The sequence below is a fragment of the Colias eurytheme genome, chromosome 3 (genome assembly GCF_061535395.1).
Source record: "Colias eurytheme isolate Ceu_HAF_F1 chromosome 3, ilColEury1 Martin Lab GWU primary, whole genome shotgun sequence".
Lineage (NCBI taxonomy): Eukaryota > Metazoa > Arthropoda > Insecta > Lepidoptera > Pieridae > Colias > Colias eurytheme.
In genome coordinates this window covers 11,563,699-11,707,877 of record NC_142982.1, presented here as the reverse complement: position 1 = coordinate 11,707,877, position 144,179 = coordinate 11,563,699, and the positions used below count along the sequence as shown (strand labels likewise).

General features: G+C 33.5%; 1 protein-coding gene across 1 annotated transcript; it reads left to right on the top strand.

Annotated features, from left to right (window-relative positions):
• Positions 1–61,848: 61,848 nt before the first annotated feature.
• LOC149909996 (neuroligin-4, X-linked-like) lies at positions 61,849–134,591 on the top strand. Its single transcript, XM_090120103.1, has 11 exons — positions 61,849–62,014; positions 106,526–106,990; positions 110,463–110,680; positions 120,694–120,846; positions 123,207–123,407; positions 123,767–124,265; positions 124,643–124,733; positions 126,388–126,561; positions 128,003–128,154; positions 132,457–132,575; positions 132,932–134,591. Exons 2-11 carry the CDS (start codon positions 106,647–106,649, stop codon positions 133,915–133,917), a joined length of 2,937 nt encoding a protein of 978 aa, XP_089976229.1. The 5' UTR covers positions 61,849–62,014; positions 106,526–106,646; the 3' UTR covers positions 133,918–134,591.
• The last annotated feature ends 9,588 nt before the right edge of the window (positions 134,592–144,179 follow it).

The following is a 144,179-nucleotide window of genomic DNA, read 5'->3' as shown; positions in this document are numbered from 1 at the left end:
ATAATATTTCTTCTTCCTCTGACTCCGATAACGAAACATTTCGCTTCGATCGTTGCTTCTTGACCACATTCTTGACTGACTCGCATGAGGTTTCGCCGATGCCGGTTCCGCTACTCAAACTACACTTGATCACAGCGGAATTCATCTAGCGGTTCCGCGGTCATGGTTTCGCAGCGGAGGTGTGCTACGGGCGTAACACTTTTCTATATAATATTACTAGCGGTCCGCCCCGGCTTCGCCCATGGTACATATTCACGTTTTCTCTACATAAAAACCATCCTCGTACTTCAAGGAATATAATAAAAAAAGAATTATCGAAATCGGTTCAGCCGTTCTCGAGTTATGCGCTTACCAACACATTTTGCGATTAATTTTTATATATAAGATATTAGTAAGAATATAACGATTCAATGTATTTAATCATCTTGGGAATATCATACATATTATAATGATTAGGTGAAATTGGTACTTTTGTACAAATCTATGAGGAAAATAATGGCATTTATTTTGCTAAAAGGAATAAGAAACTTTTCAAATGAATGCTAAATAAACAGTTGAATAAATACTTACCCAATTAGAAGTAATATAATTATACTAAAAGGTATAAATTAATTAGTGGTTTTCAAAGAAATTTCTAGGCTAATATTTGTTTTGTACTTTATTAGTAAAATTACTAATTAGTCTAAGGGCCGATTTTACAATGCTTTGATAAAACTTATTCGTCGAATAATGTATAAAACTACCATTTTAAAAACGTATTCTAATTGCCCGTATTTGACAGTTTACGTGACATTTTAATATTATTGTGTAATACTTTATTGGACGGATAAGTTTTATCAAAGCATTGCAAAATCGGCCCTAAATGTGAATTAAAGTTTTATTCCTAGGCTGGAATTATTTACACTTTAAATATTAAAGCAATGTAAAAATAAATTAAATCAAAGCGTCTAAAAATATTGTATCTCTCTTGGATATAATCATAATATTATAATTTTGAAAAAAAAAAATCTTTTCTTTTAATTAATATCATTTTAGTTATTACGTATATTAGAGAAGTCACAGAACATTACGGACTAATAACGAATTCAAAAAGGAAAGTCTAACGACTGAATTCCAACTAAAACGACCAATTTTCTGGGAAACTGTCCCTATTCTGGGAAAAATTATTGTAGCAACTTCACAGGCATTACTTTACGAAGATATTGAAGTACTTAAACTGTGACAGTTGACCCAAGCTATGAGCATAAACAATATTTTTAGTAGGTAGTGATTAATTTACAATAGTACCTAGTTATTGAAACATTAGAAGTCATGACACAAAAAATATTAGTACCTAGGTTCATATCATGACAAAATATACTTTTTATGTCGCATGTTATACCTACCTAGTTTTAAATAAAGAACTATGACTTGTTCATGAAAAAAAATATGACAAAATAAGCTGAAGAAATTTGTAGTAAATATTACATATAAAAACAGTACTATGCAATGGGAATTTGCATCAAAGGATTCTTTTAACCCACGCCGAAATACATATTATGTACGTGAAGCTCCGCTCTGGATGTAACTTTATTTTATAATATACCAAGTTTGATAAATATACAATCCATTACAAAAATAATTTATCAATTCTAACAAGTAGTTCAAGAGATAAGCACATTCAAACAAAAGTTTCAGCTTCATAGTATAGATTTCATTTCCAAACACGCGTCTAGAATTTACAATCTAGAAATAGATCGTGTGTAATATAAAGCCAAGCTATCAATGCAAATTGAACACTAAGCTTATTAGACTCTGAGCTCGTTTTAACAAGATAAAAGTTAACAAAAACTCCCTCCACCCCCCTGGAAATCGCCAGATCTCGAGGGATTTGATGAAGATTAATGATCGCTAATGTAGAATGGACAAATCCGTTTTCCATATGTCGGATTTAAGGTGCTTTTCCATCAGAGATGTGCTATGCTACGATGTTGTGGATGCGTTTGATACCCACTAATCATATTCATTGATGTACAAAGCGAGAGAGTTAAATTTCAAGGTTACGTCATGGCAATACCGTAACGACATGGCCGATATTGATATCGTTGAATCTTGCTAACGAAGTTTCACTTCTGACTCGTATGCTTGGTACACTCGCCTCTTTCTTATAGGGCAGGATGCATGCTATAGATGTGTGCTTTGGATGCAAGCTATGGATGTATGATATGTGTAGAGCGGAGCCTACAACCAGAACATCTCATATGTGCTATGCTACGGAAATATAATAGCTATGCTGTGAAACTATGTGACCTTTTCCACTGATACTAAGCATAGCTTAGTAGCGGTGCGAGTAAGATGTGCTATGAAAATGCGCCGCTGTAAAGTAGCTGTGTGATAGTACTGCACAATGCACATAGCTATACCACTCGTGACAGCACACATTCATAGCACGCATCCATAGCACGCATTCATAGTGTGCTATGAATGAGCACGCATGCTTCCATATAAAAAAATTGGTTGTCTGTAAAGTCGGTTTACTGACGATAGTTGAACGTGACAACGTCCGATTGTGCTTCTTTGTCGCTCGTTCCGCGCTCTCGCTTGCACTTCAAGCCTTACGGAACGCCTCAGAGCGAGGTAACGCCGCATGAGTCATGTTTTTTCGTGCGTGCAGCCGGCTCTATCGAATTAGACGTTGTCACGTCAAAAACGTATCTTAGCTGAATCTGTTTCTACCAGTGCTAAGCTATGTGTATCAATGACTAACTGTGCCTACCCGCGTGGCTTGTACCCGCGTGGTTCCGCTCCTGTTGATCTTAGTTTTATGATATAGCATATAGCCTTCCTCGATAAATGATCTATCTAACACCGAAAGAATTTTTCAAATCGGACCGTTCCAGAGATTAGCGCGGTCAAACAAACAAACTCTTCAGCTTTATAATGTTAGTATAGATTAGCGGATGTTAAACGCATCCACAGCGTAGCACATCTCTGGTGTAAAAGCACTCTTAGCGATGCTTTTTTTCGAATCCCCAGCTTATCTATCAGCGGAGATTTATCAAAGTAAAATTTAATTGAAAGATGCATTGGTTCGGGGATTTGTTTTTGTTGACGGTACTGTTTTTAGACTGTTTTTGGTATTGATTGTAACATTTCTTGACATAGAAGCATTTTATGTTTCACATTGTATCGTTATAGGAGAGTTTATAAAATGAAAAAATTAATATTATAGTGTTGAGTAAACATAAATTACCTAGAATCTAGATAATATCCAATAGTTTATAATACACAAACAGTTATAAGTAAAAACATTATTCAAGATTTGTACGTGAGGCAACCTTACAATACTTTTACATTACATAATAAATGAAATATAACTCAAATAAATACATCCAATATAAATAACTCAAATAAATACATCCAATATTTATTAAGATAACACGTAAAACAACTGAACCATTAAATAAAATGAATAATTAAAGGCCGAAAATTCTTAATGCCACTCATTCATTCTTGTCTCAATAACGTAAATTCCAATACATCCAGAAGATAGCTGATAAAATGTGTATATAAAATGTGAATTGTGTCAGTCCGTACGTTTACCGGAGTTCAGATAAATCGGTTGCATATTTTATTATCAGAGATTTCTCCATTTTTGCACTAAACCTGAGCGGGAACCGTGAAAAGATTACATTTTGGAAATGCTCCAAACTCACTGTATTTTATTACAGGTTTAGGGGTCGCGGTGAGATGGAAAAGTGACTTCGCTTTTATACGCCTGTCTACGTGTTTAATTGCATGGGTAGGTTTTAGCGTACGAGCGTGTAGTTTAAATAAATGAAGAAAAGGGGTTTTTAGTTTCGAGATTTTATGTTATATAGTTGTAAATAATGTTAGTAAGTATAATTATATCGAAGGAGGGTGTGTGGTTAGTAGTTACATAGGCGTACACATAATTCTTCTATATTAATAAGTTTTATCAATCGTAAATGATCGGTTAACATTTAGTTACCCTATTGTAAAGGGAGATTTTATTAGTAAAAATATATAATACTATGATATTGCACGCCTCATAAGCGAAGCGTTGAGGTGGGTACTACTGTCACTTCGCGCAAAACATCTGATTTTTCAAACTTAAAATGTCTATATGTATCATACATTGCACTTGTAAGATAATACATACACACACATATTAAGAAAAAACACTATTTTTAACGTTCATGATATTTTTGATGTCATTTTTGTTATTTAAACTAGTTAAAAAACAGTTTAAAAAAGTTCTGTCTTGGACGTCCGTGTGTCTGTATGTGCGGTTCCTTTTTCTTGTTAACACGATAGCGACCGAAATACTTTACTAATCGAGTCTTTTTTTTTCTCTTACGCTTGAGTATGCTCAGGAATAGAACCCTTTCATTTTTCAGGGTCTGATTCGATGTGGTTTAATTGTTATTAAATAAACAAAAATAATAATTAATAAATATTTATTAAAAAAAAATTATGAGGCGTGCACTTTTGGATTTTCCAAATTATTTTCTCTTACGCTTGAGTATGCTCAGGAATAGAACCCTTTCATTTTTCAGGGTCTGATTCGATGTGGTTTAATTGTTATTGAATAAACAAAAATAATAATTAATAAATATTTATTAAAAAAAAAATTATGAGGCGTGCACTTTTGGATTTTCCAAATTATCTTTTTTTGACACTATGTTTATCTAGTGTCCATAAAATAAGGTTCGTAGTTTAGAACTAGATGTGTGCCTGGAGTCCTTTTAAATTTTCTATTTTATCCCGTTATATACAGAATAAATGTACGGAACCAGGTCTGATAAAAGAACTCGCTCTTGGCAGGAAATTTTAAATACACTCGTTGTCTCTATTGTTCTGAGTCCATTGTTTAAATATTAAAGCCGCGTTAAGTTGCGGAGTTTTGGAATCACTTATATGTATGGGAGTTGGTTATTATGGCCTCTTTTAATATTTTTAATTACGTGGGAAATGTATATTTTAATTTTTGTAATTATGAATGTATCTTGATTATAAGTTATTGGTAAAATAATGAAAGGAACGACTCATTCGTTTGGGTATTAAAAATCCATAATTATTTTGTGAACAATTTTTTACTTTAAAAATAATGTACAAGTTTCTTATATCTCACATAGTTTTTGAAGATTTAAAAGCGCTTTTAAACAAAATCCAGTTGATTAAATAAAAGTTTGAATTTGACTTAATTTTAATGCTATGTTACCGTTATAGTACAATAAATTTCATATTTGCTACACGATCTTTAAGCTCTTGGAATATCATATTTCGCTATCTTCTTTATCTCGGCTCTCTCTACAATAAAAACCCCATAGTACTGAATAACATCTTGACGTGACAACGTCTTATAATTCGATAGAGCCGGCTGCATGCACGAAAAAACATGACTTATGCGGCGTTACCTCGCTCTGAGGCGTTCCATGTAAGGCTTGAGTGCAAGCGAGAGCGCGGAACGAGCGACAAAGAAGCTCCATCAGTATTTTCTTAAGACGTTGTCACGTTCAACTATCGTCAACCGACTTTACAGACAACCAATTTTTTTAAATTAGTTTTAATCATTACCTGATCATAAATCCAAGTACTGTAGGTATTAAAATATTCGTTTTAAATTATTCATACATTCAAGTACTGTAGGTACTTACCTCTATATTTGAAACGTTCTCTTTTATTAAATAGAGGTATCAGTAGTGAAACAAGATAAAATAGCAAGTTTAAAACAGTAGTTTTAAACGCGCGCTCTGTTTGCGCGACCCACTTAGTCCCTGTGTGTTTGGTTATGACAGTAGCGATTTTATTAATTAATACGAAATATTTTAAACCTGAAGAGTTTGTTTGTTTGAACGCGCTATTATCAGGAACTACTGGTCCGATTTGAAAAATTATTTCAGTGTTAGATGCCCCATTTATCGAAGAAGGCTATAGGCTATATATCATTACACTAAGACCAACAGGAGCGGAGCAAATCGGGTGAAACCGCGGAGCACAGCTAGTAAATTATATTCAAATTTAATGGAATAGTAAATTGGGATTTTGATAGAGTATTTATAAGATACCTTTCTGGAAATCGCCGCCTCCTTGGTACAGTGGTTGACGAATGAGCATAGAACAGAGGTGTCCTGGGTTCGATTCCCGGTGGAGACGAAGAAAAAAATGTCTCGGTCTGACAGACACAGAAGGCTGATCACCTACTTGTCCCTGAAGAAAATCGATCAGTGAAACAGATGTATGCATAATGCATCTGCCCCTTACCCTACTAGGGACACGGGTCAACACTTTGTATGGAAATCAGTTAATAGAGATGCTTTAGTGAGATTTCTGTAGTTTTTTTATTAATACTTAATAATATTAATGCTCCTTATTTTAATAATTAAAGTTCTATCGACTATATCTTTTGTTTTGAATAATTCGTATATCTGCTCTAGCTCTAGCTCTATGTTCGTTTGATATAAATTCACCCTTGACGTAGAGATATTTTATTTATTTAAGAGAAAGTATATCTTATATTTATCACATGTACCTAATTTATTATTAAATTTAAAAACGTTAAATGTAAAAAACGCTCGTTTCCTATCCACAATTGCTAACAGTGGCGAATTTTACTAGTGGTTTGTTTATCCAAACTTTTTCGCGCCAGGTGCACGGCCATTTTGAAATTTAATGGCGTCACTCGCATTTTATCATTCATATTTCACCTCTAATGATTTAACTGTTTAAGATTCAGTGCAGGAGCTTAGTATTTAAATAAGTTACCTTTTTGTGTATGAGGTGATATTAGTGTTAATACGAAATATGCTTGAAGTAAATTTAGTGGTGGATTATAAGTGTAGGGTGATATTTATGAAAACAAAGCATGTGGTTTTTTAAATGGTTATTGTAACTTTACATTGCATGCTGTATTATCTCATTGAATGAAAATTGCTTTAAATTAAAAGTCCTGTAAAACTACGGAAATAAAGGTTTACAAATTAAAGTTTCAAGAAATTTAAAATTAAAGATAGCCATTCTAACGTAAAAATAGAATTAGCTTTTCAATAATCATCGATAAACTATAATGATAATTGGAGAATATACTTATGCATTATACATAAAACTAAATAATAAAATTAATCATAAGTTACTTTACGCTAAACATGAAAGTGAAGTCCCATGTCCCCAAGTGGGGTAAGGGGCAGTTGCATTATACATCTGTTTCACTGATCGATTTTCTTCAGGGACAAGTAGGTGAACAGTGTAGTGTCCTACCAGACCAAGACATTTTTTTTTCTTCGTCTCCACCGGGAATCGAACACAGGACCCCTCGGTGCTACGCTCACGCGTTAACCACTGTACCAAGGAGGCGGTCAAAGATAATATGGAGTTTCCTAATGGTAGAGGAATGTTTAATAATGAACCAGTAGTTTTTGAGTAAAAACATTACAATATAAATGTTAATAGACATACAGAAACACAAAACAAAGAGTCAATTTATTAGTAGATAGACATTGACCACGCATCGGTCACTCAGTCAAAAAAAAATAACTATACAATCGATACCAATGAATTTGGCCCAGAACGATCTCCAATTAGTCCATCAAAAACAAGGCTCTGGATGAAGATTGATCATCTGGGAACGGATGGAAAAATATTTTTTGCAGGTAAGCGTTTGAACATTATGAATCAATTTGACGGTTATGCTGAGAGTGAAATATGACCAGTTTTTCAAATGAAATGACACTTGTAATAAAACTCTCTGGTTGGTTTAGATTTGAAGTTTTGGGGGTATTAAATGAACACTTTTTGAGGTGTAATCTGCACTACAAATTCGACTTTAGGCCGCGTTTCCATCTGCAAGAAAACTTCCGCAAGAAATGTCCGACAATCTGTCTGACAGCAACTTGCAAGTCTTCTTGCAGGTGGAAACGCGGAATTAGACTTGCAAGTTGCTGTCAGACAGACTGTCCGACATTTCTTGCGGAAGTTTGCTTGCAAGACAGCTTGCTTGAAGGACAGGCGGCCTAAGAGCGGTGAGAGATTTTAAAGAGATCAAACTCAAATGTATTTGAAAATATAATTGAATGTAAATATATTAAATATCTATGGAATAAACGAGTAAACCATTGTTAATTTGTTTCCACATCTTTTCGACAAAAACACTGAAATAATTGTTTAAATCGGACTGAATCGGATCTGTAGCACAGAATATTATATTATAATAGTACTACTCTGTAGTTCCTGAGATTAGGGTATTCAAGCAAACACACTCTTCAGCTTTGTTATATAATAACTTATATGTACATTATGATTTAGCGTATCGCTTTTGCTCAAAATAAATGATGATGCATAAATTTCAGCCATTACGCTAACGTCTGCCTTGAAGCTAAATTAGACTTTAGAAATTTATAGACCATACAAACAACCTTATTAAAATTTATTCTTATGAATAAATAATACAAGTACTCGCTTAGAAAAATATAAAACTACAAATGGAGTAGATTAATATTTTTTGAGGTCTGTCAAGATGTCTTATAACTCAGTCTGTGTTTTCGCTCTTTGGAAAATGTAACGTGGAGGTAATCTTCTTATATATAAAAATGAATCGCAAAATGTGTTGGTAAGCGCATAACTCGAGAACGGCTGAACCGATTTCGATAATTTTTTTTTTATTATATTCCTTGAAGTACGAGGATGGTTCTTATGTAGAGAAAACGTAAACATGTACCACGGGCGAAGCCGGGGCGGACCGCTAGTCTATAATATAAAAATGAATCCCAAAATGTGTTGGTAAGCGCATAACTTGAGAACGGCTGAACCGATTTCGATAATTCTTTTTTTATTTTATTCCTTGAAGTACGAGGATGGTTCTTATGTAGAGAAAACGTAAATATGTACCACGGGCGAAGCCGGGGCGGACCGCTAGTTAATAATAAACTTGTATTATAAATGTGTAAGTTTGTGAGGATGTGTGTTTAGTACTAGCTTTCCGCCCGCGGCTTCGCCCGCTTTGTTTAAAACCTAATAAATCACTACATAGTATAAAACAAAGTCGCTTTCTCTGTCCCTATGTCCCTATGTATGCTTAAATCTTTAAAACTACGCAACGGATTTTGATGCGGTTTTTTTTAATAGATAGAGTGATTCAAGAGGAAGGTTTTAGTATATAATTTACAAGGTTTAAGACAAAGCGGGTGAAGCCGCGGGCGGTAAGCTAGAACTCGTATCTTAATCTTAATACTATTATATCTTAATACTATTATAAAGGCGAAAGTTTGTAAGGATGTATGGATGTATGGATGTTTGTTACTCTTTCACGTAAAAACTACTGAACCGATTACAATGAAATTTATCACACATATAGAGGGTAACTTGGATTAACACATAGGATAGGTTTTATCCCGGAAATCCCACGGGAACGGGAACTATGCGGGTTTTCCTTTGAAAACGCGGGCGAAGCCGCGGGCAGAAATCTAGTTAATTATAAATGTGTAAATTTGTACTAGCTTTCCGCCCGCGACTTCGCCCGCTTTGTTTAAAACCTAATAAATAATATACTATAACCTTCCTCGAGAATAAGACGGTGATAAGACGTCTATCTATTAAAAAATACCACATCAAAATCCGTTGAGTAGTTTTAAAGATTTAAGCATACATAGGGACAGAAAAAGCGACTTTGTTTTATACTATGTATAGTGATGCTGGGTTTACGTTATTTATGCATGATATCAAATAAATTTAGATCCAAATCTATATGTAATGCCGGCAAATCTGGATTCTGAAAATCTCTGTATTACATTTAGAGCAGTCAATTCTGCGTAAAAACATTTCGTTTGAATTTTCTCAGACTAATGTAAATCGAAACTCTAATAATAATTTATCTGCATATTTCGTAGATAAGGCTTAATTTATTGGTTATTTGTTTTTGAAGAGATTTTTTTTTGATATTGGGCACGTTAAGAGTAAAATTTCAAGGTCGCGTCATGGCAATACCGTCAGGTCATGGAGTAAGTCGACGATTTTGGTATCTTTGAATCATGCCAAAGCATTTTCACTTCTGACACATGTGCTCAGCACACGCTCTTTTTTCATTCAATCGAATTTAATTGATTTGGGATTGTCTTGAATAAGTATTTTCTTAAAAAGGACTTGTATCAGAGTTTTTAAGTGCATTTTCTGTGCCATGTTTCAAGTTTATATTTGCCCCTCAAAAAATCTATAAGTTATAATATATTCCTCTCACATTTCCATGAAACTCGATCCCCAACGTAATGTAGATTCAAAAATCCTCTTTGACAATCTCACCTCGAATTAAGATCATTAATTTGAACTTTCACAATCTCGGCGCGAAAATTTTTATTGACGGGCACAAGAAACGTCGAGTCACGACTTTGTATTTAAAATGATCCAGATTTCTCTCCGGGGCTCAAAATGATTGATGGCAGTCTCGATACGCAATTTTTCACTGAATAAAACAAATCAGGTTACTGTCTTATAGCAGTTTTACTTCCAGTGTGGGAAAGGGATGGCGCTAGACGGTGTATATAGCGCTGTCCTTCTTCCACAGTGGAAATAATACTGCTTTAGATGTGTAGGGGGGCAGGGCGCTGTGTCATCGGGTATCAAATTTGTATCAAATTTTTCATGAGTGCTTCGCGTTGAGTAATTAGCGGAATTTTTGTATGGTATTAATTGTATATGAATCAGCGTATATTGGGGTCATGTTTGCATGGGGTATCTATAGAGTAATAAGTACCTAGTATAATATTTGGACAATGTTATTGTAATTTGTAAGCATGATGCACTACTATTACTAAAATTGGTTTTGGCTCATTTTCGAAACGACTGGTCTGATTTCAATAGAATTTTAACTGACAGATAGCTTATATTTTATTACAAGCCATTGATAAAAACCATTAAGTTACAAATAAAATAAGATACTAGCCGTTACAAACATAGGCACTACGTTAATTTCCGTTTTTATCTTTCTAATATACAAAATTCTCGTGTCTATTTAATTCTCGTATTTCAAACGAAACGGCTAGACCGCTTATCATGAAATTTTGAGTGCATATCGTGATCTTACAATATTGATAGATACCCCTAAGTGATAAGAGAAAGGCAGAACAATGTTTGCCGGAAAGCTACATAATTGTATAGATTATAAAACAAATTGATACATCTTAAATACACGCATCCAAAGCCTTAATCCTTAGTCTTAAACACCGCATGGTCCATTATTGAATTTGGCCGACATCCAAGCTTCCGATTTGTGTCGGCCAAGTGTGTCGGCCAGATTTACGCGTCTCCCCATAATAGCTGGGTGAAAACTAGTTATCATTCCAAAGGTTCCATTTTTGTTCTAAAATCTAGTTGGAATTGAGATTGCGAAAATCTCTTAAATTAAAATTTTTAAAGAATAGAAAATAAGTAATCGAAATATCTTCCGCCACCTTTGAATTAATGTTGCTATAAAAACTGAAATATCAAGTTCAGGTTTTAAAATAATAATATTTCTTTGTAAATGTCTTGTTTAAAGAAAAAGGTGCAAAGTTCAATTTTAGTTATCTACTATATAAAAATAAGTCGGGTTTTCCTTCCTGACGCTATAACTCCAGAATGCATGAACCGATTTCCACGGTTTTGCATTCGTTGGAAAGGTCTCGGGCTCCGTGAGGTTTATAGCAAAGAAAAGGTGGTGGCGAAACGGAGTTCGCCCGGTTTGCTAGTTTACTCTAGAAAATCAAGGAGCTCAGTATCAATTTACTTAACATTAACATCCTAATTAATTTTTAGATTTACAATTTTTCTATTAGAATTTACTTTATTAATGTATTTGTTTTATCATAGAGTTAGGTAATATAATATAGTAGTTGTGTAAACGAACCTTTTTTATTTTTTATATAAGGAACCTATCATAAATGAATGCCCTAAATATTGAACTAATTAAGAATTTCTTTCAATTTCTAAGGTAAACCTTTTACAAATAAAAGAAACAAAAATCCATTGTTAAAACAAGAAGACTTTATTTAGTTAGGAAGTTAAGGACTTTGAAACAACAATGTGACAAAAGTTTTATGGATCACACGACTCAATATATAAATTTGGTCTATTTCTTTCACTGGCGTTGGAACTGGTAATAGAAAAGGTTCATTTATTTTATTATGTTAACGTATTATAGATTTTTTTTTTGTTTATTGTCGATAGGGAAGCGCTTGACCACAATCTCGCCTGATAAGCTTCCCTAGAAGGTACTTGTTCACTCTACGCTTGAAGATTTAATTTAAGCTCTTTAATTTAAAAAGTATAATATTATTAACACTTTTACAGATGTTTGTGAAAAATATATGAATTCTATTTCATTTGTAAAATTGCATTTAAATATTTGCTACTTTGCAATATTTTTGTTTATTATTCCAATGAATAAAACCTGATTTATAATTATTTTGCCGTTTATTAGAAGCATTTATTTTATCTTCCAATAAGCTCTTAAAACATAACAAAATGTATAAACAACAACAGCAATACAAACGACTCAATTACAACATCAACAACACAGTCACAAGAGGAACCTAACCACAAAATTCATAGCACTAAATAATACCTTTACAACCATTAAACGCCTTTAACAACTGTCCCGTATTTACAACCTTGCTAACCAAAGACATAGATTTACTAGATATGCTAGATGAATCTTAATATACTATTATAAAGGCGAAAGTTTGTAAGGATGTATGGATGTATGGATGTTTGTTACTCTTTCACGTAAAAACTACTGAACCGATTACAATGAAATTTAGCACACAAATAGAGGGTAACTTGGATTAACACATAGGATAGGTTTTATCCCGGAAATCCCACGGGAACGGGAACTATGCGGGTTTTCCTTTGAAAACGCGGGCGAAGCCGCGGGCGGAAATCTATTACTAAATAATACTACCATTTAAGCGAGCACCATGTTATAATTTAGTTATTACATAATGTTTTTTTTACTATCGACATCTTTATTAATCCTTTAAAATAAACCACTACGAAAAAATTATAATACAGAACTGAATTGATTTTCTGTGACAGCAATAATAACACAAAAAGGTCATTAAACGTCAACGTTATTTGAATACTGCGATGTAGAAAAAGGGGTTTTTTGCTGTCTCTTCTCTGTAGTAATTGTTTCAAAACCAGTGGCAAATGAATACCTACCAAAAATTAATGTATGTATGATAATTTAAAAGCCCTTTTAAAAGATATCTAGTTGAATAAATAAATGTTTGAATTTACGATTAAAAATTAATTTTGCCACTGGCCAAGCGTGTCTACTGTCAAGTCTCTTTATATCTGCGTTTTGAACACTGCAATTTTGGCATTTTATGTTTCAACTGTTCGGTTGTTTCGCGACTGAGATAGCTGAAAATTGTTTTAGAACATGTTATTCGAATGGTTTATATTTTATTTCTCTACTAGCTTTCCACCCGCGGCATCGCCCGCGCAGTCAAAGAAAAACCGGCATAGTTCCCGTTCCCGTGGGATTTTCGGGATTGCGTCATTTTCCCGGGATAAAAAGTAGCCTATGTCCTTTCTCGAGTATCAAAATATCTCTATACCAAATTTCATGAAAATTGGTCCAGTAGTTAAGGCGTGATTGAGTAATAGACAGACAGACAGAGTTACTTTCGCATTTATAATATTAGTATGGATTTCTCTATCATCCAAGTTTTGGGAACAATGTTCGAGTTTTTACAACATCCTTTCGATACAAAGTTTTATAGTAACTGTAAGCGTATTGTACTTTTCCTATATCATCATACCTTTTTATGTTTTCAGCATATTTACTTGTTTCCTTGAAAGTGCTAATATTACACGTTTCCGATTTGAATTAATATTATTTCACTGTTTGATAGTCTTTCGTTTTGATTCTACTAGATTTCCGCCTGCGGCTTCGCCCGCGTTTTCAAAGGAAAACCCGCATAGTTCCCGTTCCCGTGGGATTTCCGGGATAAAACCTATCCTATGTGTTAATCCAAGTTACCCTCTATATGTGTACTAAATTTCATTGTAATCGGTTCAGTAGTTTTTACGTGAAAGAGTAACAAACATCCATACATCCATACAAACTTTCGCCTTTATAATAGTATTAAGAATATCATCACGCTAAGACCAATGAGAGCGAAACGATACGGGTAAAACCGCAGGGCACAGCTAGTATCTGTATATGTGTAATTGTAAATAACTGAAAGATTAATATTATGGTTTAATTTATGTGTTTATACAGTAATTATTTACTTACTCGTGTCAACAAATTATTTTATACTCCTCTTCAGGGATTACTGTCAACTAGCGGGTTGTTTAACAGTTATTACAATATAAGTGAGTAAGTGAAGTCCCATGTCCCCATGTGGGGTAAGGGGCAGATGCATTATACATCTGTTTCACTGATCGATTTTCTTTGAGGACAAGTAGGTGATCAGCCTTCTGTGTCCTACCAGAAGACATTTTTTTTCTTCGTCTCCACCGGGAATCGAACCCTGGACCCCTCGGTGCTACGCTCACGCATCAACCACTGTACCAAGGAGGCGGTCAGTTATTTATTACAATATAATTAACTGGGGTGTTTCAAAAGTGAAACTTCTTTGGCAAGATTCATAGATACTAATACTATAATCGTCTCCTTACTCCATGACGTGCCGGTATTGCCATGACGTGATCTTGAAATGTTTCTCACAACGCTTAAAGAAGTTTCACTTTAATTAATTTAAATAAATGTAAATAAATAATCAAACATTTTCCCTTCACACCATTAGAACCTTCATATTTATTACACAATTTGCACGAGCCACGGTTTTGAAGCCAACGGTCCATGAAATGTGAGTTAAGTTGTTACATTAAGAATTATAAGACCTGTAATGGTATGTAACATGGAGGCATTTTGGTAATATTCTCTTCAGAACATGTGGTTATCTATACTAATATTATAAAGAGGAAAGGTTTGTATGTATGTATGTATGGTTTTCACACATAAACTACTGGACCGATTTCAAAGATTCTTTCACCATTAGAAAGCTGCATCTTCACTGAGACGGCTAGGCTATAAAACACGTCGGTACCACGGGCGAAGCCGGGGCGGACCGCTAGTAGTTACAAATTTTTTATAAAATAAATGTATTTTTATCATGATACAGTTACGTAAATCGTACTCATCAACTTTTTTGTGTCTATCAATTAAATTAAACGCATTTTGAAATTTAAAGAAACCTTTTACAAGATGCTGGTTCGAATCCTACGCCATGATCGTATTTTTTCTATTGTTTGGAAATTACTCAGTTGCAAGACGTATTTGAATACTACAACTAGGTACAACTATCATTTATATTAGGTATTTTTAACATCAATTTTCTACCTATACAAATCTCGTCTGACTATAATATTATTATATGTACAGCCATTATAACTCAAAACACATTTATTTAGCGTTTGAGCTTAAGTTAACGGTATAAATATAGTTAAAACTAAACATTATTCCCGTACGTTGTTTACACAATATTCCAAAGAGACACGTGGAGCCCCTTCACACTTCACTGATCTTAATTTAGTTCACACTACTGGGTCACTAAAGTATTATATAAAATATATATGAGAATGTTTGTTTGTTATGTTACATAATAGTTTAATTTTACATGCTTTTAAAAATATATGTGTAATTCTTTATTTATTAATTATTATCCTACCTTACCTTAACTATTACTTACCTTATAATGAAGTTGCAGTTTTAACAACTTCTGGGTATATCCTGTTTACAATTAAAAGGATAAATCTTATATATAAAATTCTCGTGTCACAATGTTAGTCTGCATACTCCTCCGAAACGGGTGGACCGATTCTCATGAAATTTTCTGTGCATATCGGGTAAGTCTGAGAATCGGCCAACATCTATTTTTCATATGTACCACGGGCGAAGCCGGGGCGGACCGCTAGTATTATATAAAAATATTCTATAATAAATTTGAAAATATATATAATATTCAAATGAAAATATTATCAAAAAGTAGAAAATAGTAGTGACTCTATCAATAAATCATCAAACTAACAATTAAAATTATAATTTTTGTTTATCTGCCTGTTTATTCCGCTCGAAAACAGCAGGACTGATTTTGAAATTATCTCCCTGTTATAAAGATAAAAAAATAGGGTTGCCAACAAAAAGTTCAACATCAAAACGCGTTTCTGCGAATATCAATATTAAAATTGCATATCAAAATATTTTCGTTCTGACCCACTTCATAATTTCCAAAAGTACCGTCAATATTATTTGAGATCGATCTATATTATGTATTGTGCGATCGCCCAAGGCTTTAATTTCCTGTCTCAAGCCGAAATTTGTCGAATGACTGACGTATGGTTGGATGGTTATGAAAATGAATTTGATGGTATTGACTTTCAGTTTTGCTTGGCGGTTATGGGAAAACGTATGTTTATGTGTTATGTAAGAATTTGCAGTAAGGTTTTTGTTTTTGTTTACTGTATAATATTGTAAGTTTAGTAGAGCTATTTTCCTTAGAATATTGAATGAATAACGTATGTATGTGTTTAGATAATATCAAGATAATATTGATGAAAATGACTTGTTTCGTATGAGTTTGAACTTTTAGTGTATGCCTTATTCGACTTATTAAGACTTGTAAATGCTTTAAAAAGCGTCGTCAGATGCCTTTTAAACATGTCCTTTTATCAACAAATTTATCTATTTAGTGTCAATAATTCTTATTGGGTTCAATTTGTCTCCTTAAATGATTAGGCACGTTGAAATGTTGATGTGAAAGAGTTTCATCCATACTAATATTATAAATGCGAAAGTAACTCTGTCTGTCTGTCTGTTACTCAATCACGCCTAAACTACTGAACCAATTTGCATGAAATTTGGTATGGAGATATTTTGATACCCGAGAAAGGACATAGGCTACCTTTTATTGCGAAATATGTACCACGGGCGAAGCCGGGGCGGACCTCTAGTTTACAATAATTCTATATAATCTGAAAGGGAATTTTGTCATTTTTATGCTGATTTGGCAAGTAAGTAAGTTATTCATTTACTCTTCTGTGTTCTAGCTTTATATTCGCGAACATTGTAACTTAATATTCTTTATACTTACAATAGAGGAAGCTATGAAACGATACTGTTATGATATAAGGTGCTAAGATAGACTTTATTGCATCGCAACGTCTTTAGAGCGTTTTTATTATCTTCTTAAATCTTATTTGCAAGCTCTAGTAATCAAGCATTATTATATGCAAGGATACCGCATAGTAAATAACTATGTTTGTTTTTAAGACATGATATTTGAAGTTCTGCTGACTGGGTATTTAAACGACTAAGAAGTCGTGGGATGCAGATTCGATTTCTACAAATGAATCATTAAGGTTTTAATTGAAGGCATATAAATGTACCTGTAATATAAGCAATTTGTTTAATACATCTACTAACAATTTATTAGACCACTAGCTTTCCTCCCGCGGCTTCGCCTGCTTTGTCTAAAACAATAAATGATATACTTCCTCTTGAATCACTCTATCTATTAAAAAAACCGCATCAAAATCCGTTGCGTAGTTTTAAAGATTTAAGCATACATAGGGACAGAGAAAGCGACTTTGTTTTATACTATGTAGTGATTAATGATGTTCATATTATGATGTTACTCCCAACATATAATAAAATCCACCACACATTGAGTTAGAACAAAAATCACTAAAAGTCAATGCAACAATTAATACAACTTCATAAAGCAAATTAATGTCCATATAATAAATCTATTTCTCTTATTTAATAAATCCCAGAAACACAAAACAAGAAATGCACTATTTCATAAACCACTGCCCATAGGCTAAAAGTATCGAGGCATCAATCCACAGTACAGTAATTACAAAAGTTTGTATGCAAACTCTGGTCCAAGCAATTTGTTCCGCTACTGCCAACTCTGCTGAGCCGTTTTTATTGACAGATTAAAAATATATGAACAGTTTAAGCTGGCCATAGACTGGGAACTGTTTTATGCGCGAAGTGTTTAAGATGAATGAATAAATGAATGAAAACTTTATTGTACCAATAAAAGTACTAAATACAAAAATGCGCAATTAAGGCGACGTTATGACTACAGAACCATCTCTTCCAGGCAACCAAAAATAACACAATAGGTAACAGAAAGCTTAGAGATAGGTGATGTATACTTTGATCTATGGAAAGAAAGAATAGTTACATTAGATATAAAAATAAGTGATAGGAAAAACACTTTTGGTATGATTTATTTTGTCTTCTATTTTCGCTTATTAAGGATAACATCTGCATATCTTGATAATCTCGATAAGTTTTTCGCATTAATGATCGAAACCAATTAAATAAATTAATTCATCTAATGTAATACGCATACTAAAGTAATATACTACTTACCTATATACTGAAACCTTCCTCGAGAATCACTCTTAAAACCGCATAAAAATCCGTTGAGTAGTTTTATTTAAGCACTAGCTGTGCCCTGCGGTTTTACCCGCATTACTCTCTTGTTGGTCTTAGCGTGATGATATAATATAACCTATAGCCTTCCTCTATAATTGGGCTATCTAACACCGAAATAATTTTTCAAATCGGACCAGTAGATCCTGAGATTAGCGCGTTCAAACAAATAAACAAACTCTTCAGTTTTATAATATTAGTATAGATACATAGACAGACAGACAGCGGCTTCTTATTTGGTCAATACTACTACGTTATAATCTAATAGCCAAGATGGTACATTTGTGGTCAAAGTGCAGCATGCTCTGTTAGAGCTTATTCGCTTTGATCTTAGTACCTTATACATTGAATGTAAACATGTATACCTACAGGGTGTCCCACTATTGATATACTAAGCGCGAAGGTCCTTGTAGTTTTGCATACACTGATCACGTAAAAAATACTTAAACAACAAAATTACGCCAAAAATTGTTTGCTTAATTTTTTTTTGTCTATGAAAACATAATCTTAAACGATAGCTCACGTGTGGGTGGCAAAGTTGAGCGGGTTGCTTGTTAGGGGTGTACACTGTACACATAGAGTTTTAAGAATTCATCTATTTGTCAAAAAATTCGTCTGGAATTTTATAAGTATTTTTTACGTACTCAGCGTATGCAAAACTAAAACCTCCTTGGGGCTTAGTATACCGTTGCTGGGACACCCTGTATTTCTTAGGTACATTCATACGTTGAAGCTTTGACAAAATATAAAGTATTATTTCATTGGATTTAATAGGAATGAAGTCTTCTTCTTATTTTACTGGACTTCGAGAAAAGTCCAGTAACGTATTTGTTTATTGAGTCACTTAAGGTAAGGTACGAAAACATATTTTGCTCACAAGAATAAAAAACATAAACAAAGTATGATAATATTTTTTTTACATATAGATAAAACAAAATACTTCCCAAAAGAAGTAATACCACATCAAAGCAAAAAGAGCTAACAAACACAAACTATGTCAAAAGCGTATCAATTGCCAATAAGCAATAATAACAAACTACCTCCAAAATTACCGAAAGCTTCCGGAACTTTCGCAATTAATTGTTCGAAGGTATAATGTGAGGAAGTTAAGATATAATTAGGAACATATTACTCAACCAGGGGGGTTGTCTTATAGCAGTATTATTCCCAGTGTGTAAAAGAGACAGCGCTATATACGTCGTATATCGCCGTCACTGTCCCACGCTGGAAATAATACTGCTTTATGATATGGGGGCTGATAATTTCCTTACAAGATTTTCGGGTGATGTTAATTCATTTGCTGTGGTTTTGCTCGTTATTATGTTCAAGTTTTAATTGGTAAACGCGATGTTATAAGACACAAAATTTGATGTAGGTAACTCTCTTCTTTGTATATTATAAATTAAAATATCAATAGCTGTGCCCCTTGGTTTCACCTGCGATAGAACCGCTTGTAAAAACTTTCAGCTTCTATTTTAACTCTTTACGGGTTCATTCTTGAGAATAATCATTATATTTTTTAAGTGTTGAGTCTTTAACTACACACCACATCAGTATTGTAATTTAGCCATGAAATCGTACCATATAGACAGGCGTACGCATTTATAATACTAACTTTTATTAATAGTCTTGTATTAAATGATTTATCAAGTCACGAAAAGATTTATAATAACAAAATATCGAAAAAAAGTTCAATTTTTATTTCTTACTAGCTTTCCAACCGCAGCTTCGCCCGCACAGTCAAAGAAAAACCCGCATAGTTCCCGTTCCCGTGGGATTTCCGGGATAAAACCTATCCTATTTCCCGGGATAAAAAGTAGCCTATATCCTTTCTCGGATATCAAAATATCTCTATACCAAATATCATGCAAATTGGTTCAGTAATTAAGGCGTGATTGAGTAACAGACAGACAGACAGAGTTACTTTCGCATTTATAATATTAGTATGGATGAATGGATTATCTAATCTAATTAAAATCTTAGTTAACATATTACAGTCCCTATTCAAACATATTGAAGTTTCACGAGTAAATAAAAAAGGACATTGTAAAAAATACTTTTGTCTATATAAAGAAACATCTTACAAAGAAACTTAACAAGCTACACTTCGACGGCTTCTTTATTAAATTGTTTTGTTCTGATTTCTAAAGACACATTGTTGAGAAAAATCATTAGCAAGTTATCACTATATAGTACAAAGTCGTATGTATGCTTAAATCTTTAAAACTACGCAATAGATTTTCATGGGTTTTTTAAATAGATATAATGATTTTCGAGAAAATAATATAATTTATTAGGTTTTAGACAAAGGGGCGAAGCCGCGGGCGGAAGACTAATTATGCATTTTTTACTTTGCGTGGTAGGTAGCGATTATGGCGATATATAAACTTTATTTTCATAATTCAACTGAAATATCAAATATCAAATTCGAAATAGACATTTTTTTCACATCACCACTAAATTAAATATTCCTGACTACTATCTATACAATATTAAATGTGTTCGTAACTTCCATTAATTTATTTCCAATAATTTTCTTGTTAATAACTTTTGCTTATCATTTTCAAAGCCCGTATGTCAGATTTCATATCGAACCGAACTTGCCGCATAAATTATACACTCGAATAACAATTAGGAAGTTGCTTATTTTGAAACTGTCAACCCTAAAAGGTGTCATTTTTATTTACCCAAAACCACTCTTATATCTTTGTGATAGAGTCGAAAATTGCTCGTAACGTTTTTCTATAAATTAATAGGGTTGACAAAATAGTAAAACAGTTGATAATTGATTAGTTTGCGAATTGTGCAAACGTGTGATAAATTTTGACGTCGGAGGTAATTAATTTTGTTTGTATTTAGAGTTTGTGGTTTAATAAATTTTATTGGCCGTCTGTTTGCAGTTTGATTGAATTTTATTGTTTGTTCTATTCAGCTAATTGGGAACGTAAAATTTTCAAATATAAATTCTTTGGGTTTATGGGATCGTGAAATCGTAAAGGGGGTTGGTTTTGCGTTTAAAAAACAATTGTTTATGAAATATATTTTGAGGTTTTGCTGACGATTAACAATGGGATTTTTGTCAACATTTAATTACATTTTTGTTTCTGTTTTTATGGCTTATGTCGTTTCAGCCGTGGGACGTCCACTGTTGGACAAAGGCCTCCCTCAAGGATTTCCAGTACGACCGGTCACCAGCGGCCTGCATCCAGCGGCTCCCTGCCACTCGGACCAGGTCGTCTGTCCATCTTGTGGGAGGTCGTCCCACGCTTCGTCGCCCAGATTTATGGCTTATGGCTCTTTATGAATGACCTGTTGTATAAATGTAGAGACAATCATTATGTTAATTAAAAAAAAGTATTGCTACTATTTTTGGCATCATAGATTTGTGACTTGTGTCATGTGTGTTGATATTTTTTTCTGTAAAACAGACATTTAAAATTAGCAGGATATAATAAAAAGATGGCAATTCTTGTAAAAAAAATATTAAACAAAGAATTTTGCTTTTCTTAGTAGTTTCATAGTTTCGCAAAATGTATTTACCTTATATTGAAACATTTTATAAGTATCTTGTCCAAAATAAATAACCACAGAAACAGTTTGTATGGAAACACATTGTGGCAGCCTCTTTGGAATAAATCTTGGACCGGATTGGAGTTAAAATACTAGAAGTGACTATATTTTGACGTGACAACGTCTTATAATTCGATAGAGCCGGCTGCACGCACGAAAAAACATGGCTCATGCGGCGTTACCTTGCTCTGAGGCGTTCCATGTAAGGCTTGAAATGCAAGCGAGAGCGCGGAACGAGTGACAAAGAAGCACAATCGGACGTTGTTACGTTCAACTATCGTCAGTAAACCGACTTTACAGACAACGAATTTTTTATTATTATTTACTTTAATTTCAATATTAAAATCAACTGAATATATTATGTATGTAAATAATTAGAAGTAAAGAAAAAATATCATTTACATATTTATTTTCACGACATACGTGTGCACAGTTTTTTCATTACATTTACAGGCTTAAGGTGTAGAAAGCTGGTGTCTATGGTAGGAGTAAACGTGTAATAAAATGTTAAGATGTAAGATAATTAAATTGATATTTTGTAGACTGGTCAGTAAAATATATTTCGAAGTCGCTTTATGAAAACTATAAATAAATATCGAATTTATATTTTATATTGAAAGGCAATCTTGTTATTTCTGCCTGTGTTAAGAGACAGAAGAGATAACCTTTGTGTTAAAACTATATTAAATAAACAACAGTTAACCCTTGCGTAATAAACTTTAATAATAGTTTTGGCACATCCAGTAACAATATATCTACGTCTGACAGGCGAATGACTACGTCTAGTATCTATGTATGTATAAAGGAAAATGCAAGATGGCTGAATCATTTTTTATGAGTTATGGCCAGCGGGAGGCTGAGGAAATGTGTCGCCTCTGTCCAATGGGCTCACTGGAATTATGTCAAGAATATGTGTAAGTACTTACTAAAAATATTATAATGTTTCATATCAAAAATTTTAAGGAAATTATGTTGAGTTCACTATATGATTAAGTGACACTTTATAGGCAATTTTGTTGTAAAACTTCTTTAGGCGTGTTAAGAATATAATTTTAAGGCAGTCATGGCAATACAGTCACGTTATGGAGTAGATGATTTCGGTATCTTTGAATCTTGCCATAGAAGTTTCACTTCTTACACGAGTGCTCGGCACACACGCTTTTTGATAGAAAGTTTAGAATGTCAGAATATAAAGCTTAATATAAGCTTTAATAAACATTTAAAATATGTTACATTATATTTAATTTGTATGCAATAAATTAAACACAAATAAACCGAATTTTAATCAGCTATTTTCTAGCAAGAAATAAACCATTCCTATGGGGCAGATTCAAAACTTAGTTAGAAGTTCAAGTGAACAAAACTTTGTTATTTATCTTAGGAACCAAGGGAGGAACAGCAGGTGAAATCTCGTTAAATAAATCGTTTAAAATTTCTAAATAAAACTAATGTAAAGTTCTGAATTAAAAAATTAGTTACATAATACCGTTAAGAGAAAATAAAATAATGTCTTATTTGTCTGGCTCTAGGAATAGTTCTAAAAATATTTACAAGTAAAATTATAAGTAACTAGAGGTCCGCCCCGGCTTCGCCGTTGGTACATATTTCGCAATAAAAGGTAGCCTATGTCCTTTCTCGGCTATCAAAATATCTCCATACCAAATTTCATGCAAATTGGTTCAGTAGTTTAGGCGTGATTGAGTAACAGACAGACAGACAGAGTTACTTTCGCATTTATAATATTAGTATGGATTTAGTTTCCTTTCTTCAGGGTATCATTGTACAATTAATTCACATTTTGCTATGTATGTTGTCTGTCATAGAGCAATTTGTTAATTAAAATGTCAATCTTAATCTAAAAACAGAGACATCACTAAATAGGTACTTAAAAACAAAAAAGATTAATAAGGAACGTAATTTATTAAAAATCCTCATAATGTAGGTACTTGTTACTATCAAATCAAACTCAAACTCAAACTCAAACATTTATTTATTCAATTAGACTTCTTCGAGAAGCACTTTTGAAACGTCAATACATATTTTTAACATTTACCACTGATTCGGAAAGCAGTATCTATGGAGAAGAACCGGCAAGAAACTCCATAGTAGTCCTCCAATCTAAAGGCTATAAATGCACAAAGGCAACTAACACATCTATTATAACTAACTAAAATATATAGCAACACATTACCCGCTTAGATCACTAATACCACAACTAAAATGCCTTCCAGCTTCACAACTTCGCACGTACGAGCTCCAAATCAAGCTGAAAGCTAAATAAGATAATAATCTACATCATAAACAGTTGTCCACAATGTGAGTCGGACACAAAGCAGAGTTTTCTAATAAATCATGCGACGTTGTGGTGGACCCGGCTTACGGGCCGGCTGTTACATAGAACGTTCTAGAATGTTCTGGAATATTCTCGAAGGATCTGGAAATTTCTATGACATTCCATTGTCGACGGATTTTATTTGTTGTACTGATATTATTTAGTTTATTTTGACGTGACAACGTCTTATAATTCGATGGAGCCGGCTGCACGCACGAAAAAACATGACTCATGCGGCGTTACCTCGCTCTGAGGCGTTCCATGTAAGGCTTGAGGTGCAAGCGAGAGCGCGGAACGAGCGACAAAGAAGCACTATCGGACGTTGTCACGTTCAACTATCGTCAGTAAACCGACTTTACAGACAAACAATTTTTTTCTTTTTTTTAAGTTGACTATTCCTAGTAGAACCTTGTCAAATTTAATTGTATAAAAAGTTTAGAGTTTGTGTTAAGTGCTTTGCCACGCTACACTCATTTGAATTATCAACTAACTGAATGCTACATAATATTTACTTGCACTTTTTATAATTCCTCTCAATCTAATCCTCTAAGGGCCGATTTTTCAATGCTTGGATAAAACATATCCGTCCAATAAAGTATTACACGATAATATTAAAATGTCACGTAAACTGTCAAATACGGGCAATTAGAATACGTTTTTAAAATGGTTGTTTTATACATTATTCGACGAATAAGTTTTATCCAAGCATTGAAAAATCGGCCCTAAGTTATAATAAATAAATAAATATACTTTGGTCGGAATTATTCCCTTCGGTGTGAGTGGATGCCATTCGACATAACAGCAACTCGTAGATCCCTTTGTCCTAACTCGCACATTCGTGGTCCTCACTCAGACTGTTTTGTTCTATTTTAAGTAATTATTTGGATATTATGTACTAATAGTTAGTGGGTGACTCTTATTTAAGAAAAAAATATTTTCTTGTACTTGTGTTCTTGGTTAAAATACGATATGCAATTTTGTATTTTTACCCGACTGCCAAAGAAGGAGGGTAATGTTTTTCGAGTGTATGTAAGTATGTATGTATGTCTTTTCCTTTGTGACCACCTGTAGCCTAAACGGCTTGATGGGTTTTGATGTATGAGGTATCGTTAGATTTGTCTTGATTACGGGAGTGTCATAGGATACATTTTATCCTAAAAGTCCCACGGAATAAAGACATAATAATATTTTTTTAGTGTGCAGTCGGGTATTTTGTTTTTTTAATAATAATTGTCTTGTATAATTCTTTATGCCTACAAGTTTGAGGTAGGTATATAATGTAAATCTTATATATAAAAATGAATCGCAAAATGTGTTGGTAAGCGCATAACTCGAGAACGGCTGAACCGATTTCGATAATTCTTTTTTTATTATATTCCTTGAAGTACGAGGATGGTTTTTATGTAGAGAAAACGTAAATATGTACCACGGGCGAAGCCGGGGCGGACCGCTAGTAATAAATATAATTTAAATGCATGTTAAAGTAAAATGATTTAATATGTGTAAAAACATGTTTACGATGGGTACTTTACAATTATCATGTATTTATATAATAACTAGAGGTCCGCCCGGGCTTCGCCCGTGGTACATATTTCGCAATAAAAGGTAGCCTATGTCCTTTCTCGGGGATCAAAATATCTCCATACCAAATTTCATGCAAATTGGTTCAGTATTTTAGGCGTGATTGAGTAACAGACAGACAGACAGAGTTACTTTCGCATTTATAATATTAGTATGGATTATGCTCCTGTTCTGTCCTGTCACATTGTTATTATAATAACATTTGAACCTTTAGTTATCCTTTTCTATTTTAATAATCCATACTAATATTATAAATGCGAAAGTAACTCTGTCTGTCTGTCTGTTACTCAATGAACCAATTTGCATAAAATTTGGTATAGAGATATTTTGATACCCGAGAAAGGACATAGGCTACCTTTTTATTGCGAAATATGTTTTTTATTTCTTACTTTTCCGTTTTTGAAGTCGGTTGTTTTTAACGCAGTTATTTTTATTTAATACTTTTTAGTGTATTTTTCAACACGAATCAAACGAGCCCAAACTCGATAAATGGCCACCTTCCGATTCCATCATCAAATCAGCTTCATGTCATGATAATGTTTCATCGCTATCAAATTTACATACGTATACAAAATTTCAGCTCAATCGGTTACCGGGAAGTGAATCAAAGTTACTTGCTACATATCAACTTAGTCATCGAGTACAGACAAAAATGCTCATAAAATAAAAACTACTGGGCCCATCCGAAAAAAAAAAATTATGGGACCAATTCGACACTATCCCGCATCGAACAAAAAAAGAATCACGTAAATCGGTTCAGAAACCTCGGAGTACATACATAAAAAAAAATATACCGGCCGAATTAATAACCGCATAAAATCGCATGGAGAGCTTAATTTTCATTAAAGGCTCTAATCGCACGGAAAGCCAAATTTTCACAAAAAACTCTCATCGCACGGAGAGCTTAATTTTCACAAAAAGCTCTAATCGCACGGAGAGCTTAATTTTCGCAAAAAGCTCAAATCGCACGGAAAGCTTAATTTTCACAAAAAGCTCTAATCGCACGGAGAGCTTAATTTTCATAAAAAGCTCTAATCGCACGGAAAGCTTTATATTCACAAAAAGCTCTATTCGCACGGAAAGCTTAATTTTCACAAAAAAGCTCTAATCGCATGGAGAGCTTAATTTTCACATAAAACTCTAATCACACGGAAAACTTAATTTTCACAAGAAGCTCTTATCACACAGAGAGCTTAATTTTCACAAGAAGCTCTAATCACACGGAGAGCTTAATTTTCATAAAAAGCTCTAATCGCACGGAAAGCTTAATATTCACTAAAAACTAATCGCATGGAGAGCTTAATTTTCATTAAAGGCTCTAATCGCATGGAGCTTTATTTTCACAAAAAACTCTCATCGCACGGAGAGCTTAATTTTTTTCACTAAGCTCTAATCGCACGGAAAGCTTAATTTTCACAAAAAGCTCTAATCGCACGGAGAGCTTAATTTTCACAAAAAGCTCTAATCGCATGGAGAGCTTAATTTTCACAAAAAGCTCTAATCGCATGGAGAGCTTAATTTTCACAAAAAACTCATCGCACGGAGAGCTTAATTTTCACAAAAAGCTCTCATCGCACGGAGAGCTTAATTTTCACAAAAAGCTCTCATCGCACGGAGAGCTTAATTTTCAAAAAAGCTCTAAACGCATGAAGAGCTTAATTTTCATAAAAAGCTCTAATCGCACGGAGAGCTTAATTTTCACAAGAAGCTCTAATCACACGGAGAGCTTAATTTTCTACTTAATAAAAATAACTGCGTTCAAAACAACTGACTTCAAAAACGGAAAAGTAAGAAATAAAAAAGGTTTGACATTATTATTTACTACATATTATTTATATGTGCTATTTATTAAAAAGGTTTGATGTCGGTGCACGGGCTTAGTGCTTAATGTTCGGCACCAACTTCAAACCTATTTAATAAATAGCACATCCATACTAATATTATAAATGCGAAAGTAACTCTGTCTGTCTGTCTGTTACTCAATCACGCCTTAACTACTGAACCAATTTGCATGAAATTTGGTATAGAGATATTTTGATACCCGAGAAAGGACATAGGCCACTTTTTATTGCGAAATATGTACCACGGGCGAATACTATAAATTGCTCGCTACTATAAATTGCTCGTAGGCATTCTGTATGATAAATATAATATTATTTTGTTTATTATAATTGGAAGCCATTCTTTTGAAACGTTACTATTCGTTTGAAACGTTGAAGCAAAGAAATATCGGAAACTCGTTGATTACAATTTTTTTAAAGATTCATAAAATGTATTATAATTACTATAGTTACCTATTAACTGTGAAATAAATATAAAGAAAGGGATTTTATTTGAATAACTAGGTATACTAATACATATTGTTTATTTTTTTAGTACTGAATAACCTCTAAAACGACATATCCAATTTTAAAAATTGTATCACCAAGAGAAAGCTTCTACATATTTTCTAAATGATAAAATTTATAGGTACAGAGTACCTACCTATATTAATTGATTTTGTTATAATCTTAAGTCATCACCTGCAAAGTCAGGACATGCAAAGTATTAAACAATTTCCAATACTACATTTAACTCCAGTTTGTTACAAATCGCCAATAAAATACCCGATTAAATATTCTAAATAGCGCACCTAAATTGTTTATTTATTGTTATAAATAAGAGTAAATTAATCGTCGCACTAAATAACGCTAACAATGAAATGCTGTTCAATGGAAAATATTGGTTGAAATATGGACACGGACTAATTAGAGGTATTGGGGGTTAAAATCGAATTCATTTGTTGCTGTTAATGGGATAAGCCTTTCTAAATAGATTGGTTTTGTAATTTGGGTCTGTTTTTGTATCGGAATATGTTGTGGACTGTGGGCTTTAAATACCTACCAATTTTGAAGTGAAAACTTCTTTAGCGGCGTTGGGTATAAAATCTTAAACTTGCATCAGGACACGTGGCCTGATCGAAAAAGCGTAAGACGGATTTTTTTAGCCCTTATATTCTATGCGTAAGACGGATACCATTCCAAAATATCAAACATGCTGAACGTTAATAATCAAGTTTTCACTTCTGCCGGCACTCCCGGAGTGCAACCCGTCTTTTTTTTCGTAGCTGATTATACATATCCACACAGAGTGAGAAGAAGCTTTGCTAAGCATTTTCCACGTTCTTTCGATCATTCTGGACGGGTAAAGGTGCTTTTCCACCAGAGATGTGCTATGTACCCAGTTGCTGTGGATGTGATATCTGTGATATTAGCTGTTCTGCGCGGTTTCACCCGCATTGCTTCGCTCCTGTTGGTCTTAGCGTGATGATATTATATAGCTTATAGCCTTCCTCGATAAATGGGCTATCTAACACCGAAATAATTTTTCAAATCGGACTAGTAGTTCCTGAGATTAGCGCGTTCAAACAAACAAACAAACTCTTCAGCTTTATAATCTTCTTATCTTCTTATCTTCTTATATATAAAAATGAATCGCAAAATGTGTTGGTAAGCGCATAACTCGAGAACGGCTGAACCGATTTCGATAATTCTTTTTTTATTATATTCCTTGAAGTACGAGGATGGTTCTTATGTAGAGAAATCGTAAAGATGTACCACGGGCGAAGCCGGGGCGGACCGCTAGTATTAGTATAGATTTTGCTGCGATGTTTCAAAAATAAATCATATCAAAGCGGCCAGCTCTACCTTTTACATAATTCCAGGAATCGGTCTATAAACCTTTAAAATTAATGACAATTATTATATTATTCATCCAAAACCGGTGGATTGAATTTGAATTTACAATAAAATGAAACATCACGTTGTCCAATTAATCCTAATTGGAAATTGTTTTGATTGAATGTAGCAGGTTATTTTACGTTTCGTTATAATGAAATTTGAACGGAAGTAAACTACAATTTGATAGCAATATTGTTACATGATGTTATTGAAACAGATAAATAATTCATCCCGCATTACATCTTCTTATATATAAAATTCTCGTGTCACAATGTTAGTCTGCATACTCCTCCGAAACGGGTGGACCGATTCTCATGAAATTTTCTGTGCATATCGGGTAAGTCTGAGAATCGGCCAACATCTATTTTTCATATGTACACGGGCGAAGCCGGGGCGGGCCGCTAGTAACATATAACTATTTTAAACTAACTGTATTATCCCCTATTTCAGGCCTTAAGAGTTAGATTTTGAATAAAAGCCTACAATTATTCCGAATACAAAAAATAATTTTGTACTTCTGATTATTTTTATTTTTTTTATTGGAGTGAAGAAGAAGTGAAGTTTCTTTAGGCGCGTTGAGAGTAAAATTTCAAGGTTGCGGCAAAAACCGTCACGACATGGAGTAAGGCGACGATTTGGGTTTCTTTGAATGTTGCCAAAGAAGTTTCACTTCTGACTCTATTTTATTTTGTTAATTATTGTATTAATTATATTTATTATCATCATTAATACAGTGCACAATAAAAATAATTTGGAAAATCCAAAAGTGCACGCCTCATAATTTTTTTTTTAATAAATATTTATTAATTATTATTTTTGTTTATTTAACAACAATTAAACCACATCGAATCAGACCCTGCAAAATGAAAGGGTTCTATTCCTGAGCATACTCAAGCGTAAGAGAAAAAAAAAGACTCGATTAGTAAAGTATTTCGGTCGCTATCGTGTTAACAAGAAAAAGGATCCGCACATACAGACACACGGACGTCCAAGACAGAACTTTTTTAAACTGTTTTTTAACTAGTTTAAATAACATAAATGACATCAAAAATATCATGAACGTTAAAAATAGTGTTTTTTCTTAATATGTGTGTGTATGTATTATCTTACAAGTGCAATGTATGATACATAAAGACATTTTAAGTTTGAAAAATCAGATGTTTTGCGCGAAGTGACAGTAGTACCCACCTCAACGCTTCGCTTATGAGGCGTGCAATATATAATCATTATTTCCGTATTTTACATGCATGCAATAAATAAATGGGTTATTTTGCCATAATATCAGGTTTCATCAATTCGAATTTAGGACACCGTCACCCACAAAAATAGGTATTTAAAAAGTGCTAAACAAAAACCGTTTTAATATAATATAGGGTTCGTACGAGGTCTGAATTAAAATTTCCGCGCTTCGACAAGGGTTTCGCCGTTTTTAATTAAATCGATTTATTGCATACCGCTGCCATGTTTGACTGAGATTGATTCCAGTTTAGACTGGTCATCTGATGTAATGAGTGTATGATGTAATTTTATTTAGTAGGTAAGCATGGTTCCGTGGACGAATTTCGGAAAAATGTTATCAGCTATATCGGCGAATCAACCGACGAAATCTAATTAAAAAAGATCCTCTAATCTCTATATTCATGAAATTAACAAGGTATAAGTTAAATTTATGTTGAGTACTGCAATTTTGAAAATACGCTTAATTAGAACCTAATTATCACTACATAGTATAAAACAAAGTCACTTTCTCTGTCCCTATGTCCCTTTGTATGCTTAAATCTTTAAAACTACGCAACGGATTTTCATGCGTTTTTTTATTAGATAGAGTGATTCTCGAGGGAGGTTTAAGTAGAATTAATTAAGTTTTAAACAAAGCGAACGAAGCCACGGGTGGAAAGCCTAACAAACTCCCCAAAATATATTTTTATCATGCCTGAATTTCTTTAATTTCATCGATGCTCAATTTAAGACTACATAGCGCACCGCATTTCAATTTTTCACCACGCCTAACCATAACAGCATCTGCTACAAGAATCCATTCATCTCCCAGCAGAGATCACGTGGAGTTAAAAAGCAATTTATAATATAGCTCTAGTTTAATTTAAAGCGAAGCAATATCGGATATAATCTCAGACGTGCTAGGCTTCGAGCTAAATAAAAACTTGAAACTTTCCGATCACATTATTAGGTAGAGAATATTGGTTATAGTGTTATGTTGGTAGGATTTGAGCGTAATATATTATGCTATTAGTAGGATGACGTCAGACGTGATAATGTTATGATAATAGGAAAATATTATTACTGTAATAATATAAGAAATACAGTGAAAGGGCGGTCACCACCTGCCAACATATTTCTACTTTCTTTTAGTAGAAAGGCAGGTGCCATAGTTTCCCATAGTCCCCAATACCAGTCCATTTAGCATCCCAATCCATAGCCCAATTATTAAATTTCCATACCCTACAATAGTCCTACATCGGACGCGGACTGCCTAGGGCTGTATCTCTGTAGTGCAGTCATGCGCAGGCTGCGGCTGGTGTCCCACAACACATTAAAATTCTCTAAAGGGCCTCTGCGTGTTGGATCTGTGTCCCCACGTAAGCCTTCCAAAGAACCGGGTACCGTCCTTCTGGTGGTACCCGAGTATTATGGAAATAAGAAATAATGATAAAGACCCTGAAAAATAAGTGATATGGATCAGTGACTTCGTAAAAAAAATGGAAAGTCCTGTAAGGAGGTTACACAATTTTAAATCTCTTACTGTTCAGGTTTTCATGTTTATGATTAGATAAATAAATCCATAGTATGCCTAATACTTATTTAGGTTTTACCTGTAACAGTATACAGTACCTACAAAAATCGTCTTTATTTTAAGTAATTTCAAAAATGTTCTGCATTCGTTACCTCAATTAAGAAATATAAAAAAATGAATTTTGAATCGCTAAAATCGGAGCTCTAGCCTCTGTCTTTACGTCATGGCTCCTTGCAAAAAGTAAGAAATAAGCTTGCCCCCTGGATTTGTGCCAGTTATGTGTGACCTAATATCTCCATATGCGTTGAGCTTGGGATACGGTTTCGATAAACAAACGGCAGTTGCAGTAGATAGAATAATATAAAATAGTTGGGTTTTAAAAAAAGGGTAGATAATTGTTTGTATACCAAACTATTGTTAGTAAATATGTATGTGTTGTTATTATGTATGTTCTCTGGCCGTTTGCCAATAATTAGCAATGAAATTTGACGTTTTAAACGTTTTATTTATACGTGTTAATGATTTTTTAGTTATGACTTTTAAAATAAATAATTAGAAATAAAAAATAACATTACTACATGAAAACACTTTCTTTTTCACTTTCAACTTTTAATAGTTTGTGGAACAAATTTCCACAAACTATTAAAAGTTGAAAGTATGGCAACTTCTTATTAAATATGTCATCCTTATTTTCAAATAAAAAACATGTAGTAATTCCAGTTGATTCATAATTACATTTTAATAATATAATATCTTCCTTCTCTATACCTTCTAAAAATTAATCCATTATTATAAGCAGATCTTCGTTTTAATAGGAGTACCGTAGAAATAGAACACGATTCTAAAATGTCGCGAGTAATATAAAATTTAATTAAAACATTAATTTTGGTTGCATTTATGAGAATTTCTCTCATATTAATTATGTGGAATGAAATATATTCCATTTAACACGTACTAGACACCAGTGAGAGGGTTTCAAACAGTCTCTTTACTAAAAATAACATTAATTAAATAACTAAATTTAATACACATGTAACTAGGCAACGCAGTAATGAAAATGTTCAGCAATTAAAATTTTAAATTAAATTGTATTTGTGCGCTAAAAAGTTATAAAGGCTAGTAGGTATTTCGTGAAATTTAGGAACTATCTTTATTGCATGGAAAATTCTAGACGCGTTAAAAAAAGCGTGTGTACCGAGCACACGTGTCAGAAGTGAAACTTCCTTTGGAAAGATTCAAAGATACCAAAATTATCGCCTTATTCCATGACGTGACGGAATTGCCATGACGCGAAAATTTTACTTTCAACACGCCTAAAGAAGTTTTACTTCAAAAATTCTAATTAAAATTGTTGTTTGTCAGTCAAAGCAGTTTCATCGTTCCTACATTTTACGAAATATTATTATTGTTCCTAATTTTTTTAAAGTATTGCTGTTGCCCTAAAACCCTCTTTTCTCTACCAAATTCACAGGTGACAGCTACAATATAATATTTTATCAGGTATATTTCAATTTTTCTACTTAAATTATTCAACGCGCCAAAATTATATCCTAAAAAGTGGATATAATACAATATTTCATACGAACCTAGCGGATTCCCGGAATGAATTTCAATTATTAGTTTCTCTGAAATGGACTAAAATTTAAGAGGTTTTCTTCTTATTGCTATGGATTTTTTCATGTTCTATGAAAGGAAGGTTATTGGTTCGATTCTAGGAATACTATTTAATAAGGTACATACGTTCTAATTATCTTTTAGAGTGAGTAAAATAGACAAAAACTAAAATAATAGTAAATGATTGTATTGTTAGACGTAACTTTTGATTTAATATTTTTGTGGATGAATAGTTGTCAATGTTGTTGTCATTATTTCATGTCTGAACAATTGAACATGCTTAGCTGTCGAATACTATAAAAAGCCGCTTTCTTTTGACTCGACCCAACTACCCTCACTTTGCTAATAGTCGTTGACTTGCTGCGATTTGTTATCTAACTACCTACATCAATCATCATCATCATCAAATTAGGTAGCTGTGTAGAATCGCAGTACATTCTTATTACATTCAAACTAATATTTAACCCAGTCTCGCGTGTAATTTCTAACAGTAGATAATAATTTAATGTTAATATTCCTACATAATCTTTTATTTATTCGTAGTCTTTTTAAATTACTTTTTAAGTACCCATCTTAAACATTACTTTTTACTTTAAAAAAATGTTAATTATCCTTGTTGTAGACGTACACAAGTAAAAGAAAAATGGGAATTTTCCTCATAAATTTTTCTTATAAATAAAAAAGAAAGCTTTTTGTTTGAGATGAAGACCCAAAACCCAACTTTAATAGATGAAAAAACTTTTGTAGGACATAAATTGTGACTCACTAGGAACGCTTTAATATAGCGATTTTTATAAACACGCAATTATTATATAAGTAAATGAGATATTAATTTCCATCCGTTCCAGCCTTTCAAGACGTCCACTGCAGGACATAGGCCTCCCCCAAAGATTTCCATAACGACCAATCACCAGCGGCCTGACTCCAGCGGCTCCCCGCCACTTTGATCAGGTCGTCTGTCCACTGTAACTACATGCAAACGGGCAGCAGCGTTATGCATGATCTCCCCCACCATCAACTGCGCTCGCCAACCCGCCAGCCAAGCGTGGCGAGTATTGGCATTCTTTCCCCCCAAATAGATACACATTAATTTCCATGCCAAGTATAAAATTTAATAAAATATCTACCTCTGTTTATCCTATCTTGTGTCAGTAAAATATATTAGAAATTTTTTAAAAGTCGTCTAGTTCTTGAGATTAACAAGAACATACAAACAAAAAATTCATGCAAATACTTCTCAGATATAATTATTTTGTTGATGAGTTTTCCAATAAATTATTTAGGATAGATTTTCGTGAAGATTTAAGTTAGCAGCAGGTAGCAGATTTTTGTCAAAAAGAGTCAGATAGTTTAGACACGTAATTTCATTCTCATTCTTCACAAGGAACTAGTTTATTCAATTACTCATATAACTAATAGACTGAATTACTTTTTGTCCAAAACCTCACGTTACGAACTTAAAACAATATCTCACAAGTAAAAGGAAAACCTGGTTTCGTGGTACTAAATTCGGCTTAAGCTTTTGTCTTTTACTATAAAAGTGTTGGAATGGAGTCATTTTATCACGTCGCTATTAAACTAGATAGGCAGTAGCATTCTATTAGCTCTGCAGTAACATACATACACATTAGTGGAAGTTATGTCATGCTTTAATATGAAGGTAAGGTGGTATTTATACTGGCTGTGATGTGCATTTTATTTTTAATATAATTTTCAATGGCAACATTTCTGGGTCATAATATTGTTGTATTAGGCGAATATTATAATCTGTATTTTGGTTATTGTATAGTCTGTATGGTATCACTGTAAACTGCAATTGTCTTTGCCCTCCTCCTGTATCTGTGGTTCGTGGTGTAATGTCGTCTGCGCACAATGTAGTTTGTAATAAAGTATTATAAAAATAAAGATAATTTATCAGGATCCACAAGTTGTGTTTCAATATACAATTATTATTTCAACAAATATGTCTAGAAAAAAGACATGTATCAGGGCTGACCTGAGCTAGAGACGTGTAGTGTCTATACACACGAAATTGTCTGACTAGTGTGATACAAGACGAAGAATAAATAGGTCTTCTGTTTAATCAAAATATACTATGATGAAATAAATGAATCGAAACTAGCTTGTTACATTTACTATTTTATGAAATAATCTTAAGTTATCAACTTTTATTTGTTAAGTAGATCATACAGTATAAAGAATTAAATCTCTCAAAATAAACATCTATTACAAGTACCTACAGTGCAATAAGCCATCGTTTGTTATATAAATAGATCTGTATGTATTTATGCTGTTAAAAATAGCTGATTATAGTATGTGTTAATTATGCTGTTAAAAAAAATTGCAATGTTAAATTAAACACAAAGAGTAGTATACACCCACCCTTACCTCACATTTTCCGTTCTCAAGTACCGTAATTCTCTTTTGATGAAAACAAAGGATGGGAACTTTTGTTTCTTCCGATTGCGGGTAGTTTTAAACTCGAGACTTTAACATAGTTTGTAAAATATAATATTTCTAAAGCGCTTCCTTGTTCTCGGTATTTTTATTGAGTACAATTAGTAAGTTTAGTTGGAAAAGTTCAAATCACCGTTGTGATTGCTTGTCGCTTCCTGATATGGATATGTTAACGGAAATGTACATGTAATCCGGCATTGTATAAAATTCCTAGGAAATGTATGTAATTCCTAAAATCGCACGGCAATGTGTGCAATAAATTATTTTATACACATTTCCTAGGAAATCTATACATTTCCTAAATAGATTGCTATTTAGGAAATGTAAAACATCTAAGATATTGGAAGGTACGCGGGACGTGGGGTATGTACGTCGCAGTTGGATTGTATAATCCGACGTATTACAAACTGCCGGCATTTTGTAATATGCCGAAAATTCGTAATCAGAAATTTTTGGTTTGGATAAGGGGGTGGGTTAGGTTAGGTTCGTGTTTTTTAAAACTACACAGAAATAGGAGCCCCACTAAGTGGGGCTCCGTCGGCTCGCGACCGTCTTTTTGTAGAATTTTGGAAAAAGACGAATTTCAGCATATTACAAAATGCCGGCCGTTTGTAAAACGGCGGATTATACAATCCGACTGCGACATGTACACGGAGACAGCGGGACGAGGGGACTGATTACTTACCAAATGAAAATTTGATTTGATTGAATATAAGTTGATTTAAGAAATGGTAATTAGTAAGATAATAATATGAACATATTATTATTATTTTACGGTAAGACTGTTACCCGATTGTCTCAATAAGTGCTTTAATAAAAAAAAATAACAACGTGTTTTATTACAGAAATCATTTACTTTACACATTTCCTAATACGATATTGGCATTTTATACAATTCCGAGGAAGATTATACATTTCCTAGGATATCTATGCATTAAACAGTTTATCAAACAATATTTCCTAAATGGTATCGGAATTGTACATATTTCCTAGGATTTGTATACAATTCCTTGATTTCATACATTTCCGGTAACAGATACAAGAATAAAGGATTTTTCTTTACTCTACTTGACGTAAGGTGAAACTTCTGCTATAATGGAAGACGCTGTGAAACTTTCACAGCGTCTTCCATTGATGATTGTGCTGATCTTTTACAGGAGATTTGTTGAAGTTTCATATTATTAGGTAGATAGAGAGATAAGCCAAATATAATGAAGTACCACTAAAGTATCAAACAAAACGTGTTTGTTAGATATTAACATATTCTTCAATTATTAATTTGCTTCACAATTCATCATAACCACGTATTTCATATATAACACTGAAAAATATTACCCAGAAAGTTTTAACAATTAAATCCGCTACACAAAAACCCATTAAAACTCACTTAAAAATCAACACAGGTTCCTCGGGAATAATTGCATAATCCACGTTAATGAAATGAAAACACTAATTCCGGTGCAGGCGTAAGGTGCATGCATAAGTGACTGACTGAGGTCTACGCGCACTGTGGGAAATCTATACAATATAATATTATAAAGTTGAAGAGTTTGTTTGTTTGAACGCGCTAATCTCAGGAACTACTTGTCCGATTTTAAAAATTATTTCGGTTATAGATAGCCCATTTATTGAGGAAGGCTATATATCATCACGCTATTTCCAACAGAAGCAGAGTACTGCGGGTAAAACCGCGGGACACAGCTTGGATAGCTGAAATAATTTTTCAAATCGGACCAGTAAGTCTTGAGATTAGCGCTTTCAAACAAACAAACAAACTCTTCAGCTTTATAATATTAGTATAGATTATTCTATGTATTTACAGCAGTGCGTCTAGACCCCACAGTATGTAAGATGAAAGCTTCTTACCAAAGCAAAGTCTCAGAGACTCGTAATCATTTCGACCCTTAGCTGAACCAAGCGTACCTTCTACCATGTTAAACCTAACGATAATCCGGAAGTTTTGTTGTACATTACGTTGTTTGTATGAGATTTTCTTTTGCAATTGTGAATGTATGCAGCGATGATGTGAAATATTAATTATTGATACATTAATTTACCTACAATATTTTTTCTGGATAATGAAGAAACGTCGAAATAGAGTTGAATAAAATTTGACATGGACATGGACATGGACAACATAGTTAAAACTTGCTATACAGGGTGTCCCAAAAAGTAGTGATGAACGGAAGCTGGGAGGTAGAGGACCTAGAGGGCTATCCGAATCACCCCCATGTATGTTATGCGATTTTTCGTATTTTCGGAGTTATGACATTTTTTTCAATTTTTCATCTATCGCTGAGTACGATGAGATTTTTATTTATGGTGACGTGAATTATTGCGCTAGATGCTTGATTTTTTATGTGTGCTAAGCTGAAAGAGAGGCCAATTCAGTATGGTAACATTTACTATCGTTAGATCTTCGAATGGAATAAAAAAAGAATTAAATGCCAAGAAATATGAAATTACCCAGTATGTTCACAACTTCAAGGGCCCATAAAAAAATAAAGTCACATAAAAAAAGTTTTCCATTTGGCTTTTAAAAACTTGCTCTATCTATCAGGTAGCTACCCTAAAAATTTCATTTTATTATTCAGAAGGCTTCAATCGAAAAATTGAAATCTAAATATGGTAAGTGCAAAAATTTTATTAACATGGTGATCATTAAAACCAATAAATAGGTGTTTAATTACCAGATTTTTTTTAAATAATCCCGCTGTTGCTCAATGCAAGTGCGACATCACCGTAAAAAGTTGTTTAAATGTCTGAATGCCCTTTTATCATTTTTATTATTTCCGGGTTATTTCTTCCAAATTGTGGCATTCTCTCAAGTAGCCGAGGTCTTTTTGGTATCCCCATTGATACAAATCAATGGGGTTTAGGTTGAGGGACCGTGGAGGCCAGGCTTTAAGGCAGGCGTCACCGGCGCATGCGCAGGCTGCAACGACCAATCCATCTTTCAAGATATCTTTGCCTATTGATTTTTTTCCGTGGGGATACTACAAAGACGAGAGACTGCCACAATTTGGACGAAATAACCCGGAAATTCATAGTAGCAGAAGAAACCATTAGAAACGATAAAAGGGCATTCAGACATTTAAAAGACAACTTTTTACGGTGATGTCGCACTTGCACTGAGCAACAGCGGCGTCATTTTAAAAATTTCTGGTAATTAAACACCTTTTTATTGGTTTTAATTTGTTTTTATTAATCATCATGTTAATTAAATTTTTGCACTTACCAAATTTAGATTTCAATTTTTCGATTGAAGCCTTCTGAATAATAAAATTAAATTTTTAGGGTAGCTACCTGATAGATAGAGCAAGTTTTTAAAAGCCAAACGGAAAACTTTTTTTATGTGATTTTATTTTTTTACGGGCCCTTGAAGTTGTGAACATACTGGGTAATTTTATCTTTCTTGGAATTTAATTCTTTTTTTATTCCATTCAAAAATCTAACGATAGTAAATGTTGCCATACTGAATTGGCCTATCTTTCAGCTTAGCACACAAAAAAAAATCAAGCATCTTTCGCAATAATTGACGTCACCATAAATAAAAATCTCATCGTACTCAGCGATAGATGAAAAATTGTAAAAAATGTCATAACTCCGAAAATACGAAAAATCGCATAACATACATGGGGGTGATTCGGATAGCCCTCTAGGTCCTCTACCTCCTAGCTTCAGTATATCACTACTTTTTGGGACACCCTGTATATTATGTATAAGATAATAATATAGGTACTTATAATTGTTTTATCCCTGTCTGTATTAGCAACATAATAGAATGAAAACATAATGATTTAACACGTTCGCTGCGAAACAGGGCTTGAAACACCCTGTCCGTGTCTCGTCGTTATAGCGGTAGGAAAAAACTTAAACTTCTCTGTCGTGCGGGAGGCATAACTTCCATCTGGTTCAGTGTAGGAAAGTGATATCTATATATCTGAGATGTGCTATTGATTCCTAGTTCAATGGTATACCGACCTTAATACCGGGTTTCTTAGACCTCGTGCCGCACTGAACAAATAAAAATTCTAACACAGTGCGGAACGAGGTTGCGAACACCTCGTACCACCGCGCACCTCGTAACGCACCCTAAGCTAGCTTCACGCGGTTAGTGTTGTGCAACGCATTCGAGACTATTTGTGGAAAAACTTATTGAAGCTTTTACAAAGAAGGACTTGAATGTAGATAGAGGTACCTAATTTTCAAACTACTTGTTATAATACATATCGTTAATAGAAACGTGAATGTGACATGTTGAGTAACTTTCTTCAAATAGGTTGATAATCATGATTACTATTAGTGTGTTTGTTCATTGAATCAACTAGCGGCAAATCCAAAACACCCGGCAATCGGTGTATGGCTCATCAAAATTTAACTCTTGCCCAAGTCAACAAGCCAACAAACAAGGCACATCATCTCTTAAAGGGATCAAAGAAAAGGAGATGTGTAGGATGTTACGAAAAACTCCGCATCTTCTTAACAAGTCGTGAGGCCGACAAAAAAAGTAAAGGAAATTCTCACAGAATGCACTGGTTGCAAACAATATTCTGGTTTGGCCTGTTTTAATAAAAAACATCCATAAGTTTGATAAATAAATACAATTAAATAAAATCGATATTTCTTTTCCCATCACTAAATTATATGAAAAACTGCTATTGTTCAGTGCGGTATGGGGTACATCAGACCCCACATTTTATTTTACCCATAGAATCTAAACTAACTAATCTAACCACGGGCGGCGGTAGATTTAGGTTAATGAACTCATTGTTAATAATAATCACGACAAAAGCCGCACACTTTGTCTTATTTGGCGCCAAAAAAAGGATTTTGGTCTCCTACGGGCGGTGGGGTTTAATATGCCTCGTGCCGCCACAATGTCTGGTATAGGACAAGGTTTAAAACGACCCGTAACGCAGTAATGGAAAGTACAGATATATCTGTGCCGCAGCGAACGTGTTAACCAGGACTGGAAGTAGGAAACTTCGCGCATTGTTTTCTCACTAATTAGACCGAATTTAGGAGGACGTTCACTGTCTCAATTATATCTGCTTTCTAATTTATTAATGTTTCAATACTAAAGTATATTTAAGAAAAGATTTTAGAATTCCTTATGAAAAAAAACTGTTTTTCCGCTCTATACGATACATACAAATGGTATTATTATTCACATATTTTTACACAATTAAGATCCTGTGATAAATAATACTTAAATAGGTTCAAGTTTTAGTTAAATTAAAAACTAATATAAAACTAAACATGGCCGCCCATTACTTCACTATTTCTATGGAGGATAATTTCGAAGTTTTCATAACATCATGCACTCTAGTTTGATGGATCACCCTTATAGTTAATGCGACGATATTTACTAATCATTTGTCGTACATTGCTTCTTTTATATGAAGTAAATCTGTTAATGTTTCATACATTCGCAGCAATGTAAGTGGAAATGTTGTAAATTCTCGCTCTTCAGAGGTATTGGTTCTTGAAGGATACTCAAAAGTAATAACTCTAATACTGTTCTGATACAGATAAAGTTTATGAACTTCTTATGGATAAGACAGCACTTAGTTTATGTTTTTGTTTACATAAAAGAAAATATAGTAATTTAGTAGATGTAATGATTAATAAATGCAATTGATTCTATTATTTTACATCTTTTTGGAAACAATAAATAATATGATGAGATACTTGATATTTAAAAATGCGTCTCAAATCAAAAGCTTTAGGAATACATGATCAATAAATACAATATTAAACAATGATATTATGATAATTATTAATTATGTAAGTTATTCAACAAAAGTACGTTCTACACAGAAAATTAAATCTTACATATTATACTAGCTGTGCTCCGCGGTTTTACCCGCAGTGCTCCGCTCCTTTTGGTCTTAGCGTGATGGCCAACCTTCATCGATAAATGGGCTATCTAAAACCGAAAGAATTTTTCAAATCAGACCAGTAGTTCCTGAGATTAGCGCGTTCAAATATACAAACATAAAAAACTCTTCAACTTTATAACATTAGTACCTACTACCTATAGATTACACTCGTATGATGTGATATTTTAACCGTAAGTACACAGTACGATGTAAAATATTTATCTTACATTAAAGCCAAGCAAAGCAGAGAAGATATAAAAGTTTCTAAAGTTAGATTTGTTTTATTAAGACAAATAGAGCATTGACTGTGTAAATACGAATTATTTATTTTACACCATAAATAACACATAATTTGTGGGAATTTCCCATTTAATGGGAATTGGGAACAAGAATGTAATAAATGTAAAAAGTCGTATGGATAAAACGAGAGTCTGTTACACCAGACAAACTATTAACGTGCTAAATTTTATTTAAAAACTAGCGGTCCGCCCCGGCTTCGCCCGTGGTACATATGAAAAATAGATGTTGGCCGATTTTCAGACTTACCCGATATGCATAGAAAATTTCATGAGAATCGGTCCACCCGTTTCGGAGGAGTATGCAGACTAACATTGTGACACGAGAATTTTATATATAAGACTAGCGGCCCGCCCCGGCTTCGCCCGTGGTACATATGAAAAATAGATGTTGGCCGATTCTCAGACTTACCCGATATGCATAGAAAATTTCATGAGAATCGGTCCACCCGTTTCGGAGGAGTATGCAGACTAACATTGTGACACGAGAATTTTATATATAAGACTAGCGGCCCGCCCCGGCTTCGCCCGTGGTACATATGAAAAATAGATGTTGGCCGATTCTCAGACTTACCCGATATGCACAGAAAATTTCATGAGAATCGGTCCACCGGTTTCGGAGGAGTATGCAGACTAACATTGTGACACGAGAATTTTATATACAGGGTGTCCCACTTTCGGTATACTAAGCGCGAAGGGACTTGTAGTTTTGCATACACTGATCACATAAAAAATATATATATATAACAAAATTACGCGAAAAATTTTTTGCTAAATTTTTCCTTAAAATCCATGTATTCGTCTCTAGCTTCGCGCAGCCGGCATATACCGCTTCGCTAATTTTGAATGAATTTTGTCTATGAAAACATAATCTTAAACGATAGCTCACATGCGGGTGGCAAAGTTGGGCGGTTTGCTTGTTGGGGGTGTACACATGGAATTTTAAGAATTCCTCTATTTAAAAAAAAATGCGTCTGGAATTTTATAATTATTTTTTACGTACTCAGCGTATGCAAAACTACAAGTCCCTTTGCGCTTAGTATACCGAAAGTGGGACACCCTGTATAAGAAGATTAAGTATTAGTAACAAATTTTCCCGTTTATAGTACAAACAGAATGTATATTGTTTATCACTTTCCTCTGCTTAAAAAAACATTGCAATTATATTATTTACACCTTTATAATAACAACAAAATTATAAATAACCGGAAACCCTTTAAAAGCTACGCGTTTCAAATTTTAAACATTTAAAGCCTCAAATAATACTTTTATCGCCTCTCCCAGCCAGCAGTTAGTACTACTTACAGGAACTTCTAGAACTTGCAAAATGAGACGAAATTTATGCTAACGTGGCTGTTACTAGCTTAATATTACCGTGTATTTATTTATAACAATTATATCTAAGGAAGTATTTCGAAGGAAAAATCAAACTGATCAAAATGCGTAGGAGATAAACTATTATCCATCTTACATTTTATTCTAATATTGAAAATTACGATTATTTATATGCAAAAAAACGTTTACATATACCTCCTACTTCAAACTACACTCCACTGTGTTCTTCGTGTATGATGTCCTTCGAGCATGTTCTTAAAAATAGATATAACGTAAATTTTTTTCACTTCGTTTCGTTCGAAAAGATTCACGATTCATTAGGACCCACCTCGTGGGTAGATGAAGTCATGATTTTAAAGACTTTCTCAATAAATGGACTATTGACCATTCAATCTTCTTATATATAAAAATGAATCGCAAAATGTGTTGGTAAGCGCATAACTCGAGAACGGCTGAACCGATTTCGATAATACTTTTTTTATTATATTCCTTGAAGTACGAGGATGGTTCTTATGTAGAGAAAACGTAAACATGTACCACGGGCGAAGCCGGGGCGGACCGCTAGTACATTAATAATATTTCTTTCAATTCGAACCAGTAGGTCCTGACTCCAGAGATATGCGCGTTCAATCAAACCAACAAACTTTTAAAGAAACCTTTTTTCAACAAATTAATAAATACAGTGTGTCCGGACATGACATACCGATATTCGAAGGGGCTATTCTCCAGGTATTTTTATCGACAATTCAACCCCTCTACAGTCCCCTACCTCACCCCCCTCAAAATGGCAAACCTATCAATTCGGATAGTGAGTTTATGAAAATTGTAATAACTTCGAAAGTGAGTGTCACAAAATACTAAATTTGTTTTTTTTTGAACAATAACAAGTTATTCTAGGGACCACTAAACAAATTTAATTGATAAGAGTGATGAAACATACTTTAAAAAATTCGAAAACCATTTTGAGGGGGGTGAGGTAGGGGACTGTAGAGGGGTCGAATTGTCGATAAAAATACCTGGAGAATAGCCCCTTCAAATATCGGTATGTCATGTCCGGACACACTGTATATAAAATAACGCATTCAACGCATCATACTTATCAATATTAAAATCTATTATTAGACTAGAAACAAGACGTTAAGCTTACTTGACTTCGAGGGCTGTGAAGTGCATAAATCTGAACACTTTAATATTCATAAGGGTATTTATTATCTGTCGCGCTGATATGACGTCAGATAATGTTGCAAAAATATAAACTGAACTATTTTTAACTGACTGTTAAAGTATACTTGTCTATCTATTATTATGTCGCTGCATTGAAATTTAAAAATTATTATAAAAGAAAAATCACAAGAAAACTTGTCATTTTTATCCTTTACGACAGATATTTGAATAAAGGCTACATTTTTTTATAATTGTTGTTCCAAATTACAATGGAGCGATATTAAAAGAAAACAGACAAAGAAATTCCAATATTAGTATGGAAACTACTTCGCTGCGTATCGATTAGCCTGTATAAAAATATATAGCTTATATTACTCGATACTCGATAGGCATGATGTAGATTTATATTGTTGAAAGTATTTTCAAAATCTTTCAAATAGTTTTCACTTATAATACCACAAGAGCTTCAAAATTATCGGGTATTTTCCGATAGGTTCGTTGCAAACAAATGAAGGAGTCAAGTTGTAGTCAAGGTTAAAAAATCACGAGCGCGAAGCGCGAGTGATTTTTCCTGAAAAACTTGACGACTTTATTTGTTTGCAGGGAACCTTGAGGGAAATGCCAGATAATTTTGAAGCTCGTGTGGTATTCGGGAGATTATTTTTCCGTCCCAAATGTCGGCCAATAATTTCACAATTGAATTGAACCTGTCAGTTTGACGTCAACGACCAGAGACAATTTTCAAAAAATTATCAGTATTGTAGGTTGTACCACGTGACGTCGAATGGTGCAATTCTATTGGTCGATATTTGGGTCGGAAAAATAATCAAGTTAATTCTGTATAAACACACAAACGGATCTTTCTTCGTGATAATAATAAATAGTTCTAATTACTAATGAATATCGATCCAGCCGTTACAGAGGTATTTGGTTACACAAGATATTTAAGGAAACAAAAGAATATCTAAGCTTACATAGAGCCAGACAGCGTGAAACGACTTTGTTTTGTATGTAGCGATTCACATACAGATCACAGAAGCAAGTAAAATATGTATTTAGTACTGAACCAAGTGTTCTACATTCACGTCAGCGTTTGTGTTCACATTATTACAATCAAAAATAATAACATCCTATGAAGTTTCGAGCGGTTAATTTCATAACTCGTCGTTATCGGTTTTTCAACAAAACATTTTGTATTTTACCTCATAAATATTTAATATTTGGAGCGAGTCGGTGATGTGATTGTGAATGTGTTTGTGCAAAAGTTATTTAATGAACTTCAACGAATGCTTTTGTTACATGTATTGCTTGTTTTTTGCTCTTTGTTGGTTTGTTGTGGTCAATTTGCTTGTAAAATGGGATGAGCATAAATATCTATAGATACAACTATTTGTCAGCTATAGAATGACGAGGTTGAAATACGGTAATAAATACGACATACTGATAACGAGGTTCAATCATACGATAACCCATCCATATTCTGGCCATGCCTCCAAACGACGTGAAAACTAAGCCTGTAATCAGATTTGTGAAGATTGGCCTTATTCATAACTTAATTGAATTAAACATACTCAAACCGATCAAAAAGGGTTGGTTATTCGAATACACACTTTTTAAAGTCGGTTAACGTACATGAGAATAATTGTTGATCCCTGTAAGGTAACAAACGACGGCTCAAATTACACGGCATCTAGTGAAGGCGTGATGACGTATTTATACGTCCTGCTGGTGCGGCGTGGTTCTAGTAATGGAGACTGAATGAGTAGAAAGAAAATGCTGTAGAAATAAAAGTCTTATTATTACTTTTATAATAGTTTTTTAGTACAGCACGAAAAGTGAAAAAGAAGGATAGAGCAGGCTCCGAGGAGATGTTCGTTTGCAAAAATAGCGGACCTAAATCTGACTTCTGATATATATTGTATAGATCTGAATATATATTGTATAGATTGGAAATTTTTATTTTTTCCTTTGTATGCCATATTTAATTACCGGGGTGGGGAGAGGGGGACCACAAAACTGGTTGGCAACATCTGTCTATAGGATGTCTGGGATCTATACAATATATATCAGAAGTCAGATTTAGGTCCGCTATTTTTGCAAACGAAACTCCACTGAGAGTCCGGTCTAGGAGCTTCGTAAGCTTTATTTCCTGGCATGTAATTTGAAGTCTATTAATATTTCAAAATTAAAATACATTCAAAATGGTATCTAAACAAGATTTAAAAGAGCATCGTGGATTTTTTTCATTTAAAATATTACCTATACCAGATCATACTAATCAATTCATTAATATGAATAATTACTATCGCAGCTAAAAAGCAAAAAAGCTCTGTTATATAACATACCTATGACATAACATCTCTTCTCAAATTTTCTAAATTATAATTTTTGCTAACAGTAGCGACCCACTCCTAATGCCCAAGTGAATGAGTGAGCATGAATTGTTGTTAATAGAATTCTTTATACCACGTCGTTCAAATGAATTTGCCTTAGTTTTATCTGTATAGAGCATTCATGGAATGCTTAACGCTTAGTTTCAACTCGACCATCAATGGGTAAAAGCACCTTTTTTGAATTGAAATACAGTGATTAGTGTCGCTATTAAATATTATTATACCTTCTTATTAATGTGCGTCGGCAGTCAAAATTTTCTGCTGAAATGTATCAAATTCATCATCATGTGTTCCAATGGTAGGGATGTGGCATTCAATGTTTAGGGCATATTCCGACACACGGACCCAGGTGTGGACATAATATAAGTCATCAAATGTCTGCGATCTTTTAATGGTTATGCCCGTTTCCACACGGTGTTTTTATTCACCTCTTGAAAAAGTGGTGATATGAATAATGCTCAGATGAACTGAAAAATCAATTTATTTTTTTATTAATGTAGAAGACTTAAACACTAGGCCATAATATCGGCTTATTTATATTTGAAAATATGCACCTGATTTAATTTAAAGGTAACCAAAGAACAAATATAAAAATGTTGGTTTCACAGTTTCCCTCCCACCTACCAATATCGACAGCAATGAAGGAGTAAAAATGTTTCTTTGATCCAACCACAAAAGTATATAAAATTACCTGAGCCCCCGTGAAAGTGGAAAATATCCGACCGATTGAATTCCTATACGCGAATGTTTGTCGAAGAATTTCCACAAGCGTTCATGAAGAATGCTCGTACGTTTCAAAGTATTTTGTACGAAGAATAGGATAGAATTGTGAATCTAATAAGGGCTCTAATTAGATTGCAGATATTTTCTAACCAGGTAAACATAACAGGAACGATCATAAGATTTTTGTTCACAGAGAGGTCAACAGCAAAAGGATTGATGATGACGTTGTGTTTTTAATACAATAAGAGAACGCCTGTGAAAATTAAAGGAATTCAGATCAAATAATTCGCTGGTAGTGGGCGTGCGGACGAAAGGTGTATTTTTCAAATTTGTTTTTTTACTCGAAAACTGATTATTTATACTATCTCTGTATGTATGTATATATTATCTCAATATGTATTTATATTATAGAGAGGAGAAATAGGTACCAGCTAAAAGCATGCAACTTACTTACTAGTGTCTCAACTTTTCAAGCCATTCATGCGCAATTTAACAATCTCAAGTCTAAAATATTTGTCCACCAATAAACCAAGCCCATACAAATTGCTCAAAAGATCCTCTTACAAGACAAAGCAAACAGGCAAACAGGCCTGTGTAAATACCAGAACAAATAACCTTTCATGGACCACAATGGGAATGAATCTTTAACAAGTCATTACGCGAAAAGCCGGGTTCACAGAGCGAGCAGCCTCGCGAAGCAATTGCTACAAAGTAGCACACGCGCTTTCCTCAGCGAGCAACGTCTACATAGACCGGGATCTTTAAATAACATTTTGTTATCTAGTTGCAATTTCAAATGAAAAGTAAAAAGATTGAAAGGTAAAACTAACATTGAGAGCAAGAAGTAATGAACGGTTTTGTGTGTATGTGAATAGGCAGTTCCACACAGAGCGAGCAGCTTCGAGCTTCGCGAAGCAATTGCTGCGCGAAGCTCGAAGGAAAATGGCCGTAAAAAAACATAGATCTGGTAAAGAAGATACCTACTTTTAGCAGCGCTATGATGTCTTAATTTTATTACATCTTCTTCACTTTTTTCTTTTTCAGATTCGGCCCAGACGCTTTCCTCGGCGGTGGGGGCACGTCCACACAAATAGAACTTCGTGCAGCAACTGCTTCGCGAGGCTGCTCGCTCTGTGTGGACCCGCCTAATCACAAATATCTTTACTCAAGTAAATAGACGTGGATTGAACAATTTGCGTTTGACTCGATTGTGAATTAGCAATGCCAATAGTCTATTGCAACTAGGTTTAGCTTGTAAATATTAATATTTTTGTAGTGTCTTTCTTTAGCTTTGTTCCGCTGATTTTAAAGTTGGTCTGTCAGACTCAACAACATTTCTAGCTTATTCATGGACATAGTAAAATATTTATACCCGGTAAAAAAGACCTATATTGCTATAATATATTTTGCTTTCCTTATTTTCTGCTATTGTTTATGATTTAATTGATTAAATCAGTGATTTTAGGGAGAAATGAAAGAATGTTTACATAAAGGTAAGGAAAAAATCGATGATTGATTTTTTTCAGGGCATATACAAAAATTCAATACATACCTACCTATGTTTACAGTACATTTGTATTCTAAGGTACTAATTAATAAGACAATCTTACAAAGGTACTAATAAATATCGATCTCTATATGTATCATAATATTAATAAGTGCTACAAAGTACAAAGTGACGTGTTTGTTTCTACAATTTTGTGGCGAAATTAAAAGGGATTTTTCTTGTTGTTATAACAAAGGGATTCGATTATCACCCAACCACGAACTCGGTGGGGTGCTTTGCGTCTTCAGGTAGCGGGTATGATATGAGCGGAAGCGATTTTATACAAAACAATATTATTATTGCAATTATGACTCTACCAAGGCGCTATTTCTACAACTGCTTGAAAGCTGTCGCTTACTAGGTATCAGTTGTTAGCTCTTTTTTAAATAAATGATATACCTGGTTAATAATACATATTGTATGATATTATTGTATTCTCACCTTTAATGTGGATCAAAATCCATACAATTAATGTACAGATAATGACTTACTTGACTTAAGGTCATATGGCCCCTATGTGGGGCAGAGGGCGTCCACAGTGCGCCGCCATCGAGTTAGGTGTTGGGCTACGCTCTTCAGCTCCGGCCACGTCAAACCAATCGCCCTAGCCTCCGCTGCCACGGAACGACGCCAGGATTGTCTAGGTCGGCCACGCTTTCTTTTTCCTTGCGGAGTCCACTCCAGGGCTTGCAAACCATATACCCATATGTAAGGTGTCCCTTCTAAGAGTGTGTCCAATCCATGTCCAGTCAGCGTTCCAATAGATAGTCATTGGATATCTTTTCAGGCCAGTAAATTCTCAGAATTTGTCGGAGGCCTCCGACAAATGTACAGATAATAAGCCTGTTTAAAAAAGCTCGTCCTACACGTCAGCCATATTAGTGATATGCTTTCTTAATAATCGTGAGACAAAATATTTTTCGGTGTAGGTAAATAGTTTTCTTCAACGCTTAACAGATATTGCCAAATCCACGCTTGTCGATACTTCCCATAGATAACATAAAAATCATATCATTTATAGTTTTAATGCGATAGAAAAGTACCAAATAATATAACCACAGTCTATTTTCGATTTCGTTGAAGATTGCACATGAGACTTCTTATCACTGCTCTCATTACGTCTTGTTACGTATTTCTTTCGAGAATGTGCTCACATTTTATTTAAGAAAAACGGGCGGGAAAATCTATAAATATATTGAGAAAGAAATTTCTTTGGTTATTATAGTAGATATAGGTAATTGTTTCTAGACTAGGTTTATTACTTCTATGACAAACTCAGCATCATAGTGAATCTTAGTATTTTTTTAACTGAAGGATACAATCACTATCACTACATAGTATAAAACAAAGTTTCGCTTTCTCTGTCCCTATGTATGCTTAAATCTTTAAAACTACGCAACGGATTTTGATGCGGTTTTTTTAACACTAGAGCGCACGCGCGGGGGACATAGGTCACCCAGTGTATTATATTGCTAAATATTTTTTTAAAGAATCGTGCTTGAGTGTTGTTGTCTCAGGTATTCCCCGACTACCAATCACCGGACATTTTAGCAGCGTGTCAGCTTCCTTGGTGCAACGAAGTGTACTCTGCGAAAATATAAAAGTACATGGGTGACGCATGTCCCCCGCGCGAGCGATCTAGGAAGTTTTTGAAATCATACAATTACGAGTGAAAATCGACGCTGAATACCGCTTTTATTTTTTACTGCTCTTATGATCAATTTATACTTTTAAGAAATTATTAATATCTGGGTAACTAAAATCGAAATAAAATACTGATATTCGAGTGCTAGGACATACTTATTTTTTATTAAAAATAAAATTTTATTGGATAAGAACAACTTATTCTTAAACTTTATAATTAGATGATTATTTTTACCAAATTTGTAGTTTCCAAAGTAAAAAAAAACTGATTGATCACAATAAGTAAAAAATTAGTTACTTTTCACAGAGGTTTATGTTTAGCTCATAATTTAAATAAAATGAGAAAATATTGATATTTTTTTTGTTTCATCACTTAAAAATAAAGTTGATTCATAAATAAGTACTTCGTTTACTTTTTAAACTACGATTTTTATGAAAAAAAACGTGCGTCGTATTGGTGGGGTGCGTCGTATATGTAACCCACGCGTGCACTCAAGGAAAATTTTAGGCGCGAGCGCTCTAGTGTTAATAGATAGAGTGATTCAATAGGAAGGTTTAAGTATATAATTTATTAGGTTTTAGACAAAGCGGGCGAAGCCGCGGGCGGTAAGCTAGTAAATAATTAAACACCGATATCCTAACATACCGAGAAATTATTTTGTTCACAAATCGACATACGAGATCGCAGGTAATTTCAACTGTTCAAATTTAAAACAAATCTGTGTTGGATAGTTCATTTATCGAAAAGGAAAAAAAACACACACGTTCATCGAGAAACACATAGGTAATATTATATTTTGATATGTACCTTTAAGTGATGATATTTTGTTGAAATTGATATTTTGGTTTTATGGCATTTATATGCTTTATAAATGTAAATTTATAAAGGATAGAAAAATGCGCGGTGTGTCCCTTAGACACATAAAACTGAAAGAATAGAATAAATTCGATCGCTCTGGCGGGTCACGAGTGGCTGAGTTGGTCAAGCATCCGCCCCGGAATGGCGCGAAAGTATGCGGGTTCGAGTCCCGCCCCGTGATGATGTTTTATACTAGTAAGAGCGGAGTATAAATGGTATAATAGAAAAAAAATTAAAAGCAAGAATTTATCAATTAAAAGCAGACGAAGTTGCGTATATCAGCTAGTTCATTAAAACGACGAGTCCCACATTTAAATCATAAAATTGATTGACATCGCAAAAGCAATTCAATACTCAGCAATTTAGTAATTGTTCATTATAATATAAAATATTGCATCAATTAATACCGGTAATTATTATAAAATTTACATGCTAATGGAATTGAGTTTTAAGCTGTTTCAATTATTATCCTTACGTGCGTACGTCATTAAAAAGCTTTTCACAGTTGACTAAAAATTTTATTATAGATTTTACTGTAATATAAAATAAATAATAAATATGTATGGGGACACTAATAATTATAAAGTGTTTTTCAGATACGCACCATGGTTTATTTTTTACAAGTTCACTATTTACTTATTCCGTCGAATTACGTACCTAGTGGTTAATAGTTCAGTGTACAATCCATACTAATATTATAAATGCGAAAGTAATTCTGTCTGTCGTCTGTTACTCAATCACGCCTTAACAATCAACCAATTTGCATGAAATTTGGTATAGAGATATTTTGATACCCGAGAAAGGACATAGGCTACTTTTTACCCCGGGACATAGAATAGGTTTTATCCCGGAAATCCCACGGGAACGGGAACTATGCTGGTTTTTCATTGACTGCGCGGGCGAAGCCGCGGGTGGAAAGCTAGTACGAAATATAAATAAGTATTGAATATAATATATCTACGTAGTAATGATAGTAATCAAAGTCACTCCCCGCTGTTTATCTGCCTGCATTAACTTAGGTCTTTAGCCTACGCAACGGATTGATGCGGTATTTAAAATAGATAGTTCTTGAGGTATCTTTAGCCATTAACTATAATATGTGTGTTGAGTGGTGCTGCTGCCCCCAAGGTTGCCCAAATAATAAAGCCTTTACTTTAATCACTTTTTAATCCTTTTTACAATATGTGTTGTTTAAGCTAGCCGTTATGCACTACTGAATAATAATATTTGTGCGTGTACTAGAGTACACACGTAAGAAGTGAAACTTCTTTATGTCCTTATTTTTCAAAAAATAATTTACTATATACAATATTAAAGAAATACGTTAGTCACACGATCGTCGCTACCTACTTAAATATTTACACCGGCCGCTGCTGCAACTCGCTCGCTTCGCTCGCTCGGCTCGTGCGGTAGTTCAAAAGTTAACCTAAGATGCTCGTAGCTTCGCTCCTCGCTACCTATTTACATATTTACACCGGCTGCTGCTGCAACTCGCTCGCTTCGCTCGCTCGGCTCGTGCGGTAGTTCAAAAGTTAACCTAAGATGCTCGTCGCTTCGCTCCTCGCTACCTATTTGAATATTTACGCCGGCCACTGCCGCGACTCGCTCGCTTCGCTCGCTTGGCTCGTGCAGTAGTTCAAAAGTTAACCTAAGATGCTCGTCGCTTCGCTCCTCGCTACCTATTTAAATATTTACACCAGCCGCTGCTGCAACTCGCTCGCTTCGCTCGCTCGGCTCGTGCGGTAGTTCAAAAGTTAACCTAAGATGCTCGTCGCTTCGCTCCTCGCTACCTATTTGAATATTTACGCCGGCCACTGCCGTTTTCAGCTTATAAAGATTTCGACTTAGGCGGATTTTGATTGGACAGAGAGTTTGAGGTTTATTCTTATAAATTTTGAATTCATAAAATTATAATTGAACACCTGACACCAATCAAGCAAACACGTGTTTACGTGAGTCATAGATTTATTATCGTATACTCCTAAAATGTTTTCTAAGAAACAATTGTGTACTTACATTGTCGGCACGTTCTTAAAGTCGGTAACTTATTTTTGTTCGAACAATAGAGGTAATAAATTCCTAATGATCGAGTTGTAAAGGTTGTAAAATAAAAAATATTCTATATTAAAACGTATATAATATAATATGTGCGTCATTAATTTCTGACTGTTTCGAAATTTGGTGCAAAATAAAATAGTGTGTAAATAAAATTTGTAAAAAATCAATAAAATAAAACAATTGAGTAAAGATCTATAGGCATATTATGTATGTATTTATACAAGATATGTATATATATTTATACAGGGAACTTCTCAACGTGTTATGTATGAAATTATACTTTTACTCAATTGTTTAATTTTATTTACACACTGTTTTATTTTGCATCAAATCTCGAAACAGTCAGAAATTAATGACGCACATAGTACATAATATATACATATTAAGACAGAGGTTAAGCTTAAATAACTTGAAAAATAAATAACATGATCACGCCCACGTGTTGGTGTTTTAAAAAATTCAATCATAAACTGAGAATAACTGTAAATATTTTAGAATTAGAAAAATAAATATGTACCACAATAACATTCAAGTATTAGAAAAAATTTATACATAATTCCACCCACGTGCTAGTGTATCTATACATATTATCTATACATATTATAATAAAATTGAAAAAATTGAAAAATACAATCAAAAAGTGAGGTTAATTTTAAATAACTTAGAAAAATAAATACCATAATTACACCTAAGTATTAGAAAAAGATATGTAATTACTTACTTTTTTTTTAAATTCACTGGAATTAGAATAATTAAAATAAACACTTTGATTGTGCTGATCACTTTAATATAATATTATCACGTCACCATAGAGCGTTGGAAATAAATACGAGTGCAATAGAAAAACGGTCAAGTAAAGTGGTAGGACGTACGTTAAAACGATACGATATCCCTACTCCGCTGGAGAAAGTATACGTCGAATCACGCGTGGTAGGGATAAGAAAAAAAATGTCACGAGTACGGCGTAACGCAAAAATGTAACGCGCGCGGCGTAACGCAAAAAATGTAACGCGCGCGGCGTAACGCAAAAAATGTCTCACAAAATTTTTGTCCACCCCCGATAAAGAAGTTTCACTTCAATAATAATTCTATAATAAATGTAGAAAGCGTCGGGGAAACAATGTGGACGCACACATATACAAAAAGCTCGATCAGCGAATTGCATATGTGTGTTCCTACAATGTGTATGTATAATTTGTTAAATTTTAGACAACACGGGCGAAGCTGCGTGGAAAAAGCTAGTTACGTTATGAACACGTATTAAAATAAACATAAATTTGAATATTGTACATACAATATTCGAATGAAAATTTATCGAATGTAAATAATAATAATAACAAAATAACGAACATTAATATTTAATCAGTTTAATAGTGATGAAAGCATTTATATTTTTCAGTCAGTACCGACATAATTCCTGATGATGATACGCTATCAAAATCAAAAGCTATGAGTTATTTTATACGAGTAAATAATATAGTAATACTAGCGGTCCGCCCCGGCTTCGCCCGTGGTACATATGAAAAATAGATGTTGGCCGATTCTCAGACTTACCCGATATGCGCAGAAAATTTCATGAGAATCGGTCCACCCGTTTCGGAGGAGTATGCAGACTAACATTGTGACACGAGAATTTTATATATAAGATAGTAACTCAATAAACTATACACGTTTTCCTTATAATAGCCACAAAAATGATAGATAACAAATAAATCAATATATCTAATCCTTTTCACTCTATAAGGTTTGTCATACACCTGCCGCGTAGCTTAGGTCATATTTTTCTTTTTCCATCCTTAATAGGCGGGTCCGCAAAGAGCGAGCAGCCTCTCTCAGCAGGTAAATGACAGCACACGTCATTTTCCTCTGTCGAGCCACGACCACAATGACTGAGCTGCTTCGTGCAACAATTGCTTCATAGAGCGAGCAGCTCTATTGAGAGTGTATCAAATTGTGTAATCCATACTTCCATACTAATATTATAAATGCGAAAGTAACTCTATCTGTCTGTCTGTTACTCAATCACGCCTTAACTACTGAACCAATTTGCATGAAATTTGGTATAGAGATATTTTGATACCCGAGAAAGGACATAGGATAGGTTTTATCCCGGAAATCCTACGGGAACGGGTTTTTCTTTGAAAGAAGCGAGCGAAGCCGCGGGCGGAAAGCTAGTTATTTATAATTTCCATAATTACCTACCCCCATTTATTACTGACAAGTAATTAGTTGAGAGCGCAATCCATACTACGCGAATATAAAACTTGAAATAGATAATTTATCTAATTATTATCCACATAATCAATGTACCGGATTAGTAAATTAAACTGTTGCAAGAAAAGAATGGAAGAAGGAATGTAGAAAAACTGAAAACTGCATCTGCAATTGACTGAGAATTATTATGACCTAAACCTGCTTAATATGAAGTTTTTGTTTTTATATAATTTTTTATGTTTCGCATTAATAAAAAAAATGTGTGTGTGTACTAGTGTACACACGTAAGAAGTGAAACTTCTTTATGACCTTATTTTTCAAAAAATAATTTAGTATATGCAACTTTACAGAAGTACGTCGAATCAAAGATGGCGCGTAACGGAAAAATGTCATGCATAACGAAAAAATGTTACACAAAATTTTTTTCCAACCCCGATAAAGAAGTTTCACTTCAAATATTCTTGCGACAATTCATTGAGCGTCGCCCCTTATCCCGAAAGCGGAAGTAAAATATACATTTTCCATACAATTTATTATCATTCCTTCATCCACGAGCTTTGTTTTATTGAATATGCTTTGTGACGGTGTATCCAATAACATTGTGATAAATAGTTGAAAGGGGTTGTTTATTTTTAGTGTAAGCCATTTGTTTAGTTGGTTTTGCTTTTCTTTATATTGTTGTTATTTCTTTGTGCGAAGAATTTGAATTTCTGTCAACGTGAATAGTGTTTTGATTGTGATAGTGTTAAGTTTTCGAGCGTAAAACACGAGAACGGCTCGACTAATTCGGAAAATTTTATTAAGCTATTAAAGGTTTAAGCGGGAAAGCGTAACAGACAGACAGACAGACTTACTTTCGCATTTATAATATTAGTAGGGATTCTAGTCTTCTAACTTTGTGACTAATGAAAATGACTCTACAGATCAACAGAATACGTATTTTGATTAAAATATAAACTTTTCATATAATCATTATTTAGCATTTGCTTTACAATGAAATTGGATTTACTCCGATTCTATTAAAAATGTCATTTTTTAAACTTGCTTGAAATAAAATGAAAATATATCGTATATACAGGGTGTCCCACTTTCGGTATACTAAGCGCAAAGGGACTTGTAGTTTTGCATACGCTGAGTACGTAAAAAATAATTATAAAATTCCAGACGCATTTTTTTTTTAAATAGAGGAATTCTTAAAATTCCATGTGTACACCCCCAACAAGCAAACCGCCCAACTTTGCCACCCGCATGTGAGCTATCGTTTAAGATTATGTTTTCATAGACAAAATACTCACATTAGCGAAGCGGTATATGCCGGCTGCGCGAAGCTAGAGACGAATACATGGATTTTAAGGAAAAATTTAGCAAACAATTTTTCGCGTAATTTTGTTATTTAAGTATTTTTTATGTGATCAGTGTATGCAAAACTACAAGTCCCTTCGCGCTTAGTATACCGAAAGCGGGACACCCTGTATATTGCCTTATTTTAATAATATTATATTATATTACGTTCACTCAACTAGTAGGGACTAGTAGGGATAATAAACGAAAAATAAAAGAGATTTTGATTGATAAGAAGAATAATTAAAACAAGAAACAGAACAATCAAGTATCATCTAATACTAATAAAATTAACGATCTACATAATGTCGATAATCGTTGAACCGCAGAATGGTACAATTAATTTGGTATTAGGTATCCAGTATTGAAGATATTATATGCTATAGAGACATTTATATAGGGTTTGAATGCTCTGTAGCAATGCTATATCCATGCTATCTATTGTAATAGTATAGTTATTGTTGTAGATGGTTATCCTTACTTCCTTATAATGATTCTTATATACTTATTTACGGCTCTACAGTACCTACCTACTTATAAAATATTATAAATGAGAAGAAATGCATTTGTTTGTCTCCCTGTTAGGTCGCAACTCGCAACGGAGCGATTTTATGATATTATTTTTGTCTAAAGGCTCTTTTTTTTTCGCGATGAAAATATTTTTTTTTATGGGAATTTCCTTTGAAATTTACAAAGATTATATGAAGTACTAGATTTCCGCCCGCAGCTTCGCCCGCGTTTTCAAAGGAAAACCCGCATAGTTCCCGTTCCCGTGGGATTTCCGGGATAAAACCTATCCTATGCGTTAATCCAAGTTACCCTCTATATGTGTGCTAAATTTCATTGTAATCGGTTGAGTAGTTTTTACGGGAAAGAGTAACAAACATCCATACAAACTTTCGCCTTTATAATAGTATGAAGATAATATTAAAGAGTGTTTTGTGATAATAATTATTTAAACCGAGGAAACTGAGTTTTCCTCAAGGAACTTAGATAAACACTTCTTAGCTAAGTTACCCTATTCGTTCTATAAAGTTCCGCAACTACAAAGCCTTGAGAAGTTTTAAATGAAGGCTAAATGATGGATAATTTACAATGCCCTTTTGCCTGTCTTAGTCCTTTCACTCCGTCTTCAAAAGATTAAGGTTCGATGCTTGGTTGAGTTAGGTTTTTTGTAGGCTTTGGGATACCCACATTATAAATTATAGTTTTAAACATGTAGATTGTGATTATAAATAGACACAAAATTATTACATACAAATTCTTTTTCAAGAAGGGAAGAAAATGTAGTATAACTGAAACGTGACTTATTTGGTAATTTGTACTTAGATACCAAAGTTTCCTTTTCTGTTACAGACAAATAAAAAAGACGTGTAGAAGTCCCCGAGAACTGCCGGGGTAAAGCTATTGCATAGCATGCCTTCAAGCCACACCTCCAAGCCCGTCGGAGTGGGGAGAGTGAGGTTTTTTCGTTACGGAATTTCTCGATTCGGTCCCCGCACTCAAGGCCCGCGATAGCTTAAAAAAACAATTATCCAAAAACTTGTCACATAATATTAACATCATATAAGATGCATAATATATTGCAAAGATGGAGAAAATCTACACTATCGTCTCATCGCAAAAACAATATCTAAAAATGCTGAAACGTAGACCTTACTCTAAACAACCTTTCATCGGTGCATTGCTTAGAACAAACAGTTTTAAAAAACGTTGACAGCGCTCAATGAATATCAAAACGCACACAAACATCAACTAGAAGTGCAACACACGCGTGTATGTGTGCGTAAAATATTTGTATGAAAGATCGTATATCTGTTTAGAATTGTGCGTGTGTACGTGGAATGTACGATGCATACTCACGATTGTTTATGTGTGCTCTCGTAGCGTTGGGGTGTGTTCTGTACGTCTGTAGGGTTTGCGCATGCGTGATTAAAGCCGGTTATGTAGAGATTCTATGATTTAGAAAGTCGTTGAAAAGTTTCGGTGCGACTATCCGATTTTTTTTCCTATTTTATTTTGAACTAGCGACCCGCCCTGGCTTCGCACGGGTGCAATGCTGATACTAAATACACTACAGAAAAATTGTGAACGTTGTATAGGTATAAAAATATAGCGGCCCGCTCCGGCCTCCGGCATCGCACGGGTATAAAATACATAGCCGGGCGGCCGCAAACGCTACGTCCTGCAATTTTTAAATCTGTAATATCTTCGAAAATATTCACTTAAATCATACGGTGTAAAGGGCCATATAGATCTATATTAAATGAACAATGTATCCATGGTATTTAATTGGTTAAGGATTAATGCTGTATTGGTTAAAATCGCTTCGAAAATTAGCCATTATTTGTCGTAAAAAGTAAATGACAAAAAAAAGTTATTGTGGGTTATCCATAAGAGATAGACATATACCATCGCGGACTTTTCTGTAAACCTTTTCAATGTGTATAATACTTAGTACATTATTTTGATAAAACTCGTAGGGTTCAGCCTGCGTTTGCAATGTAAGCGGAATAAATGTAATTTTTTACGACATCACATTAGAAACCTCAAAAATAAAAGTACTTCTCCACTACTTAATGGATCTTATTATACATATAAACCTTCCTCTTGAATCACTCTATCTATTAAAAAAACCGCATCAAAATCCGTTGCGTAGTTTCAAAGATTTAAGCGTACAAAGGGACATAGGGACATAGGGACATAGGGACAGGGAAAGCGACTTTGTTTTATACTAGGGATGTAACGATACCGATACCGATACCGATATATCGGCCGATATAATCGGCAAGCCGATATATCGGTATCGCCGATTATAAAACAACCGATACCGATATCAAACAATTCAAAAAACCGCGCCCAATGAACGATGCGGGAGGCCGCCCGCGCGTGCGCACTTTGTTTTTTGAAAAAACTCTACCAATAGTAAACTTTTATTAGGAACTGATTGTATGTGTATAACTTAAAGTTTAACTGACTTTGCAAAATAATAATACTAAAATAAATGGTTTTCTTGTTTTTTGATTTGGCATTGTTATTTAAAAGAATACGATTTACAGTTGAGTCTCTGTTTAATGTTGGTAACTTTTATGCATAATTCACTATTTATTTTTCTACCAAGCCATCGATATCGGTATCGGTATCGGTATCGCCGATATTTGATTACAAATATCGGTATCGGTATCGTATCGGCAAAATCATGTATCGTTACATCCCTATTTTATACTATGTAGTGATTATGGTTTGAGATATGCGTCGTGTTTGGTGATTGAATAAGATGTAATGAAATAAAATCAATTTTCAGCATAAATACAATTCAAAATATAACTTATTCATTTTTATCTGTATTAAAATTTGTAGTAGCCATGTTAAAATATGAATGTCGTAGCGGTAGTCAAAGTATACATATTTTGAGTTTACTATTTAGTATTTACCTCATCATAAACAATATTAAATGAAAATCGTAATACCATTTATCAAGTCATGAAAGTATTTAACAAAATAAATCAAAAAAATAATGTCTCTTGCCGATGATAAAAAATATTTGTAGATAGGAAATGGAACGATTAACCAAACATGACCATTAAAAATATATTATCTTTATCCAATGTATTTAAATCTATAAATAGACATGACAAAAAATTAACATAAAAGAACCCCCAAAAATGTAACATCCGAATGCAAATTATAAACACCATTACGTGGTCACACTACGCAGCCTCCAGTCCCGAAGAGTTTTCATATTGACCTATACGTTAATACGAACTCCGCGAGAGCGAGACAGCCTACACCGAGGCTCAAAACCCCATACTGAGCGAAAGAGCTAGATATATTCTGAAAAGCGACCGGGTTCACACCGCTCAGTTAGCCCCGATCATTCGATGGAATGTTACGTTTGTTGATTTAAAAAATATACGCGAGTGAATAAACATTACAGATTAAATTGTGCTGTGATTTTTAGTATTTGCTGTATTTAAATAGCAGTAAAAACGTCTGTGTGTTGTGTAGTGTGTGGTTGGAGAAATAAGGAGTTGTTTTCATAATGTGAGTAATTTGGCAATTACGCGGCGAACGTTTGAAAATGGAATTTGACGTTCTAGAATCGATTTATAATCGATTTTTTTAAGAAAATGTAAGAATTTCGTGATGCTATCATGGCAATTTTAAACGAAATTCAATAAAAACACGCGATCAAAATAATAATAATTCAACTTTTTCTTCAGAACGGTTTAAAAGAACGTTATTACTGAAATTTGTTTCCGCACATAATATTTCGGTCTTAATTAATTGTAATTACTCTTAGATTAATTGGGACTAGCTTTACTTGGCTAATATTATTGAATTCAATTGAAAATAAATAACGTTATTTTTACGGTTTCTTGAAATTACGTTAAGCGCGTTAGCGTAATACGAGTATTTGGCTTTTTACTCCGTGCCAAAAAAATAATTTCCAATAAGAGTAATCAACACACATAACATAAAATATAAATAAGTAGGTATAAAACAAACTTTGACCAACAGAATGTTCATAATATTAAACTGAAAAGAAAATTGCGAAATCAAGTAACTAGAAAAGCTAAAACCATTTGCTTTTACTCACCATTACCTTTGCTGTAAGCGATTATTTTAGCGAATGGATAAACAAGTTACAAAATAATATTATGTACCTACTAGCTAATATTTATGACTAGTACTTGGCTCCGGATTTTCTCGCGTTTTCCTCGGATAAAGTTGTTAATTTCTCTCTGGATGAATGTATAGCTTTCTACTGTTGAATGAATATTCAGAATAGGTTTATCAGTTTCGTAGCTTACATGGTGGAAAAAACCGCTCTATTACATTAATAGCACTAGGTAGGTATAGATTAGCCATGTGATACATAGGTAAGTATAGCTACGCTAAGATTAATCCAATACCGAAAGCTTTCGGGAAAAGCTCTTGAAATAGTTTCAACGTTTCTTAATTTATGGGTTATTTTACGTCATAGCATAGGTAATTTTGATATCATTGCATATCTCCTAATCCTTTAGGTATATTTATCTACTGAATACTATCATCATCATCAGCTAAATATATAATACTAGATTTCCGCCCGCGGCTTCGCCCGCGTTTTCAAAGGAAAACCCGCATAGTTCCCGTTCCCGTGTGATTTCCGGGATAAAACCTTTCCTATGTGTTAATCCAAGTTACCCTCTATATTTGTGCTAAATTTCATTGTAATCGGTTCAGTAGTTTTTACGTGAAAGAGTTACAAACATCCATACAAACTTTCGCCTTTATAATAACTAGTATATAATATTTTCCCACTACTAGGACACGGCCATTCTATGAGGGTACACCGTACATAGGTACATATCTACCAAATACTGGCCAAGTGCGGCAGATGTCACATGTCGTCGAACTTTTGATTCTTCACATGTCATTTTCCTCATGGTGTTTTCCTTCGCTATTTCATAATAATACTTACATTTACATATTACTTATACTTATACCAGCGGTCCGCCCCGGCTTCGCCGTGGTACACGTTTAAAGTTTAAACTATCCTATCTCTCAAGTTGGATCGAACTGCACATGGTGTGCGAATTTTATTGTAATCGGTTAAGTGGTTTAGGAGTCCATTGAGGACAAACATTGTGACACGAGATTTATATATATATTAAGATTTACATATACTTACCTACTTACTATTCCCCCTAATATATTATCCGAATGTTACAAATCGGAAATTATATATAACTTGATCTTCACAAACGTTATTGAAGTGATATGGCGAAAGTTTTATGTGTATCTACTATCTATATTACGATCTTCTTAACTTATAAGATACTAGTGGTCCGCCCCGGCTTCGCCCGTGGTACATATTTCGCAATAAAAGGTAGCCTATGTCCTTTCTCGGGTATCAAAATATCTCCATACCAAATTTCATGCAAATTGGTTCAGTAGTTTAGGCGTGATTGAGTAACAGACAGACAGACAGAGTTAATTTCGCATTTATAATATTAGTATGGATTTCTAACGAACGTGAAAATCTCTGGTATATTTTATATATTTTAGCTACTAATACATATTATGATTGCAAAAGTCAATCTTTTACGCCTGCACGCTGAAACCACATCATCGATTTTGATGAAATTTGGAAAGAAAATAATTGGAGACTAGGTACATGTTTTTGTTTAAATTTTATTTTTCTGAAGGACTGAAATAGGGAATTGATATTTTGCCAATAATTTTCGCTGCGGGCGAAATCGTGAGACACCTAGCAATGGCTATTGCCTACCTATAAAAGTTCACGAACCGACTAGGTATCTAATTGAATTGATTAATAGAAAAAATACCTGACCTAAGTATAGTTCAATATTATAAACTGGGGTCCAATATTCTAACTATCTACTTACGTAGAAATTTAAAAATGACATTTGTGTCGTAGGCAATTTACCTATTTCTTATTTGATTCAAAGTTCTAGTTTGAACAAAATATAGGCTGGATATCAAAATATGCAAATACTAAAGGCATTATACAACATACAAATGTATGTACTTATATTCCAGTCTTGCTTGGTACTTAGACGCCTAGCGGATTGTCCGTAAAGGGAAACAGGTGTGAATTACAGCCGCCCTATACCCCCGAAAGGACTAGTAACCTTGCAATTTCAAGTGCCAAGATATTTTGAACTTTGAAACAATAGTTTTAGGGTCCTAAACTGTTTAGCCAGTACCTTTCCCTAACTAAGTGTTTTTGCGAGAGATGTTCAAATTTCCAGCTTCTAAATCAACTTTTTAAGAGTTAATGAAAAAAGTCATCCCGTGTGATTGTGACTTTCAGATTCAAATCTTTAGGCTATTTCTACGCTAAATTACATTATTTATACAGCGGTTTACCAATGAAAGACAGTTGGATAGATATAAGTTAGTTACCCAAAAAAGAGAGCTGATTTTAATGTAGTACCTACCTACCTTATTCAATCTGCAACTATCGTCTAGCCTACTAAAAGGGCCATATTTAGTATTCTCTCACATGGACATAAGAAGCAACTATCGAAAACCTTACTAGAGAACCTAGACTGTTATATTGGGTACTAACTATATAATTATTCAAAATCAACATAAACACTCCCAAACCCTCAAACTTGAAAAGACTAAAAGCCACACTATTGCTATAATACCAAGAATAACAGTGACTTAAAATTGAGCTCTTTGAGTATTCGGATACTAACTCAAAATACTATTTATGATTACGATTCAATGGGGAGCTATTTCCAAAGATTTAAATTCGGGTATTGTTCCTTATATAATGATCTCGACCCTTCAGCGGAATATAAATGAAGTTGATGCCTTCAGTATTACAGATATGAATCTTTGAAGATAAACAATTATAACAAAGCCTTAATATATTCTTAAGGCGAAGTTCTGGACAACTTTTGCCGGCTTCTCGGCGGAGGTTGTGTTCCTCTTTGTTTTGTTATGTGGGTTGTTTAATAATATAGGGAATTTTGCGTTTCGTTTTAATTACATGAAAGTTATTAAGAATTTAAGGAATACTTATACATTTCACACGGTGTGTATTATCTCATATAAATAGGTATGCGTAATAATTCAATACAATTTTAAATGTATGTTTTAAATCAAACAGTTGCAAGGATGAATTATTACTTTAATAAAGTAATTAGGGAAAAAACAAATTAAGTCATAATAATTGCTAAACGATGTTAATTTGTATAAAATAGAAGACTTGACTTCTTACAAAAGCACCTAGTATGAGTATTGAGCACGATTTTATACGATAAAACTGGTAAAATATTATATGAAGGACGTGAAAAACTCTTTCAAAATTCATATCATAATGTCAATCACCCTCAAAGTTGAGCGCAACGCAACCGTTTATCTTACGTCATTTGATCATCAATGTAGTTGAAAGATTGCAAAACAACCCGAAGGCACTAACTATACTTATATAGCTGAAGAGTTTGTTTGCTTCCTTGAAAGCGCTAATCTCAGGAACCACGGGTCCGGTTTGAAAAATTATGTATCACTGTTAGATTTTTTTAGTTCATTTATCGAGTAAGGTAATGCGTAAGGCTATAATCACCACAAAAAGATCAAAAGGAGCGGAGCAATACGGGTAAAACCGCGGGGCACAGCTAGTAAAAAACAATCATCAAAATCGATTCACCTAGTCGAAAGTTCGGAGGACTTCCACAATTTTATGAAGTCTAGGTTATGTATATTATTCTGTAAAATTTTTACTATACAGGGTGTCCCACTGTTGGTATACTAAGCCCAAAGGAGGTTATAGATTTGCATACGCTAAGTACGTAAAAAATACTTAAAAAATTCCAGACGCATTTTTTTTTCAAGTAGATGAATTCTTAAAACTCTATGTGTACACCCATAACAAGCAACCCGCCCAACTTTGTCACCAGCACATGAGCTATCGTTTAATATTATGTTTTCATAGACAAAATGCTCACATTAGAGAAGCGGTATATGCCGGCTGCGCGAAGCTAGAGAAGAAAACATGGATTTTCAGGAAAAATTTAGCAAAAAATTTTTGACGTAATTTTGTTGTTTAAGTATTTTTTACGTGATCAGTGTATGCAAAAGTACAAGTCTCTTCGCGCTTAGTATACCAATAGTGGGACACCCTGTAGAACTCGTAGGAAGATTTTAGGAGTAAGTAGGTAGGTATGTAACATGCTTCCTGAGTCTGTGTTCCCCGACGAGTACAATATGGAGGTCTTCAAGAAAAGAGTGAACAGGTACCTTCTAGGGAAGCGTGCTCCATCTTAGGCCACATCTCAGCTTTCCATCAGGCGAGATAGTGGTCAAGTGCTTCCCTATCATACAATTAAAAAAAAAACCTGAAGTTAACGCTCATCTGTTAACATAGATTTTCTTAGAAATATACTATTTTTGTACTAGATTCCACTTAACTAGTTCGTTGTCAGACGCTTTTCTTAGAACGTCTAGATACTAGACAAGCAATATTTTCTTATAAGAAAAATAATCTGTCTGCCTGAAATTTAACCTTTATATTTTCATTGTCAAGAAATTAAAATCCGTTCAGAGAGTATTTCAAAATGAAATATTTTGAAGATCAAAATTTGAATAGTTTTTTTACGTGAATATTAAATAGACTTAAAGCCTAGGGGCTTGATAGCTTCTTCTTGATAGCTTCTGTTTAGTTCATCTATTAATTAAAATGACGATTAGTCTGTCATTAAAAGCGTAAGTGTTAAGTTCGATAGGCTATAACTGCGACGAATCTGAACCTAAAGACCATCAAACTGTTTACTCTACAAATCATGCAAAACACACACATACACATATGCTATAAAAACAAAACCCTAGTACGTAATACTGGCCTATTGCTTACTGGAAAAATGTAAACTGGCACTGGAATGAACAGCATTCCAGTCCAGTATCTGGATTCGCGGTTTACTAATATGTAACTGGAATAATGTAGACGTTACATATCCAGTCCAGCACTGGACTGGAAGCTCGCTGATCCAGTCCAGCACAGTGGAATAAGCAGCAGTGGAATAATGTCTAAGTAGGTAAATACTTAGGTACCTACATATCAAACTACAATTAATCTAACTGTTAAACTTAGATTACATGCAAAACACACACGCACACACAGAGAAACAACTCATAGAACACAAAATATATAGGTAGATATACGTAACAATTTTTCATAATGAAGCCCAAAATTATTAAGGTTTTATCAAGGTCGAAGGTATATTCCGTGACATTTATTGTCTGATAATAAATACGCTGAGACGGGTTTATCCCATGTAATAAGATGAAGGATAATTGGATACATATTATAGAATATGTTCATGTAAAATATTCCTTTAATGGTATGGTAATACATGTAGAGAAAATCAAAGTTATTTCTGGAAATTTCGAGACCCTTATATTTTGATATAAAAGTTTATGTATGATAGTAACTATATTTACTGTGAAAACGGGAGTCATCTTATTTGTGTATGGTTTGATTTATTTTTGTTTTACGAGTTATTATTGATATTATATGCTACAAGTTTATTCTAAAAACAGAAGATCACCAATTAGGAGGTTTGCGATATTGTTTTTGTGAGGCAGAGGAATTTAAATGCCAATTTGGATACAAACAAATAATGTTTGCTTTTACGGGGAAAATGTTCTTGAATATCTAAGGAATTTTATATCTATCTTTTCCTAATTATTTTGATTGAATCTATTATATCAGACAAATAATATTAATAACATGCACATACATACAAACACATTAAAGCAATTAATGTAATCAAAACATAATATTCATCATACTTTTAAGAAGTTTTTTACTTTTTGATAATAATAATTATGAAAACGTAACAAATGAACGAACGATAGTTACTTGATCTGAATTACGCATTAGGCTTTTGTTACTAATGTGTTCCGAAAATCTAAGGACTGGAAGTCTTTACTAAATTCAGTCCAGCTTCTTACAATCTTCATACATTTCAAGTAAATAGGCATTTTCTAGGTGAACATGCTCTAACTCAGAAAGTGTTGTCACTTCTGATCAGGTAAAACCTGTACCTATCCGTAAAGAATGATAACAATTATTATAATGAAATCGAAATCTCTTAAAGTTCAATCATTACAAATTGACACTGCCAAGACCAAGGTCGCCTGAATGACAATTCCAGGCTTGATTTATAGATAGTTACTTCCAACAAAGGCAGCGCTGTCAAAGCAATTTTAAGCCGTCCCAAATTTCTATTGACACTCGACTATCATTCGAAGGTTGATCCAATTTGAACGTTTATGGGTAACGTTTGGTTACTAATTTGTTTGTTTGTAACGTGGGGGGAAATTTAGTTGGCCAGTTAGGTTATGGTCGATTGTGTGGGTAAGAGTGGAGCTGTATCGTGTCGTAGTAGTTTGACTTAACCCATTGAGCACCAAGCGGCCCGATCGGTCAATAGATTTTCTATTGTGTCTGTGGTTCCGGGACCTGAGTTATTAAAATCATCTGAAGATTACTCGGTCTTGAGGTGTATCCTGAGATATTATGTGCGTAAAGGCATAATATGAAAAGAGTAGTTGGTAGACTGGTTAAATATGAACTTAAAACCGGGAAGGTAGAACCTTCGTTATTAAAGGCAATTAGTTTGCAGTTATCAGAGAAGATGTGAAATTAATCCCATCCACGATTCTAGACAGCATAGGATGCAATATATTATCTATTAGAAACCATCGAGATATTTATGTTAGAAACAGTATTTTATTGTTAAGTAACAAAGGATTTCATTTACCAGGCGTAGTACCTATTAGTGTGTGTGAGTAGTGAAATTTTTACGTTTTTCTGAAGTAGAACTGAATTTTTAGTTAGATACTTTTTAATAAATGGAAGAATCTTATTTAACACACTTCATAGATTTCATTCTTCAGAAATGTTACTTCGTTTCCAGTTTTTTGTGTAAACCTTAAAATGTAAAAATATATTCATAACTTAATTTAGTAAAACCGTCTTCTGTAATATCTGAGGCGCTCACGACTCGAACTTTTAGATATTTGCTTAAATATATTAGAACTTTTTTGCTTACACCTCTTTTTATTTTTCCAACATGTTAGAGGTTATCTGCCTCGGTAATAAGATCAGCTTTTGTTCTAAATTCAAATTTTGTTCTTTCTTATGTTACATAATCTGTGGTGATAAAATGGCGTGTATCTAATTCTTAGTAACGCATTTTAAAGCCTTATTTTTGTAATATAGTTCAGGATCCATCGCTCATTTTTGCACTTGATTACTATCAAGCTAATTTTCCGTGAGTAGCTTTATTTTGATGAGACGCCCAATAATTTCATGTACGAAACTCGATGGTGGTAGCTAACAGAGGTAACAAGGATACAATATTTTGATTTGATGGTTTAATTTAATAGTATTTTAACTACAAATACACAAGGTATAAGTATGGAATGTAAAGTAAATTATAATTACATATGTATGAATTACAAGTGTAGAAAACCTTCACAGTGGTAATAAATATCCCATTAAAACATAGTATTTAAAAAGGGCCTAGAGAAAAGTAGTGGAAGTAAATGAATCCCATGTAGGTTAATTTGCTAATGACAAATCTGCATTTTCATTAAAAAATAATTACATATAACCTAAAGGAAACTCTGAAGTAGGTACTATACCTATATATACGTACCAAATACCTACCATATAGATTTAAATATTTATTCTCTAGTTACCTAAGGAAACTCTAAAACACACACGAGAAGCCGAATATTTAAGCACCCCTTGTTTTCTAAGACTATCAATACATTCTACGAAATCAAGAAACTCTTAAATACATACGAGAACACGACGATATTTAAGCGCCCCTTGTTTTACAAGACTATCAATAAAATCTACAATCTAATTGAAAGAAAGAGAAAGAAAATAAATTTATTGCAAAAAACACAGCCAACAACATAACAAAATTTAACTTAAGATTAGCAAACGGATACAGCCTCAGCAAAATGCTGCACAAAAACAGCGCTGATTTTCAGGCTGCACCGGCGGTTGAGGTCCGTCTTAATATTAAAAAAAAATAAATTAAGCGTATCTACTTAAAATAAATACATAATGAAGTATATTAATATTAATAATAAATAAATATAATAAATATATGCATATATAATTTATGTTAGGGCAGAATATATTATATGTCATAAATATATATATATATATATATATATATATATATATATATATATATACATATACAATAATACATATACATCGCAGGAAAGTCAAAACAGTACATTGAATACCGTTCTCATAGGCCATAGGTATAATATCATCACCCCAAGATCAATAGAAAGGAAGCTATTGGGTTACGGCGCGCCAGTCTTCGATTTGCTTTTGTAACAGAATGTCTTTTAATTTTCTTTTGAATGTCAAGAAGGATATATCCTGTTTCAATTTTAGAGGTGGCGGTAAGTCATTCCAGATTTTGGACGCGGCGTACTTAAAGCTACCTTTAAAGCCTGAGGTGTTATGCTTCGGTATCACCAACTGACTGGAATTCTTACTACGCGTATTGAGAGCGTGATAGTCGTCTATCCACGTAAGTTTAGCGTAGAGGTATGCTGGTCGTCTTGCTTTTATCAGTCGAAACGCGAGTGCCGCTAGATGCAGTGTCCTTCTTTCTTTCATATTAACAATTTTTTTGTCGTTTAGATACGGTGTGATGTGTGCTCGCCGGGGTATTTTGAAACAGAAACGAGCGCATGCATTTTGTACTCGTTGAATGGCTCGTTCTGTTTTCCCGTAAAGGCGTGGACCGTACACAACGTCACAGTTATTGAAGAGTGAAAGAATTAAGGACTCGGTAAGTAAAATTCGCACTTCTTCTGACAGATGCTCCCTGAAGCCATACAGAACCTTAAGCCTATAAAAAGCATTTCTAATCAATCCATCAACATGTTCCTGATACCTTAGTTGGGAATCTAATAAAATACCTAAATTCCTCGATACATCTGCCCTACCCACTGCATTATTGTCAAGGACGATATGGATATTATTCATTAGTATTTGTTGGCATTGTTGCTTAGTTCCGAGTACCATGTATTTTGATTTAGCGGGATTTAAGACTAAGGAATTCTTCTTCGCCCAGGAGGAAATAAGTTGCAGATCTTGATTTACCTGATCTATAGTTGGTTGAACATTTTTAGGATCCACATCGTAATATATTTGTGTATCGTCAGCGTAGAGGTGCACCCTGCCATATTTAACTTCTTCAACAAGATCTATTGTGTAAATAATAAATAAGAGAGGACTTAGTATCGAACCCTGCGGACATCCGCGGTTTACCTCCTTTATTTCCGACTGTTTTATTTGGCCCTGCGAATCAATACTGACGTATTGTTTTCGGTTAGATAGATAAGAAGTAAACCAGTTGCACGCTTCTTCGTTTACACCATAGTGCATAAGTTTCGCAATCAACAGGTCGACATCTATACAGTCAAAGGCACGAGTGAAGTCGAGTAATATTAAGAAGCTGCCCCTTCCCTTATCACTATTTGACAGTATGTCGTCGGTAACATGAGCCAAGGCCGTTGCAGTCCCATGCCCTCGCCGAAAGCCAGATTGAACCTCGGGAAGAATACATTCATATAATTGCTTCATATACACTTATATACCTATGTACCTTTACCCAATTACGAGCCCATGGTGTAGTCCGATATAAATTGAACGGATCCATCCTGACCTAATTAGAATATCCCATAAGGGCCGGAATTAACCGCCCTTCCTGAATTTTTAGGGTTCCGTAATGCAAACCCTTGTATCGTGTGGCTTGATGAAGCTATATATATAGGAAGCTGTAAATGTATAAAGAAGTAATTGAAGAAGCGATATGATATGGGTAGTCTATAACCAATTATTAAAATATAAATAGTTAGTGGGATTTATGTGCAAGATGGTGATCATTAGCAAGATGTTGTTGTGTTGACTCCAAATATGTAATAAATAAAATAAAATGGCCATTTTGAATTTCTAGTTTATCATTGCTAATTTTCAGTCCCTGTTTATGTTTACCAAAAAATGGTAAGTTAGTTTGGGATTGGATTATGTTCAGAAACTGAAAGACAACAATTCATTCTTTTTCTTCTTCACAAAACATGTCTAACGTAACTGTCATTTAATTGTGAATAAAATACAAACAATCGCTAAAACTACTATCTTATCCCGACTAAAACCCCACTGTGTTCCGTCGAGCCGCGCAGTTAGCCGGGGCCGCGGGTACTCTTAGAAATCGTCCAGGACCCCGGCAGACTATCTTATCCCAGAGCTACCTATTCAATTTGTACTCTACAAAGATCTCTCTTAAAATTCACCTTTATTACAAATTTATTACCATCAATTCTATCTTAATTGTTCTACGGAACCCTTATATTTGCATACAACTCGCGGCTTACTCGCTTTTAGATTGCAAAATGTACTCACATCAATATACAGTCAGTTAGCTATGCATATTTTTCAATGAATATTAGTTTGGAAGGTGTAAAAGTGGTTTTATTCATTTTTCATTACGGTTAAGTATGCATATATTTAATAAAAACATGTTGTTTTATGATATAAATTGTAAAAGGGTGGCTTAATGATAAAAATTTGAAAATTTACGGGGTAATTAAAAAAACAAATTTAATAATGTAGATAAAGGATAGCTAGTAATAGATAGAGCCATAGATTAACTGAATAAACTACGTAAATTTTACAGTTAAATAGGAAAATTTTTATTTCAAAGCTGTATATGTAAAAAAAAATGTTTGTAAGTATTTGAAATAAGTATTCTGCCATGCAAAATGTATTCCCATAATTTGAATTATCCTATTTTAAATATCTATTTACTAATGTTATAATTTATTAGAATCTAAATCTAATTTCAGAATTAGAGGGTAAATCTGAGCTATTTAAATGGTAAATAAAATAAACTAAGTAATGTGAAACCGAATTAGTAACTCCCAGACTGAAAGCGTAACTTAATTTTGTTATTTGATCATTAAGTTATTTGCTCAAGCTCGGAAAATACTGACGTAAAAGTATCTCACTCGATCTATTTATATAGCAAAGTATACGCCAATCGATAGAGCCGTTTCAATTTGATTAATGAACATGGAACATAATCTATAGATGCTAATATTAAATATTATAAAGCTGAAGAGATTGTTTGTTTGAACGCTCTAATCTCTGGAACTACTGGTCCAATTTGAAAAAATTCTCCGGTGTTAGATTTAGATAGCCCATTTATCGAGGAAGGCTATATAAGCTCTATATCATCAGGCTAAGACCAACAGGAGCGGAGCAATGCGGGTAATACCTCGGGGCACAGCGACTATAAACATAAGAAATAATTGTTTATCGTTTCAAAACGTTGTGTGTGAACAGCAAAATAACCGTTACATATATTTTCCTTATAACGTACTAGTAGCTACTACTTCTTCTCAAGAAAATGTAACTAAAATATGAGATAAACTCAAAGAAAATTACCAACCTATTTTCCCTAGAAGGTAGATACACTAGTTTAACAGTTTTTCATTTGATATAATTCTCTATGATTAAGATAACTGTTAAAAAATCGATAAATCTACCAAAGGCTCTATCCCGGCCGGGGCAGGACGAACACCAAAGCATAAACAAGAAATAATTAAAATTAAATTAATTACAAATTCATTTGCTCATTTGAATCTTGAAAAGTACAAATGGGAATTACTTTTTAATTTATTCGGACAGATCCTCTTTTAATGTTATTAATTTAAAACACGGTCCATAATTAATCAAATCTTTTTTTATACAGACCTTTATAATATTTATTTGAACATTTAAAAGCTAAAGTATACTTAATTATGCTTTAGACATGGACTAGTGTTAAAATCTGTGGTTAATATAATATACATAAATTGTAAATCTTTATAGTATTTAAATATTTATACTTGTAAATCTTTATAGTATAAAACAAAGTCGCTTTTTCTGTCTATATTATGCCTATTATCCTTATGATTGCTTACATTGCAACTTCGCAACGGATTTTGATGCGGTTTTTTAAATAGATAGAGTGATTCTAGAGGAAGGTTTTAGTATATAATTTATTAGGTTTTAGACAAAGTGAGCGAAGCCGGGGGCGGGAATGGTTTAGTTATAAAAGTAGAAACTTAAAAATTGTTATAATATAACAAATTTTTAGAGTGAATGTGTCTCCACTTTTTACTTCGAAACAATTAATTTAATTGTTAAAATGTTTATTGCAAATCGCTTCCTGAAATTGTTTATATAAATAAATTATACTTATTTGAAACTTTTCTGCTTCTTGCATTGTGTAGTTTGTAAATTGAAATAAATATAGGTAAGCTATATTTATAAACAGATAAAATAAACTCAAGACCATACATGCCCAGAATATATTTTAACTAGCTGCGACGCGCGGTTTCACCCGCGTGGCTTCACTCCTGTTGGTCTGAGCGTGATGATATATAGCCTATAAACCTTCCTCGATAAATGGGCTATCTAACACTGAAAGAATTTTTCAAATCGGACCAGTAGTTCCTGAGATTAGCGCGTTCAAACAAACAAACAAACTCTTCAGCTTTATCTTAATCTTAATACTATTATAAAGGCGAAAGTTTGTAAGGATTTATGGATGTATGGATGTATGGATGTATGGATGTATGGATGTTTGTTACTCTTTCACGTAAAAACTACTGAACCGATTACAATGAAATTTAGCACACATATAGAGGGTAACTTGGATTAACACATAGGATAGGTTTAATCCCGGAAATCCCACGGGAACGGGAACTATGCGGGTTTTCCTTTGAAAACGCGGGCGAAGCCGCGGGCGGAAATCTAGTAACGTAACGGCACCGGTTTCCGACTAGCCTCCTCTATCCGACCATTTTGATTTTTATTTGATAAAACGTTTAAAATACGCGCGACATTCGTGAAACTGAAGGCTTTCTATCCAATCACTTATCGTACGTCATCTGTCCAAAATTGGGTTTCAAATTTTAACCGACATTTCGTCAATCCAAGAAAAGCTAGGCGAGGGTGTAGTTTGTATTGGATTGAATGCGAAAAAAACATAAAACGGTGAAAATAAACATTTGGATTTTTACGCTAAATACTCTGGTAAGTTTGTGGTTAATTTACTTTAAACGTTTTATTGGTGTTTTAAATTATTAATTTTAAAATATACATGCAAAGATAGCGTGTTTTTATAGGTTTTTTTGGACAAATAATTATGGACGGAATGAGGAGCTTGTCAAAATAACAACATTCCGAAATCCGACCGAATCGGTCGGTAAAAGGAATTTCGCACTTTTTAAAAGAAGGTAATTTTCTATTATGCATGTTGTTTTGTGGAGGTTTCGTATTAAGTTATTTATTCTAAACGCTATGCTTACATACAACACCTGTATGCGACCAATGCTAACTTTAATGGATTATTTGTAATATTCGTTTTAACTGACACTCTTTTTTGATTTTTTTGTTATTCATTTACAAAGACCGGTCTGGTTTAAAAACCCTATATTTTACGTTTATGACACATAATTGCATAACTACGAAATTGTGAGATCTTTATATGTGTACATATGAAATAGAAATGAACTAAAAATGAATATCAATTTCGGTTTAGAGGCTTTATTACGCAAATGTAGGTTTGGTCGGAATCTAGGTGCGATTTATTTCCCTGTTTCCGTCCAACTGGGTTGCTTTTGCTTGCGCTGTGCTTGAGTGAAATTGCATGCGTTTATTTCAGGTCATCATCATGAGTGATAAAAAAGAGGCTGAAGTATTCTCATTAGCTGAAATAATACTTTTGGTGAAATGGATTTTAGAATTGGGCAAAGTAGTCAATGGGACATTCTAATTTAGTGTGGATGACCAGTGAGGCATTTTATGAGTTTGAGTAAAATATGTAATTTTAAACTACTACAGTCTAACATAGTACATATTTAAAATATCTCTCCATAAGAACCATCCTCGTACTTCAAGTAATATAATAAAAAAAGAATTATCGAAATCGGTCCACGCGTGATGCAGTGAAAAGACGAAACGGGTTTTTACGAATTTCCATTGTATTTCTATTATCATAAAGTTGATTTTAGTAGAAAATATTTGGCTGGTCGGAATCTAGCTACTCAGTGGTCGGAAACACGTGTATTTGTACTCAGTCGGTCGGAAAATGGTGCTTTCAGTTAATTTCCAGTCGTGACAGTTAAAATCCAAATTTAAGTAATAAAAAGCCATTATGAAATACAATTATGTGCATATTTTAAAATATAAGTTCGTAATATTTCATAATATCATTTTTTCTTATGACCTCTAGAGTATTTAATTTATCTTTTAAAGGATTCATTTAGCCGTATCAATCAGTGGTCGGAATTCGGTGCCATTACGTTAATACATATTAGTATAGATTTTTAAGTCGATTAAAAACCGCCATTTCTAATTCCTAACATATTCTATTTGCAATCGAATGATGGAGCAATTAAACACTAAAATTTATCGCGTCCAAAACAATATGTCGGGATTTAGCCTCAAACATTTGCGCAAATGTTTGACGAATAATCGTATCAGCAAATAATGCTAACGTATGTTTTCGAGCGAAAAGAAGGAATAGTTTGTGTTTGAAAAGCGATTTGGGCATTTGTATTTGAAATGTCGCAATTTTTGTAGATTTTAAGCTATTCTTTTGCACGCCTCATAAGCGAAGCGTTGAGGTGGGTACTACTGTCACTTCGCGCAAAACATCTGATTTTTCAAACTTAAAATGTCTTTATGTATCATACATTGCACTTGTAAGATAATACATACACACACATATTAAGAAAAAACACTATTTTTAACGTTCATGATATTTTTGATGTCATTTTTGTTATTTAAACTAGTTAAAAAACAGTTTAAAAAAGTTCTGTCTTGGACGTCCGTGTGTCTGTATGTGCGGATCCTTTTTCTTGTTAACACGATAGCGACCGAAATACTTTACTAATCGAGTCTTTTTTTTTCTCTTACGCTTGAGTATGCTCAGGAATAGAACCCTTTCATTTTTCAGGGTCTGATTCGATGTGGTTTAATTGTTATTAAATAAACAAAAATAATAATTAATAAATATTTTTTAAGAAAAAATTATGAGGCGTGCACTTTTGGATTTTCCAAATTATTTAATATTATTTTTGTCACTACTTTTTGATTTGGAACGTATTGTGTGTTTGTTTTTTTATCTAAATAAAACAGATGTATCGTTTTTTTTATTTGATATTTTTAAGCTATTGTATAGCTTCTATCGCGGGCCTTGAGCGCGGTGACCGAATGTAAAAATTCCGTAACGAAAATCCCTAACACTCCAACTCCTCTCCAACCGGCACAGCGATGCAATGCGATGCAATAGCTTTACCGCGGCAGTCCTCGAGTGCCACACGTATTTTTTTTAATTTTTAGTAAGCTCATACTTCCGGCTCTAATTCCTTTACAGTCTTTGGAGTTCAATAAAATATTTTATCTTCAGGCTTAATTAAATTTAAAAGTTCATATTTACCGTGTATGAAGTAGGTAGTTCTGCCAAATAATACGTAATAAATTGAATTTATATTTTTGGTTTTATGGCATTCAAATGCTTTATAAATATAAATTTATAAAGAATAGAAAAAATTCGATCACGAGGCGGGACTCGAACCCGCATCCTTCGCGCCATTCCGGGGCGGATGCCTCACCAACTCAGCCACTCGTGACCCGCCCAATGATCGAATTTATTCTATTCTTTCAGTTTTTATGTGTCTGAAGGGACACACCGCGCGCCATCTATTGAGATGATTAAGAAGGATGCGGAAGGATGCGGGTTCGAGTCCCGCCTCGTGATCGAATTTTTTCTATTCTTTATAAATTTATACGTAATAAATTGTCATTTCAAAAAGCGTTTTCAAAAGAAATTCAGATAAATTAGTTTGAGTTCGGCCTCCCAGATCTTGTGGTAAGTCTATGAATAATAAGGCTCTGACTTCGACTGTCTAGAATTTAATTGGCAACAGTTAATTGGCTGGTCTGAGTTTAGCCAATTACCTGATGCTAATTCCCTTATGACAATAAAGGTAATCAAATCAAATCAAATCAAATCAAATCAAATACAAAGTGGGATCTGAACAAACAAATCCATACTAATTTAATGAATGCGTAAGTCTACCAATAGATCCTACTAATATTATAAATGCGAAAGTTTGTGAGGATGTGTATGTGTGTGTATTTGTTTCCCTTTCACGCAAATATTAATGAACCGATTAAAATGAAATTAAGCACACATATTATAGAGGGTAACTTGGATTAATATTCTTGGATAGATTTTATGGATTGACACATAGGCGGAAATCTAGTTTAATTTGTTATACCTAAATGCGAAGGTCTGTCGATTTGGATGTCTATTTTTCACTGTTCTGTTTCTTCTGTTCTCTACTTTGATCTACTTTAATTCTATCTGTTTCTTATTTAGATAAAATTGCATGAAAATAATTGAAGAAACAAGACCAAAAGGCTTCTTTTCATATAAATATCAACCCCGAAAGATTTGAAGAAGGGGTGGTCTTCGTCAGAATTTTTACTTGTGAGAGTTTAAAATGTTTGTAATGTTTGAACAAAAAATTTTGACAAAAAAGCTTTGGCTACGTTACTACGCTACGTAGTCAAGTCGATACTTCGTTTAAAAAATATATAAAACATTATATATTTCTTTTTATCTTAATAACTCTCAATTTTAATAGCAGAAGTTTCGACATAAAACTTTTTTATAATAATATTTCTTCGAAAAATATTAGCGAAGAATGTTTATTCTATCTCACGGGAGCAATTACTATTAGCAGGCGTATCTGAATTCATAAAATAAATTTGTTTACGAAGTTTCAAGTTCTTGAGACAAGAATCCATTAAAATAAATTTTGTTAATATTGTTATTAACTGCCTACTGAGCCGACGGTCCCGGGTTCGATCCCCGGTCAGGGCAAATATTTGTGTGATGAACTCAATTATTTGTTCTTGTGTCTGGGTGTTATTATCTATATATGTATTTATTAAATATTATATTTATCGTCGCTTAGTACCCACAACACAAGCCTTAATTGAGCTTACTGTGGGACTAGGTCGATTTGTGTATCTAATAATGTCCTATAAAATTAATTAATTAATTTATTTATTTATTGTATCGATATCTAATATCTATGTTATTTTGACAGTAACCAATTTTAATGATAATTGAAGGAATCTATTTTTTTTTATCAAGGAAAGATTGTTTTGTATTTTTAACGAATAAACTACTGGGACGATTTTAAATCATCTTTGATCACCAAAATAAACTACACATTTATTTCTGTATGCCGTATGGTCTACAATTATCGTATTTTTATCTTCATCCCAGTCAACCTAAGCAAAGATTACCGTCTCATATATTAGACTCACTTCTTTACACCCGCTTAAGACCGGCCAGTACAATTATTATTCCTTAAAAGGGGCATTTAGTAGAACATTCCAAAATAGTTTATTTTCAATTACCAACCGTATCACGATACCCTAATATAAATTTTATCAAGAATTATTCATTCGAAAACCACGTAAATATTTGTCAAGCCAAATTACAATTTGGTTGCGTGCTGAATACCAGTAAATCTGAAGCATGTAACTCGGCTATTTCCTCAATTATTTTGAATACTTATATTATTCATTTCAAATGTTTGTTCAAACGAGAATGTAATAGCGCTAATTTTGATATAATGGGCACATTAGGGCAGTACGGAGTTCGTTTATATATAACATTTTGCTGTAGTTGGAATTTAAAAGGGAAAGTAAATAGATTGAAAAATAATGATATTGAGAGCTTAAACTAACGAACAATTCTGTATGTGTGTGAAAAGGCGGGTCTACACAGACCAAGCAGCCTCGCGAATCAATTTTGCGCGAAGCAGCTCAGTCAGCGTGGACGTCGCTCTACACACATACACAATTTTCCTGGGCAAAACTAGTTCCAGTAGTTCCAGTTCCTCGAGGCGAAAATGGTTCGCGAGGCTGCTCTTTCTCAAAAAGGAAAACATGTGTGCATCTTGTTTTCATTGTTCTAGCTTTGTGAAACTAGATGGCGTTGGATTAATCAATTGTAAGAATAACTAAACTACTACCTACTTTCAGCACGAGAATTTCTCATGGGTTTAATATTTATAAAAACCTTGTTGTGTGTGAAAATATATTACATTCATATATATGAACTAGCTTTCCGCCCGCGGCTTCGCCCGCGTTCTCAAAGAAAAACCCGCATAGTTCCCGTTCCCGTGGGATTTCCGGGATAAAACCTATCCTATGTGATTATCCAAGTTACCCTCTAAGTATATGTGTGCTAAATTTCATGCAAATACATTCAAGGAATAAAAAGTTTCATACAAACGTCTATCCCCTATTTTACCCCTTTAGGGGATGAATTTTCTAAAATCCTTTCTTAGGGGACGCCTACGTTATGACATCTACCTGCATGCCAAATTTCAGCCCAATACGTCCAGTGGTTTGGGCTGTGCGTTGATAGATCACTATATCAGTCACCTTTGAGTTTTATATATATAGATAATATGTTTAGACAAACATTCATTCATCCAACTATTTTCGTAAATTTTCGGGTACCTAGATAATAAATAGTAGGTACCTATCCGATGATAATGTATCTCTATCTCACTAGGTTACCAAAACTTCCAGGTCAAATTGGGCTATTCAAATCGGATGTTGTTGCTTCATTTTTATTACAATTATTTTTTGTTCCAGCGTGTACCCAGTACATTGAATTCGCGCCATTTTTTTTTGTACAGCGGCATTGTCTTAAAATAGTCGGCCCATTTCCCCATTGTTCCGGGACATCGTATTTACAATCTAGATTTCGGTTGAATGACTAAAAATGAACTACATTTTTAGCTGTTTGTTTTACACTTTTTTGTTTGTACAAAAGATTTTTCGACTCGCTCGAGATAATCTGTGACAAATTAATTACGTTGTTGTTTAAAATGTTTTAAATGGGATACAATTTTTTAAATTATATTGCTGCAATTGTTATATTCTTTAGTTTAAATGCATGTACGTGATATTTGTAAAGGTTACATTTTAACTGATGCTCTCGACTTTCACCTCGATAAATGATAGCGTAATTTTCAGAATTTTGTATCGAATTCGAATTCCTTTCGAATCGAATTATTACAATCAGCTTTATCAGCGATACATTTCAAAAATGCAAAGGACAATATTTGTAGGTACGTCTATAGCAACTACGAAAGCAATAATTATAGTTTTTTTTGTATTAACAGTCTTTCAAAACATGGTTTACAAGACGAACAAATTAATTATTGTCAATAAAATATAATATGATACTACTCACATTTTTATAAAGATGTAGATTATTGATTAGATACTTGATTTTAAATTAACATTCAACAACTCGAAACACAAAACCTCCACTGAACAAGCGTAGAACATTACGTCTCTCCGAATCATTACCCGAAAATCTTCTCTTAACGAATTACCACATTAAACAGCTGATATCCGACCGTTGCATAACCTTATCCGGCGATCCATTAAGAGCCTAAAATCTATCCCCGTCGATACCAAAATGGTCCCCCATTAATATAGAAGGTCGTTAAGCTACGGGCTCGTACGATAGTTTTTCACAGCGCAGATTTCCGAAACAAAAACGTTAAAGCAAAACTTTTTACCTGACTGTACTGATGTTAAAGCTTGATACTTTTTACATGACTGTACCTACTGGAGTACATTTTTGCGCGACTGTACTGTCTTGGATTTGACGGTAGTTTTAAAGATTCATGGTTTTGTGTTCCATTGTTCTGTGACGTCATAGTGTCTGCTAATGTATGGGATTTTATGCGATACAATATGATTCATATGAATGTTTTTTTTTGTTTTGTAGGTTTCGGACAAAAACTGGATTTACGTTTGCACCCTTTCATTTTACATTTTAAATCTGTTTTTATCAAGAGATATATTATAACACTAATAATTAATATATTTAATTAGACCTATAAGTTTACTTTTGAAACACCAACAAGAACAATTTAAAACGAAGTCGTTATTACCAAAATTGTTTTTACTAAACGAATATATAAAAAATGCCATGATTATAATAATAGTATTTATTTGAATTCATAAACCTAATGAATATAGCAATATATTGTCTGTACTATTATTTATTAATCCAACAAATTATAGCAATAACACTGGCATCTTACCAACGTTTTTTCTTTCAATATTATTGAATGTATAAAATGCGGATTTCCATTTTAAATTTAAAATTCAAATAGAAATTTGCGAGATGGTCGCGTTATTGTTTATACTTCGTTTTAGATTCATTTTCATTTATGTGAATACGATAATGTTTTTATTTCGTTATTATATTTATTGAGGATCGTTTAATATCAAGTTTTAACAGTATTAGCCGTTTTAAAACAAGAGGGATTTATCATTTTCAAGTGTATGCGTAATATTATGTACCCTTGTTTAAATATTTAAGGGTTTATTTTTCAATCCTTGGTTAAAAGTTATTCGTCGAATAATGTGTATAAAACTACCATTTCAAAAACGTATTCTAATTGCCCGTATTTGACAGTTTACGTGATATTTTAATATTATCGTGTAATACTTTATTGGACGGATAAGTTTTATCCAAGCATTGAAAAATCAGCCCTAAGAGTGTTACTTACCTATTAGATTCGCCATGATTTTGGAATTAACTTTAAATCTTAAAAAAATAGATATTACTAAAAAAAGATTATATTAGTCTGTTTTATAGGTAAACTCAATAATTAAATTTTCATTTTCGTTTAATTAAATTTGTAAAGCGTTCGAAACATTTATTATTTACTTTTATATAATCTCCAAATTAACATACATTCTTCAAAAATGCGCCCGTTCGTCACTTTGCTGAGTAAAGACAAATCAAGGACTTACAAATCGCTTTTACTATTTGAGCTTGGAATTAGACCTCTAAAGATAACTACGTGACGATCCCGGGATGATTTGCGCATCTCGTTACGTCTGTTGACACAGGGAATGTTGACGCCTTTAAATTATATTCAAGTCACACTTTAATAGTTTAAGTCTTTAAGAGAATATAATGCCTCAAAAACACTGGTTAATTTTGATTAAAGAGTATCATCAGGTCTTTCAAAAACACCGGTTAATGTTGCTAATGTTATAAATGCGAAAGTGTGTATGTTTGTCCTTCTTTCATGTTGCAACGGAGCGATAGATTTTTGTGTTTGGAGATAGTTGTAGTCTACTTTTTACTGCGAATTTTGTGTTTGGAGATAGGACGATGTAGTCTACTTTTTACTGCGGTAATAGGTACATTTAATTCCCATGGGAATTACTTCTTACCATCAAAGCGAAGCCGCAGGTGAGCAGCTATTATTTAACTAAATATACGACGATGTAGATTTTTTACCCAATCGAAAAAAAATATCACTAGATAGATGACTTTACAGAATGTTCAGTTTTACCTTACGGTGCATCTAGGTACATCAAATTAATCATAGAGCTAGAGCTAGAGCTAGAGCAAGAGCATTCTTTCGTGTTCTTCCAGTGTAAACGAAAACTCGTATTCAGTGTTGTTCAGTATTAGAACATTGCATAGAATCTTTTCGAACGCACTAAGAACAACGAAAGAATGCTCTATGCCTGTTTACAGTAAAAGAAGTTGACATAGTGGGGTTAGAAAGTTACTTTATAATGATTATTTCATGTATTTAAAAGCTAATACATAAAGTATTTTATCAAAATCTAACGTCTACTAATTCTCGAGTTATCTATACTGAATATTATAAAGCTGAAGTTTGTTTGTTTGTTTAAATGCGCTAATCTCAGAAACTACTGGTCCGATTTGAAAAATTCTTTCGGTGTTAGATAGCCCATTTATCGAGGAAGGCTATATGTCATCAAGCTAAGACCAACAGGAGCGGAGAACCGCGGGGCACAGCTAGTCTTTAATAATGTGTAGATACGTAATTAACTTCGTCTGTATCACAACTTGAAGTCTTTGTTAAAATATTGTTTAGTAAAGTATTGGTACTTTCGTTTAAGAATCGAGTGGTATTAACGCTTTCACGAGGTTTCTTTTGTAAGGCATACTTGAGTGGACGCTTTATAATGTTAAGAGGGAAAAATCAAGGGTAAAGCGTGTTTAGATTTTAAATATTATGAGACGTAACGGTTATTAAATCGATTATTAAATTGGCACTTTAATAGCTGTTCACGTATTAGCCTACTTATATTATAAACTAGCTTTCCGCCCGCGGCTTCGCCCGCGTTTTCAAAGAAAAACCCGTTCCCGTAGGATTTCCGGGATAAAACCTATCCTATGTCCTTTCTCGGGTATCAAAATATCTCTATACCAAATTTCATGCAAATTGGTTCAGTAGTTAAGGCGTGATTGAGTAACAGACAGACAGACAGACAGAGTTACTTTCGCATTTTTTGTAGCATATTATTTTTAAACTAAAAAAATGATATAATTACTTATTGGTGAAATAATTTTATGATATTAAATTATTAAAGTAAACAATATTAAGATAACTAGTTCCACTTAGGTATTTGAATTATTTCAAAGAAATTAAACATAGTAATGGAGTTGTTTTAGGTACATATTTTTTTTATTGCGTATCTTTAAAGGTTGAGTGTATCCCCGAGTTCCTTATTGAAACGTCAATTAATTTAAAATAAACACATCACCGTTTAAGAAAATATCATACAATCTTTAAGTAAACAAGAAAAATATTAAAATAACCTTTATTACTTACTTATACAATCCAACCGAAGAACGGTCTTTAAGGCCCATTGAAAGAGCATACCATTTCTTTTTACGATCACACGCGCATGGGAAAACAATCCATATTTACCTTTTCCATTTAGAGGCAATCTGGTGCGATTGCTCGAACGCAATTAGGCCTAAAATTGTTTCCTTTTCATGTCCTCAAATAGGAAATGGGAGGACGCAATTTGGAGCTATTAACTTCCTCTTAGAAACTCTTTAATATAGGAAACTTTCGAAGTATGTTATCGACGTTTTTATGTTTATTGTGAGTAATATTATTGTTAATTAAATATAATTATCTTCTTGAGTACCGTAGGAATAGGACCATACGTTCGTTGGAAAAGTTACAATTGTTATATTAATAACAAAAATAGCTTTTTGTAAAGTAGGCAGATTGGATTCCAGTAAGTATTAACTATTATTTTCACTGGCTGTACCCGCGTTTTCTCGCATTGCTCTGCTTCTACAGGTCTAAGCGTGATGATATATTATAGCCTATATTCCTCCTCCATTAATGCACTATCTAATTACCTAGTGAAATTAATAAGTCGCGTGGTTCCTGAGATTAGTTCAAGAAAACAAACAAACAAATTCTGCAGCTTTATAATAATAGTAGGTATAGATAATATGCATCACTTTATAAATGAAAATATTAGCAAAAATATAGAAACACTTGGATATACATGCAAGTATACATATTTATAAAATGCAATACAATAAAAGCCATACAAGTAAGCAGCCATAACGCTGAGTGCTTCTCAGGCATTCAAAGTTATAGGAAAAGATATAAAAACTACAATAGATGAATACAATAGTACAGAATATATTTATAAACACTGAATGGTATGTGAAATAAAAATAACTGCGTTAAAAACAACCGACTTCATAAACAGAAAAGTAAAAAATAAAAAAGATTTGATATTATTAATTACTACATATTATTTAGATGTGCTATTTACTAAAAAGGTTTGATGTCGGTGCACGGGCTTAATACTAAGTGCTTAGTGTTTGGCACCGACTTCAAACCTTTTTAGTAAATAGCACATCTAAATAATATGTAGTAATTAATAATATCAAATCTTTTTTATTTTTTACTTTTCTGTTTATGAAGTCGGTTGTTTTTAACGCAGTTATTTTTATTTAGTACTTTTTAGTGTATTTTTCAACACGAATCAAACGAGCCCAATCTCGATATAATTGAGTCAATATATTACTGAGCTCCTAAGGCCACCTTCCGATTCCATCATCAAATCAGCTCTATGTCATGATAATGTTTCATCGCTATCCAATTTACATAAGTATACAAAATTTCAGCTCAATCGGTTACCGGGAAGTGAACAAAGTTACTTGCTACATTTCAATGAAGTCATCGAGTACAGACAAAAATGCTCATAAAATAAAAACTACTGGGTTTATCCGAATACAATTTTTATGGGACCAATTCGACACCATCCCGCATCGAATAAAAAAAGAATCACGTAAATCGGTTAAGAAACCTAGGAGTAATCGGTGTACATACATACAAAAAAAAAATTATACCGGCCGAATTGATAACCTCCTCGTTTTTTTGGAAGTCGGTTAATAAATTGTAGTATAGGTAGAAGAAAAATAACAAGGCTACATCTACCTATTACTTACCCACACATACCTACATATCCTAAAACGTAGGTATTTATTTATTACTTTATTTATTGCACACATAATATAAGAAACAGAAATACAGAAAGAGCATAAAATAATTTCTTAATTCAAATAGACTTTGGGAAAGCAGTTTCATAGGAGAGCCGGGAAGCAACTCTGTAGTATATTTTATAATTTACTAGCTGTGCTCCGCGGTTTCACCCGCGTGGCTGTCCTGTTGGTCTTAGCGTATGATAATATATATAGCCTCCCTCGATTAATGGGCTATCTAACACCGAAATAATTTTTCAAATCGGACCAGTAGTTCCTGAGATTAGCGCGTTCAAACAAACAAAGAACTCTTCAGCTTTATAATATTATTGTATAGGTAGATGTCAATACAGATGATCTAAATATCAAAAGAAATACAATCTGTACAACAAAATCAGCATACCCATTATATCCAAAGATACATCAATTTGATGGAAAACTTCCAAGTCACTGTTTAATTAACTAATGGATATCGGAAGGAACTTAAATGAAGATAAATATGTTTTTCGTATACAAAAGATAGTAATTAGCAGTTTCTGCCTACGTGGCGACAGTTATTCATGAAGATCTATTAGAGCTTAATTAAAAACAAGATCGGGATATAGGGAAGTAGATTCAATAGATGGCGTAGGTTGTTGTAATTTTCCATTGATGTAGAGTGGTTTAAGATAAATTTTGTATTTACTTTTAGGTTATATTTTATTTAGTAGGGGAGCACAAGGGAAGTTGGGATTTACTCGAGCGCGTAAACTTTGTACGTTTTAATTTGAATTCATGAAATTTACAGTTCATCAATTAAAATGTAGATAGTTGTTAAAAGATCAATAGGATAACGTTCTATTCGGTCTTACCCTTTAAATTATTAAAATTAAATCTAATATGCGGTATATTCCATCCGGTCTAACTCATAGTATTCAATCAAATAATAAATTATTAAACAACAGGAAAACAACATTATGGCTATAAAAAATTAATATAAAATACATTTAAACTGAATAACATTGAAAAAAAAAACAAATCAAGAACCACTGAAAGACAGTTGTTATAGACTAACACAAAGTCGAATCTTATAAAAGAGTTTAATGAGAACTAAAACCTCATCAAGTATCGGACTTGAATTGGTCATTCAACTTAATTAGCTCACTTGTCCAATCGCCTCAACTTCAGCCTTACTTAGTCTAACTTAGATTATCTAGATTAGATTTCTTCAACTGTCTTCAATTCCAAGCTGAGCAGACTTTTCCACATATGTATATCTATACTAATATTATAAAGAGGAAAGGTTTGTAATTATGTATGTATGTATGTATGTATGTATGTATGGTTTTCACGCATAAACTACTGGACCGATTTTGATGAAATTTGGCACAGACAATCTTTAGACCCTGAGAAAGAACATAGGCTACATTTTATTGCGAAATATGTACCACGGGCGAAGCCGGGGCGGACCGCTAGTATAATTTATATTAATTGTGCTTAATTCCATTATCTATGTCGCAGGCAAATTGTAATATTTCGCGTTTACAAACGGTCGGCATTTTGTAATATGCCGAAAATTCGTAATCAGAAATTTTTGGTTTGGATAAGGGGGTGGGTTAGGTTCGTGTTTTCTAAAACAACACAGAAATAGGAGCCCCACGAAGGGGCTCCGTCGGCTCGCGACCGTCTATTTGTAGAATTTTGGAATAAGACGAATTTTCGGCATATTAAAACAGCTAGCCGTCATGTACATAATACGGCGGATTATACAATCCGACTGCGACATCTATATTCAGTTTCCTAAATTTAGCATAATAAGTAACTAGAATAATAATTACTTACACCCTTAAGTTAGAATAATTATAACTTATGAGTAACTGAATTAATGTTTATCGAAGGTAATTACATAAGTTGTTGTTATTTATAAGCTTAAGCTAAGCTTACAAATAGCACTTAATTTAAGTTATCATTTAAATATAGCTTAAAATGCAAAAATAAATGAATATACTTAGTAAGTATTACACTATTTTTTTTAGAAAGTGACTGTTATCTTAAGATGTTTTTATAAAAGCAATTTATAAAAGCACTAGTATTCCGCCCGCGGCTTCGCCCGCGTTTTCAAAGGAAAACCCGCATAGTTCCCGTTCCCGTGGGATTTCAGGGAAAAAACCTATCCTATGTGTTAATCCAAGTTACCCTCTATATGTGTGCTAAATTTCATTGTAATCGGTTGAGTAGTTTTTACGTGAAAGAGTAACAAACATCCATACAAACTTTCGCCTTTATAATAGTATTAAGATTAAGATAGCCTCCCTTGATAAATGGGCTACCTAACACCGAAAGATTTTTTCAAATCGGACCAGTAGTTCCTGAGCTTAGCGCGTTCAAACAAACACACTTGAAGAGTTTATAATATTAGTATAGATTTAAAGCTACACAAAAATTGTAACGAGTGTGTGAAGAGGTTTGATTCAAATTGAATTCAAAATAAAACACTTAAAACACTCGACAAATAAATTCTTCAGAGAAGTAAATACGGAAGGCGAATTTTAAAGACTTCTGAATGCTTCTTTACATTTTATGACGTTAACACGAACTAAAAAACGAATCTTCTTCTGCTTATATAATAAAGAAGATAGGTTTTTTGTTTCTTTTTAACAGAGAAACTTAATAATTACTTGATAGAGTTTTGAAATATTTTAACGAATAGAACGGCTTTAATTTTTGTTCGTCTACTTGACCATTACTTTATTTTATTATTATTGTGTTGTATTAACCTGATCTGTTTTAAGATAGTTCTTAGAATATACAGTAAAAATATATAATGTAGGCAGGTAAATACATTTTCATTAGGTACAACTCTGACTCTATATTTAGGAACAGAAGTGGGAATGAAATAAAAAAAACACAACGTTACAATTATTTACAAAACTCGTTAATAACTTTATTGACACTAATACCATTTAAATTTAAAACCAAGAATACAAAATACAAAATTATAAAATAATTTTACACTAATTCCACACTAATTTTTTAAACATAACAGTTAAAAAACTTATACAAAGGAAAATAACTAGGCAGTTGACTTCACAAACGGGCAGAGTTGTAGTATGTCAATTGACTCGCGACGAATGGTGCCGCGAATTAGCGCGCCAGCGCTTTTATTTGCAATCCGCCACCACGTCTTGTCATCCCCTCTATTGGCGCTGTCTTAGTTTTTATCTAACACGGCCTCTCCTGACTGGAGGACGTCCCCGTTCTCCTTTGTTTTATGCGGAGAAGTACAGGCTCCTCTAGAAGTGCCTGGTACAGGTTCATCAACAACGACTCGGTCATTTGTGGACTCCTCATCTTCAATACTGGCAGCATCTGGGAAGGGTTAATGATAAAATATTAGCAACTAATAACCATTACACTCCCCTTATAGCAGGTAAGCGCAATACATAGAGAGGAAGCACTACGTTCGCTATCTCCGACACCAATGACAGCATAACATAGGCACGACGTTCGCGTATTATACTTTACACATATAAAATAAAACGACCACATGACATAGGCACGACGTTAGCATATCATGAGTCCAAGACAAATGTATAACATAGGCACGACGTTAGCATATTATACGTTAAAAATAAAACAACTACATGACATAGGCACGACGTTAGCTTATCATGAGTCCAAGACAATTGTATAGCATAGGCACGACGTTAGCATACTATACGTTAAAAATAAAACGACCACATGACATAGGCACGACGTTAGCATATCATGAGTCCAAGACAAATGTATAACATAGGCACGACGTTAGCATATTATACGTTACGCATATAAAATAAAACAACTACATGACATAGGCACGACGTTAGCTTATCATGAGTCCAAGACAATTGTATAGCATAGGCACGACGTTAGCATACTATACGTTACACATAGAAAATAAAACAACCACATGACATAGGCACGACGTTAGCTTATCATGGGAAAACTATTATTTGTGACATAGGCACGTCGTTCGCTTATCACAAATTAGGGATCAGCTCACCCTCAAAAAACGCAGCACATGTCTCAGGAGTCCACTCCCCACGCCACGGCACCATGAATTCTGCCGCAGCCTGCGTCGATTTTCCATAAGAGCCCGCCAGTAACTGCAGCTCGTATCGACCGTGGGGAAGCGCCTTGACCACGCGATATGGACCGCGCATACCAGAGTCGAGTTTGCCAGTTGCTTGAGCCTGTTTTATAACAAAAACCAAAGAATTAATTTCAAATAACCGTGGTGCCTTTCGGCTTGCATTTACAGTTTCGTCTTGCCGACGTTGATTATTTTTTAAGCGCTCAGAGACACGTTGTCTACGCATTTCTCGTAATGCGTCGCGATTGGGACGAGAGCCTTCTAGTGCGATGTCACGAATGAGGTTACGTAAAACAGGTGTCGCAGCTTCAATACCCACCAATAGATTCAGAGGTGAAAAGCTTGTAGTTTTCTGTTTTGTGATGTTCAGAACCAGCTGTAGTCGCCATATGACATCAGACCAATCATTTTGTCGGTGATTACATTCTATACGAACCATGTTGAGTAAGGTTCGACAATAACGTTCAACCTGCCCGTTTGAATTATGCATCTCTGGTGTTATGAGATGCATGTCAATGCCCAAGTCAGTAAAAAGTTTTGTTATTTCTGAACTCTGAAACATTCGACCCCGATCTGCCACGAATAATTTAGGGGTCCCAAACAAAGAGATAACATTATAAAAAATTCTTTTTAATTCAGTGGAATCTTGACCAAACATAGGATACAAAAGACAGTATTTGGAAAAAGCGTCAACAATTATTAAAACGTATCTATACCCATTAGATTGAGGCAGTGGACCTAACGTATCTGCGTGAATAACTTCAAAAGGCGTACATGGCTTTTCCCATGAATGTATAAATTGTTGTGGGGCCCTGGGAACCTTTTTATGTGTTATACATATCAAACAATGGTCAATGTATTTTTTTACAAATAATGTGAGAGAAGGGAACCAAAAGTTTCTTTTTATAAGGTCTAATGTCTTATCTACTCCAGGATGGTCATGTTCGTCATGAAATATCCGGAGTAAGCTGAGTCTATGTCCTTTCGGTACAAAACAAAGGAACTTAGGCTCCTCCCCAACTGGACAGTATTTGTAGTACAAAAGTCCATTTCTTTGAATATAGCGAGAAGAGTCCAATTGTCCGTCTGTTAGTTTTTGAATGAGTTGTTGGGTTTCTTCATCAGCTGCTTGCGCTATTTGGGCCCAATTCTGTTGTTTACGAGCTTCGCAAACGTTGACAGGGTTCCGACTCAAATAGTCAGCGTGTGACATAGACGTGCCCGTTCTGTATTCTAGTGTGAAATTGAAATCTTGCAAATATATCCACCATCTGGCTACGCGTGGTAACAAATCCTTCTTTTGTTGGGTTGACTTGAGTGCATTACAATCAGTTACGACCGTAAAATGAACACCAACCAGATAGTGTCTATAATTTTGCAAGGCCTTTACTACAGCTAAAGTTTCCAGCTCATAGGAATGATACCTTGGTTCAGCACCTTGAGTTCGTTTACTGAAGTAACTTACTACTCGCTTATGCCCCTTATCATGAACCTGAAGAAGCACTGCACCATATCCTATACAGCTGGCATCTGTATGAACTTCAATAGGTAGAGCCGGATCATAAATAGCTAACACAGGTTCACTGGTAAGATGAGAAATAATTACTTGGCGTGCTTCTTCTTGTTCACTACCCCAAACAAAAGGTACCCCTTTTTTCGTTAACTTTGTAATAGGCACAGTCTTCATCGCAAAGCCAGCTATGTAACGTCGAAAATAACTTGCTAAGCCGAGGAACTGTCTGGTTTGTTTAACGGTCTTTGGAATCGGTGCTTCGACTAAAGCTTTAACCTTTTGACCACTCGGTCGTACCTGACCCTGACTAATCGTACGTCCCAAATATTCAATTTTAGTTGATAGGAAGGAGCATTTCTTTAAATTTATGGAAAACCCCGCACCTGTAAGAGTTTTAAGAACTCTACGTAAAATCGACAAACCCTCCTCAACCGTACCGCTCATTATGAGGACGTCGTCGACGTAAACTAGGGCTTCACCAGCTTCCAAGTGTTGTCGAAGAGTTTTCGAGATAATCCTTTGATAGACAACTGGGGCATTCGCCAAACCATAAGGCATTTTTAAATACTCATAATGCCCTTCTGGTGTGACGAATCCTGTGAGCGGTATTGACCTATTATCCATGAGAATTTGATGGAAACCAGTAGCCATGTCGAGGCTAGTAAAAAATTTATGTTTTCCTAATCGGTCTATACAATCATCTATTAATGGTAAGGGAAAACGATCTTTTATTGTTATCTCATTCAATTTACGATAATCCACACACATACGATCAGATCCGTCTTTTTTTTTTACTAATAAAATAGGACTCGCGTACTCTGATTCAGACTCCCGAATAATATTCTTTTCAATTAGTTCTTTTATTATTTCACGAACTTTTAAAATTTCCGGGTATGATAAACGATATGGCCTATAATTGATAGGGGTTTTACTACTAAGTTTTATTGACATAGTACCGGTATTAACGGTTGAAGTGGCAGTTCCATCAATAAAAAACGTTGAAAATTCTTCAATTAAATGGAGCAACTTTCGCAAGTAATCACCAGTCAAATCAGTTCTTATAGAAGCTTGTGTAGTTGTCATTACGTCATTTTTAGGACTAGGTTCGTAACTAAGATATTGTTGATTACGCGTTCGAACATACGTAATACCTTCACGATTTAATATATCGGTGCCAATGATGATTGGTGTATTCATCGATTTTGAACTAACTACATGTAAATCTACTTCTAAAGTAATTTCATTAAACTCTATTGGCAAAGTGACAAAATAAGTCGATTCAATTTCCTGCCCACCAATACCACGCAAGATCCTAAATGCCGGCTTTCGCGCACATTCCAAATGCTTTAATAACGATACGGAAATTAATGATATACTAGAGCCGCTATCGATTAAGACATCGACCGGTATTCCCTGGATGACAGCTACAACAATATCTTTATTCTTACTGTCCGGGTTTTCTTCGCAAAAATTAACATTGTTTGTATTACGTGACTCCGACTTTAATTTCGCAAAACACGCCTCAGTTTTATGGCCGGGCTTTTTGCAGAAACCACACAATACAGATTTATTCGAATTATTAATAGAAAAATATTTATGGTCATTACTTTGATTAGAAAGAATCGATTTAGCTTTTTTAGAACAATTTGATTGTGTATGACCATTTTGACCGCACAAGAAACATTTCCGTTCATTAAATCGTCGTTTCCGATTATTAACTACACGTTCGGATTTTAAAGAACGATCATAGCGCGACCTGTGATCAAAATGTCTGTTTGAGGAGGAATTGGATTTAACGTAAATTGAAAAGAATTCAACCAATTCATTTGTCGTTAGCTTTGCATTAATAGCTGCAGCGCGAATCTGCGGATCCGTAATCCCTCGTATTATTATTGCAGATATAAGTTCGTCACTTAACCCCCTAACAACACGCAACCTTAGGAGAGAGCGACGAGCATAGTCTGCATACGTTGGAAATTTATCAGAGTTGGTACTCATAACGTCATATAAAATATTCGCGATATCAGGTTTCCTAGGACACAAAGGTTTAAATTCTTTTTTAAAATTGCTCCAACTACGGTCTGGTGTTACCCATTCATTGAGCCATGTCCTAGCATCCCCCTTTAAACAATTACCTATACGAGATAAACACTCATTATCATTCCATTGATTTATAACCTTAGCGCAATCGACCTCCTCACACCAGGTTTCTATATCGTTTATACTCGGATCAAAATTTGAAATGTAATAAGATTGGTTCAACCTCACCGTCGTATTGATTGATCGTATGGCATCAACAATACGATTAGTAGCGTTACGATCGCAGCTGTCTGTGGCGCTCCCGGAATGTCCCGGTGAAGAAGGGACCGCCGACCCTGAGGGCGCCGCAGGCTCCGGATGCACAGCGACGGCCTCGACGATCCGTGACCTCGGCGGCGTTGTTGTCACACCGCCAGTGTTGGATCCTCGTCGCGACGGAGAAGAGTGACGTTCTTCTAACGACTTTAGTCTATCTGAAATTTGTTGCATTTGTTGTGTTAATGCATCGTTGAAAGGACTATATCGTCGCCGGCTGCGTATAGTAGGTGTAGCACTACGATTCCTAGAACGGCTTCGGTCTTTGTGCTTATTATTAGGCATCTCGTACGTAAATATTTCTCTTTTTTTTTACAATGGAGGAAAATGTCGATATAAGGAATCGATAAAAGTTAAATATGAAGGAAAAAAAAAACACAAACTTAATATTTCGTTAACGTATTAATAAAAAAAAACAAAGTTGCGGGTACATTAAAAAAAAAAATACGTATCGTACTATACAAAGATGAAATAAGCGTAATTAAATCATATGCTGTTAATTTTTTTTTTTTTTTTTAACAAAACACAAATCACAAAAGGTTTAAATAAATACTTCAATTATACCAAAGCTGCTTTAAGCTATAAATTGATAAGAACCTCGCTTCTCCTTAGATAGCAAATGATTGGAATATACTCACCAAAATTTTGCGTTATATACTTAGCCACACAACTACCATTTTAGTTTCAACTAAACGAAACAGAATAAAAGGTTTAGAGATTAAGTATTATTGAGGGTAATTTTAAAAGTGTTATGAACTAATTCGTTTGAAGAGTCAAACTGCCATTTTCAGAAAGCAAACGGTTAAGGACGCGTGAGAATCACTATCCCACTTCTGAATTTAGGAACAGAAGTGGGAATGAAATAAAAAAAACACAACGTTACAATTATTTACAAAACTCGTTAATAACTTTATTGACACTAATACCATTTAAATTTAAAACCAAGAATACAAAATACAAAATTATAAAATAATTTTACACTAATTCCACACTAATTTTTTAAACATAACAGTTAAAAAACTTATACAAAGGAAAATAACTAGGCAGTTGACTTCACAAACGGGCAGAGTTGTAGTATGTCAATTGACTCGCGACGAATGGTGCCGCGAATTAGCGCGCCAGCGCTTTTATTTGCAATCCGCCACCACGTCTTGTCATCCCCTCTATTGGCGCTGTCTTAGTTTTTATCTAACACTATAATAAGCCGTCCGCGTCGTCACAATCTCTTCATTGTTCGCTGAATATTGTCTAATGTTTGTCTAATATAAAAAAAACTGGAATAAAAAACATTCCTGCCCTTTATCAGGACAATGTACCCAAAAATTCCTTGAGAATTTCGTTAAATAACCCAAGAAAGGCAAATTATGCGAAATTAACTCTTAAATTTAAGTGCCCCAGAGAACGTTTTGGATAATAGCAATAGATATGGCGAAGTTTTTACTGCTAAAGAAATGTTTCGAGTAAAGTTTTTATGATTCAAAGGATAGAATATTAATAAAAGTTGGTATTATGAAGCGTAAAACTGAGAGATGACGCCACCTGCCACGGGACGGATATGGATATCGAATACTTATTAACTTTGTGTTTTGACTATCTTTACGTCTTTCACATATTTCATTTATAATGTTACTCGTAATGTACCTATGTATTTTGGTATGTTCTTTTGTAGTCACATTTCGATAAATGCGTCTGTTCTGTTTTTTTCTTTTAACGTCTTTTTTCCCATTGGTAATCTCGTAATGATATTATACCTAGCCTATAGCCTTTCTCGATAAATGGGCTATCTAAAACCGAAATAATTTTCAAATCGGACCAGTACTTCCTGAGGTTAGCGCGTTCAAACAAACAAACTTTTCAGCTTTATAATATTATAACCTATAGAAGTAGGTATAAGATTTAGACCTATAGAAGTAGGTATAGTAATATTTTCTTGCATTTCTACACACTAGCATATAATATGATATCAAAGCTCTAATGGAGATAGTGTTTTGTATTACACTGTAAAACAATCTCACTTTGTCTACAAAACTGATATAAACCATACAAGTCTGTTAAAATCATCAATAGAACTTTTCAATTCTTCCTACTTGCTTTGTTCTTCCATAATGCATCCTTGCCAGTCTAGACATGACATCCTATTATCAGCTTCTATCATATTTTCAATGCCTTTCACATTGATCTGGAGATAATTAAAAACCCTGTTCGCATCAGACATCTATTGTAACCTTAATAGCAACGTAATTCATGTCTTCTATTGAAAATGTGTAAGGAAACCTTCTTGTTATTTTCAAAGAGGTATTGCAAGATAGTATAAAATTATCTGCGTCTTCTATAAAGATAATGTCTTCTCACGTTAATCTCACGATAATTACTTTTGTGTAAAGGTTAACTTTAAACAAATAGTCATATAAATTTATTTGTAGGTTGGCGGTTTTTTTTATTAATACTGAATAATGTAACTACGAAATAATAATCCTAAAGCTTTGGCTTCACTCGAAGAGTAGATCTTCTCGTACTTGTGTGACAAATTATATTCAGAATGGATCATCCACTTTAGGTAATGGATAAACATACATACATGTGTATATTTGTTCATCGACACAATTATATCAAACATTTCACATAAGGTATCGTAGTTGGATATCGACTCATATATCTTTATAGGTTTTTAATCTAGAAAACGTCATTGTTCATTCGATAATGGTTTGGGTGGGATTATATTTTAACATTATTTACAGTTCGGTTGTGTTGAAATAATTGAATTGAACAAAATAACGAGAAAAACACACCGACCACGTTTCCATAGACTTGAAAACATTGACATTTTGCATTCAAGAGATAGGTATTCCTTTTGTAACCATTCAAAGATATCAATTGAAATCAATTCAAAGAATCAGCATTTCAAAACCCGCACTCGACTCGAAAGAAAGTCTCCACAACGAAATGAAATATGTAATTACGATTGTTCCCTCTTGTACTTAAATCAAATTGTACCGCTGATCTTTCATGAGCGATATTAAAATCGCAAAAGTAATCTACTGGCCAAGGTCAATTTGGGTCTAACGATGGCTACTTGTCATTCGTAACAAAAACAGAAATGCGGGAGATTACAAAAATTTCTTCCGCTAAAACCGCTTAGTCTGCCTTAAATGAGGCCGGAGTAATACGAGTGCGTGGCTAGGGTTGTCACTGTGCTGTTCTAGATTGTTTTAAATAAATTTTTATAACATAAGTAATAGGCAATATTGAAATAGTTTTACTGTTAATATAATTACGTAAATTATACGTTTATGAGTATTACCTGCATGTTGCATGTGCTATAACGTGTTTAATGTTTATTAGCGTTTTCAAAGGTAAATTTTCAAGACATTCAAATATAAAACTGACCTTAACTTTTTATGCGTTATTTTTTCAATGTTGCGTTCATTTACCTTTGTCATTACAAATATTATTATTCTTCTCAATAAAGCCTTCATTTACAAAATCTTAAATAAGATTATTTCTATAAATAGATAAATATAACTTTTATGTGGCAACTGGCAACCCTATCATGTTTCTTGACCCGTTTCAGTGTGAAAGGGCGCGACGCCGCGGGCTCACTTGGCAACTGTAAAAGACTTTTTCATTTGATATCATCTGAATACTGTAATTACTAGATACAAATTACTTTGAGCAATACAGTTTTAATTTTATTAAGCTTCGCTTTATGTAGGTTACTGTTCGTGAAAGAGGACTATTATTGTTATTTAGAATTTTATTCAGTATTGTTTTACAGCATTGTGATTAACTTTTGTTGAATATGAAATGATAATCCATATACTAATAATATAAATGCGAAAGTAACTCTGTCTGTCTGTCTGTTACTCAATCACGCCTTAACTACTGAACCAATTTGCATGAAATTTGGTATAGAGCTATTTTGATACCCGAGAAAGGACATAGGATAGGTTTTATCCCAGAAGTCCTACGGGAACGGGTTATTCTTTGAAAACGCGGGCGAAGCCGCGGGCGGAAAGCTAGTATAAAATAATTATTGAATGTGACTACTTATTAGATTATTTTCTTTTATGGAAATAATGAAAAGCCTTATGAACTGTCATGAAAATCTCATATAATATTTTCTGATTAGTGAATCTTGTGTTATTTATCTTAAAAATCTTTATCAAACGTCTATAAATTAATAACTTACTATAGATGTTAGGTGCGATTTATTCAATATAGTAGTAAATTTTGAACTTTTTCTAAATATATATCTACTCGTACTACAATTAGCCAATATTACTCAGGTACTTATATTTAAAAACAATAACATTTAGCTTGTTGTGTTAATTGTTTTTTAACCCATCCGTAAAAAAACGACAAAGCGCACTCATTACTCAACGAAATTTCGAAAAAAAAAAGCAAAAATTTATCTGCCATGCCCACCCAGACTTAATTAAAATTTAAAACCTTATTTTATAAAAGGCGAAACGATTCAAGTGTAACGAGGGAATTCAGAAGCGAAGCGAAACGGTTCAAACGCATGCAAACTCATTATCGGATATTCTATACTAATTATAAAGCTGAAGAGTTTGTTTGTTTGAATGCGCTAATCTCAGGAACTACTAGTCTGATTTGAAAAATTATTTCCGTGTTAGATAGTCCATTTATCGAGGAAGGCTATATAATATCATCACGCTAAGGCCAACAGGAGCGGAGCAATGCGGGTGAAACCGCGGAGCACAGCTAGTTAAATATATTCTGTATACCTGATCAATATAACTGAATCGGGAAAATCAATATTTCCAAAGGGAAATGTATGCAAGAAAGTAGAGCACATTAACTATTGCTCAGATGCATTTGAAATTATTTTGCAAAAATAATAACTAGAGACTTCATTTGGTAGAATTTGTATCCCCTATTTGGTTGTTCACTATTTTGGTCACGTATCCTAAATGGCAAGTGTAGAAAAATGTTTATTTATTTATTTATTTATGACACTTTATTGTACATATAACAGGAATTTAAAATAAGAGAATACATAAAATTGGAAAGTGTACAATAGGCGGCCTTATTGCTTAAAAGCAATCTCTTCCAGGCAACCAAAAAATAAAGGACATGTAAGACATTGGTAAAAAGTGAGGGCGCATCAAAAAGATTTAAAAAAAAAGAATGGATAATACAAATAATTCATTACTAATTAAAGAATGTTATTTTATTCAAATACAAAATAGGTCGCGTTCTTACCCAAATTTAAGTGCATGTATATCTAGGTACGTCTGTTTGCATATTACTCTGGATTCGTGAAATGTTCATAATATCTTCGCATCTATACTAATACTAGATTTCCGCCCGCGGCTTCGCCCGCGTTTGCAAAGGAAAACCCGCATAGTTCCCGTTCCCGTGGGATTTCCGGGATAAAAACTATCCTATGTGTTAATCCAAGTTACCCTCTATATGTGTGCTAAATTTCATTGTAATCGGTTCAGTAGTTTTTACGTGAAAGAGTAACAAACATCCATACATCCACACATCCATACATCCTTACAAACTTTCGCCTTTATAATATATCTATACTAATATTATAAAGCTGAAGAGAATGTTTGTTTGTTTGAACTACCAGTCCGATTTGAAAAAAAATTTCGGTGTTGGATAGCCTATTTATAGAGGAAGGCTATAGGCTATATACGCCAAGACCAACAGGAGCGGGTGAAACCGCGAAGCGCAGCTAGTTATTAATAAAGACATTGAATTGTTAGTACCTTGGCAGTAAAAGTGAAAAAAAAAAATGTATGCGTGTACTAGAGTACACACGTAAGAAGTGAAACTTCTTTATGACCTTAAAAATGTCACGAGTATGGCGTAACGCAAAAATGTCACGCGTAAGGCGTAACGCAAAAATGTCACGCGTACGGCGTAACGCAAAAATGTTACACTAAATTTTTGTCCAACCCCGATAAAGAAGTTTAACTTCAAAAATCATGTCACGTATATCTTGATTCTTGTCACATAATATGACTACTAACCAACGCTTTACAATCACAATACTCTTTATAACAATTTTTGAAGTGAAACTTCTTTATCGGGGTGGGACAAAAATTAAGTGTAACATTTTTGCGTTACGCCGTACGCGTGACATTTTTGCGTTACGCCGTACGCGTGACATTTTGCGTTACGCCGTACGCGTGACATTTTTGCGTTACGCCATACTCGTGAAATTTTTAAGGTCATAAAGAAGTTTCACTTCTTACGTGTGTACCTACTCTAGTACACGCATACATATTTTTTTAGTTGACAGATGAGTCCCCAGTATCTCCCGCTATACATTATATTGTGACTACTAACTATAACTTCATACTTTTATAACCATTCTTCCCCGGATTTAAATTGAACACATCATAATGTACAACATTGTTTCAACCACAACACATCGATCACGCATTAATACTTCGATTCAATTACACATTTATCTTGCTTCAGACAGGTGAAACTCAAAAGGGGGAAGGGGAGGGGGGGATTTATTCGTTTCCAATACATTATCGGTTTTGTTCGTGTTGTCAATTAAGTATTTTATTGGAACACGCATTCTGTTTCAAACTCGTGTGTTCGATATAATTATGTTTGTTGAAATGTGGAAGAGTTTCTGTGGGTTATGTATGTGTGTTTTTAATCACTACATATGCATAGTATAAAACAAAGTCGCTTTCTCTGTCCCTACTTCCCTTTGTATTCTTAAATCTTTAAACCTACCTAACGGATATTGATGCCTTTTTTAATAGATAGAGTGATTCAAGAGGAAGGTTTTAGTACATTATTTATGTATTAGGTTTTAGACAAATCAGTCGAAGCCGCGGGCGGTAAGCTACTATATAATAAAAACAAGTATCATACAGTACTTGGTATAATTAAAATAGCATTCAAACTCAAACTCAAACTCAAACATTTATTTATTTATTCAATTAGACTTCTTGGAGAAGCACTTTTGAAACGTCAATACATATTTTTACATTTACCACCGTTTCGGAAAGCAGTATCTATGGAGAAGAACCGGCAAGAAACTCCATAGTTGCTCTTTTAAATCATATCAGTATTACAATTTAATTTTACAAAATATGTAACTGTATATTATCATAATATGCCAGAGAACTGTCCTGTGGTTTTTACGCGATAACCCTCCATGGGTTTTTATCTTCCATATATTCCTTAATGCTGTAATAGGCTCTCTGAACTAATACGTTTTTTACATAATTTTTAAATTTAGCATATTCATATTCATATAATAATAAGAATTTAAATTCTTAAAATGCCCTAGGAGAAGGTAGATAAGTAAAATAAGGTAAGGTTGTAATACGTATTTGTTTAATAATATATAGAACAAATTGTGGCCAGGCCTTTTCATATTGTTAATTATATATAAATAAAAACTAAAAATAACTTCTGATACTGAGAATGAGATTTAATGCAGACAACAACTACTAAAACCAAACTAAATCGTTTTAATATCATCATTATTCATCAAATACAACACAAAACTTCAACAATCATAACCAGCATTTGAGAAAAACAATTTGCAAACAGAAACCGAGAACTATTTTTTACGCCATCTCGAAACCCGCGGGCAAATTCAAGTTAATTAAAGTTATACAGCTGTACTAATTCCTGAGGAGAAATTTAACGCAAAGCTGAGACATTTTACGCATCACTGAAGATGTAAGGGATCAATCTTGAAGATTGTTAAGTCAATATGTTGCTTTGATGATTGGTGTTTGGTGGCAATAGAATCGTACCTTTTCAGGCAGGTATATAAATTTTTGAGTTTGTGTGTATGATAATTTTATCCCTAATCATAATCATATGAGGCAAGTTAAATTTAGGTTTGTTTTATGACTATTCAGCTGTAGTTGAGATATATGTATTTTAAAAACGAAGTAATTTCGTCAAAATTACCATTGCAAAGATAATACTGTTAGTTTGTTCCAACATAATTTGCGTTCAATATGGACGTAAAAAATAAAAAATGGCCGAAATTTTGACCACATTCCTATAAAATAATCTTTGCATCTTCAAACATTATTTAATAGGAATTTGGTCTGTTTTTATAATAAAAACTTCAGGGAAGTGAAATCAGAGCTCTCAATTGACTTTTATTCCATTTTCTTTGTTATTAGGTACTTCCGCTTCCATTTTAATTGAAAACGTGACGCTATTTATATTTAAGGATAATGGTTAAATTACAGGTTTACCTAATTTAAACTAAAACAATTGTTAAGAAAACCTTGGCAACAACACAGACTATTTCATTCTAAAAATAACTACCATTCTCCAGAATTATTCCAAACATTAAATAGCCGCAAATAAATCTCATTTTAATTCTCTTGTAAAGTATTTAATATCACTAAGTTTCATTCAAGAAAATATGAAACATTTCCAACGAGATCTTACAATCTCAAGCCTAGCAACATCTCCACAACTATTCAAACATTAAAAAGAGATTTAATAACTCTCAGCCGCTTAATCGCTATTGTGTTCACGTCTTAAGCATTCACAATATCACAGTTATAAGCGGGTCTACATAGATCGAGCAGCCTCGCGAAGCAATTGCTACGCGAAGCTCGGTCAGTGTGCACGTGCCTCGGCCGAGTAAAGGCAAATTCAAACTACAGCAGTATCCGCTACCGCTATGGGTAGCGGTATCCTGGTGGGCACGCGATTAAATATCTTACTTAGTATATTATAGAGACTCTAATCGCGTACCGATCCGAGTTTGAATAGGCCATAAAGCTTCATACGCTTCAAACTAAAAGAAGCGATATATAATATAACACATTCCTCGCTACACATCCGCGCACATTATTGGTGGAAAGGCACCTTAAAGCGCTTGTGACGTCATTTTCCTCTACCGAGCGACGTCGACCTCCTAGCTTTGAGCAGAAATTGCTTCGCGAGGCTGCTCGCTCTATGTAGACCCACCTAATAACAATGTGCCTTAAATAAAAGCGAAATTAAATTGAGTTAGGTTTTGTAATGTCGTATTACAATAATTATCTGCTACGCGTAAAATTACCTTATTATGAATTTCATTAGAGCCATAATGGACTGGAGCCGTCTTAATTAGATTAAGGCTTGATACTAATTTTCTCGATATTATACAAATGTTCTGACTTAAATCTGACTCAATTTAATTTAAGATTGAGATATAATTGTTATTAATGCCTGAATATATTATGTGAATGAAATTTCTAGAAATTTTTAATACTTTGTCGACAGCAATTATTTATGACTTTGAAATGATACTTTCATTAGAACTACAAATAGAAAATAATGGTAATAGATCTATAATAACAGACTCGATTAGCTGATGTAGATACTATTAATGGAAGTCAATAGATGTTATCATAAAATATCAATTTGTGACAATTTGATACATTGATTTTTAAAAGTTACAGAGAATTAATAAACATACTAATAGTAGACCGGGAGATACTGACACAAAATTTCGAGTCATTTGTAACAAGGATGGCGGTTCTACAGGGGTCTTAGTACGCAATGACAAAAAGAAAAATGATGGTGTGAACGCTGGTACCGGTGGCTTAGTCGCGTGGGCGTTTGTCGAACTCGTCGGAAAAATAGCGAAAGTCAAACGATTTGTAACACAAAAATTTTAGAATTTACCGATAGCCCATAAAAAAGGAGTAGGCGGTAGTGTCATGCCATACTTTTCCGGTGTGACTTACAGCCCGCCATACCGATGCGAATGTGTTGATTTAAATAAAACAATCATTCAACCATTTGTACCAGGCTAACTTTTGCACAGGTAACTATCGTCGTGCAGCCATTTACGAAAATCGCCATGCCATACTTTTCGGACGATTCCAAATGGTCGCCATACCGCCGAAAATCTGCAAAAAATTTTTATTTCGCCAAACTTTTTGTACCAGTATTGCATTTGGATTTTTGGAGAGTATTTGATAAAATGTGACCATTATTATATTTGCCATACTTCTAGTAGGGGGAAAAAGTGCTGTCATACTTGAAAACTTAATTTATTATTAATTTATATAAGTGAAGATTTCCAACACATAGATCTTTGAAATTTTGTATTTATATTTGTTGATCCTCAAACTTACAGGAAAAATAAGTGCCATACTGTTACAAATCGTTTGACTTTCGCTATTTTCCGACGAGTTCGACTAACGCCCACGCGACTAAGCCGCCGGTACCAGCGTTCACGCCATCGTTTTTATTTTTGTCATTGCGTACTAAGACCCCTGTAGAACCGCCATCCTGTTACAAATGACTCGAAATTTTGTGTCAGTATCTCCCGGTCTATAGCTAATACAATATTTCAGTATTCAGTATAAAATTACGATATAAAATCGTCTATTATATTGAGCAAACTAAAAACGCGCGATCATTATCATAACGAAGGTAACCAAAACATGTTAAAGAACCGTATTTTTCCCATAATAAATTTATATTAACGAGCGTGTAAGCCCAAAAGCCTTTCCGGCGTAGCCTTTAAAATTCACGACAGGAAAGAATAATTGTAGAAATGAAATGGTATTTCGTAATATACCACTATGTTCATTATTCATTTTGCGGTATTATCCCGGCTTCTGACATGTAGATTATAATGCATCGCATTGTATGGTTTTATATTTATCTTGCGGAGTTTAAAATGTTAAGAATATTCTTTAGAAGATTCTAGAAGATTTATGATAACTTAGAGGTCAGATGTTTTAGAATAGAATTAGTTTAGGTATTATAACCTAGTCTCTCTTCTCTTCCTAGAGATAAAGTTATTTATTGTTTAGATATCAATTATGATAATAATATCATTCTAGAATCTTTTGACATATTGGAAAATGTTTTCGGTCGTAGGTATGAAATTCATACTATGAATTGTTATGAATGTCTTGACTACGGCTTCTGCTACTATTACTCTGAAAATTGTTGAAAATGTTATGATAAACTCAAGCATTTATTTATTCTTCTTTAAACTTCTTCTAGAAGCACATTTGAACTAGTATAACTTAGTTTTACTATTTAACACAGGTTCAGAAAGGAAAAGAAAGAGCCAGCAATAAACTCTGTAAGAGCTCATTTAAAATTAAATTTCTAAATGAAATAATCAAATTCAAAGTATACGTAGGTATACTAAATACTTTGAAAACATAACACAACTTCTTAATAATTAAGTGAGTGTATTATTTAAAATAGTTTTGCCAATTTAGATGTTAGAAAAAAAAAGATCGGGATATTACGCAAATTGTTAAAATACTATGCGAAAGTTGATTTGGCCTTAATTGATTTCAAACCCACAGGTTATAAAAATAAAGTTCATTTTCAAATTAATGTCATAATATTTTTTTTATAAAATAAGAAACGCTTAGAGAAGAAAACAATAATTATTGTGGCACTACAATGCCTTCTACGCATATTTTTAATTAGGCCACGGCTTCTACGTTTCTTAAGAAATCTTTATTTATTGTATACTTGAGACTCCAGATGTTTTTCTTATATTTTAAAAGAAAAAAATCAAAATTATTAACCTAAAATCTCGTTTGTTTCAGGTGTTCTCAACAGCATCAACATTGCCAATAAGCCCATACAAAAATGTCGTATTGAATGCAAACAAAGATCCAAAAGGGGTTATAAACAGAAATGGATCTTCAAAGGTGATATACACAGAAAATGGCCGCTCACAGATTGCCATTACACCTCTGCAATTCAATAAAGCAGTACCTCATAAAACTAGAGTTAACAAAGATAAAAGAAATAAAGAATACATTAAAATTAGACGTGAAGCTAGAAGCAAGAGAGAGGATAATAATAGTCGTGTTGATAGTGTTGTTGTTAAGTGTGACGTCAAGTGGTAATAGTTTTGGTAGGAATTCTATGTTACGGACCAGGATAATAGGGACTAGGTACGGTAAATTGCAAGGCGTGATATTGCCGATGGATCAACATAAGTACTTGAAGCCTGTGGAAGCGTATTTGGGAGTGCCGTACGCAACGCCGCCTACGGGATCAAATAGGTGAGTCTTTTGATTTATTATGATTATACCTGGATATATTAGACAATGATTCTATATTTAAAATAGATGACTTAACGTTGATCTGTCTATCTTAGATATTTTCTAGGCAGTATGAATTAATGCATATTCAGCAAACGTTGTTCTGCGTGTATATCCTAATCCTTTTAGCAGCATTCTTAACGAATTTTATAATAATGCTCGGACAGCCAATTTCAAAGGTGCTACATGGTATAACATAATAATGTAAAAATGCGCGCATTTGCTTCATATGTTCATATTTCATATTTTTAATACATTGATTGAAAAATAGTCTTACAAATGTAGCTACTAATTGACCTGAAGAGATGAGTATCATTCAGTTTAAATACGAGTACAATAATTTTGATGAGAGCATGATACGAGCATAATGATTAAATTTCTAAAGCAAATTTTAAGACTTGGCTGATATTTAAAATTGAAAATACGAAGATTTCTCTCGATTTTTAGAACAAATGGTCCAGAGTGATAAACGTAAAGGCTCTAATTGTAAGGTAAAATTTAGTACCTACTTACTACAAAATATAAGAGCATAAATAATAAATTGTCTGTATGATGGCAAAAATAGAACAATGTGGACTAAACTCAGCTTAATTTAATTGGTCTGTAAAGTTTTTGTTTTTGAATAGAAATTTTGCGGTTCATTTCAAATAATGTGGAAAGTTTGTTCATAAACATAATTTATGTGGAATAATCAAACTTTGCCCAGTTACATGTGACAAAGGGTTTGAATGTCCTCCCAATTATGTATATTACAGTAAGGGCTGATTTTTCAATCCTTGGTTAAAACTTATTCGTTGAATAACGTATTAAACTACCATTTAAAAATGTATTCTAATTACATGTATTTGACAGTTTACAGGTGACATCTTAATATTGTCGTCTAATACTTTATTGGATGGATAAGTTTTAACCAAGGATTAAAAAATTGGCCCTAAGTATCTAATCACGCCTAAACTCCTGAACCAATTTGCATGAAATTTGGTATGGAGATATTTTGATACCCGAGAAAGGACATAGGCTTCCTTTTATTGCGAAATATGCACCACGGGCGAAGCCGGGGCGGACCACTAGTGTAATATAAATTCGTCCTTTTACCAAACAATTTTCGCCAGACCTGGGAGAGACTAATTTGGTCAGGCAAACGTCAAAACACAATTTTATGAAATCGGGGATTTACCAGTCGAACTTGATTTTGGTATCAAATGACACGGTGAGGTATTAATTTTATTGTTTATTGTTTCAATAAAAAACTAGATCGACGTTTGATCGAGATTTGCAGTCGCTTCTAGAATTGACTAGGACAAAACCAAAACAGAATAGGTATAATTTACGTTCGACGTTTGACTGAAAAGTTAGGAGCTCCTAGGTTTGAGTAAAAATATTTCAGTCAAAGGGCGACATTCAAATGTACCTATTTCGAGGATTGCCCGATGGTTTTTGCCAAACCTAACATAAACCAGTCTTTCCGCGAAGAGATTGTGTTTCGGGATTTGACTATAACATTTAGAGAAGACATTCTTTTTCCACAAGGTACATCAAAGTAAATCTTTCTGTATAGATAATATAATTTATAGAAGTCTTTTGAGGGTTATAAGAAAAGGAAAACAAGGAAAAATTGGAATGTCAAATTCGTTATTTTCGAGGAACCAAATTTGATTTATTTGTTTTTCCCCATAAACACAACAATGCAAGAAGTCTATTTAGTATATTTATATAAAATACAAAAGCGAACGGATGTTTTTTATTCAATCACTTCAGAATTTCAGAACCGATCTTAATTAAGAGATAGAGGCTAATTTAATATACTATTTTATTAATTACTAGCTGTGCCGCGCGGTTTCACCCGCAACTCCGCTCCTGATGTTCTTAGCATGATGATATATAGCCTATATTACTCGTGGATAATGTAGCTTTCGAATGGTGAAAGAATTTTTAAAATCGGTCCAGTAGTTTATGAGCCTATTCATTACAATTTAACAAACAAACAAAGTTTTCCTCTTTATAATATTAGTGTAGAAGAATTGAAATAACAGACCCGTACATCCTATCCTACTTCCTATCCTACTAATATTATAAATGCGAAATTTTTTGAGGATGTGTACATGTGTTTGTAACACTTTCACGCAAATACTACTGAACCGATTACAATAAAATTTAGCACACATATGTAACTTGGATTAACACATAGGGTAGGTTTTATCCCACGTTCCCAAGTCCCACTGGAACGGTAACTATGCGGGTTTTTCTTAGAAAACGCGGGCGAAGCCGCGGGTGGAAAGTGTTCATAATATTTGTAATCACATTGTTTATTATATTATCCCAGTCATGCGGAATTTACGTCTGTTTATAGATTTTACCTTTGAACAATTTTACTATTAATTAATCAATAAACGATTGTTCAAAGTTTTCAACTGTAAAGTTGAACATTTCAATCTATCTGATTTATATTGAAACTACGGCAACGGGTCAGGTGAATACCAAGCGAATTGTTTTGTATAAATTATTGCCAGAGTTTCATATTATTGCACGAAACCTTGATTTAAGGTTATTTTGAAACTAAACGGGTCAAGGTGTACGAGAATTAATTTTGCGGCAAATAGTTTTTGGTTTGACAAAATTGTTGTATGTTACTTTGTTTAGGAACTACAAGGTTTTAGTACTAAATAATTTCTTAAATACCTTCTTCGATCATAAAACTTTCTTCACGATACACAATGGGTAGGTAATAATATTGCATTATATTTAAGTATATAGTATATCAAAGAGTAGGCCACATGAAGCGCTTATAAATGACTAGCTTTCCGCCCGCGGCTTCGCCCGCATTTTCAAAGATAAACCCGCATAGTTCCCGTTCCCGTGGGATTTCCGGGATAAAACCTATCCTATGTGCTAATCCAAGTTACCCTCTATATGTGTGCTTTAGTATTATTCATTGTAATCGGTTCAGTAGTTTTTGCGTGAAAGAGTAACAAACATCCATACAAACTTTCACATTTATAATATTAATAGGATAATTTAATGTTAATATAGCATTCTTAAATACATTTATAAATAAAATTTATAGCACTTTATAGAGATGAATTGTTTATTTGTAATATGTAACTATGAAACGTTTCACTCCTATTTTTTAAATATAACATGTCTAATTACTGTCAACAATATTTAAATATTCCTTTTCATAAAAAAAATTGGTTGTCTGTAAAGTCGGTTTACTGACGATAGTTGAACGTGACAACGTCCGATTGTGCTTCTTTGTCGCTCGTTCCGCGTCGCTCGTTGCACTTCAAGCCTTACATGGAACGCCTCAGAGCGAGGTAACGCCGCATGAGTCATGTTTTTTCGTTCGTGCAGCCGGCGCTATCGAATTATAAGACGTTGTCACGTCAAAAACCTATTTAAAACTTTTGTGTTAAACAATCTCTTCTTTTCGCAGGTTCGCACCAACCCGCGCGCCAGCCCCATGGGACGATGTCAAAACCGTAGACCACATGGGCCCCGTCTGCCCGCAGCGTCTCCCAGACATTTCCAACGAAACCCTGACCCTAGAACGAATGCCGAAGGGCAGGCTTGAGTACTTGCGAAGGCTGCTACCGAGGCTCAAGAACCAGAGCGAAGACTGCCTGTATATGAATATTTATACACCCGTGCAAGGTTGGTATCTTTGTAATGGGTTTGAGCTTCGTTAGTTTTGTTGACTATGTTGGTAGTGAAACATAGTTTCATATTTTTTGTAGTAGTTTACGGCCCGCGGATTTACACGTGTTATCTAAAACTTAACACTCAGGTTTGCTAAAACTATCTCTTGCCCGCATATTGAAAAAAATACTTAAAATCAGTCCAGTTGTTTTTGAGTTGATCGTGAACAGACAGACGCGGTGAAGGACTTTGATTTATAATATTATTATATGCGGTCTTTGTCGTGAAGAGTAGGTAATTTAATGTATTTAATCACTCTTTTCAAAATTATTTTCAATTTTCTATCCTTATCCTATCTTTTTTAACAATAGAAGCTTTTTCTAATTAGTGGTTAGAAAATGAAGATGTTATTAATGCTTATTAAATTTAATATTAAATTAATTTTACTATGTCCTATTCCTATAGTAATAGGTAGTGTAATGTAGTATATTTAAAATTTTCTAATTACTGTGACACAAAAAGTGTATTTGACTATTTTGATAGTAAGATTTTTTTAGTTAATTAAATTCTGATTAGATGTCCTATTGACTACAACCCATTATGATAATAAAATAACAATTATTTTCATTAAATATTCCTTGAATAACATATTTTATACAAGCCATTATTGCAATAATGTATACTTGTATTCTGTTACATCCTGCGGGCGAAATCGTATATTAATTATATGCAAAGGAAATTCGAGACACGCATAAACTGATCCTCTTTATTCAATTAGACAAGTTATCTTTGTTCTCTGCTTTATATTATATTACATTATAGAGCTTTTAATTCAAAATGAAATATGATTACTCTTTATTGTACTTATTTGTAATGATAACATCTAATATTCTAATATCTATTACTAGATTTCCGCCCGCGGCTTCGCCCGCGTTTGAACTCAAACTCAAACAAACTCAAACATTCATTTATTCAATTAGACTACTATTTAGTAGCACTTTCGAATCGTCATTACATAGTATTTTTAACATTTACCACCGATTCGGAAAGCAGTATCTATGGAGAAGAATCGGCAAGAAACTCCATAGTTGCTCTTTTAAATAATGTCAATAAATTTACATAATATGTAACTTATATCTACCTAACTACATAATATGCCAAAGAACTGTCCTGTGGTGTTTACGCGACAACCCTCCATGGGTCTTTATCGTCCATATATTCCTGAATACTGTAGTATGCTCTCTGAACTAGTACATTTTTTATGTAAGTTTTAAATTTAGAACTACTAAACTCTTTAATATTGTGAGGAATTCTATTGTATAAGCGTATACCTTGACCCATAAATGAATTTTTAACTTTAGCTAATCGGAAAAATGGCATTTCAATTCTATTCTTGTTCCTTGTGCCATAATCGTGTCTATCTCCTACTCTTGTGTGTAAGTCAGAGCTTTTGTGTACATGCAAAATATTATTAAATATATACTGTGATGGTACAGTAAGGATACCAGTATTCTTAAAATGATCTCTTAGTGAGTCCCGAGCACGTAAATTATATATAGAGCGAATGGCTCTTTTCTGTAAGATAAATATAGTTTCTATATCTGCAGCCCTGCCCCACAGTAGAATTCCATAGGACATAATGCTATGAAAGTAGCTGAAATAAACCAATCTAGCCGTATCTTCATCGGTGAGATGCCTTATTTTTCGGACTGCATATGCAGCAGAACTGAGCTTACCTGCAGCGGTGTTGACATGGGCTCCCCACTGTAGTTTCTCGTCCAATGTTAACCCTAGAAATACAGTAGACTCAGTGGGATGGTTTGCAAAGGAAATCCCGCATAGTTCCCGTTCCCGTGGGATTTCCGGGACAAAAACTATCCTATGTGTTAATCCAAGTTACCCTCTATATGTGTGCTAAATTTCATTGTAATCGGTTCAGTAGTTTTTACGTGAAAGAGTAACAAACATCCATACATCCATACATCCATACATCCTTACAAACTTTCGCCTTTATAATATGTATTAGATAAAGGCGAAAGTTTGTAAGGATGTATGGATGTATGGATGTTTGTTACTCTTTCACGTAAAAACTACAGAACCGATTACAATGAAATTAAGCACACATATAGAGGGTAACTTGGATTAACACATAGGATAGTTTTTATCCCGGAAATCCCACGGGAACGGGAACTATGCGGGTTTTCCTTAGCAAACGCGGGCGAAGCCGCGAGCGGAAATCTAGTACTTATAGAATGTTTGTAAATATTATTGATGGAAAAAATTTGAAGAATGTAATGATGATGAAAATGAAGTAGTAATGAAATATGACTGACTCATGACAGCATAATAGGCTTTAAACTGTAAAGAGTAGATACAAACTTTACATAGTCATACGTAGGTATATTACAGACTAGAGGTCCACCCCGGCTTCGCCCGTGGTACATATTTCGCAATAAAAGGTAGCCTATGTCCTTTCTCGGGTATCAAAATATCTCCATACCAAATTTCATGCAAATTGGTTCAGTAGTTTAGGCGTGATTGAGTAACAGACAGACAGACAGAGTTACTTTCGCATTTATAATATTAGTATGGATTTATTTAAACGAGTCTGCCAAATAAATTTATTCTACATATAATATGAATGTATATATAGAATGGCTTTTTGCATATGGATAGAAGCTATTTTTTATTCCGGAAAAAGGTCCAAATAGGTTTGGATCGTTTGACAAAAACTGAGTTACATTTACTGAAACTCAGGGGAATGAAATCAAGCAAAAAGTGACCTTGCCATTCAATTGTTTAAAGGGGTCTATTCTTATGTTTTACGACTTATTTTTGCTTCAACAAAGCAATTAATTCATCGTAAAAAATAAGAATACACCCCGTTAATTACGATCTCGAGGATAAATTCTGTGTAGAGTCAATATTGCTACAAAATAAATACTATCTCTAATTATTTATATTTTGATCAAATATTAATTTATATTAAAACAAAAAAAAAACTATTTAAATAAATTAATGGCTAGTGTTTAATCTTAATTAATTATTTTTAAGAGCCTTTGTACAATAGTAGTGATTTTTTTCCTAAGATACGAATTTCTACACACACGACAACTTCTACAATCTTATTCTTTAGGTACATTGAATTATAAGTACCTACTTTACAGTACACATGTTGATCATTATTGTCACATACAGACAAAACCGCAGTAATCAGATATGTATATCAAAAACATTTAATAAGTTCATTCACAAGTCCAATTCAATAAACTGAACATAAATTTTGTGATTAAAAGCATTTTATCACGATTTTCACGCAGTTGTTTTAAATGCTTAATTATTATGAATAGCCTGATTGTTTTGCGATAATTTATTCATTCTTTACCCAATTATCCATTTTGGAACTGCAGGGGAATTTAATTTTTATCATCATCATCATTAACTGCAAATTAAATTTAAATTTATTATTTTACTAGCGGTCCGCCCCGGCTTCGCCCGTGGTACCTACATGTTTAAACTATCCTATCTCTCAAGTTGGATCGAACTGCACATGGTGTGCGAATTTTATTATAATCGGTGAAGTGGTTTAGGAGTCCATTGAGGACAAACATTGTGACACGAGATTTATATATATTAAGATTTTAAATTTACATGAAAACCTACTTCACGTCTTTATGTTATTAACTTAAAATAAGTTGCCTGGAAGAGATCACTATTAGGTGATAAGACTGCCGGTAATGTGGTTAAGCTAAAAATATGTTTTAAGGTTGTTGTTGGTTGTATATCATCACTACAAGACCAATAGGAGCGGAGCAATGAGGGTAAAACCGCGGGGCACAGCTAGTAAATAAAAAAAATATCATCATCACCATCACACTGCAGGTATTTCGACCTTCCACAACTTCTATAGGGGTTGATTGAAAAAAATATATAGCCTTCGTTTTCAACTGGGGGTCGCTACCCTTGGGGCGATGCATTTATTATTTAAGAGGGTCGCAGTCTGTTAAACCGAAGCCTACATACAAAATATTTGTGGATAAAGGAATATGTTTCAGTGTACTGCTCAATTTTTCAGTTTGTTTTTTACAGTGAATGCAGCTTTCCGCCCGCGGCTTCGCCCGCTTTGTCTAAAACTTAACAAATTATGTATAACGAAAACCTTCCTCAAGACCTACTATATCTATTAAAAAAACATTTTAGTATACATAGGGACGCACAGACAATGACAGTGACTTTATTTTATAGTATATAGTGACAAGGCGGACTTACCGCGGGCGGAAAACTAGTGAAAGTGAAAATGCCCATGTGATAATAGATCTTTCTCCGTGTAAAAAAGTAGCCTATGTCGCCTAGTCATTATGTCCAGACAAAAATCATGATATTATAAAGTCGCTCCGTTGTGACGTGAAAGAAAGACAAACAAACACACTACCGCATTTAAAATATTGTTAGTAACGAAAATATTGAGAAAAACGTTGAACTTGTCGTCGTTGATGGATGGATATTACTTATTTCTTTAAGGCTCCATTGTATTCCGTATCTATTCCTATTATATATATATATATATATATATATAGACCTATTTACTCGGGTACAGGGTGACTGAAGCCGCAGGCTTTATTTAGTGTTTTATAAAATTATGTATTTTATAAAAAACGGGTCATAACTTCTTTTTCCTTTGTATGTATTTAGATTTTCTTGCATTTGTTATATTTATTTACTAAGATGTGTTCTATCTATCTACGCCAATCTGTTCAGTGGTTTAGGCACGAAGATAACAGACATACACGCAAACATTAACATTAATATGGATACGTCTAATAAACTTTAATGTGATCTAGGGCTAACGCCCTTTTCCTCAATTTAGTCCTAAGCCAAACTAAGCTGATACTATGCTAACAAGATATCTTAACGACAGGACATTAACTTGAAGAAGTTAAGTCTGGTACTTAATGCTTAGTTTATTCGGCTGTACATTAAGATATTCGAGTTGAATAACTTAACGCTTTTTCATCTTTATACATAAGACATAATCAATAGGTGCCTAATAAGAAAGAATCGTAAAACTCAAGAACGGCTCGACTAATTCGGCTATTTTTTTACGTTTTCAAATATTTCCGATTACTCTGTACGCTGCGCCATCTTGTTACAAAATAATCAAACTTATTTATTTAAATTTACACAATTTTATACCAAAATACGTATTTTATACAGTGTCTCTATTACCTCTTGTATTGATTTGCACTCATAACATTTTGTACGTCGGTGATCCAAATTTTAATATTATTTCATTTGAAACCTTAAGCTTTTTATACAGATCCTTTTCAATTTGGTCTGATAAATAGTTTTTTGGTACAGTTTAGTTATCCTTAATAATGTGTAGCACCTATAGTTAACTTATGTGGTATCACTAAAGGCTATTTTTTGTAGAAAATTTGTAATAACTAAATGAACCATTTTATTTTTACCCTATCCATATTATATTCTACTACGTCTATAGGTACAATATTATGTCGTTACCACATTTCAATGAGAAATTCGTACGATTTCACGGTTCCGTGATTTTGGCATGAAATCCTAGGCTGTATATTTGAGTGCTGTATTATATCGATATTTCGGTAAATTATTTCAATAGGCTTCAAATAATGGTCATTATATTTTAAGGGATTGAAATTTGGAAGAATAAAGGCTTGGTATTTAGAATAATCCAGGCGAAAATCTAGAAGTACTCTTTAGTAGAAATCTGTGATGGTGAAAATTTTGTATAATAGCTTATATTATAGGTATACTAGCGGTCCGCCCCGGCTTCGCCCGTGGTACATATTTCGCAATAAAAGGTAGCCTATGTCCTTTCTCGGGTATCAAAATATCTCCATACCAAATTTCATGCAAATTGGTTAAGTAATTTAGGCGTGATTGAGTAACAGACAGACAGACAGAGTTACTTTCGCATTTATAATATTAGTATGGATTTTCTATACACATTTTCAACGTTTATTATGTAGACTTACTAAATAATTAAAATAAATTATGAATTGCTACTAAAATACATACAGTATTTATTTTAATTAGTTTACTTATTTAAATTTGAAACGTTATAAAAATCTAATGCGAAAGAAAAAGTTTTATAATTAGGTTTTAATTGAAATGTATTTAAAAATATATTTTGGAATGAAAACCTCTATAGTCACATTGAGCGATCTTTTGTCAAGGAAAACTAACGGTCACTTTTGACAGTTAATAATTAATATGCATAATAATCAAGAAAAAAAACACGACGAATTCATCTTAATCTCATCAATACCATTTCAATACGAAAAAGGAGCTTTCAAAACAAGTAGGTCAGAGGCTCACATTCTTATACGCAAACTAGAAAATAAGTAGATCGGTTGTACCCCACGATTTTATCTACCGACAAAAACAGCTAACAAACGCTTTATAATATCGTATATGCTATCTGGGAACGTGATAGAGATAATCAACAACACTGCCAAGTTTCATCAAAATATACCTTCAATATTTTAATCCATACATTTGCCTGTATAATAGGTATATTAGTAGGATAGTACCTGCAAAAACTCTGGCACGTTTCATCGAAATTCCTTCAACATTTTAATCCACACAAACTGTATAACTAGTAGGGTGTTTCCATACAACCCTGGTTAAAACGTGTATTTGCTGTCACCACATTTCTACCAAAGGCTTAAATAGCAGCAGAGCTAGAATGGTGTCAACTGTAGTCCCCACAAAACACGAAATACTGCTTCATTTGCATGTATATGAGACGCCATGTATGACGTCTGGGTCCACATTATTCATGGGCTTGAATTATTTCGACTCACTACGTAATAGGAGATCTAAATGGTGCTATTTCTTATTTAATGTGGGGACAATTAGGGCATGTGATGGACCGAGCAGTATATGTGTGATAATATTATATTGCAGTGTGTATGTGTGTCCTTATATTATAATATTATATTTCTTGCGAAATTGTTGGAAGCTTTATAGTTTTAGTTCATGTTGTTATAATGAGTGTTCTAGAAACATGATGAAATGTTAATTTATTCAAACATTAACTGTCCATATAGTATACTAATGTAATAGACGAGCCTTGAACGAACATTCTGGAACTAAAACTCTTCTGTTAATAATTGCGTTTCAGCCACTACACAGCTTAGTAAAGTGTAACTAATAAACTTACGTTTTATAATTACCTTTTTAACACGAAGACTCGAAATAATAACACGTAACAGTTTCATTACTTAATTGAAAATGCTATTTATTGTTCCAATAACAAAATATACTTCATAAAAATACACTTACTCAAGCACAATAAATTAGTCGTAAAATTTCCCAGCTGTAAAAATCGTAATATTCCGCAGCAGAGATACTGAAATTTCACCCACAAAACTTGTGAATGCAGGAAAATAATACCCCTAGAAATCTATCAACAATGCCAAAGAACGAACAGAATGAAGCTATTTCACGAATCAAAATACTAAGTGAATGCGAAAGTAGGTTAAACTCAAACATTTTAAGTAATAGCTACTCTGCCTTATGTTTGTTTTGGAGATATTCTGAGTGGGCTACTGTTACTTTTGAATTGGATCACTTTTTTTGTCAGTGTAATTTTTTTCACTGCTACTTTTTCCCCTGTTATTTTTTGTCACAGCTATTTTTCACTGTTATTTTTGTATCATTGTTATTTTTTATCACTGTTATTAATCACATATCGTGTAGCTTTGTTATTTTTTTAAATTGATGAATAGAGCGTAGAGTTGACAAATCGGTTTAACTTTGGGGTTTTAAAGTGAAACTCGAGCTGTATGTGTGAATTGTGAATATGCATTTAGATGGATGGATACTCTGGGTAAAGTTGTTTTTGTTAAAGCTATGTATTAATTACTAATTGTATAATACCATGTAAAAGCAATTATTATGATACCTGCGTACTATAATCACACATAAGCTAAATAAATACTACCTAGCTTTTGCCATAATTTCGTATGATGGTAAAACCGCGTAAAAAAAACCTTAAAATAAATGGTCCATACAACCCGTGAATAGAATTTTTAAAATAAATACAATTTTTAAAAGTATATTTCATAAATCGAATGGAAAAAAAAATCGAAAAACGTTTATCAAAAAGCCTTTATATGCGAACGGTTATTTACCGACCGCTTTCAAATATCGAAGTGAATTCAAATTTCGATATAACATAATCCGAGGCAATGGCTCAACTTTTTACAGCCAAAAATCCAACGGAAAAGCCATCGTCGAGATAGATTTGAAGCGTATTCAAGCGCTTGATTTGATATATTGTTTATTTCACCGCAGTTCAGAATTTCATTGGATGAAAGCGTAGTTCTATAATATTACTGTTTTTGACGATACTTCTGCAAATGAAATAGGTATATTGTTTATTTATGTATAGCCGGAGGCAGCGCTTTTGCTGTTTCGCTGCGAAACGTTTTATTTGCGATACAAATATTTTTGAAATATGTATCCTAAATATTTGAACGGACAGTACCTGTTCGTATTTTAAGTTTTATCACGAGGTCTTTTTTGTTGTTTGATTCCAAATCTAGCGAAATTTTGTTTTAGTCTGCGCTAAAATCGGCATCCGTTGTTTTTTGTTGAATTTTGGTAATTCTTAGCTTTGTATATTAATAATATTTACGAAATTTAATCATTAAATTCCTATATAAATATTAATGTTTATTAATGAGAATGGCTTAAATCCATCATCAAATTCGTTACAATAATTCTAGGAAGAATTATTATCTTGTATCAAAATAATCCGTAGAATTATACACGTTAAACGTTATTTTACAGGCTTCTGATATAAACTCATGCATTATTTATAAGAACGAAGAATTGAGGCAACATTGTTTGAAAAATTAACAAATTGGACTTTTGAAAGGTCTCGCAAATTATTAAGTGTTCATTTTTCAGATTATTTGTTATTTCTCGTTTTATAAAAACGTTTTAATGAATATTATTTTAATGATAATGCTCGGAGTGAAGTTCTTTTGTGTTTAACAATGTTTCGTTCTAATAACTCACATTGTTTTATTTCAATTAGTAGAATTCTGAAGTATTATATTTTATTGTTAGCTCATAATTCGAACAGCAAGACCTACATCACATCTCTATTATAATATTTAAGAAACTATTTAGACCATTTTATTATCAAAATACGATACCACTCTCCCTATATGCATAATATAAGTCTACAGTACATTTTTTGTTGTGGCATTTACCATCTTCACTATTTCTAGACAATTTTTTTATTAAAGAAAAGTTGACCTTAAAAAATTCAAATTCAAATTCAAATTGTCTTTATTTGCTGAATGTAGTTACATAGCTGAGGTACAAATTTTATAGGTTCTTAGACATTCTGCTCGTAGTTGAGCGTGCAAATATCTTAAAGGCTAGCAACAAATAAATAAATTGTTTAGTAAATTGTTTAATTGTTTAACAGCTCTAGATCCTTTGTCTGCCAAAAAAATAAATAAATTTTTGTATTCTGCACAAATATTTCTTAATTTATCTCGATAAAATTTGTCTTTTAAGATATATATACATATACATTTTATTGATTTAATAAACCTCTGTATTAAAGACTATGTGCACGATATACAAAATGTGCCGACGCTATAGAAACTGGCTGATTACATAATTTTACTAGCAAACATGGTTTTCTAAGAGGCCAAGTAAATTATAAATGTCTAACTTTAATTTACCTGTAAGGAACACTGCTCTGGGTTAAGCTTACGATAAGCAATGGATGAAGTTAAACTGAAGTTAGTATGTTACATTTCTATTTAGATTATAAAACACAACAACATTTATTAGTCCCAATTATTTAAACTGCAACTAGTAAAGAGAATGTATAATAATATATATAACACAAACGTATATACATATATCTAGAAGTAACAATTGACTTTACCTATTACCAAAGTCTTTTACATGCGTCCAGAACACTACAAAGTATGTGAAGTGAACCAAAGTCTTTGTTACAGTTGGCCCGACGCTCCAAGCAAAGTATCCAGTGGTCATCTTCATACATGGGGAATCTTTTGAGTGGAATTCTGGGAATGTGTACGATGGATCTGTCTTGGCGAGTTACGCGGGTGTCGTGGTTATCACTATCAACTATCGACTTGGGATTTTAGGTGAGTTTGTGTATGTGAGTATTTAGAGAGTATTTAGTTGCGAGTGTGAGTGTGTATAATTGTGAGTGTATGTGTGTTAAATATATTTGTTTTAGAACTGTGAGTTTGTGTGTGGGTTCGAGTGTGAGTGTGAATAATATATTTGTTTATCAATGGACTATTTTATTAATCCAGATCATGGAAAATTCGTAACGCTTAGGAAATTCTACTTCAGAGATAATTACGCATTTCTTCATTGTAATTTTTAGTTTTCAGAAAAAGCATATTGATAGATCGTTTATCAGTCGTATGGTGTGTACATTTTTTTGCTTTGTGACAAGATGTTGGTCTATGTTTATTTATTCATATATATTATATCTTTAATGTACTTAATATAATCTCGTCCAAGCCTATGAATACGAAAGCCATTAGTCAATTTGCACTGTATTAACACAGAATTAATTAGGCGACTCAATTAATATTCAACATGCTTAATTTGATTCAATGGAATATAAAATAATGACAGTACTTTATCTTTGGGATTATGTCTATTTTGAGAAAATATGTTTCTTTAACTAGAAATTTTACTTTTACATAACTTATGTAAAAGTCAAGTTAAGTAAAATAAATTTGTACCTTATAAAATTAAGTCATGTTCTAATGAATTCAGATCAATTGCGCATGTTTCAGTGTTCATTCTGACAATAATAGAAGTTTGACTTTTAGCCAGATAAGACTTTTTTTTGGCAAAAAATGATTGGGAATTAAAGTAAGAACCTCTCAGTCAAGTTTCGTAAAGTATCAGTAGTAATAAAAAAATATAAAGGAATATTATCGGATTATTTAAATATTTTAATTAGAAAACCATTTAACATACTTTGTAAGTCGATTTATTCATTGTATTAAAAAAATTCATCCCAAGTTTTGACCTCCATGGAGACTTGTTCGCTGAAGAATAATCAAAACGACAAGTTAATGTTAATAAATCTGGCTTTAAGAACGCTGCAAAGTTTAAAGTTTTATAAATATCAATCTCACCCCAAGGAACAAAGTCGTTTAAAACTTAAAAGTTACCGGAATCTCTCGTTTGCTAAGACAAGGATACAAAATAAACATCAATCATCTGAAATGTGTGACAAATTTAATTCTATAATAAAAACTTGCAAGAAATAAATCACTTTATTACTTTTTCTCTACAGCCAGTAATTAAAATTGCACACAACGACGATTAAAAGCAAATTGTTTCCTCGAATAATTTGGAAACATATTTGTGCATTGTTATTCCGAGCCTATAAATCAGAGTATGAAAAAGTATTTTACTCCAATTTATTGTCAACGTTGTATCGTGAAATTTAAATGTTCCCACGCTTACATAGCACTTCGAGCGTGAAATACGTTTTTAAAGCGATATAATATCGTACACATGCAGAGAACATTGTCGCATTTTGTAGTTACTCCAAACTCCACTCGCAGCGTCCAATATGCATACCTACCTATGTGAAAATGTCGCCATAATGAATTCATTAAAATTTAAACAACCCGACGTCAGACGAAAATGTATCGTACGTGTTACGTGTTATAGCACAATTTCCAGCCGCGAACAAAATTAACTTAACATTGAAAAGCGCTACAAGAAATGTTTAATTAAGCAAAGTGAAACGTGACGAAGCTATCGCTCGAGAGCTGCGAATAATTAGATTGAAGCCTGAAGAAAAATAAAACTACGTAACGTCCTATAAATTGTCTCAGTACCGTGAATCGTTTGTAACTCGATGTTAAATGTGCAATAGAGCCTCATCCATTTAAAAGAGGAAATGTTTCGATAAAATCTCCTAAGTGAAAATTTTCCTCGTGGGTAATTTATTTTACTCCAAGACGGGTAGGTTTTATTACTTTAAAGATAAAGGTCGGGATCATTTCCCACAAGATCGTCTTTTATATCATATTCATGCTCATAATGTAGCAGCAAGTTTTTAGCTAGGTCTAGCGATTCAAAGAATAATTGCAAATACAGCTGAAGGCAGGGAAAATGGTGGGCATTTATATTTTTCATATTCCACGTTCACAAATACTTATTTGCGTCTGCGTTAATCAAAACAAATGTTTCATTGTTGTCACGGCGTTTGATATATGATTGTATTATTTCAGGCGACGGAAAAACTGGAAGGGAAATAAATTGTTTTTCAATTCAATTATTATTTTGACCCGAACGTTGAATATGTGTTATTGTGAATTTATGAAAAATTGCATAAAAGCGGGTTGAATACATATTTCTACATCGAATATCGAATCGAAAGCCTTTTCTTTGATAATAATTAGACTCAAAGTCACGTTAAATATTAAATATTTTACTTATAATTAATATGAACATTTTTGTACAGGTTTCCTAAACGCGAACCCTATACCTCATCTCAAAGCAAGAGTAGCGAACTATGGACTGATGGACCAAATAGCAGCACTACATTGGGTTCAGCAGAACATTGCTCTGTTTGGAGGAGACCCGGGGAACGTAACTATGCTTGGACATGGTTCTGGAGCAGCTTGTATTAACTTCCTAATGATTTCTCCAACCGTAATGCCTGGTAAAACTTTCTATATTCAAATCTGTAATGACATTTCCTTTCATCAAGATGCTCAGCTTCTAAATTAAAATATAAATTTGCTTCAACGAGCCAATTTAAATTGTAAAATTGCTATACCATATTTAGGCTTGCGAGAAATGTCAAACGTAAGAGGAGATAATTTATTTTTATTTTTAACTAGTTAGCGCCGTGTGAAAAATAACTAAATCGAAATTTCTTTGCAATTCTCGCTTACTGCGCTTTAAAAAAGGTTTAGCTCGAATTTAACGTGTGATATTTTATGCGAAAAACGTGAAGGATCTTTAGTAAGTGCTCGTAAGAACGTTAGGTGTAAGATAATACTATCCATAATTTTGCAGGTCTTTTCCATCGAGCAATTTTACTATCTGGATCAGCGTTGAGCTCATGGGCGTTAGTAGAAGACCCTGTTAACTATTCCGTCCAACTCGCCAAGCAATCCAACTGCACTCTCCCTGAAGACATAGTCAAGGACCATGAACTAATAGTGGATTGCCTTCGCGAAGTACCTCTCCAAGAACTTATGTCCGCTGAAATCAGTACGCCCAGTTACTTGACCGCATTCGGCCCTTCAGTCGACGGTGTGGTTGTCAAAACGGACTATGCGAAGGAATTACTCACATTTTTCATACCGAACGATCTCCAAGGCTTCACGAGCGTATCCGGGGTGAACAATTTCAAGGCGGACAAAAGGAGCGGAGATAGGATTTTCGGGATAAGGGGCGGACAGAATAAATATGATCTGCTATTCGGAGTTGTAACGAGCGAGGCACTTTGGAAATTTTCAGCTCAGGACATTCAGAACGGTTTCGAGGGCGAGAGGAGGGACAAAATAATACGGTGAGTGTGTTTGTACAGCGGATTGTTTGCGCGTCTTGTTAGCATGTTTCGTTGCGAATAAGAAAACATTTTCGTCCCGTGATTTTAACCGGGCGGCATTGTATTTGTTTGTGTGTCTGTTATAATATGAATTCTTTTATTCAAAGGCAGTTTATTTCTTAATAGTGTTATGAAATACTTTCTAGCTTTCGATATTCCAAATTGAATCTTTATCAGATAGCATTTCGATTGACCTATTTCCCTAAACGTGTCAATAACATGAATGTAAATGCAAGACCATATTTTTATGAGACACATTTCTCTGAATATCTTGTTTGCGTTCGAGAGAGTATTAAAAAGTTCATCAATACAAACTTCTACATAAACATATTTTTCAGAACCTACGTGAGGAATGCTTACACATATCACTTGAGCGAGATTTTCTTCACCATCGTCAATGAATACACTGATTGGGAGCGGACCGTTCAGGTAAGGTTTCTTTTATGTTTTCTTATTATGAGATATAATAAATCTTTACCAGCGCAATCAGCTCTTGTCATATTGTTGACCGAAAGTTATCTATCGATTTTCGATTACCTCTGTACGTGATTGGGGAATAAAGTAACCTGCGGAATTTGAGAAGATTTTTCGTTTGGACATTATAATATGTGATTCAAATGATTGATGAAGGACTCCAAGGAATTACGGTACTAATGGGCCTTTTTCATACGTTTTCTTTTGAATTCTTTTGCTTAGACGTGAAAATTATATTCATGTTCAAAATCAATTTATATACTTTAGAATATAGATATTTACTTTAAATATCGAAGTAAAAATATGCCTAATCACACCCACTTCTAAGTTATGACCTATTTACCAAAGCTAATATCGGATCCCAAACTCGAAATAAAACGCGAATTTGAATTGAAATTATTTATTCTCTCAGCCAACACCATTAGCTGAAGCCTCGCAAAAAACGTTAAACTCAAGACGAAGACAAATCGAAAATTGATTCAATCTAAACGACCCAACTGATACAAATTTGCCTCGTCTCTATATTGGAAACTCGGAACAATAGTCATTTGGCACGGATCTAAATTTCTAAGCCGAAGTCATCGTGCAGTTGAAATTCAGCTAAATCGCTATTGACATCTTTCCATTTAAATTTGAAACTTATGTGCTAATTAACTAGGTCGGTTTCAGAATTCGGTATTTCATTAGTTTCAAGTTCATCGATTATTAACTAGAACTCTATAGTTTGATTATGAATACTGTGGAAGTTTCAAATAGAACTATTGTTACATTTGCTATAGTTATGTTCGCGCACATGTACCGATATTTCAAAAGCTATAACTTCTACGTGCTATTAAGAATATGTTATAAGTTTCTCTTCTACTATTCAGACTTCTCTATTGTTCAAATCTTATTCTAGTTTGTAAAAATGTTTGAACTGATTATTACTTAGTAATTACACAACTAAATACAGAGCGAAAAACTTCGCGAAGCTAATAATTAGTAGGTACATGAATCTATTTTAGGATTTATTAGTAAATTAATTAATAAGAAGATAAGGTTTTTTATATTTGTATATTTAGATGTAATTAACTGCCAGTTACATTTCTGAGTATTTTTTGTTTTTAAATTACTACTAAGAAAAGCTTTTAGACTTTCTATTTTCAGGTAATGGATCCAATATTACTATTTTTTGTAGCTTTAGGTATGACTTTGCCTATCTCAGTTTCAATACATTTCTTGGTAATAAATGCGTGCTGTATGTTTTAGTATAAGTTTCGTTTGATGTCATAAAGCAGTAATGTTTCCAGTGTTGGATAGTGATGGCGCTAGACGCGGTCGTCTAGCTTAGCTTAGCTCTGTCGTTTTTCCACACTGGAAGTAATACTGCTTCATGCATGGTAACCCCCCGTTGTGGGAATGTTGGCAGTGCAAAAAAAGTTACAGTATAAGGTGTTTAAAGTAAATTAAAATAAATTTCTCGTGTCAATGTTAGTTACCGAAATGACTGGAGCGATTCTCATGAAATTTTGTGTGCCAACCTCTATTTTTCATACTCTTCAGGCCTAAGTGATAAGAGTAAGGCAGAACGTTTGCCGGGACAGCTAGTAATAATCAATTTTTTCAACAGCATCCAATAAACACGAGAGACGCAGCAGTATTAGCTATATCAGATGCGCAGTACGTAGCGCCTTTGGTACAAACGGGAGATTTTCTATCCGTCGCTAAGAGTTCACCGGATTCTGGGCCTAATGCGTTCTTCTATGTGTTCGACTATCAGACTAAGGATGGGGATTATCCTCAGGTATTTATGCGTTTTTTATTTAATTTATTAAAGTTTTATATTAACTGTGCTGTAGTCAGATTATATAATTGTAAGTGGTTTGTGAATTTATGTATAAATATAAAGTACATATAATTATATTAATTGTATTATGTGGCTTGAATGTTATGGTCTCGTGTGATCATTGAAAAAAATTATGTAATTCTATATCACGAATTTTGAATAAGATTTGTGCTTTAGATCGTGAGACTAAACAAACATATTTTTATAGGAAGCTTACACTAATTATTGATGTTGTTTGTATAAATTCTTGTATTGAGACAGTTGAAAAACTTTATGATAATGTTATGTACTGGCAGGCATAGAACAAAATATACTTAACATAATTTGCGTGTAATAATTCTGATTATATTTTCTGTGTATTCGTTTTTATGTATTGAATTAGAACTTTATGCCTATCGCAATAAATAATTTTAATGAAATACTGTTTTTTATACATGTTATTTCGTTATTAATTAGTTTGAGCTTTCTTCTTTAAACTTCATTGAACAGACAAAATGTTGGAACTTATAAACGACTTTGAAAATAAAGTTTATTGTTTTAAATAGTACCTATCTAAGTTTAAGTGATTTAATTTATAACAAACTTTGATAAAGATCTTTATCTATACATATAATAAATCTGTAGAAGGGTCAATTCTGTACATTGAAAATATTGAAAAAATAAATAGCAGGGGGTGTTACTGGATCGATACCAAACCCAAATATGTGATTAAAAAAATTTTTGTCTGTCTGTCTGTCTGTCTGTCTGTCTGTCTGTCTGTCTGTCTGTCTGTCTGTATGTTCAGGCATCACGTAAAAACTAACGGTTCGATTTCGATGAAACTTGGTATAATTATACCTTATTATCCTGGGCGTAAAATAGGATACTTTTTATCCTGGAAAAATACGTAAAAAAAAAATAATCTTAATTTTTCAGTTTTATCCATAGACGTTGTTCTGTAGAACCGCAAACACACGTTGCGTATTATTATAGGCCTAGCCGTATTTGGGTTCAATAGATATTTATAAGATGTCATTGTCAGAGTTACTCAAAATGGAGAAATAAACCATCCACGCGAAGACCGACATCCGCGCGGACGGAGTCGCGGGCGGAAGCTAGTAATTTAATATTATCACAGTTAACTTCATTTAACAAATATTTGTTTTTTAGTTTTACTAAGTTATTAATCTCTTTGACTGTTTAAGAAACTATTTATAACTTTGTCCAATTTTAGAATTGTTTTTCTTTTAGACAAATTTATAATTGTTTTAACAAAGTTTTGCTATCTAACACCGAAATAATTTTTCATATCGGACCAGTAGTTCCTGAGATTAGCGCGTTCAAACAAACAAATAAACTCTTCAGCTTTATAATATTAGTATAGATACAGCTTTTGTTCTAACAATAATATTTGTTTCAGCGTATGGGTTCAGTGCACGGGGAAGAATTGCCCTATTTATTCGGGGCACCTTTCGTAGACGGTTTGGGGCACTTTCCCAAAAACTACACCAAATCTGAAGTGGCCTTGTCTGAAGCGTTCATACTGTATATGGCGAACTTTATTAGAACTGGGTAAGTGTTATATTGCTTTGGCAGGATTTTGTTTAGTTTTTAAGTGAACTGAAGATATTATGAGTGTGTAATATGAGGTGTATATATTTTTTTTACTGGAATTAAAACGGCTGCTGTGTTTATTAAGTACAGTTTTCATTATTTATTTTTAAATTTTGTATATTTTAGGTATTTAATTTTATGTGTAAAGTCTATATATTTTTGCCTATGCATTTCACCAAATTAATAATCGTGTAATGTTTTCCATTCACCTCAATTAAGTGAAAGTTTTATCAAATTAAGTATAAACATTCGATAGCTTTAAAGATACAAACCAAAATATTTATGTTATTTACGTGACATTCAGTTAATTTGCATATTTTTAAATAATATATTAAGAAGAAAAGTGAAATCTAAATATACACCAACACCCCATCAATTCACGAAATGTCAACTACAAAGAAACATCATTTAATTAAATAACGAGGGTAACATTATCACGATTCCTTTTCAATAATTTTCTACAATATATAAATAATAAATAAAAGCACCGCTAACTAGACTGTCCGCCATTTTGTCTGAAACAAAGAAATCCCCTTTATTTATATGGCGTCGTGAAATATGACGTCTTTTGAAGATAATATTTATTGATATTAAATTTTATAGACGCCGTTAAATAAAGTTAAAGTGAGGGAAAGAGAATAAAGGTTGTGTTATGATGCAGGGTGTATTGCATTTTTATTGTTTTAACCGACTGCACGATAGAGGGTAATGTTCGTATATAATAATTACTAGGTTTCCGCAAGCGGTTTCGCCCGCGCAGTCAAAGAAAAACCCGCATAGTTCCCGTTCCCGTGGGATTTCCGGGATTGCGTCATTTTTCCGGGATAAAAAGTAGCCTTTGTCCTTTCTCGGGTATCAAAATATCTCCATACCAAATCCATATCTTTCATAAAAATTAGTTCAGCAGTTTAGGCGTGATTGAGTAACAGACAGACGGACAGAGTAACTTTCGTTTTTATAATAGATATATTAGTAGATATGGATTATTAAATAGTAAACGCATGCACTTGTTCCCAAGTGTACGTACTTAACTCTTAATTTATAATATACTTAGGCGAAGTAATAATATTGTTTAGAAAAATTAAAAGAAGTCGGTTAAAATGGAAAATAATTTGAAAATACACGTTGTTAAGCCAGTGTTGAAACCGTTTTAAAATCCTATTAAAGTTTTAATAAAGGGCAATTCATTCTTAAATTTCTACAATAAACACAATATCTTGTTAAGACTTAGAAGCCAAAGAATTAAACCTATAGGTTTACAATTTATTGTCTAACATGCGACCTGACCTGAATGTAAGGGTTTACCACATTACACTCATATTTATTCTAACCTCTATTGTATGTTACATACGGTCTATTTTCCTTTGTAATACGATTACACCTCTTAATAGGATCTTTGGTTATCGGATTTTTATGCTTTATATTATTTCTTGTTTGTATTTAGTCGCATTATAGGGCAAGTGGTTTTATTTGATTATATATTGGAATATTAAACGTATTTGAATATAAACGGCAACAATATAGGGATTTACTTTTAAACAGAATTTTCAAGATAAAAATACAATTCAACAACTCGTGTTGTAAGTAAAAATATCTTGTTGTTAAAATTAATTTATTTACACATATCTGTAAGGCAATAAAAAAATTTACAAATTTTATACGACTTACTTTACTATTAGAAAAATTGTGCAGTCCCAATCATAATACAGTTTCAAACCAAATTCAAAACCTAAAACCAGCAAAAACTCATATCAAAATGTTTTATAAATTCAACATCCTATCAACTCAATCTTATCTCACCACATGTTCTGACCTCAATCCCGCAGCAAGCAGACCAGCAGTTTTACACAACTGTTGCATAAAGATTCAAAATGGCCGCCCATATATTCTTGGAAATGCTGTCTCAGTATTTGACGCGGAAATAAGTTTCGGAGATATTTGTGACTTTATGTAACTGGTTAAAGTGCAAAACCACTTTAAATTGTGACACTAAGTATATTTCTTAGTGCAAATGTAGGTTTCATGAGCTTTTACAAGCTTTTTAATAACTTGCAATGTACATGTATGTATGTTTGGATGAAATATTGTACTTAACTCAATTTTGAAGCAAATATCTTTAACCGATTGAGCAGAAATTTGAGTTTGGATGACATTATGCATGTTTATCTTTGTGACGTCATTCTAAATCCAATATGGCAGCATATCCAAGATGGCGGACCAATTATTTATTTACGAAACGTCATAAATTTTTCGTGTTTAGGACATAATATATTTTTGTCCTTTTTTTTCTATTTCAAAGTGGCTGCCCATATATTCTTGGAAATTCTGTCTCAGTATTTGACGCGGGAAATAAGTTTCGGAGATACTCGTGACTTTATGTAACGAGTTAAAGTGCTTTTAGTGACACTGAGGATATTTCTTAGTGCATAATGAGCGAAACATTTTCATAAGTTTATACGGTATTTATTAGGGGTTATAAAATATGAAGCTTAAAGCTGCAGGCAACGTAAATCATTTTGCGCGCTAGAATTTAGGACAATTTTTATCTCTTATTAATTTATAACATTTGAAAGGCTTTCCATAAACCACAGGATACACAATACAATATGCTTTATTTAACACACACAAATACAGAAAAGAAAACAAACGGGAATTTATTTATTTGGCACACCAAGAATAAATACATTAGACATTCTTACAATACCTAAACATTATAAATTCATTAATATTATGCATTTATTCACAACAGTTTTCGAAATTATAATGAAACATAATCTGGGGGCACGGCAGTGCCCCCGCCAAGTCGAGCAAAAAAAAAGCGGCACGGCCGTACCATCCTTTTCTCGAAGCAATTCGGGCCTTTTTCGACCCCCTATAATTCGGTTGTGGATAAAGCAAGAAACCTGAATCTTCAGTAACTAATCCGGCATTGTATAAACACGGAATATTTAAAATTTCAGTCAATTTGAACCAGTAGTTTAAGAATGACAACTTGTTAAAGTTTCTAAATTTTGTCACTCACTGACTCACCGATCATCAAAAGTCCAAGGCACTTCTAGCAGACTTAGAAGCTTCATATTTGGAATACATATAGAGTTTAGTGTCTTAATCATGGGAAAACTTAAATATTTTGTAATTTCGGTCCAGTTTTCCAAATACACCAACTGCATCAATAACTTTGTAATCCCATATAAATATATGGGATTACAAAGTTATTTATGCAGTTGGTGGTTGGTGGTGGTTATAAATTTAATAGGTGTAGATAGGTACCTACCATATGAGGCAAGGGAGGGGGTATAGGGTGGGTAAGGGTGTGTTTAGCCCATGAAACTGAACAACATTATTACTTGTAAAATGGTCGACGTAATGAAAAACACATGATTGGACATGTCTTGAAGTACGAAAATCTAATAAAACAATATATTAATAATTTAAATCTGTTATATATAAATTGTTGGCGCGACTAGCCTCCTTACAGACAGACTGGCCTCTATTTTACTTTATGACTGAGTAGATGGTATCAAAAAGAAAGGCTCTACAAAAAGAAGTGAGATCCCATCAAAAACATCCTGTAAAAAACCCAAGTCTCGCAGCTCAGTCTTTCTACCGTCAAAAGTTGTGAGATCCATGTAATACCAAGTCGGTTAATCTATTTAGTGTCTACTTGAAGGACCTTCTGTCTTAAGTTATTACATAAGTTATTATCATGCCAACATTAAAAATATTTAACGTTTTAAACAAATAGATCGACTTGGACATCGCATGAAAACAAAATGAATATTACAATATTATATTAGATTCTTGTCTCTTTCGATTGAAACTCTCGTTCCTGTTGGTCGCTGGCCCGTCGTGCTGTGTAGTGTGATACATACTAATAATCAAATCAAGCGATGTCCAAGTCGATCTATTTGTTTAAAACGTTAAATATTTTTAATATTGGCATGATAATAACTTATGTAATAACTTAAGACAGAAGGTCCTTCAAGTAGACACTAAATAGATTAACCGACTTGGTATTACATGGATCTCACAACTTTTGACGGTAGAAAGACTGAGCTGCGAGACTTGGGTTTTTTACAGGATGTTTTTGATGGGATATGTATTTACCATTTTAAATAGGCGGCCTTATTACTTATAAACGATTTTTCCAGGCAATTGCCAATTGACAAGTATATCAAACAACTATTGAATCAGATTTATCTGATCCCATTCTTCGAATCTATAATTGTATTATATTAAAGATTATTGTGTTTTTCCCAGAAACCCCAACGAGCTTCAACGTCAAGAATCAGTGCTACCGATATCGAGAGAAAGGAACAAATACAAGAGCATTGTTTGGGATGAATACGACACGCTGCATCAGAAGTACTTGGAAATAGGTGAGTTCGTATTATGCATAACTAGTTTACGTATATAGCATAAAATTTACAATAAACCTTCAGAACAAAGTTTCTAATAATACACTTATACAGGAAAAATATTAAATTTAAATAATGTATGTGGATTGAATTAGTGAAAGTGTCTTTTTTAATAATTTTACTTAAAAATAGTTATCGTTTTATTAATAATTTATTATATCGTTTTCATATTTATTGAACTGATTATCTTTTGTCACGGTTTCCTGGAAAATATCACTACTAATTACACTCTATATTTTTTGTTGATTAATTTGTTAAGATATAACTGTATTAAAGAGTCTCATAAATAATTAGCTACAACAGAATTTCCTTTACAGGAATGAAACCGCGCATGAAGAACCACTACCGAGCGCACCAACTTTCAGTCTGGCTCCGCTTAATCCCCGAAATCCACCGCGCTGGTATGAAAGACGTCGTCGCGAAACACAATCTCTTCCGTAACCATAACGACCCAGAACTATACGACGGTCTAGTTCGACCCGATCCCCTCACACGCGCGAATTATTACGACCCCACCTTAGAACTGTATAGAAAATCCTTTAATGTGACCCTAGATATACCATCAACTACTATGGATACATACGTAACAACGTGTATAAGTTTCATGTCAGCTAGACCCGGTTCCCCCGTGACTCAGAGTCAACCGAATAATTCGCAGACTCAAGATGTCTCCAATTTAGAAGTGGCTAGTTATACTGCGTATTCAACTGCTCTAAGCGTCACTATTGCAATTGGTTGCTCGTTACTAATTTTGAACGTGCTAATTTTCGCAGGAGTATACTACCAAAGAGATAAAACTAGGTTGCAAGTGAAAGCACTGCAACAGCAAAAACGCAACCACAATTCAACATTCGATAGTGTTTCCAAACATCCCCATTATTTTGTTGGCCATTCGCAAAGTTCAAGCACAATAGTTGATATAGATCATCAAGATAAAAACGCGATAATTGCTATGACAAACCGCGTGCCACACTTCACCAATCAAAATTGTCCAAACGTTTGTCACACGGGGATACAAATGTCCAATTTACAGCAGAAATCCAGCCCGAATCGGGGACAATGTACGACGTTACCCAGGAAGGTAGGTTTCAGTTACCAAAATCAAATTTGCAACGCGTCAAGTTGTATGACATTGCCGAAGAATGCCACGTTCATGAGCAGTGGAAATCTACCAGATGTCCAAGCCCAAACAGGTCAATCCCAAACGTCTGGGAACGGCTCAATCCCACCATCTTCCCCACCCCCACATTTCTCCCAAAAGTCCAGAGTCCCACAAGCCGCCATGTCCGAAATGAACGTATGAGAAATGGAAGATATTTACAATTATGTGTAAAGTGCGTAGAGATAGTGGTCACTGATATACATAGTTGTAAATATCGCTAAACGAATGTACATACACACACATTTTATCGTTCATAGTTTGATGGGATCTTCACAATGGGCAGTGTTGGGCGATTAACGATAGTGGACTAAATGTCTACGATCCTTCATTGTAGATGTTTATTCATAATTACAGTAATGGCGGTAAGTGGCATTTGTTGGGCCAACACTACCCATTATGGCCAAACGTTTTTGATTGTACATAATTCCATTATGAATGGGTTTAAAGTTTTAACCTCACTCGGAACGGAACTCCAATACATCTTAGGTTGGCGTCATTTAAAATGGCGTCGTTGTAAATAATTTAGAACTTAAAGACTGTATGTAAAATTAAATGTAAAGTACGGTACTTGTATAATATGTCTTAATTCGAAGAGAATAAGTCTCGAATTCGTTTACTTAATTGCCAAATTAAGTGTATAAAATAGGATTTATGGCTATGTACTCATAATTTTAACGTTCTCATCCGACTTTAATGTTTGAATGTAACGATCTTGTGTGTTTTACGGATTATTTATTTGTGTTTGTGTTTAAGATATGTGAACTTTTGTGTACTTTCATGTTGTTGGATAAGAGCCCTTTCAGAATGTTCAGGAAACGCTACTTTCTTTTTTAATACGCTTTTCGTTCATGATATTGCAATTAGCTTTAAAAATAGGCTAATTAAAATCACACATTTGAAGTTGACCGCCTCCTTGGTACAGTGGTTGACGCGTGAGCGTAGCACCGAGGGGTCCTGAGTTCGATTCTCGGTGGATACGAATAAAAAAGATGTCTCGGTCTGGCAGGACACAGAAGGCTGATCACCTACTTGTCCCTAAAGAAAATCGATCAGTGAAACAGATGTATAATGCATCTGCCCCTTACCCCACTAGGGGACATGGGACTTCACTTTGAAGTTAAGATATTTCTAACGAGTGATTTGGTATATATTGATTACATAATGATAAAATCGGATTTGGCGCTGTATTTTATTTTATCTATAGTCGCATTAATGTTCAAAACTTCGACAAAGCAATGAATAATTCATAGTATTCACTCGTTATAAATATTTTTATTGAATATTTGAATAAATTTAATAATTGCTCGATCGTGAACGAAGCGTTCTTATATTTTATTCGCTTCGTCTGAAGAGGCCTTTATCGTGAAATGTTTCTTTCTGTATAACATAATATACCATTATGGAATCTTATGAGAGTATCAAGTAAAGATTAAGACATACACAATAAAGTTCATGACAAATGTAAATGTGTTTTCTTTTTACCTAAAACATTACATAATACTAACTAGCGGTCCACCCCGGCTTCGCCCGTGGTACCTACATGTTTAAACTATCCTATCTTTCAAGTTGGATCGAACTGCGCCACATGGTGTGCGAATTTTATTATAATCGGATATAAAGTGGTTTAGGAGTCCATTGAGGACAAACATTGTGACACGAGATTTATGTACATAATATATTAAGATCATCCAATCAAGTTACAAGTTCATGAATAGATATTTTGTATGGATGGATAAAGTTGTTTTGCAAAAACTTCCAAACAAATTTAGATGAAACTTTATAAAAATATTGATAACTAGCTGCGCGCGGTTTCAATTGCGTGGCTATGCTCTAGCTATAGTCTTTCTCGATAAATCTAATTTTCAAATCGAACCCGTTGTTCCTGAGATAAGCGCGTTCAAACAAACAAACACTTCAGCTTTATAAGTATAGAGTGCAACAATTTACATGTTACTTTTTTACTTAAAGTATTTTACGAGCGTACTTGCTAGCTAAAGTAATATACTGCATAACAATAAATTAGGTAAATAGCGATAATTTAGTTGCTATAAGAATTATTATGATCTGATAAATTCCATATTCTGTATACTTGAAGGGAATACATACGGGATATTATATAGGAATACTACTCTATCGACTCATCTATACTAATATTATAAAGCTGAAGAGTTTGTTTGTTTGTTTGAACGCGCTAATCTCGGGAACAACTGGTCCGATTTGAAAAATTCTTTCGGTGTTAGATAGCCCATTTATCGAGGAAGGTTATATGTTATAATATCATCACGCTACGACCAATAGGGGTGGAGCCACGGGGGTGAAACCGCGCGGAGCAGCTAGTAAGTAAATATAAGGGAAACTTTCAGTACTGGAGTAACTATATAATATTATATATAGCATAGATCTTCTACTTTAAGCTAATAATAAATTAATTCAAATACTGCGGTACCGATTTTTACATGGGAAATCTAATGACTGCCTTACAAGGAAGACTCAATTTTCAGTTCAATATTATCACATATTATCCCGACAACATCAATTTACTAGGAAATAGGTATTTTTTACCACTTTCTGGCATAGCAGTGTAGTGCAGTGTTGACTTAAAGGTAAGTATGTAATCTATTTTTGAATACATTTTATAATAATATAGTAGCTGTGCTCCGCGGTTATACCCAGAGTGCTCCGCTCCTGCAGTTGGTCTTAGCGAGATAATACATAGCCTATATAGTATATAGCCTTCCTCGATAAATGGGCTATCTAACACCAAAAGAAATTTTCAAATCGGACCAGTAGTTCCTGACATTAGCGCGTTCAAACAAACAAACTCTTCAGCTTTATAATATTAGTTTAGATAGTAGCTGCGCTTCGCGGTTTCACCCGCGTGGCTCCTGAGATTAGCTCGTTCAAACAAACAAACAAACTCTTCAGCTTTATAATATTAGAATAGATTATAAAACAATCACTTTCCGCTGTCTTTCTGTTTGTCCTGAATTGTGTATGCTGAGATCTTTAAAAGTACGCAATCGATTTTGAAACGGTTTTTGAAGCGAAAACTTCTTTAGCGGCGTTGGGTATAAAATCTTATAGCGGCAGTACACATGGGGCCAACGTGTTGGGCCAATGTGTTGGGCAAAAATGAAGGATATCAAGATTCCTGTTCACACATTGGCGTACTGATCATTCTGCATTGGCGCTTCAAAGATGGACGTAGTCCGTAGAAGTTCTTGCAGCCGCGGCAATTTATTTATATACAGTGCGTTTAATTATTACGCACATGTGCACCAATAATAATGAGTGTACTCTGCCGTCTGCGATGATACCATTTTCCAATCTCTATTGTCCTTTTTTTATTTCTGTATAAATAAAACATTATTATGTTTAGATTTTTTCAAATGTTTAAAATATGTACATTTTACATTTAATTTAATATTAACTACCTATAAAACGAAACTTTAAAGATTATAATATTATTATATTAAATGATAATATTATTTATGTAATAAAGCACAATTTGATCAAAATTATGCTCATTGTACCTATGTTGTTATTTAATTTTTAAGAACAAGTAACTTATTAATACTATTTTACTCATTTTATAAATATATTCATTTTTTTATCTCATTGTATGAAAGTGAGATAAGAAAAACATCTAGAATAATATAATAAATAGAAAATAAAACATCTAATTTATTGAGTCATATGGTTTTTATTTTTGTGTAAGTAGTTCATGCCGTGGATTCCAAATTATTCCTTCATGTGGGATACAATTCTACGAATTGTAAAACCTCATTGCTTGTCCACATCGGCGCCAACGTGTGAACGCTGTTTGCGGAGCGCGCCAAGATCCTTTGATGTGTGCACAAAAAACCGACAACATTCAGTTGGCCTGCCAATATTGGCGCCAACTAGGCTAATGAAGCCAACATACCGTTGGCCGTAAATATACGTTGGCCCAACCCGTTGGCCCAACACGTTGGCCCCATGTGTACTGCCACCATAATGGTGGTGGCGTGTAGAGAGCTACTTGGCGGTATGTTGGCTTCATTAGCCTAGTTGGCGCCAATATTGGCAGGCCAACCGAATGTTGTCGGTTTTTTGTGCACACATCAAACAGAAGCGTAGCGTGCCTTGCCCCGTATAAAAATTTGTTTGGGGGCCCTTAGGAAGGGTAAAGATTTCTCACAAAAGAAAAAAAAAATGTTTGCATAAAATTAAAATAAATATTTATTCATCATAATTATCTATCTGTCACTTATTCCAAAATTTATACAAACAATTCAAATTAAATATACACACAGGAGGCCAGAAAATTGCTTTTTTGATTTTTAAAATTAAAAAAAAAAAATTGGTATTTTTTTAGTAATTTTTGCTTACGCACGTTGGGGGCCCCCTTGGCGCGGGGGCCCCGTATAATTGATACGGCAGATACGGCGGTAGCTACGCGCCTGACATCAAAGGATCTTGGCGCGCTCCGCAAACAGCGTTCACACGTTGGTGTCTTGTTCAGTTTGTTGTTACTCGTCAGCGGAGACAGTATCGTTGCGCGTCAATGAAATTTACGTTTAAACCATGTTCCGATAGCGATGGCGGCGCCGATGTGGACAAGCATTGAGGTTTTACAATTCGTAGAATTGTATCCCACATGAAGGAATAATTTGGAATCCACGGCATGAACTACTTACACAAAAATAAAAACCATATGACTCAATAAATTAGATGTTTTATTCTCTATTTATTATATTATTCTAGATGTTTTTCTTATCTTACTTTCATACAATGAGATAAAAAAATGAATATATTTATAAAATGAGTAAAATAGTATTAATAAGTTACTTGTTCTTAAAAATTAAATAACAATATTCAATGAGCATGATTTTGATCAAATTGTGCTTTATTACATAAATAATAATATTATCATTTAATATAATAATATTATAATCTTTAAAGTTTCGTTTTATAGGTAGTTAATATTAAATTAAATGTAAAATGTACACATTTTAAACATTTGAAAAAATCTAAACATAATAATGTTTTATTTATACAGAAATAAAAAAAAGGACAATAGAGATTGGAAAATGGTATCATCGTAGACGGCAGAGTACACTCATTATTATTGGTGCACATATTGCCGTGGCTGCAAGAACTTCTACGGACTACGTCCATCTTTGAAGCGCCAATGCAGAATGATCAGTACGCCAATGTGTGAACAGGAACCTTGATATCCTTCATTTTTTCCGAACACGTTGGCCCAACGCCTTGGCCCCATGTGTACTGCCGCTATTAAACTCGCGTCAGGACACGTGGCCTGATCGAAAAAGCGTAAGACGGATGTTTTTTTTTTTAGCCCTTATATTCCATGCGTTAGACGGATGCTGAACGTTAATAATCAAGTTTTCACTTCTGCCGGTACTCCCGGAGGGCAACCCGTCTTTTTTTTAATAGATAGAGTAATTTAACAGGAATATTTATAAATAGGCACCTACATAAGATGCATAATCGCACCCGTGAGAAGCGAGTCGCAAGTATAATAAAATAAGTTTTGGGCTTGCGGAATCAAGGTTCTTGACTTGAAAATTTCATACGACAATATTCCTCTCTACATTTCAACACCTAAATCTAACTCCAAATTGTTTTGTCGTGAAATCATTATAGAAATAATATTACTATGTATTTATCATGTAAATAGCTAGAGATAACCCAAGAGATCTATACAAAGTAAATATTAACAAACAGCATTATCCTCATTAGACAGTAATTAACTTGGTAATTAGCTTTGATTTCAGCTAATGATGATCCCCGATCTATTTATTGGAAGAGGTTCAACCAATCACCAATAATGAGGGATAATTTAAGATAATTTTGTAATTTAGAAACTTGGTTTTGGATTTAATTGAAAAGTTATAAAAAATTTAAAGTGAATTTCTATGAATCTTATAGTAATATTTTCCACTACAATAGTAAAAAATTGGTGGTACCTGTGTATAAAAGACAGGTAAGATAAAATAACAAAATGTAACTACATAATAATTATTATATTTAAAGGTTCTCAAGAATTTTATGTATATTATTACATAATTATTTTAGTTTATAAATGATCTTTAAGATTTGTCTCAATATTTTCAAGATTTGCCACAATTGAATAATTACCATCATGCGAACAATATATTCACAACAGCTTTTATAAATGAATCATCCTAATACCTATCAATTATAGGTATCAAACTGATAATTCCCTCTATGTTTACATCAGCCTATCAGCCAATCAGTTCTAACATTATCGTTTCGCTTGTTAAATTTGACTCGTAATTCGGTATTTCAATCGAACATTTGATTATGATTATTGTTCTGTGTAAAGGGAGCTAATTCACGGAATGTTCATATTGATATAAGCTTGTTATTATGTGGAGTGGTTATATTCAATCCTGTGTAAGGTCTTTGTTATTTAAGTAGATTTTATGAAGTGACAGTGTCGAAGCGGAGGGGGGGGGGGGTTACCATTTTCATTTAGTCATTTCAGTAGTGAAAAATGAGAGCTCTGTCGTCTAGTGCCATTACATTCCCGCACTTGAAATAATACTGCTAAAGATATGGTAAGAATATAACCAGGCTACTCTCTCTCCAGGGGAATTAGAAGGTATGGTCACAATATTACAATATTATTTGTATGGTCATGTAGAATTTCTATATTTTATGCTCATTTAAAAAAAATATGCGCAACTTTTTATGAAAATGTAATTGGAATAAAATATAGAGATGGCAATACAGATAAAATTTGTAATAACGTTTTAATATTTTAATTTTTACTTTTAAGCTTTTTATTATTTAATAATAACTTTTTGAGCATAAAATACCTACATAGTACAAAAATGGGCTTAGAAGAATATTATATACCTACATAATATTATCAACGTGGCTTCGCACGAAGATGTAGCGTTAAGAAGACAAACACAGTCCAAAAATAGATAGATCCGCATTATACAAAATAATTACCCAGATAATCCTACTTACGCTAAAAATGCGCGTATAAAAGCGCCATTTTCCTCGCTACGTACTCACTAAAAGGATGTAACGTGAACTATGCAAAGATCGTTGATATACCTCTCAAAAGGCTCGCTTTCTAGAAAAAATAGCTGAAAAGCACTTAAACCTAAAAGGGTGAGGTCATTCCTTTTCGAACGGCTAATTTTTTGCTCCTGTTTCGACATAATCCACACCATTTCTCATTTTCTTTGCCGATAGCTGTCATTTGGAAATGAATCACTTTTAATTTTGGATTTCTCGAAGCTTCTACCAATTCGGGATGTTTGTTGATGATTTTAGGGAATGTATGACGTAGGTACCTATTATTTAGTAGGACTTGAGTTAAATAAAAATATGCGATGAATATCTAATAATTAGTATTTAAATAATATAAAGATTACTTACTGTAAATGTAAAACAATGGAATTTGTTTTATGTTTTACGTGACCAAAGTAGGTACCTAATGTGTATTTTTAACTTTATTCTAACTCGTCTTATCATTTTATTACAACTAAAAAAAAATGTTATTTTGCGTAAGAATAGACAATTTGACGTAACCCAAAAAAATCAAACTAACATTCAATATAGTTTTACTTCCTTCTTGTTTATTTCACTTATTTAGCTTATAATATCATCAAAGAAATATTTATCTAATCCTTCTTCAATACGTGTATTCTATACATCTTCAAGCTTTATAACAGCATAAAGCTGGTTCAGAAGTTTGTAAATTGGCCTATTGTTATTGGCTGAGGCAGTTAAAATTTATGAAAGCCGCGTACAGACGTGACCGCAAGTCCGACCGTAGATCAAAGGTCACGTGATCAATTTCCGTTGGAATTGAGGGGAAATTGTACTGGGAAATATGTACTAGTTTTTTACTGTAACTGTGCTTGGGAAGTTGTAGTTAAATAGTCTTAGTAAATAGTAATTTGATATTTTATACTTTTTCGCTCTTATGCAGTTAAAAGATATAACAAACTTATACTAAATTACTTTATTATCTACTATTAAATAAATACGAATATACTATACGTATAAATTACATAAGTATGTACTTTACCTTAATATTATATTTTTAATTTCAATAGAAAAATGAAGTAGCTTATTTTTTGAGCAGAATACTCGTCCATACAATAATGTGTTAGGAACTTCAAAAAATATTTTCTGTCAATAAAATGAACCACTTTAATAATAAAAATAATAAATTGTAAATGACGTGTTTATTAATATTCTGCAGTAGATTCAATATAATAATAAATTGTTAATTATTGCATGAAGATAAAATAACCTGTCATGCGAGGATACTAATAAATATAAAATAAAAGTTAATTTATGGTCGCTTTCAGGTAATAATTTTTGTTTCAATTATAATTTACGTGTTGATAAAGTTTAATAAATTTACCTTCAAAAATGTCATTTACCTACTGGCTACTAAGTAAGTACATAATACTTGTTGTACCTACACGAAATAAAACAACATAGCCGCAAAAATCATTTAATTATAGGTACAAAGTTGATTATTGTCTTGACTAGTATTAAAAAGAGGAAAGATTTGATTGTTTGAATTGAATAGGCTCCGAAACTACTGAACTGATTAAAAAAATCGGAGCCAGGACGAGCGGCTAGTTATTTATAAATTGTAATTTGATTTTTTTGTTCATAATATATTGTAGGTACATATTAATAATGTAACTGTCAAACCGTTTGAACTATTACATATAATAAAATTTACAAAGTTTCCACTAAATACCACTACAAAAATGGCGATCAAAACACTGAAGCTATTATACCATTGGTCAATAGTCAATACGTCACAATTCATTAAAGTTAATGAAGTTTTTGCTAGATAGACCCGGTTCTGACCCGAATGGGCCCCTCCACTGTAGGGCTCTCAGCGTCTGCTTCGTGCGCGCAATCATTAGGGCTGCCGCTTCATAATTACATGGGGCAAGGTCATCGCGTAATTGAAAATTCATTTGCTTGGATTTGTGGCATAATAACGTTATTATATCATAAATGTAAGTAACGTTAATATAGGTTAGAATAATTTTGATGTTTTTTTCCAATGTACTTTTTTATCTAAATGGCTTTTAAATTATGCAGATATAGGTACTTAAATGTATTTTTTCATCCCAAATTAATAGTTAAAATACTTTTAAAATTTAATCATTAGAATTGGCAACTACTTGTTCCATGAAAAAGTAGCAGATTTAGGATTGAAAATGTATTAATAATTAATATAAGCCAATTTATATACAATATAAGATTTCATAAAAACGACAAACAATACTCAATTATCACAAAATATAACACGAATTAATCCCAAATACACTCTAAGACCTTGCTTCACCCGGTCGATTACCTCTATTAAATTACTTATTATTATACCTTGATCAATAGAAATATAGGTACGATGAATACCATTGTCAACCTCAACAATATGTTTAGAACCGAACAAAAGCATAATTAACAATTTAATAAATTAACAATAGTCTCAACCCTAAAGAAAATAAACATAGCTAATTCAATACTTGATTAAAAAGTAACAAGGGGCAACCCTAGATGTTACGGTCTAGATTTATAGAGCTCTTGAATTGTGTCTAAAACGAACCGAGTTTGTCATTATTAATGCATTGGCCCTGAAATCTTTAATCGGGTAAATATTGGTGCAAGGTAATTTGTGAATAATTAAACACTTTTGCAAATTAGTATACATCCATTTATACATCACGGATTATTGATATAATCTCGTAGTTTAAGTTCATCAATATAGAGGTGTTGCTCCGTGGATAAAACTTAAGACTTCGATCATTTTATCGGGGTTTTAATTATAGACAGACTCAGAATCTCAAAATAAATGTATAATATTTACTGTTGTTGTTGTTCAATTCATCAGCACATAATCAACATTACCAGCCCCCCTAGCCAAGTGGCTTTCTGTTAGCGTAGCGTTCAATAGAATAGACTACGAATGTATGAGATTGACATAAGCTGTAAAACGTTTATCTACAGCTTACGTCAATCTCATACATTCGTAGTCTATTTTATTGAACGCTACGCTAACAGAAAGCCACTTGGCTAGGGGGGCTGGGCTTCAATCGGTGAAGAGTATCAAGAAAGAAGTTTACCGCTGAACTGAAAAGCCCGACGATGACGTGCATCTGCCAACCCGCACTCGGCCAGCGTGGTGAATCATGGACCATATTTTGAAGCCTGCGTCCATGCAGTAGGAAAGATTATGATGATAAATTATCAATTTGGGTTCTTAAAATTGACAAACTTATTCCACCTCAAAGGTGGAAAATACCTCAAAATACCTTTACCTAGGGTTCCGTAAAATCAAACAAAAAAAATATTGTAAATAATGTTTGTAACTAAAAATATTG

What these genes read in the sequence shown, in the direction of transcription:
- LOC149909996 (XM_090120103.1), top strand. Translation starts at nt 106,647, where the DNA reads ATGGCCGCTCACAGATTGCCATTACACCTCTGCAATTCAATAAAGCAG. An exon ending in ATTGGGAGCGGACCGTTCAG is followed by an intron (nt 124,734 to 126,387) that starts GTAAGGTTTCTT and finishes TTTTTTCAACAG; the next exon opens with CATCCAATAAACACGAGAGA. An exon ending in AGGATGGGGATTATCCTCAG is followed by an intron (nt 126,562 to 128,002) that starts GTATTTATGCGT and finishes TATTTGTTTCAG; the next exon opens with CGTATGGGTTCAGTGCACGG.